This window comes from Colius striatus, chromosome 9 (assembly GCF_028858725.1).
Source record: "Colius striatus isolate bColStr4 chromosome 9, bColStr4.1.hap1, whole genome shotgun sequence".
NCBI classification, from domain to species: domain Eukaryota; kingdom Metazoa; phylum Chordata; class Aves; order Coliiformes; family Coliidae; genus Colius; species Colius striatus.
In genome coordinates, this window is record NC_084767.1 from 16,788,846 (window position 1) to 16,933,024 (window position 144,179).

Here is a 144,179-nt window from a genome sequence, read left to right on the forward strand (position 1 = left end):
TCTGTTTTGGTTTTTTCTTTCCCTATGAGAAGTAATAATTACATGGTTCCTAGACAGGGGTACCCAAGGAAAAGCAAAAAGCAATAAGTAAAGCAATAAAAAATAAGCAAAAATGCAAAGACAGCAGTAAAGGCTGTTTGCAGTGGGTGTTTCTCCAAAAACTCTGCAGTACCAGAGAGGGCTTGGGACCTCATTTAGTCCCTCTGAGACTGATAAAACTTTGGTATCCTCAGGGAGGGGGAATTTCCCCACTCTCAAGCAGAATGGCAGAGCATGGAATGTAGAAACCAGTTCCTAGTGCCCTTGCAGCTCTTGCCATTCCCCATCTCTACCCAACCCTGGGGGCTCCATGGCTGCAGGGTGCACTCAGGGACCCACTATCTCTCAGTGAAAGCACCTTGCCCCATGCCTCTCAGCTGTTAGAACAGCAAGCCTAGCACTATTTTCCCTTCTTTTTAGGAACTCTCTGCTAAGAAGAAGCTGCTGATAGTGTAAGCAAGCTGGGAATCGATGGTGACAATGGCTGGAAGCTGTCCTACAGCAGACATGGAAGCCACCTGCTCAGTCTCGCAGGTCCCAAGCCCACAGACTGGTCCTCACAGGACTCCCAGCAGTAGCATTCTGTAGAAGAATTTCTTTCTCTAGTAGCAGATTTCTTTCCTGTTGTTTTGATAGAGTCCTTCAAGATAAATGGATTTTTAAAATTATTTTTCCTCTGTAACTAAACATCCAAACAAAACCCTTCCGAGGGCTCCAGGGCCGTTGCCTGATGGACAGCCAGGAAATGGGAATGATCGATCAAGCGCTGACAGCCCCAGCGCTGGCACTGTGGCTCAGGTTTCGGGACAGAGCCTGGTAACGAAGCACCTCTCATTTGTGCTGCCTGAACAGCTGCCAGACAGCGTGCTGCCTGCACAGGCAGCTCCCTGCCTTCCTCTGCAGTGGGCAACCAAAATTTTTCTGCCACTGCAGCACCCAACCTGGCTGCTGGGTGTGAAGAGGTTACTTGAAGCTTTCTCCATCACTTCAGCTTTGTTCTCATTCCACATAAAGACAGCAAAAAACCTACTCACAACCCTACTTTAAACTTACTGCACCAAACACAATCATTTTAAGGCAAGAGAAGGAAGTAAGGAAAGACCTTCAGTGTTAAATAAATCACAGCTGAGGTGAAATGGGCTATTTCCTTACACTGGCCCAGCCCAGGTGGTCACTGTCAGAAGGAGATGTCCCTGGGGCTACGCTGCAGAGCTGGGACTGCAAGATTTTCATTCCCATCTTACTCGTGGTTTCTGAAGTGGGCTCAAGCAAACTGTGAGTTACCTGGTACAGGGTAACATTTATTCTATCCCAGATGGACCAAGCACAGACACTGAGTCAGGGATGGCTGGTGCCTACACCATGTCTTCACAGAGCACCAGAGCCAAATTTGCTGTAAGGAAATGCCATTTCTACTCTCTTTGAGCAATGTGAGTTTTTATGACCTTCTCATCAGCTGTGCATGCTGAGGCTGAGCCATGATGGGGATTTTGAACAAAGCCAAGGAATATTTTTCTCCGACAACTTTCCCAATTAATATTTTAAGTAGTATTTTGGGTTTGTCCTCTCTTTCTGCCCAGAACTGAGTTTGAGATGAAGTGGTGCTATGCACCTGGAGCTGGTGTGTGAGCAACATCCTACAGGTGATGCAGCTCCTTTAAATGCTCTGGAGTCAAAGCACCGATCCAACAAGCAAAAGGCAATACTCTCTTCTGAAAGAGGGGAGATTTAGATGAGATATTAGGAAGATGTTCTTTGCAGTGAGAGTGGTGAGGCCCTGGCACAGATTGCCCTGAGAGGTTGTGGATACCTCATCCTTGGAAGTGTTCAAGACCAGGCTACCTGGGGCTGTGAGCAACCTAGTCTAGTGGAAGGTGTCCCTACCCATGGCTGAGGGACTGGAATGAGATGAGCTTCAAGGTCCTTTCCCACCCAAACCATTCTATGATTTATTTGGTATGCAGAACAGAATCCCCAGTCCAGGCCTTACACATGGTCCAATACAACTCCAGGCCAAGACAACTTCTGAGTTCTGCAGAAGGGCAGAGGCTTACCTCCTCACTCTTTCCCCTTCCCTTCCTCTAACCCCTCTCCATCTGCCCCCGTGGCCGGAGATGTATGCCGGGGGAGTCAGTGACCGCTCCTCCTGCCAGCAACACCAGGATGGAGGGACCCTCAGCCCCTGGCCGGCCCCTGGCTCCTCTCCCTTCCCCTCTCCAGAAGTCATCTATTTTGTTGTGTGTACACACAGAAAACAAGGGGTTGCCCCTTGTTCTCCTGCAGCCATGACACATCAAATTATCCTGCCTCCAAATATCCCATCTGGCTGTTAGTTTTTAGCTCTTTTTTTTCTTCCCCCCCCCATCCTTCTAGGTTGTTCTGCTTTCCTCCTCCTCCTTTCTCTTCTCCCCAGCCCATGTGTAAAAGTAGCAGGGGGGCCTTTATTAAAGGCAAAGCCCCACGGCAGCAGCTTCCCAGCCAAACTGCTCTTGTATTACTTTTTGATGAGTTTTCAATTTAGGCCTTTGCAGACAGGGGGAAGAAGGCGACTTGAGAGACAGAGGGGGGAAAAAAATGCAACAGATGGGGCCGATTGTGCTCTCTAGGCAAATTAAGGAAGACATCTGTAGCTCCCAAATACTGGTGGTCTAAAGCAATTAGTCCCCTGTGAAAAGGGGCCTCTCTGAGCCTCCTCCAGCCAATCCGCGCCCCGGCAGCACTCACGTTACAATGGCCTTGACCACAATTCACTGAGCCAAAAAAAAGAAAGATTAATCCAGGAGGAGCTGTGCGGCCGGGCTGGAGTTGCTAGGCTTAAAAGGGAAGGTTATGTCCGTTTCTGCCCGAGTTTGGAGCAGAAAAGCGAGGAGGGAGTTGGCGGGGGAGGAGATTTTTTTTCCCCCCTCCTTTCCAATGGTTACCCAAGGCATACCTGATGTCTGATGTCTGGAGCAAGTGTGTGTGTGTGTGTCTGTGTGTGTGCACATGAGTCCCTGTACCAGGAGAGAGCTGTAATCTGTAAATTGTTCAGGGACTTGTATGGAAAGTGATGAATGAAGATGCAAACCCCTGTGGTTGGAATTATCTCCTCCAGCCCCCTTCACCCCCCCCCCCCCCTCCACCCTGAATAAAAAGAATCTGTTATATGATAAGACCCCTCTGTAAGTGATAATTATAATGATTGTTATGATGCCAGGGTTTTGCTTTTACAATTGGAAATAGGAACTCTGGCTGAGCTAATCCGGCGGTGTGGTCCCTTATTTCATTCGACATCAGGAAGCTGAGAGTGGAAAATTCAGAAAAGGACTTTATCCAAGCTGGTTATGAGCCCCCTTCCCCCCTCCCCTCCTCTCCCTCGGCTCTTTTATTCATGCATATTTATGATCAGTAGATCTCAGTGGAGAAAAAAAACACATACAGAAAACAAAACGGGCAGCACAATGGGGAGAGCTGCTCATGGGAGGTCACAGCACCTTTAAATTACACCTCTTGGCTTTGTTCACCCCCTTACAATGGAGCTGAGAGATAGGAAGAATAGCACCCTAGCCTTGGCACATCACAATTCTCCCAATGATTTCAAAAAGAACAGAGAGCTTCAACTAATTTGATATCTTCTTGGGTTTCTGTTAACCTAAGGACATGCCTCATCCCAGTCATCGAGGTTTGGCAGAGGCCAGGCTGGTACAAAGAGCATGGCTACGTCTCTGCAGTATGCTGGCTTTTGCTAGTCAAAGCAGATCTGTCTTGGTCAGGTTTGAATTTGAGCAGAGTTAACTGGTTTGGAAATACAAAAGCACCACCCGCCCACTGAACCTTTGCCCTTTTAAATTAATTAATTTAATTAACGTGTTTATTGTCATGGTGCCCGTCAGAATGGGATCTTCCTGGGGCCACACCAAGCTCCAGCCTGCCCTCACGTACAAAGGAGATGGGCTTATGGTTTGGGGGCCGCATTTGAACCAAGTGACTTCTCAAGGCACTGAAATCCGAGTCTATAATTTATTTTTCACCCAACTTGGATGGCAAAAATGCTAAATAGAAGCCGTGGTTCACGATGGAGGACAGGCACTACCAAAGGGAGCAAAGTTAAAGTGGAAAACTGATGGAAATAAGCTGACATCCTTAGGCGCTATAGCTGTTAAATGCACCAATCTGAATATTGGGTAATAACTGCCCCTGAAGGCAAAGGAGAAAGGAAAATGTGAGGCTGGTGCTGATAAAGAGCAAAATAATACCCCTCAAGAGAAATCAAGCCTATCCAGGGGAAGCACTTGCCCATGCCAGAAGGCAACCAGTCAATCTGTGACTACTTGCCCATAATGCTTAGTCTTTTCCCTTCTCTCTTGTACTTCCTTGCAGTCAGTTTGCAGATGAAAAGCAGGGCATGTCAGGGGAGCAAGATAATCCCTAGTCATTTTCAGATCCCAAATGCTGAAAACATTTAAATGTTGCAAATGCTGCCTGTATTAAATATAAGCTTGTTGTTACATGGCCAAAGGATTGATTGCTGGGAGTTTAGGAAGCTAATTCAATTGAATAAATGCTAAATAGAATTGTTACCATGCCATGGTGGGCTGGAAGAGCCAAACTTTTGATCCTTGTACCCACATGATGCAGAAACCTAACTGTAGCCTGACCATGCCACGTTGGTTTAGGTCACATTGCCGTGCTTGAGAGACATTAAAAACTCTGCTGTAGCCAAACTCAAATCTCTAAGCACTGACAAGACATGTAGTATTCATACTTTACTACCTCACTTTATTATTCCTAGTGACCAGAATTAATGTTTAAATATACTTGCATTTTAATAGCAACAAAAACTATCTCCCTCCAAGACTACAAGACTCCCAAATCTGCCTAGGAATGCCATTCAAAGAAGAAAGCTCTCCTACCCCTGAGGAAGTAAAGAGAGAAGAGAGAGGTTTTCAAAGCACCTTGTATCAGCAGGTGAATGTTTGCTCAGCAGTATAACCATATCTGCTGCAAGCATCCTGCAGAAAGCTGCTCACCCACACCTATGGGAGAGATATAGATTTCTCTGCCCAGAAGCTGAGATATGACTTGACTGATCATCATAGGTACTAATGACAGAAGATTTCCCCAAAGACTTTGAAGAATAGTCTTTCACTTTGTGTTGAACATACAGATAAAATGTCTATGGCAGAAAACTAATCAACTCTGTGGTTTGCGTTGCTGTTTGCTCAGGTCACTGTTCCATAGTTTACAATTATTTCAGTTGAAAAACCATATAGACGTCCAAACTAGCCTCCTGTCTCTTTCCTTAAGAGTCCTGCTTTGGAGAATAGCAATTTCTGCTGTGAAGTTCTTGGCCAAGTCCCTCACATTTAAACCTATCTCCAAGGAGAGAGTCCTTCTCCAGCCTCCAGGCAAAGCTGAAACATCCCACCACTGCACATTGCCAAAATAAACATTTAAAAATCCTAAGTCACACACCAGAAAGCCAGAGACAAAGATTTATATGTAAAGAGGCAAGGAAGCGGGGAAAGGAGGTGAGACTCTCAAGATGTCTGCGGGAGTAGATTTCCACAGCCATTTAAAACAGTTGGGAATTCAACGTGCATGTTTCTGGGGTATCTCTGGGAAGTTCAGCATTTCATTCTGTAGCTTTTCCGGTGAGCATCAGTGCTCATGCACTTCACTCACGTGCCACTTGGTGGCTCAGGACCAAGATATAGGTAAAGTAGCAGTCATGCGGCCATTGAAGCCTACTGCTACTTGCTTGGGATGTCAGTCATTTCACTCGAAGCATCACTTGTTAAATAACTGTTAATAATCTACTTTATTACTCAGATAGGCATAATAAGGATGCATCACCATGTGGCAGCTTTTACCTCTACTGGAGAGTGCCGGGGAGGTCTTTGGAGCCACAGAAATGCTGCTGGTCAGGGAAACCAACAGCTCCTGGCCCCAAAAGCCAGACCCTTTGGCTCAGCTGAAATTTGGAAAAGCACTTCTGCATTTGAAATGATTCTGATTTGCTCAAGACTTTGATCTGCAGAAGCAGGGTGCACTGCTGGGCTGTAAGGAGATGGGGAATGTGAGGTGAACCTGTGCCCTGCAGTTCTGCAGACCCTGCACTCCTCACGCAGCCTGACTGCTCCCAGTAGCTCCTGTACGTGCCACAAAACACCACCCCTCAGCTTGTGTGAAGGGCAAGAAAGCTTCCCAATCCATAACAGCTTCAACCCATGACTTCGTTCATATTTAGGCTTTTAGCCATGGGAGAGTTTCCAAATCTGAAATAACAATCTCAAAGATATTCAGTATCTAATATAGCCTTACATTTCGTTTTGATTAATGTGAGCCAGAAGATCATAACAACTACACAATAGCAGGTTAAGTAAAAACTTTGGAAACAGTTTATAGAGCAATCTCTGCTCAGGGCAAGTAGCTCCTTACAGGTGCAATAAAGGAAACTTACAGGCTCCCATACTTGAGGTTGATCATGCCTTAAGTTTTAGTGGACTCCACCTCAAGGGCTGGCTCTGCAGGAGCATACAGCACTCTTTCGAAATCTGCAGAGGTATTTTAGGTTGATTATTCCAAAAATGCTCCATCCCAAGCGGTTGTCGATGCCTCTGAAGGAAGAGCTGTCGCGTAGGGAAAAGGCAGGAGCTGCAAACACCCCGCACCCTCCCTCTTCTCCCAAGGAACATCCCAAAAACACAGCGGCAGGGGGAGGAAGGCCGGCAGCGCGTGTATCGAGCACCACCCTCTGGCACCGAGCTGAACTGGAGGGGGAAAGGGAAAAGGCTTTTTCTCTGTGAGGATGAACGAAACTCCTTATTGCTGAGTGCCCCGAGGCGGGTTGCGCCTGGCAGTGCAGCCTGAGAGGAGAAAGCTGCCCTTGTGTAGTTATGGTGGTCACATGAAATAATTAGCACATCTAAGAGAATCTGTAGGGCTCAGGAAGATGCACTCCTTGAATAAAGCAGTAACTTGGACCTTTTCAACCTGTGCCCTTGGGGCTTGTCCTTGGCTGCCCTGAATGTCACACTGGAGCTGGAGCACCCAAGGCAGGCTCCTCCCTGGCACGGCTGCAGCACCAGCACCCCCAGCCAAAGGCAGCCCAGTGCATGGGAGCTGAAATTTGGCTGCATAAACCCAACACTGTGTAGAGGAGGGGGAACCTGCTTTGCAGACAGAGAGCATAAAGCAGTGGAAAATCTTGTGCATATTTTCTGCTGGCAGTGCTGCTCTTGGGCTGCGTGCAGGAGGCCCAGGGCACTAGGCTGCGTGAGCAGCACATGTGCACCATCACTCCCTCTGCCCCTTTGCTCCCCACTGCCCCACCTCTGCCAGTCTCTGCCAGCCTAAAACAGTAGTTCCTGGCTTAAACAGGGGAGACAAGGCTTTGTCACTGCTCTCCAAGCCCCACAGCAGCACTGACAGAGAGATATTTCAGGGTCAGAACCTCCACTCTCATGCTCACACCCCCTACTACAACCTGACCTCAGTGAGAACAGCAGCATCTTGACACTGGGTGGGAAAATGCCACCAAAAAGACTGGGCTGGTGATTCATGCTCTTGGGATGCCCCAGCCTTTGCATGCTGAGGACGAGCAGCCCGATGGCGCTGGAAAGCTGGGAATACTGAATTGGCTCATTTGATGAGGATGTGTTAGAGTCCTGTCCCAGTGTCACTGGCACCATCTCCCATCACTAAACCCAGAGCCAAGCTCTGAAATCTTTTCTCAGCTATTTCTCTTTTTCATGTTTCAAACCAAGGGACCACTGAGTGGCCAGAATGCTTTCATGCAATATATCCACTTTTCTCCCACATTGAATGTGTGACAACTTAAAAAAGAGACAGAAAATGCAGTTTCCCTGTTGGGCAGGTTGCTTGATCTATCAAAAAAATGTATGTCCACCCTGCATAGTCTAGCCCCCAAATGCTTAACTGACTACTCCTTACCTGCAGCTTGGGCTTCATTAAACCACTACCTTGTCTTCAATTTGTTTTCCTTGCAGGGGCATTTTACAGAGGTTAATTACAAGCATTGCACAGTATGAAAGGAATTTGTTTGCCTCAAACATACTGCAAGACCTGCAGAACCAGCAGCTGTTGTTATAAACTCGTTTTCAAAGCTCAGGCTTTGAGAAATCTCTATGTCGTCTCACTTCCAGAAGATGGAGCCAGAAAGCCAGGAGAAGCTGCTTTAGCAAGGGAAAGCCACCTTATCACAGAATCATGGAATCATAGAATCCTAGAATTGTTTGATTGGAAAAGACCTTTAAGATCATCAAGTTCGAGTACTCACCTCACAGTGCCAAGCCCACCACTAACCCATGTCCCGCAGCACTTCAACTACATGGCTTTGAAATATCTCCAGGGATGGGGAGTCCACCACCTCCCTGGGCAGCCTGTGCCAGTGTCTTAACCCTCTCAGTGAAAAAATTCTTCCTAACTTTCACTCTAAACTTCCCCTGACACGACTTCAGATAATTTCTTCTTGTCCTGTCACTGGAAGAAGAGACTGATCCCCACCTCGCTACAGCTTCCTTTCAGGTAGATGTAGAGAGTGATCATGTCTCCCCTCTGCCTCCTCCAGACTAAACACCCCCAGTTCCCTCAGCCACTCCTCATCAGACTTCTTCTCCAGACCCTTACCCAGCTCCATTGCCTGTCTCTGGACATATTCCAGCACCTCAGTGACTTTCTTGTAGTAAAGGGCCCAAAACTGAACAGTGTTCAAGGTGCAGCCTCACCAGTGCCTGGTACAGGGGCATAATCACTTCCATGGTCCTGTTTATCCTCTTGCTCATAAACAAATTCTTTTCAATCCAAGAGCCATCCAACAGTAGCAAAGGTGACACACCGTGGGGGTGCAGAAATGCTGTGGGATACCAGTGAATGCCTAACGGTTGCTGGAAAGAGACTGGTTTTCCTTTGACCCCTGCGCTGTGTCAGAGGAAGAATGTGCTGCTAGTTAGCAGGATGGGATTGGAAGACAAGGGGTTTATTTCCAGTCTTGCTGCTGATTTTCTCCAGACCAGAACAAGATCCTGAATCAGCCAGTCCCTATGTTTGCTGGAGGGGATCAATTTGGGAGTACGGGACGCTAAACCTGCCTGCGATGGAAAGCAGAGCTGGGCAGAGCACACTGCTGTCACTCACGAACTCTAATTCAGTGCCAGGTTTTAGCCTGTTTTCCAGCTAATGGCCCATCCTGGAGCAGAACATGGCTTCTGCAAATGTATTCAGCACACATAGTAACCTGATGGATATTTTCAAAGCACTTTAGGACTTTTGATTAATAGTATAACTTGAACATTTGGGGCAGGAAGTGAATGATTTGGACAATGTTTTTATAACAGTCATCTACTTTTTTACTGTCTGCAGAACTATCCAGAGGTGTTTAGGTTAGTCATTTTTAGGTGTTTCACTTACAAAAATAACATTTAAAAAATGACATTTTTGAGAAGGACTTCTTACTGTTTCACTTCTTTTGATTTTACTAGTTTTGTCAAAAGGATATGTCAGACCAGGCCACGTGCTGCGAGGATGCCTGCAGGAAAGCTTCAGTGCTGTGACCTTGGAGGATCTATTAGTCTGAAGAAGGCTCTTGGTGGCTGCTCCGTCCCTTTCCTCTCAGTGCCGTGGTTCAGGGAGGACATCTGAGGGCAACGGGAAGGCAGACAGAGGTGGGTGCCCTTTGCACCTGCTAATGACAGTCTTACTGATGCTCCATCCCGCAGGATGCTCCCAATGCACCGGCATGTCTGGAAGCACGTCCAGGGCTGGGCCATGCCTTTTTGGGTAGGCACCAATTTGGACATCACCCAGGGTAGAAAAGCACCAAAAATGTTCCAGCTTGCTTTCTTTGTTTTGGGTAGATGCCTGCAATGAGCTGCACCCTCTTTTTTGGCTGCCGTCTCTTCTAGCATGAGTAACTTCCCCAGTTAAATATAACCTGAATTAAAACCAATTTCAAGATAGTTACATGGCTGCAGTACTTTCCTCTTTCCAGTAGCAAGAAATTGAGTGTGTTTTGTTTTGTACATTCAGGTAACAACGTCATTTGAGTGCTGCTAATGATTTATGTCCCTTTCAGCAGCAGGACTCTGGAAAACTACTTGGAAGATATGAACACCAGGTATTTTTTCATTTTCTCATCAGATTTCAATTGTTATGATATATGCCCTCAAGAGAATGCAAGGAGAGGAGAGGGGAGCAGGAGGGAAAACCTTTTATGGTATATTGGGATCCATATGGAAAAAATATATATTTCCCACACATCTGATTCAATACAGTGTGCACATTTGTAAGGCACATGTGAATGAATGCCAAGAGAGGTGAATTTTTATGAAAGCAGACTGATTACATGGCAAAAAATATATCAGTTGAAGCTAGATTTATTTACAGCATAGTAAAAAGGCTGCTCAGAAGGGCTGGCACTTGGTGATCAAGATGTCATTGAGTTATGTTCCACAAAAGTCACCTGGGACAGTGTTCCCCAAGCCAAAGCATAAGTGTGTCATGTCTTCTTGTGTCACCACAAACCTAATGATGGATAACGTTTCTACCAGTCTCCTGGAAATGAAGTCGGAGAAAGGAACAAAAAATGTTGCAGACTAAAAATGGCCAGTAATTCATCAGATGGGGCTGTGGAAATTTAGGGTTCTGCCATTTCTGCCCCTGCCCAAGCTATTTCATTATTTTCACATCAACTGGAAACAAAGTGCCTCCTCCATTGGGACTGTGAGAGCTGCAAGAGAAAGGGAGGAAGAGGAAGGAGGATCCAGATGTAGAATGGCATAGAATATTCCCCGGGAAATGGGTTTCCAGAAAACTAAGGATAAAATCTGTCACCCCATCAGTCTTCATCACGGAGGGAAAAGTATCTGAAGGAGTAAAACTTTTCCCCCTTCCATCTAGCAGCAATAGACTAAGGGCTTTCAGAATCAGAAAGTATTTTCTGCAATTCAGAGTTTGTCTTTTGTTAAGTTTTGTCCCATATTTCTCATTGCTGTTTTCATCTTCATTTCTGCCCCAGCTCCATGGTACAAAAAGGGACTCATCTTTTATTTTACCAAGTTCCAGAATGTTTTTAGTACAGGGCTCTATACTTAGGGGTTCATTTTCTAACTAGAGATGAACTGGAGCAAAAAGGACCTTGTCAAATGTAAAGAAATTGTGCTGCACCACTCATGATCTCTGGAGATGCTCAGTAAATGGTAGAGCTCTTCCTCTCTCACAACAGTAGATCATCCCATTAGATTTTGCTGCACTGAAAAGATGGGGCAGGTGGAATCCATCATCCTTCCTGGAATGAGGCTAATTTGGGAGAAAACTAATGAGCTTTGAAATATTTATTTGCATTGCAAAACAGTGAAGAGAGCTTGAAAGAAGACACCAGAATCCTGTTTAAAAAGCACCCCAGTGTGCATGAACGCGCGCGTGAACACACACACACACACACACACACACACACACACACACACACAGAGGCTTTTTTTTTTTTAAGCAAAAGCAAACCAGATTGCATTACTCCATAAGATTAGTACTTTATTGAACCTCATTATAGGTTCACGTCCTCCCATAGTCATATCCCACTGTGTTATTTTTGGCACATGGAGCCATCATGATTTAGTATCCTGTGTGAGAAAAATGAAGTCTCTTTCTAAAATATGTTGACTATTATTCCAGATGTGGTAGTTGCCTGAGATTCTTTTCAAGCAGGTTTTATGGCTGAGGTTGTTTGAATCAGGCGTTATTTATTTATATGTTCAAGTTAAAGAAGGGGTGGGAACAGTTTTTAATGAAAGCTAAAGGAAAAGGGATAATAAAGTATGCTCACTGGAGAAAGAAATATTTACACATAACTTTTGTATGTTCCCCAAGAAAAACAAAATGAGGGTATATTGAAAAGCACAGTTATTATTTGGCATTCTCCTGCAACAGCAAAATCCCAGGAAAGGGCTGAATTTTAAGCAATTAGACTTTCCAGTTAATTAACTGGTTATAACTAACTGTGTTATTGGCAGTAGGTCCAGAAGAGGCAATGAGTCATTACAGATTCTTTCATGGCAAGATCACAGATTTGTAGATATAAATGAGGGAGAGGGAGAAAGGACCCAAATTTCCCGCCGCCACACAAAGCTTCCCATGTTCACAGCTGGAGGTTTGATTTACTGTGGACTCACTATGCACAGAAGGGGCATTTGCACAACCAAACTGGGGATGAAAATGCATAAATCGGTCAGAAGATAAAGCAGTTGAGTGGGAATAATGAAGATTAATAAATTCATGGATTAGATGAAGAATAGTAAGAAATTAAATCTGGGATGAAACATACCCAAGGGATGAGAGTTTTGTCATTGATTTCAGTAAGGCCAGGATGTGACCCCAGTGTTCAGGAAGGGATGATGCTCATCATTGCACTCTGGGCATTAATTGACCTCTGATTGTTGCAGGTAGGGGAGAACCTTCTCCATAATCAAACTCTTCCTAAATGTTCATAGGAGAGCATCTGGTGGGTGGCCCTGGGCAGAAGACTTCAAGATACAGAGCAGCAGTTCCCCTGAGCAACATAGTGTGAGCATCTCTACAGAGCAGCAGGCTGGGATTTGAATTTCAGGTTACAAAGAACCTTCCTTTAAAAAAGGTCAAAAAGAAAAAAAGGGGGGAAAAAAATGGACTGCAAATACTGAGGAAAACTCAGCCAGAAGACATGCTCACATCAGAGAGGCAATAAGGATCCAGGTCCAAATTTCCACCAAAATATTCAATTGATCCAGCCCCAAGTCTGTTTCCAGAGTGATTTTGTCATGTACCTTCTCATATGTCTCCAACAGAACTGGAAATGGAAGCACAAAAACACCAGGTGAAAAGCTTTTCCATGGAGTTTCCTCCACTGCTGGGAAGAACAAAGCCCTGGGCACTGTGTTGTGTTTCTACCCCATTTTGGCAGTTTGAGCAGGGTGAGATGGCATAGTCAGAGCTGAGCACAAAGGTGGGTTTGAATTGTCCTCCAAATGTTCTTCCTAAGGATTTGGTTTCCTTGGGTTCACTATAAGCAACTAGTTTGTGTCTTTGGTGATTTTAATTGGAGCACAAATTACTCCAGAACAACTGCTGCCTGCGTGGGTCTGGCGTGCGGGATTCACACCACCTCCGGTTAATGAGCATTTTTTAGGAAAATTGGCAAATCTGTCACCTCTCTGTCAGGAGCAGACGGTGGATGGGATGAGGGGAGCTACAGTCCCTCACCTACTACAGTTGCTGCTGCAGCAGCACAGGGCAGGTTCCTAGCGAGAGTCATGGGTGCCCCTGGGGATGATGCTGGGGATGCAGCTCAGGAGCCAGCTCTGCTTCATGCTCCTCCGTGTTTCCATGACAGCTTGTGCACTGGGACATCTCCTAAACACAAATAAAATAAGAAGGAGCAAGCCTGTTGTTGGCTCCTTCCCCCTCGAGATAACAGACGTTATCTAATCTGAAAAAAAGAATGAGAATTAAATGCTTCTATATCTGTGCTCACACCCAGGCTCAATCCCCATTTATTCCAGGTCTATGTTTCAGGGGGCTGTCTGTTCTACAGCTGTCCAGATAAGGTGTATAAATTCACGTGCTGCACTTTACACACACACGAGCAGCCTGGCATCACGGACACCCTTTGTCCCCTTCCTGGGCAACACCAAAGTGAACAAGCAGAGGGCAGCATAGAAGACTGGAGCACAAGTTGGGAGCAAAGAACAGTCAAACCCCATGACTTAAGCTCCATCGTCATCTTCCTACCCACACCCATCTCAGCCCCACAGCACTGGGTGCTCATCCTCTACCTGCCCCCCATGTTTGGCAGCAGGGTCATGCTCTGCCTTGTGCTGCCTCACCCCATCCAGCATCTCAACGAAGGGCTGAGCACAGAGGACACAAGCCTGGAAGAAGTCTAAAGCCAATGCTAACTGCTGGGTCTTCAGATGTCTGGCCTTTTTTTCTTTTTTGTATTTCATCTAAAACCCCCTGAGGCTGTTGATGCAACTGCACTGGAATATCTCACAGACACTGAAGCCTGAATGTCCACATTTCATCCATCTCCTGCGACTTCAGATTGCTACTCCATCACAAAGCGTTAGGGCCAGGAGCTTTAAACTAAGGTGGGAAGTAGACAGCAAAAACACACAAAGTCAATACAAATCGGTTCATCTGCTGTGTAGGGGTATAATAAAGCCCTTCTCTACTTTTAACTAACAGCACCATGTCATAAATTATGTCCAAATCCAGTGGCAAGATCTGGTTTATTATTAAAGCATCATAGGACTTGCAGCACACCTGGATGCAGGTTTTGCTCTTGCAAATTAATTCCTCACCCACTCAATAGTTTGCTTCAGTAATGGCTCACGTGAGTTTAGTTCACTCAGCACTGGAACGGATGAAGAGCACTTGTACAGCAGCATGACAGCAGCATGATGTCTCAAGAGAGTGGGAACACGGACTTTTTAAGCTTTTGTCACTGTTCTATTTTGCCACTGTTTGTCACTGTTCACAAGCAGGCCCTATTGATTCTGCATTTAGCAGGCAAAGAGAAGTGCTGAAGATCAACAAGGGAGATAGAAGTCAGAGCAAAATAACCTCCAGAAAAGAAAACAAACAACACATTTTCTGTGGTCTACCTCCAAACAAAAATTTCAACTCGGGCACAATGCAATTCTTGTTTATTAATTGCTCTGCATGGATACAGTGGGAAAAATAGGACAGCAGAAGTGGATGTGACAGAAATCTGCAGGGGCTTTACGGGGCTGTGTCTGCTGTACCCCAGCCTAGCCCCTGTGCTCCAACCCCAACATACAAGCATCAGCCCACCTCACTAAAGTATAAGTACACAAACACTTGCACTGATGAAGGAGCTGCAGACTTCATTAGAAACATAACGCTGAGCTGAAAACCAAGGAAATATGGCTGAAGAGGGGAATTAGGCTGGATGATGATATTTTTTACTTGCACTTGAGCAGCACCTGATGGCACAAGCAGCAACCCCAGGCCGAGTGTAAAACCACCCGGATGCCGGGGAGGCTCCCCAGAGGCTATCGGTGATCTGAAGAGCCTGTGCCTGATTTGCCTTTTATTTATGCCCGACTGACACCGCCAGCAATCTCTGACTGGCCTGCACAAGTGAGAAGAGAAATCAGGCATTTTTTTGGCAAGCTTTTCAAAAGAGTACTCAGCAGCAACTAGGGTTCTCACTATTGGCAAAAAAATAAAGGGGATAAATCTAGAAAATTAAATCTGTATCTGCTGCTCTAAATCTGTTTGCTGATAGCCAGATGTTAGCTTTAATCTGGGTATTTCAGCTAGGAGGCACAGAAGGGCCAGCTACAGATGAGCTACAGGAAGGTTAGCTTTCATCCTATGGCCTTCTTCAAGTTTTCAGGAAACTGAGGAAAAAAATAGATATGACTCGTCTGATGCTGTGGTGAGGCAGAGTAGACCAAGCTGAGGGAAGGGCCTAACGGGAAGGATAGTTGTACAGGGACCAGACCCTGACACCGACACGTCCTCCATTTTTGCTAGTTTTTCATTGCCACTTCACAACACCCAACGTGCACTTTTATGCTGAACACTCCTTTGGGGGTAAAGAAAGGAGAACTTCACACTTTGGCCGTTACCTAGGCACACCAAGGTACTAATATGAGGTTTAACATTTTTCCAACGTTACTCAGCACTCAGGGAAAAAAAAAAAGTCAGGCGACGGATTTACATCCCTGAATTTCAGTGGATGTGAAGGGTCTAAAATCTCCCTCATGTTTCTTTTTATTGATTGCTCCCAAGATGAAACAATTGAGTGAATTTATAACTAGCTTGTGAAATAAACCTCACATCTAGCAAAGATATTGCACTGAACAGGAAACAAGCCCACAGAAATTCATTATGTTCCCAGAATTAAATGAAAACAATATAGTTTATGGACCATAGAAGGCAGTTACAGTAAAAGTGAACTGAAAATCCCCAGACTATGCAGAAAGCCCGTGCTTTCTGGATCCTGGATCCTCTGGAGTGAGGATGTTTCAGCTGCCAGTTTTGTGTCATCACTTCAGTGCTCCTGATCTGGGAGCTATGTGGAGTGGCAGAAAAACACCCGCCTACGCTCCCATCTCCATTCACTCACAAAATGCTACAGCCACACCCCGAGCAAGTTCCTCCATGGCGTCAGGGACTACTGCAGGCGAGAAGAATGGCAGGGATGGCACAGTGCTCGCATGGGAAGCAGTGATCTGTCTAGGTCTTTGGGCAGGAGGGCAGCATCCCTCAGCTCCCAATGCCTGGAGGGGGAAGAACATATGAGGTGGAATCTTTTAAGCTGGCAATGAAAGGCAGAAAGGGGTTTTGATAGCCAGCCTTCCTGAGCATTTATTTTTAGCAAAAAGCTTTGTACTCCCACCTCCTCTGTGACTGGCGCCGAATTGCTGCAGTGGGAATCCATGGGCTGAATTTCCAGCAGTGGAAATCTGCTTGCTCCTGGGTAAACACTGAGAAACATATATATATACATAAAAACTCCTTTTAGGAGAAACAAATGGCTAAATAGCACCGGCAGCACCTACCCAGCCCTGTCTGCAGGCTGTGCCCCATGGCTGCCGTGGCGCAACAGACATGGCTACGTCACGCCAGCGGGGAGCAGCAGCTTTTGACCCTACATTTTGCCACTGGGAATAATTAACTTCTCATTACTGGGGTCAGGCTGAGGAGGTGAGACAAAATCCAGGACAACAACACTGCATATCCATGCCCAGGGAAATGAGTGTGGATATCACAGAGGGAACACAGCACGGTGTCCCCAAAGACATGGGCAGTAGGATGCTCATGTCAGCAGATATTTTATTTGTTTATGAAAGCAGGCTGAAACATGAAAAAAGAACTGGAGTAAAATGTAATAATCTCACCCATTCATAATGCAGAGGGAAGGTTTTTAAAGGCTGAACCGTAGGAGGAATGCAGATGAAAAAAAATTCCAGTGCTGAAGACATGCAGGGTACGGGGCTGCCCCATGCCACTGCCCCAGGGGCAGCCAGGGCTGGCAACTGTTCCTTAGAAAAAGGCTCATTCTTCAGAAAAAGACTCAGCTGAAGTGCTGGGGGTTTATAGAAGCACCAGAGCACTGTGGGAGTGATGAATGATGTTTTTTGTATCACAGGCAGAAGCTGGGAAATAAAAATGTAGCTGTAGGTTTGAATGTGCCTTGAAATGTGGGCTTCAAAATCCTGACCAGTGACTTGCCTAAACCCATGGCAGGAATATGCAGCTGTAGCAGCCCTTCCCCATAGGTGAGTGAGCCAGCACAGCCCTGGCTCAGGATGTATAATAATAAGCCTACAGGTGAAAAGAGAAAGGATTTTGAGTGTATTCCCTGCTCCTGACTTTACCCAGCATCCCACTGTTTGTTGTCCCTGGCCACTGTGACCTGTGCTAGCCCAATTTCCCTGTTGCAGCAGTCATGGATGGGGCATCTGCTGCTGCTGAAAGCAAAGCCTAATTTCAGCATGATAAAACCAGATCCTATTAAATTTTGCTAATTAAGAACTGACCCAACATGGGAAAGCCCTGCTTGGTGGCCCATAAGGAATAACTGGCAGATAGCATTTAAAAAATAGATGAGGATTTCAGTGTGCAGCCAGTCTTGGTCACAAGGTTAATGGAGAGCAAGCCTTGGTTAATAGTGGCTCTGCTGGCTCCATGTCCTGAAGAGGAGGCTCATGCCTTCCAGCAGAGCCTCTGGGCAGTGTGGCTTAAAAGACATAGGGCAGCAGCATACAGGAGACCTCACTTCAGTCCCCAGCTCAGCCTCTGCATCACAAAGACCTGCTCCGTGCCTCAGTTTCCCCACTGAGAACAAAAGCAAATATGTCAATCCCTTTTGCATGGAGATCTGCTGGTGAAGATCACTGCACAAGAATTAGCCTTTAGCATTGCTACACACCTATGAGGCACCCAGTGCACAGAAGTGCAACAATACTGAAGGAAACGGTTGTAGCTCCCAGCTTATTGAAAGAGGGAAAGCAAAAAGCTGTTCTGGGAGCCTGGCTGGACAAGCCCAGGGGACTGATGGAAAGAGTGAGCAGCTCTGATGGGCATGAAGTCTTCTCTCAAACTGCATCCCTCATTCTCTCAGTCCTTCAAAGACACAACCCCAAAAAAGGGAGGGACGAGTGAAGGAATGTAGTTATGGCAGCTGGGATGGAGCTGCAGCAGAATTTGCAGCAGACCTCAGCTGCCTTGGGAAAGCCACATGAGCAGCACTGGCCAAAACTCAAATTAGGAAAAAGAAAAGCCATAAAATGGCTTCGTGGTTCTTGTAGTGAGGCAAGAAGGAGTGAAACTCCTTTCAAAAGCAAGGAAGACAGGTCAGGAAGAGTCACTTCTTTAGGAATTACTGCATGGAAGAAATAGAGTCAGAAGTAATTCATGATCCCCCCTGCTCCAAGGGCTGGAGAGCAGAGCTGGGTGGGGAAGGGCTTCTCTCCAGTACCACATTTCCAACAGTATCCTTTTACCTTCGGGAAAAGGTTTCACATCTACTGAAACATGAGAAAATGTAACAAATAGCATGAGACAAAACCTGGCAAGGCTGGTTCCCCCTATGGAGCCCCAGAGTTTCAGCCCTTGGTTTTCCTGATCCACACAGTAAGTTTCATAAAGGAAACGTCAGTGTGAAGAGAGCTCTCAAGCACTCACAGGATCCTGCATTCACTGCCTGGGGGGTTGTTATTGTTGCAAAGGATGCATCTGAAGGCAAAGACTTTCTAGATTGGCAACAGGAGAAGTCTCTGTCATTACAGTCCCATTGCTCTGGCAGAGCCTTTAGAAGAAATCAGGTTCCTGTTGCTAAAACTTTGCTCACACACACATACAAAAGAAACTATAAATGAGAATATTAACCTCTATGAGTTTTAACACAGCAATTTAGTCTGTGAACAGGATCTCGTCACACTTTCTGTTCTTGTGATTGATTCTAAAGGTTAAGCAGGAGTAGTCTTTTCTGGGGTTGGTCACACATGGAGACTCCACAGTAACTTCTGTGTAAGCTGAATGTGCTGTAATATTTCTCAGTCAGTATAAACATACAAAGCTTCCTACTCTCATAATCTTTTAAGAATTTAATTATCTCTGAGCTTTGTTACTATTATCTCAATTTGGGTAAAACTGGTCAACAGATTCACAAGTTACAGGAGGACAGGAGAGGTGGAAGAGGGCAGGCACACAGAGGGTGTTTCTCAGACACGGGTATTAGGAAACTCACTTCCATGAGAAATCGGTCTTGGGGCTGCTCTGCCTTCAGTTATGAATGGCAAAATAAGTTTCCACAGCATTTTCCTTTCTAAGATTAGAAGGGATACAGCCTTATCTGTCAGCAGTGTTCCTGCACAGGTTCATCACTGAAGCCACTGAGACTTTCAATGAGTTTGAACTGGGCACATCCTTAAATAGGTCCCTCCCTCAGCAGGCAGAAAACCACATGCTGTGACCTAGTTGTTAGGGGAGGCTGCTGGACTTTCCAAACCCAAATTCCGTTCACACTGAAGTAACAGTAAAAATTCCATCTGCCCCAGCAAGGGCAAAGGCTGAGCCCAAGCAAAACACTTTGGAAAAACCCACTCCATCTAAGCATTAGGATTATTGCATGCGGCAATGAAAATTACAGGGGCAAGACACCTGCAGCTTTCTTAGATGAGGTATCATTTATCCACTTGCAGACAAAGGCTAAATAAATAGTCTCAAAATTATCTAATTCCTTGGCAGCTTCTTTCCCAGGCCATCAAACCCCTGGTCGCTACATGCCAGCTACTGAGGGTCAGTGCCTTCATCACTTAGGCTATTGGCACCAAAAGCCATGTCAGCTCAGAGCCAGGGACACACCACAGTCCCAGTGCATCCAGGGCACAGCGAGAACCAGAAGTCCACAAGTCCTTCCTCACATGTTCTCTCCGTGCAAAGGAAACCCTGAAAGCAACCCAAGCCATTTCTGATCCTGCTCGGTATTCTGGAAAACAGTGTGGAGAGCAGGAAGCCCAGCCCCCCAGGCTCCTCTCCTAATTTTCAAACAGAGGGTGTTTTTATCATAGATATAAATATTCATCCCAATTCCCAGCTGTTTCCTTTTATTATTCCACCAACGTACATAAGTAGCACAAATGAAGCCAAATTTTGAATCTTCTGAGCACCACCAAGTACTAGTCTGTACCAAGGCTGGCTTCTTTCTTGCTCTCAGTCTGCTAGCGTTCAACGGGATGCTCACTCCATGACAAAGCTTTCTCAGGCTTGTGCACATGCGAAGATTGTACTCAAACAGCAATTATTCCCGCAGTGACTCACGTGGTTGAGCTGCTGAGGCCTGTACTGGCAGGAAACACATGTTAGAAATTAGTGTATGTCTGGTACTGTCTCCTTTCTCTGTTTCTCCAGGTGGCTGAACAAAACCAAGAGCAAGAGCATTTTCTGATGCTGACCTGGGTTAATGTGAGCATATATACAAGGTTAATACCCAAAGGATGGTTGATGAGGGAAAAAGTGAAGAAAAGTAATCAGGATGAGGAAAGTAACTAAAAGAATTCCTTGCAAAATGTGCACCTTTGGCTCATATTCTGACAACAAAGGGTGTGGATTACCATGAAATAGGAGAGCAGCATGTGTTATGTCACTTACTCCTCAGGAAGTAAATCATCAACGTAAAGAAGATGTTAAATCTCTTAGCAAAACTAACTCAGTCACTAGTTTTAATCAGATCTTATGATCCAGCACCAAGCAGGGTGTGCACGCCCCTCTGTGAATTCACATGGCTCTCCTGTGTGAACAGATCATGTTTTCTTGCAGTCTTACAGCTCAGCAGTCTTACAGCTCAGGGCTTCCAAAACCTGTTGCACAGAAACAGAGATCCTGCTGTCTGAAGCATCTGCAGAGCTAAGTGCATCCCATTGCAGCACCTACAAGTGCTGCAGGCTGACAGCCCCTGACACCTCCCCATGCAAGAGCCTTCAAGCACAACACAGAGAAGACAGCTATTTGACACACTACATACATCATTACACTTCCAGCAGGTGACAGACCTGGCGGCTATATTCCCCTTTCTGTGCTGGATGATGCACAGCCGTGGCTATGCACTCCCCATGGGCCCACATCACCATTACAGCCCCCCCTTCCACACCTGGACAGGACAGGCATGATGCCCACAGCACTGGTCATTCAGCCTCCCCTTCATGACTCCTATTGTCTTTCAGAAACAGGTTTGTAGAAAGCAGCATCATCCCCAGGGTGTTTCCACTGGGGTCAGAGCATCAGGAGGGCCAGAAGAGCTGCTGCAATTTTAGTGCTGGGGACACTGGTATGAGCAAGGATCAACCAAAAGGCAGGGCACTGTGATGTCAGAGGAATTATTCATCATCTCCATCATTTTGTTGTCTTTATTTTTTTCAGTACCATGCATTCTGTCATTCACCTCTTGTACACTGACCAACACGAGCCATTAGGGCCAGAGGACCATGACCTTTTATTATCCTCCTGTTCAGAGAAGACCAAGGACATGATGCAGCCCTGATTAGAGCTGGGAGAACCATGCTTCTGGCTGAGAAAGGATCAGAACCTGGATATACTAAAATATGTTCAGACAAGTGAGATGTGCACTCTTACCATCTACTTGTTGGCTTTCCTGGAGAGATGTAACCCTCACGTGGGGAGATGGAGGCTCTACACCTTTGGGTCTTGGGTGAGATGCTCCTTGGGATACCAAGACAGGTGGAAGCAGCAGATGGGGAACAGAGGTTTAAAACTGCCTTCTCACTTTTCCAGACCACTCAAATTGACCTTCCCTGAGCCACTCCATGATGTAATTCTGGGCAAATAAACGTATTAAGTCCTGCATTTTTTAATGCCAGAGATTGTAGCACTTTCCTGTGGGAAGGAAGAGGGAAATTCCTGCTACCTCCCCCCACCACATGCTCAAGCAAAGCACAATCTGTCCCAAAGCTTTAATAAATTTTTATACATACTTCAGGCCAGTTTCTGCTCTTAAATTCATCAAGGTAAATATGGAACTAGCAGACTTCAGTGGAGCTGTTCCAGTTTCCCTGAAAGCAGAATTGCCCTTTCTGTCCAGTGCAACCAAATAAGAATGATGGGAACTGCAGCTTTGATGTTTCCCTCACAGACTGGATCTCCTCCTCTTCTCACTTCTCCCAGGTTTTGCTTCATTAGCTGTGATTTTCTTTGATTAGCTTGCCAGCTACATTTCACATCTCAGAGATGGGAGGTACTGCAGGAAATGAAGAAAAGGCAGCACAAATGCACAGTTGGGCTGCAGAGGAGGCTCTGGGCTGCGCTCAGAGTTTCTCCCTGTCCTTCTGCACCGTACCTAGAGGGCTGCCAGGCACACCATGAGCTGGTCACTGCCTTGTTCACAGCCCTCAGCACCACGATGGACATGGGGTGTTTGTGTGGAGTCCCACAACACGACTGCAGCCTGTTTGTGGTAGGGATGCAGCCATCTGTATGGCTAGGGGTAATGTTTGGGATTTTTTCCACTGCCTAGGAAGACTGCCTGCTCCAGAAATATCCCCACAGCATCTGCTGAACTCTACAGGTCCTTCCACCTAGGGACCAAGCTGGATTTCTTTTCAGATGATTGAGGGACAAGAGAAGTAGCATTTATTCATAAAAGGAAACATTCTCAGAACATTATGGCCAGTGCAGGAGAGGACGTGTGTTCTCTCACCCCAGCTCCTGATTTACAACCTTGTGGATGAGCATTAGGAAGTGCAATTCTTTTTCCAGGACAGAGGCTTTCAGCACAAACAATAGGCAAGGATATGAATACTTCTAACACTGCCTATAAATTCTTGCAGGAAGAGTTAAGAATGAGCTTGGTTGGTTACAGAACCATATTTCAAGTCATTTCAGACAAGATGAAATGAAAATTAATACAATATATGTTTCCAACCTTCCGTAAGGCAATAGTCTCATCAAACAGAGGTACAGTTCAGACTCTTCTCCTCAGTCATCTTTGGATGCAGCAGCCTAGATAGATAAGATGAATTTTAACCCTCTGAAGTCAACATTTCTTTGAGTCTTAAGTCCCCTCTGTCTTTTATGGCCCTTAAAATTCAGCATCGTGTTACCCTTTTTGCTTTTAAGTTGCTTTGCTCTACTTCCTTCTAACCACATGTCAGCCTGGGAACAGGGAAGGGAAGGAATCTAAAGTCAGAAAAAATCCTGCTTAAGACAGAAGTCCCACTTAAGTTCCTGGTGCCCAGCCAAGGCTTATGCTGCTCTCCTGGCTGTTCTTCTCCTCCTAATTTCTTATAAACCTGCGCTGCAGGAGCAGCATTATATCTTTGTGTGATCTGTGAAATAAGCCTTGTCAGGCCTTACCGTGTCATCTGACCACCCAGTAAAGCATTAAAATACACCACATCACTTATAATCTGTAGCTGTAGACAAAGAGCCTGCCTAAAACCAGTCTTCCCTCAAAGAAAACCAGACGTGCTTGCAAGACCTTCAATTACCCCTTAAGTCACCTTCTCCTCCTGGCTCCACTCACCCCTAAAGTCCCTGGAAAACAGATGGTCCTTGCAGCTCTCCTGCAAGTTCAATAAATCTGGTGGATCAAATTAGAGGAAGCATGTTTCAAAAAGAGGAGTCTGTGATGAGGATACCCTGCCAGCTATTCCCCCCACATACCACAAATTGGGTTGGAGCCCCTCTGACTTCTGTGGCTGCTGCAGGTCCATGCTGGGAGGAGGAGCTCCCTCTCTCCTTCCCTCTCTTTACTACCCAGGTCACAAAATGGTTAAGGCCTGCAAGCTCTGCTCCAGATCTGGAATTCCACCCAGAAATGTGTTGGCAGCCAGCACTGATCCCAGTGCTCTGTTCCATGGGGCTGTGGGTGTGAAATTCAGCTTAACGAGGGGGCAGCTGTGGGCTGCAAGGGCTCCCCTTGCCCCCACCTTGCTGCTCAGACCCCAGGAATGGCAGCATGGACCCTTCAGAGACAAAGGACCACACTCATGTCTCTGAGTGTGGGCAACTGGAAGCTGCGTCCAAGATGTACCTGCCTCATCCTCAATAATTCATATGTTCCTGAGAAGGAATAAGGCTGCTGCAGGTGCCCCAGGGAAACACCACCTTTGCCTTTCCTTTACTTGTTGGACATCTACAGAATCCTGCCCTATTTCTTTACAGAATAGCTAGATCTCCCTCTTGGGTTTTTCCTCTGGGAACTCTGTCACGACTATTAGGCAAATCTCTTCTAAAGTCAGTATCTGCCAGTTGTTCATAACCAGTAACATGGATAAGCCACTGTGTACATAAACATGGGACTACTACAGATGGGAGAACATCTCCCAACAGGGCAGCTCAGGAGCAAGCACTGCAAACATCAGCATCTATTTCTCATCTATCAAGATTTGGGTCAAACATATGCCAAAAATATGGACGTATTTGGCTCAGAGTAATGACAAAGCTTGTTATCGGGTCATAAAGAGGACTTTCCTCAGCTGTTCATGGATGAAGAGACTGATGTGAAGTGACATGTTCAGGAGCAGTGGTTTGGGTGTCAGCCCTTCCCCTCTGCCCCAAACTGCAGGAGGCTGCAGTGATGGAGGGGAAGAAGGACATAAAAGGATGAATTTTTCTACTTTAAATTTAAATCTTGTTTGTTTGAGAATATCAAATAGCTCTTATAGATATATAAGGAGTTTATTTTCCTAATGTAGCTCCCAGGAAGGAAGTCCATTTCCAGTTTAATCCAATGTGCACTGTGGTTCCCATGCAGGGTAATGAAAACTTGATTGCATTTGTACAGGACAGGCTCTTTGCAACTCCTTTAACTCTGGCTTCACCTCAGTCTGTATAAGGACATAAAATCTCAGCCATGCTCTATTTCATTCCTTGTTCTGATGGAAGAGAGAGAAGAAACAGCAGTGATCTCCAAACCCTTTCTGAACAGAGGGCTCAGATGCTGTGCTTTAATGAGCTGCTATCACCGTGACTAGAGAGCTGAAGTATTTCAAGACATTTCTCAGCAGCTGCATTGCAAAGTTAATGATCTGTTCATTGCAAGAGCACATACCAGTTCAGGCTGAGGGATATGGAGTCAGCCTACTTGCCTTGAACCTTTTGACATTAACTTTCTCCTGGCATTTGCCCTCAGAAATGTGACCAAGGAAAGCCACCAGCACAAAGAGAAGAGGCTGTGATTGCAATTAGGTGGCGTACTGCACATTTGTGATGTAGTTATGGATGTTTTCATAAAAGAATCTTCTTGCTTCAAACCTGTAATTAAATTGCCTCAAACCTGGACTGATAGATCAATGCAGCTAAAACCAAGGTGCCTGATGGAAAAAATAAATAAATTTTTAAAATATGTGAATAAAAGCAGAACTAGGATATGCTGAATTAGCTTTGTTTCAATGAGTGGACAATCCTATAGATCAAAGAAACATAAGCACACACTAGGCTAATTCCAAGATGAGAGCTTATAAGAAAAGGATTGTTGTTCTAACACACTTTGGTGTTAGCAGAGAAAACAGAGGACCGTGTCCTTATCTTCAAAATTGTCCAAAAGAAAAGCTTGAATTTGCAAACAGGAAATTATTAAGATAAAAGCTTGTTACATAAAAGGATACCGTCTGAGTCAAAGGTACTTGGATGCACAGAACACAAAATCATCATCATTAAAACCTGGTGTGCAAGTACTACTGATGTACAAGTATTTCAGCTTGCTGAAGTAATTTTCAAGTGTTTATATAAAAAGGAGAATTGTGGTAAGTGACTTTCAAATAACTTCGAAACACTGAGGACAGAGCACTCAGGTATCTGAGTTTGGCAGCAAAGAAACTTCGAGGAACAGAACCTCAGAATAGCCAAGGACATTTCTGTATAGAGGGAAAATTAAGTAGTTAGGATAAGAAACAAGGGAAAGACTGTTAGGCACATCTATGAAAACAGCCTCTTCATAAACCCGTGGCCTTGAGTATAAATAACTTTCAAGTGCTCTTGCAAGTACCTGTGCTGGAGAATGCAGGAAAATGAGAATTTGACATTAAAATGCTGATGACAAAGTAAAGAACTCACTGGCATGAACTCAGTGCTTCTCAGAGGGGTCTGAAACACTCATTTGTTGAGTGAGTTTTTGGAGAAGATGAAGCTCCAAGTCTACACAGAAAGGCTAGTTGCCATTGACTTCCCAGTAGATGATCTTTCAGAGTCTGATCCAAGGCCTATTGAAGCCATTAAGAAACACTTCAGGAGGCTCTGATTCTGGCATTTGATGCTTAGGTAACTCGTATTCTCATTGATATTCTATGTGAAGCTTAAGAATAATAAATTTGTGTAAGGCAGACTGTTATTTTATTGCATGAGGCAAAATGAATGCACAGTGCATTATTTTAAAATTCAAATTTTTAAAATGTCACATTTTAGTGCTCGAGGGAGGGAGGCTTGCTTTCCCGGAATCTCACACACTGCATGTAATTCCTTCTGCAATACAGCTCATTTTTAGACAGAAAACCCTCTCACTGCCAGTTTCACGTGGGAAGAAAAATTTGTTTCCCTGGATGCAGTTTCTACTTTGTCGCTCTAGGTAGAAGTATCTGCAACAAAACCAGAGCACCAAGAGAGCTCTCTCATTTGGGTACTTTGGTGAACATTCCACTTTCCAAATAATTCATCACAAGTGAAATTCACCATTCAACAAAATATAATAAAAAACCTCACGTTTTTTCTGAGGTTTGTACCTTGCTGGCATACTGGTAAGGGCATGGCTTCATGCCTACATGAAGGATTAAATGTACACTGCATTGTCTTATCCCCAGATCTGCAGCTGTGTGCATTTGATGCCTCTCCCAGCCAGGCATCCGGTGATGTGCAGATCTTGAGTGAATCACAACCATGATTTTGACTTGCACCAAACACTCCTGTCAGTGTTGGATATACTCCAAGAACACCTCTCAGCTGTGACAAAAAAAACCCACAAACCAAAACCAAAACACCAAACCAAACAATTAAATGAGTATTTATTGCTTCAAGATGAATCTCCTCCCAGGTACAGGCAGCCAGGGACTGCGGCCCACACACTGTGTCTCCACATGAGATCTGCCAAGAGATAAGCAAGAGCTGAGTGCACTTGATTCTGCAAAGTGCCCAGAGCTCAGGTCCCTGTTCTACAAGATAGTGAAATGAAAACTTAACTTTAAGCACATGAAAAACCTCTCCCACTTAGTAGAAGCTCTTTTCCAGAACACATTTAAAACAAGATTGGACAGAAAACCAGATTTGTTTAAAAAAAAAAATCCAATTCCCACAATAAGCGGGAAACAGAGAAGGAGAACTAACTAATAGGCGTTCATCATTTCTAAAAGCAGCATTTGCAGTGGGGGCTGCCTTGGAGAAAGATCTTGTTTGGGTCTGAGCCAAGAACGTGACGTGTTTCTTCAAAGTCCTCCCAGTGCAGGTCAGCTGTAGGGTTATACTGTTTTCTGGGACTGGGAGGCAAAGGGAAGAGGAGGAAGCTTTTATTTTTTTGTGGATAGCTCAGCAGAAATAAATATTTCCTAAGTGTTGGAAGGTTTTTCCCAACGTACTTCACTTGATCACTATAACTCCACTTGTTGTCATCCTTGCTGCACCAGTAGAGCCATTTCCCAGTTGGTCTTGCCCTTAGAAGCACCCTGGAAGCCTTTATGCATAAAGAGATCCAGGGCTTCTTCCAAAAGGAGCTTGAGAATTTAATTAACTCTACTCCATGTTTGCAGGCCTGTGATTTCTCTTACCTTTAACGTGAACTCACATATGGATTAAAGTGAAATAAAACCTACAATTTGAGTTCAATTCAAAGCTGATTGGAAACATGTATTACCTTTCCTTGACCCGGCAGTGAGAAGGGAAGTTATTACAGTTCTTTAGTGAGTTTGTAAACTCTTTACTGCTGTGGCAGTTTTAATCCTGCTGAGAGAAAATTTGATCTGGAAAATAAATTGCTCCTATTTTATTCTTATGTTTTACAATCACCAGGTTTAGATAGCAAACAAGCAACAAGTTCTTTCGGAATCAACAAGTAAGACTATTATCAGGATCCAGATGGCATTTTTAGGTTAAATAATAAATAACCATAAAGAAATGCTCCAGATCTTGCAGAGTTTAATATGCTGGCATGATACAGAAAGATTTGAAAATTTTAATGATTCAGTTACACCATGACAGAGAAACAAGTTGTATGTCTGAACAAAATTAACTGATCATGCATTCCCAGACAAAACAGCAGATTTTCACCACTGTTTAGGAGTTTGCAAAACATCGTAGGGTCACACACAGAAGAGTCACAAACTAAATGCTAAAATACTGGCAACACTTTCATGGAAATGAAAGTCTGGTCCCACCGAGTTCAGAGCAAAATCCCATTAGTCATAATGCACTAACCAGACCTAATGGCTATTTGCATGTCAGCTAAATTGATCTGGAAACAAAGCACACGCTCTGAGCGATGAAAGTGATTAACACATTACAAGAGGAAGAATTGGATTTTCTGTCTCTTGAGGTCTTCAGACAAAGCAGGATGCCTTCCTGGAAGATGTGCTTTGGTAAAGAAGAAGTGATGAGGTTCCAAACAGAAATGAGCCAGGCAACATTTATTGGCCAGTGATAGATGAGCTGTACCTAATATAACGTGCTTCCAGCCTCCAGTGCCATGAATCTCTGAACAAAAATCCATGAAGAGTTTCACCCAGGAAGTCTAAATCAAATATCCCTGGCCTTTTCTTAAATTAAGCAAATTGAATACTTTGCACAGGACTGATGTCTCCCATGTGTTTGCTTTTATGTGCTTGCAGGGTGGTAAGGCACTAACCCTTTACACAGTGCATGGTTTCCAAGCTTTCCTTTCCATTCAACAGGATAAGCTGGTTCTGCACATTCTCATGCAGGACAGGTCTCAGCTCAGATGCAGGACATCAGTGCTCACAGGAAAAGGGCCAACACTATCAGAGTAGAACAAGCACTTGATGTATTTTAGCATGGAGTGAAACGCCACTTGCTAAGGTACAGGAAGCAGGGAAAGACATTTTTTGCCCTACTCTCAATCCTCTTGCCAAGATGAATTCTGTGTAAGGCAGCTGGGCTGTTGAGCACTTGGAAAGATACAGCCCATTGCAGGATTTTCAATAGCATGTGGGCAATGAATATCCACAGTTTCTGAGATCTATTTGCCACATCATTAAACACTCCAAGATAGGCAGCTGAAAAGTGAGTAGTATTATTCTAAGTGAGATTCAGGCTCACTAGGCAGTAAAGGTCAATAATATTTCTTTTAAACCCAAATAAATTATTTGTACTGCACAGCAGATTCAACATAACATTATTCACAGGAACGTAATCGTGCCATCCCTTTTAGTAGCTTTATTTTTTGCATGGCACAAGAAGAAAAAGGAAAAATATTGCTACCAAAATCAAATCAGACAGAAGATGTAAATAGAGCATAAAGGAAGAACTTTCTAGATTTGTTTTCACTGCTGACATCTGTTCCTCCTGACACATAAAATTACAAAGAACAATAATCCATTTTCCTGGTGAACAAAGAACAAATGGTAAAACAGAAATAAAATCAGAAGTACATAAAAGTGTGTAATGGGTCACACCAAAGATGAACTAGCTGACAGTGGCGGGTGCTCAAGCTTGAATAAAAAAATGAGGTAGAGGACGTGCGGTGCTTCCCCAGTATCTTCTCCTGGTTTCAGCAAGTTGTCATGTAAAGGCTCCCTGCCCTGCAGTTCAAGCCCAGGCCACTGTGTTTCACGTTGACTAGCTGAGCTGCAGGACTGCTTCCAGGATTAGTAGTACTTTTGTTTGTTCAGCAGCTATTGCCCTGTGATTCCACTGGGTGCTCCCTCCTTTTGTCTTATGACAAAAGCAACTAACCACTCCCCACTTGATTTGTCCCCCAGTTTTACCCATTCTGTTTAGCCTCTCTTTTTTTATGACAGCAATTACATACTCCAAACTCTCAGGATCATTGTTCTCCAGACTGTTCCCAAACTGAAATCTCTCCTTTGAAAGGAGCTACCAGCCTCCACACCTAGGCACAGACAGTAAATCAGAAGGGGTGCAACAGTCCCTCCTTGCCTGTCCCTCCCAGGCTCCCACTCGTGAGGTGAGGTGTCTTTTTAAACACTTTTTTACAAACTTCAGACTGAAAGAGAATCAATTTTCCCCGTTGGCAGATGCTGCAAGGGTGAAGAGGGAAGGTCTCACCATGCAGTGCTGTGCAAGCATCCCTGAAGCATCCATGGCCCTGGTTCATGCCAGAGGCTTGGTCCTTGCCCTTTGGCTGCTGTCACTGCTGGAGACAGAGCCCTGTCTCCAACCTTGCTTCAGTCCAGGACCCCCTGACACCTGCATTACTCCTGCAAAAGAGGGCTGAGCGCAGACTTTCAGTATACTTTCTCCAGCATTACTGTAGCCAGCTGACTACACTCCCCCTCAGCCCCAGTTTAACTTTAGATCATTAAACAACAAGGTACAGTCCAGAATATCTAAAGCCTTTGAGTGGTCAATATAAACTACAGCCGCCAAAAGCTCCTGATCCCCAGCCAAAGCTAACTCATTAGGTACCAGAGAAACAGCACTGGTAACACTGTTTTTTCTTGAAATGCTGACTGCAGTGGGGATATTATATGAGGAATGTTTAAAAGGAATATAATTTTTACTTGGTCAGTAATAACCCTGTGAGGTTTGTAATTGCTCAGGGTCTTACAGGTCATGAGTTATTAAAATTGCAGTTATTAATTTTGCATACCTACCAATGTCTGCTGTAATGCCCTGACAGACAAAAGAAACATTTTGGTGATTGGAAAAGAAATCCAAGCTGTTGTCTGAGGCAGCAGAAAGGGGCAGTGGGGACAGTGGGTGTGGGATGTGCAGGCAGGAGCTGGCAGCTCAGTGGCCCCAGGAACTCCCCTCTCTCCCACAATCCCCAAGTTTGTGCTCTGCAAACTTTCCTCTCAAGCATGGAGCAGAGAACAGAGGAACCCACTCTTCATTTCACGTTCAAACTGTTCTAACTCAGGGAGAAACAGATCCTAAACTATGTATAGTGATTTTTCTCGGGGAGCATTATTTTCAGTAGAACCCGAGCAGGGTCAGGACCTGCTGCCTGTTCTCAGGATCCAGAGAAAGATCTCGGCAGTGCTGGGCTGGAAAGAGAAACCAGAGCACTCTTGGCTGATGCTCACCCTAGTCCCTGGCTGTGCCTGGGGCAAGGAGAGAAGCAGAGCTGTGGCTGATGGGGGTGAACCTGCCTACCTGTCCACAAATGCTCTTCCTGCTGTGACATCCTGCTGGGGCTTGGACCTGCAGCATGAGAGGCAGGGCGATGTGCCAAGCTCTCCTCACAGACCAGAGGTCTCTCCTAATGCCACCCCAAGAATCAAGGATGCTCTGAGGAGAGCAGGATGATGAAAAGCATCACAGAAGATTACAAGCCTTTCCCTCTCCTCACTGTTAATCACAGCAGGGTTAATATATTCGTGGGAGTATTCAGCAACTGCAGCTTGATGCCTGACTTCAAGGGTGCTGGGCAGCAGGACAGTGGCATGGGGATGGAGATGGAGAGAGAAATACACTGTTCCCTGAGATACTCCCTCACTGCTCCTGGCCTCCCTGCTTGTAACTAAACGTTTCAGCCAGGCTTTCAGGGTTACTTTTGTTCTCTTTTTGCCTCTAAAAATCTTCCAGGGAAATTCTGTGCTAACATGTTAGCCAGTGCTGTGCTCGGCACATGAAGGCAGAAGGGGGGAACACACAGGCACCGAAACCCAGAGGTCACTGCACCAATGAGAAGCACAGAACAGGCTTTGTGCAGATTCGCCCTGCCAGCTCCCTTCATTCTTGACTTGAAACACTTGCTGATAATCCACTCCTTGACCTCTCCTACACAGGATGCAGTGTCACTGTATGGAAGCCATATGGAACAAAGGGTTCACTCTCAATACATGCTGGGCATAAAAAATAAAGTTTACAATGGTACTGTAACCACGGCAGCTGGGTCGGCTGTTTGCCAGCGTGCCCTCATGTTGGCAGCTGGAAGCCTGTGAGCCTGGTATGATAAAGAGCAGTGTATTGGGCTTTAATAAGAGGCATTTCAGCCAGAGGATATGTTTGTCCCTCTCAGTAACCAAGCAAGCTCCTGAATTTATTATTCAGCTTCCCCCCCCCCTTTGAATAATCATTAAAGCTGCGAAATGCTTTCTAGAACATGAGAAACAGATATGATTCTTGATGTTCCTGTTCCTTTGAAGGGGGATACCTGGTTCCCATTAATAACCTACGTGTTACGGGATGGAGCTACGGACAATTTGTTTTCTAGTGATTGCAGATTGGAGTACAAAGCTCAGGAATATTCAGAAATACATTGAGTTTCTGCTCCAAATGTTTTAAATGTGCAAGCATATTTCATGTCTAAAATTTAGAAATACTCCTTGATATTCTGCCAGGATAAAGATCTTACTTATGTTTTGGAGGGAAGAAGGGGGAAATCAGCTGAAAAGCTGCATTACTTTGCAAAGAAACAGTAAGACTCAAATTTTGCCCCTTTAGTACAGAAATGAGTACAAGGCTTCAAGTAAGCCTTAGAGGGATGGAGCTCCCTGTAAGGTTTTGACCTTCTTGTTCCATATTTCTTCACTAATCTGTCTCTAATAGCAGAAAAGATGTTCTGGCAGATGCAAAAGCCACCTGATGAGCAAATTTGAGCCGATGTTTCCATCTAGTTTTTATTGACAAGGTGCTAGTCATACCCTGCCCTGCATTTCCAGTGCTTCTGGAGCAGATGGCTAGGGAAAGATTACAACCAGCGTCTTGTCTCTACACTCCTTTGCCTCTCAGGAAGCTTTTATTGGAAATCTCATCTACTCCCATTGGTTTGGTTCCATGCCAGCTCTAAATGAGAAATGGCCCACTCCCCACTTCATTTCCCCTAAAAATTCACAGGGAATGCTTGGCAGTTTTCAAACTAAGCCCTGACCAAAACGCCCAGTGCAGGCCAAATGTGCAACCAAGAAGCAAAACCCAGTTATTCAGCCCAACACTGCTGTGCTGGCAGTGCCGTAGGGGAGATCACGTTTTGCTTGTTTTCAGCATCTCTGGCAGAAATTCTACCATCCACACCAGAAAGGAGCACATCTATTTTTCACCGATCATCTAGATGTCTGACAGTGAGAAATTTCTCATCATATGGCAAGGCACAAGCAACGGCTTCTTCAGCAAGACAAGGAAAACCCTTCTCCAATTTTCAGCCAGGAAAAAAGAGGGGATAGTTTGAGGCCAATTATTTAATTATTAGGCTTAAGGGTTCAGTACCCCTTAGGAAATGGATAGAGAAAAAATGTGATGGGTGAGATCAAGTGACCTTCCTTGCACATAGATCCCAGCTTGCTACTCCACACTTTCGGGTGGCAAAAAAAAAACAGTGCAAAATGTGTCTTTTCTTGTAAGCTAGCAGCTGACCTCAGCATAGCTTGAGGGCATTTTAAACCTATCTCTGCCTTTATTATGTGTGTCATATGCCCCTATTCATCCTTTGTAGTTTAAAGCAAAAATGACCTTTTAGAGCTATCTAAAGCGTAATTTTGCTCATGTTCTCCACTCTTACCATTTGTTTTGAGTTAAATATCAAACAGATGTGCACCCACTTTTTGAAAAAATGTTTAATATTGGAGAGCATGCCCTCATATAAGACTGGGAAAGCCTTTCAGGGAAATAAGCCTTTCAAATAAAAAGGCATATTAGTAAGTTTTTAAGGTGATTTTAACTGTATATTTTCAAACATTAAAGGAAACAGATCCAGCAAACCATAAAGTGACAAGTGGGAGGTGGGGAAAGATATATGGTACTAGTTTGAAAGAGAAATTAGACTCTGAACAGGGTGGAAAAATCCACCTACCCTGGAGCTATTTGGATTCATAGGTTTGGGGGTAGAAATATTGGTGTGACAGGGGGAGGGCTGAAGGCTAGAAGGGGGCATCAGCTCCATCCTTCCACTCCCTGGAAGATGCAGGTTGCTGATGGTCAAAATCACACGATGGAAAAGGCAGCAACATCCAGAGTCATTTTATGCCTAATGACTAAGAGACAAACAGCAGGGAGAGCAGGTTTTTCAGTCAGTTCCCATTTTTAATATTGTGCTGTGGCTCCAGTGAAGGTATCAATCAGCTTGATAAGAGTTTTGCTGCAGTTCCTCTCCTGACTCTGCAGCAGTGATGGTGCAGGACTGCATTAAACTTTCCACATCCCCTAATATTTCTTGGCATTGCACATATTGTAAGTTCAGAACTAAATTACCTGACTCCCATGATCTGTAACAGCCATCTCCTCTGATGGTTAATGCTGAAATTAAAGTATTTCCATGTGGCTGCTTGAATGTCTCCTCCTATAGGGAAGGACTTTCTTTGCTGACACACGTCTGCAAATTACATTCCCATTTGGCAGCAAAGGCAGTTTGCATAACATGATTCTGGGGCTATTTCTTCTGCAGTTTGTGGCACTGGGGAGGAGAACTGATACTCTTGGTGTTTTACAAAAGTCAGGTCGTTTCTGTTGGTACAGTCCAGAAAGATGTAACTGGTTATCATTCCATTAGGCTGCTGTAGCTGTACCTGAAACCCTGGATAATCTGAGGTCGTTTTCCTTAATGACTGCTTAAGGGAAATGATCCCGTTTCCATCCACTTAGTTTTGACAATGCAACCAAGCCCAGGGGTTTGTAGGAATTAGAGCTTTGAAGGCTTGTGGAAATAATTCTCTCTCTTGCTCGCTCCCTCTGTTTCTTTTACAGGCCAGGCTGTCAGCTTGGACATCCACTGCAGTCTCACACATTCAACTGTTTGGATTCACTGCAGCAAATAAAAGATGGTTTCCTGAGCTCTGGGCAAAGGAAAGGACATTTCAGTCTCTTGTAATCTCTTTATTTCTCATGAGCAACTGAAGCAGGAATGGAACACAATTTATGTTTTGAGAAGTGTGTTGAGGCTCTGGGAGGTCTGTTCCTGACTCTGTCACTCTTGATGAGGGATCTCTTGACCAAGGTCTTATAATTCAGAGAGCCCTGGAGCCCAAGGCAGAAGGCAAAGCCTGTGTTTGGGTAACTCTTGCATACCACACAAAGCACAGGCACCCAGAGGTCACAGCAGCCACAGAGCCAGCTAATGAAGCAGATTCATTGCATCACCATGACACTGGAGCAGTGGCATCCCCAGAGCCTTGCAGGGAAGGGAAGTTAGTGTGTATTCTCTCTTGCCACAGCAAGGCATATCCATCACGCCATGAATTTTAAGGTGAGAAAGCACTACTTTCATCCAGGTGTATTTGTTTCTCTCTTTACCTACTTAGTTAAATTATGAATTCTACCACCACCACCTAGGTCCAGCATGAGATCATCAGTCACTGGATTCAGCACCAATTTTCATTGTGTTCATTCACAAAAGAGCACCTCAGTCATTTGGAGGCCTTCCAGCCTGATCCATCTCTCAGAAAGCCAGGGGAACAGAGGCTGGGTCTTTCATGCTTCATCTAAGAAGCATAATTAGCACAAGTCAGGCTGCAGAACAGGAGCAGCAGAGTATGCAGCTGCATTATTAAGGCAACTCAAATCACAACCCAACAGAATTCAAGAGTGTTTTTTAAATTCAGTCCATTAAATCAGGACAACCCAATAAAACTAGCTTTTCACCCTAACTGTTGAAAAAGAACAATGAAATTATCACTGCTTGCTGGACCTGTTACTTAGCTCAGTAGGATTTTCCCATCCTTCACTGAGAACAAATACAGGGTCTGCCAGAATGTCAATGTGTGGTACTAAGCAATGCGAATCATTTAGATTCCAAACCATCCCATCCTAATCCTTGCCTCCCCACCAGCCAAGTTATTCGTCGGATAACCAGAAACACCTGGGTACAAGGAATTTCCTGCTGCAATTCAGCCTTAATTTCCTCAGATAGTAAAAACCTAAGGCTTGAAAAGGTGAAAGAAACCAGCAGTCAATCAAGTAAATCACCACCACCACCACCGCAGCAGTGATAGTACATTCTAAATTAAATTTTAATTCCCACCTGATGGTTCACCGGGAGTTACTTTTATACAAACCATTCATCTGACCCACCTTTGTATTTCAGGCAATTTGTTGGGGTCCCATTAGTTATTAACACCCATCTAAGTTCCAGAATGGCTGTCTATTTTTTTTTCCTGTGATTCTGATCAGAATCAAAAAGAGAAGCAAAGAAGGCAACATCTGTAGGTGTCAGCTGGACAGATCCATCGAGGCTACACCAACAGTCTTACTGTGGAAAACAATGAGCATCAAAAATGCCAAGAAATCTCCCAAGTTCAAACACGAAAAATAAACAGAGCAGGTTTGGGATTTCTTATCTTTACTTATTTGGGGGTTAGGAAGTCGTTATAGTGCTTACTGGGATCATGCTTAGAGATGGACTTTGTCACTCCTCCTTGTGGTCAATAGTCTTAGCATCAAAAATATCTCTCAGTTTGGCACAAGTCGTGTGACATTACTTGTCAAAGAAGTTCAGATGTCAATCAGAAAAGGTGATCAGGGCTGAGGCATGCAGGAAGAGCTGTCTGGGGAAAGGCAAAGGAAGGCATTTCAAACCAGCACTTTCAACCTCTCATCACCTGGATTGAATAAATAAATAAATAAATAACCTCAAGCCTTTAAAGCCAGATTTTTGAAAGGGTTAGTCATGGAGTTTCAATTTCTTACATGCTCAGCAGGCATCTGCACTCATTTGTCTTTGCAATTCTGCCAGATCTGTCAAAACAACACACACAGTATAAGGATGTTTTGGCAAAAACTACCAAAAAAAGCGCTGAAGAGGGAAAAAAAAGATAATTAAATAGAAGAGTCACCCAAAATGGCTGACATTCTTTTCAGTAAATCTAAATATGAATATTCACAAATGTCTATGAAAACTAGATTGTTTATCCTAAGAAGATGCTTTGCTAGGCAGCTTCCTGACACACTCAAAGACAATTAAGCCCAGGAAGCTGGCTGTCTTCACTAGGCAGGGAACAGCCACATGAGTTGTGTTGGCAGACAACTGTCAGTACCAAATGAGTGAGACCTCCCCAGTAAAGGCGTTGTAAGCTTTTATTGAGAGGACCTGTGAGATATGCATTTCAACAATGTGGATTGCAGCTCCAGCATCCCAACCACTGAGAAACGTAACAGCACACTTCTGTGGTGGGAAGCCCTTCACCTCCTGGAGGAGAGGAGAAGTATGACTTTCTCAATCAGCTTTATAATCACTTTGAGCTGAAAAATGTTGTGGTTATCTACATGAATGCAGTAGTATCTTTAAGAGAGAAATTCACTCTGATATGTTGCAGTGTGGGCTTTTTAAAGAAAACACTACTTTAAAACAGTGATATTGTTTGTGTTTGAAGAGAAACAGCATGGCAGCTGGAATGTCTGTTTTCAGTGGTTCCATAACAAACTTTATGCACCAGTTGCCTCTCACAAGATCAGTGAAAGGCAACTGAGATCTTTCTAAACCCTAAGCATCAAAGCAGGTGTCAGTGCCTGCAGTGACAGGCAGCGTCAAACCAAGTAAAAAGGAAAAAATCAAACAAACAACAAAGGCACAGGAAATTCTGCCATTGCAAGCTAGGAAACAGCATGGGATGTGACAGCAACAACTGAGTGATGTTCTGCCAGGGTGAAATTCATGTTGGAAAACTGGAATCCTGCACTAAGAAGGAGAAAACAAAGCAGACATCACGGTCAGGTTTTTATCCATTCTGATTTCTGTCCTACTACAAAGCTGGCCCAAGCCAGGAAAGGCTCCCAGAGTCCATGTCACGATCACACCTCATTTATACTGCTGGGACTTTCTGAAGGAGGAGAAAGATCGCGAGCAGGTGCCTCTGTAGGACCCAACTCCTCATGGGTCAACTAACTCTCGGACTTTGTCCAAGGGAAGCCAAAGGATAGCTGTCAAACATCAAGGGTAGCATTTCAAATCCACTTGGTCCATATTCCTCAGACCAAAGCCTGCCAAAATAACAGGTCAAAATAAGCCTTGGTTTTGAAGAGGAGAACATCAGTCAACATTTTCCACAGACTAATTTCTAGCCTTTGACATGATTTCCCAGGCAGACTGGGCTCTTCATTACTGTTATAATGATAGACATACATGTCCATGACCACGTTCAAAAAAGAAACTCTAGGAAAGGGTGGATAATGACTGAACAGGACTGCACCAGAAATAACACACACAATCACAAACAAAAAATAATTAGCGCTCTTTCTCAGGGGAGAAGATCCCTCTCCCCTTCTTCAAGCTTTTCTGTATATTCCTCCCTTTCAGTTAGCCTGTGAAATTTTTTAATTCATGAACTATATTCTGTACATGGGATTTTCTAGCTCCCTGGCTGTTTATAGCAATTAGGGTTGCCTCTGTAGTGATATCATGTCTATTTAAAATGTTTATAACTCAATACTTTAACTAAATTTCAAAGCATATCTGTGTTGCCCAGCAACAGATAAAAGCTGGCTGCTGTTTGCTGAACAGAAAATTACAAGTGTAATCACTTAATGTCATCCTGTTCACTGATAATTAAGTAAATTATGTTCAAAGAAATGCCTTATATTAAGGTTGTAGCAGTGATTTTTGCTTCTACCTGCAGGATCAGACCTTGGCTCCTACTCTGTAGTGTGCTGAGCAAACTGAAAAACATGTCTGATGAAAAATGCTACTCCTACCTTCTAGTCACTCAGGACAATCTCAGAATGGTAACTCCCACCAGGTCCTGGGTGAGAGGGAAGAATCCCACTCAGACCACTTAAAATTCATCCCAATGCCCCAAATACAGTGTGAGACTTATCAGAACAGTTTGCAACTATTTTCTCTAGGTCTTCATTCCACTCTTTTCTTCCTTCCCATGGGCAGGAGACCTGCCTGACTCCGAGGTCCTGTATATGCCCACGGCTCAATGACACACCAGTATTGCTCCTTGAAGTCTGCCCTTCCCAATGGTCCCCTTGGTCTTAACTCAGGTGGATTGACTCCTGTGTGTTGCTGGATGCAATGTGTTCCAGTAAGTTATATGCTGTCTTGGGTGGCACTGATGATCCCAATGAAGCCAGGTCCCACTGGGCAAAGGATGATGAGAACTGGATCCTCCAGTGCTCAGCGGAGGAAGCCACTGGCATCCTGAAAAGCTTCGTCTTCATAAAATGAGAGCAATTAATTTTAATCCCCACTAGATGGTGCAGGAAGTCAATAAATGTCAATTGTCCTCTAACACTGGACTTGTCTTTCAAGTACTTCCATATTACACTGCAAATACTTCATCAGATGGTTTCTTTCATGAAGCTCTAACCAGGGCTTGAACTGGAATCTGAACAGCACTTGAACTCCCTGCTGTGTACCAGAAAGAGTTTTTAAACACCTTTTGAGTATAGTTCTGTGTGTGTGTACAGCACATTATTATTTTGAAGAATAATAATAACAGTGCAAATAATAATACCCATAAAGGAATTACTCATAAGACTTAACAGAAACCTAGTCCTGTTGGCATTCAGAACTTTTCTATGGGATTTAGTAGGTAATGGCATCCTTTTTCTATAATAGGATGGTTTAACGTATCAAAAGACAAGATCTGTTGTCTTATAATTAGATTGTAAATTATCTGAAAGTACAGACTGTACAGCTTCTAGTACAAATAGCTAAAGATCTCCAAGATTCTGGAATAACATAAAAATATACTTAAAGATAATTAAATCCTGATGGATTTTATAATTATTTCTGTCTTGCAAGATTATAATAGCTTCGTATCCCTGTTTCAGTTTTCTGAATCTCAGGCCATAAACCAGAGGGGTCTTGCAGGATCAATATGCAAGTTATTTAGAAGAGTGTTTGATGCACATATGACTTTTAGTAACACTGACACATGGCAGCATGTAGACCTAAACCCAACAACAAAACATGCACACGCTTGGGTAAGGATGAAAGAAAGAATGAGCATGGCAGATGTTAGCTGGATCACATAATGCTTAGCTGGAAGGCACTCAGATACTCTCTGGTGATGAAGGTGGAATTACATCCTGTATAGATGAGAATGCAATTTACCCAAGGAACTTGCAAGCAAATAAAAAAAAATACAGTGCCATACTCAAGAAATGAGCCCTCTCTCCTCAGTCCTAAATTTTGCCATGAGGCAGTGCTCCCAAATATCTAAATCTATATGGGTCAGACGAGTTTCCAGCTCTCTGAACACAAACCAAATCTGAAGAGATAATAGTCAAACAGAGACATTAATTATTTTTTATGTTGACATTTAGTTTGAGACCTTTAATTAATGTCATAAAAACATATAATATACATTTTCAATAAAGAATTCAAAGTACCACAATCAAAGATCACATGACCTTAGTTTCATTATGAAAAGTACCTGGATTCAATAAAAAGAGGACATAGCTTTATCCTAGACATAAATTTGGTTTAGGCAGCAATATTGAGAAAGGTTAAATAGTAAAGAAAACTACTCTTTTAAGGCAGTATGAATCATAGGAAAAGAGGTTGTGGCACAGCGATAATAAAAATCACAGCTGTAATTTTCTTCTCCTAGAACCGCTGTCTACCAGCTAAAGTACATCACTGCTGGTGCCTCTGTACCACAGTGATGGACTCAGCTGTGGCTGAATGGGAACCAAATCTGCAGCATTTGTAGGGCATACCTGGAAAGTGAAGGCTGGAGTATATGCAGTCTGCACCACGTTGAACACAGAGCACCTCCTTAACATGGCTGGCTTGCAACCTTCAATGTGTCACTGGGGTAAAATACCATGAGCATGTTGTCTTCTAGTGTCAAAGGGTGCAGTGGCATCATTCTGGTGGAGTTGTTCCAGTTCACCGCATTGGACTACTCAATGCCATGTATTTCCAACTAGTATAGCTGCTGGCTTAGGTATTTGAAGGCAATTTAGACTAATGAAAGACAATTTAAAACCTATCTTCTACTCTTCGTTTATTCTCTTTGCTGTCAATCTGAAAATGAGACCACACCAAACAAAGTAAGTTGGTTTTATTGCTATTTGTACAACAGCTTTAGACTTCGATGTGTTCAAAATCTGGAGTCACACTGTGAAGATCCACCACTTGAACAGCACATCTGGTCAATCACCAGGATGCTGGAGCATTAATTTGCAGTCACACAGAGGAAATCTTCACGTTGCTCTACTTTGCTTTTCAGTTGTTTCCGTTACTTATTGTAAACTTTGGCATGTTTTAGGTTCAAGTTTTTTAATAGTTGCTTTGGGGGGTCAGATTTGATCGGAAGAAATACATCCTAAAGTAAGTCTCCTGCTAATGCTCAGATGCCATTCAAGGGCAGCTAATTGCTGTGTATTAGAGCTCAGCACAGTGGTACAGGCTTGCCACAAAAACGCCTTTCATTGTTTGAAGAAGCAATGTTAGCTCTCTGAAACAACTTCCATTTTCTACAGAACATGATAAATGCTCCTAAGAGGGAATGAGCCAAAAAAATACCCAACTAAAACAAAAAAAAAAAAAAAGGGGGGGGGAAACAATGTTCCTGCTCTCCAGATTTATTTTGGGTTACTTTAGTCTTCTTGAGTCCAAATTGGAAAAACATAAAAAAGTGTGGCAAGGCTGTCAACCCACAGTGAAACAAAAGGCTGTGTCTTGAAACCATTGCTTCTCAAAGGGTGGAACTGCAACATGTCTTCACAGATTCACAACTGAGATGACTCCCATAAGGAAAATGCAGTTTGGTTTCCCTCCTGGCATCAGAGAAAGACTTGCTTTAGACCATCATTCTCAACAACAGAACTGATGAGAGGTTTACAAAGAGAAGACTTGGATTAAATTTGCTTCTTTAACAAATCAGTTTGTTCCTGTATTTTCCTGATACTTAAATGAAAATCTTTGCTGCACGTGCATTATCTTACTATCATCTGCCTAAACCCATGAATGTTCCTGGGATACCAAAGGCACTAGCTCTGTCTCGTATCTGAACCTCTTTGATGAAAACATTAGATGCACAGGCTGTAATTGAGTTGGCACATGAGGAAAGGCTGATATTTCCCAGAAATAAAGATCTCACCTCTGTTACTCACCAGCTGGATGTGGACAGAGTCAGCTCATAGTCCTAATAATTTTCATATATGGGCATCAATCAGACTGTGAAAGGGATGAAACTCGAAACCTCCTACAGAGAGGCCTCTGGATTTGGTGCTCGTGCAGAAAAAAAAGAGAAATAGCTGAACAGAACACAGCTGTTTCAAGCTCTCAAGAAAACCAGGGACCTCCTGTCATGCTGTCTGTGCATGGGATGTGACCTTCTGTTATGACACTCTCTCCCTTCTGAACCCTTAAACTTCCAGTAAAATATTGGACTTATTCGTAATTTCTCTTACCCTCTTACTATTTCTTGCCAGACTCTGTGGAAACTGTTCCAGCATCCCTTCATTCCAATTTCCCTGGCAGCTCTGCAGCTACATTCAGAATTTATTTCTTTCTGAAAGTACAGACTAAGTCCTAGACACAATCACACTACATCACATCCCTGTGCAGAGGTTGTATTCACATTTTGCTATAGTCACTGCAAGCTTCTATATTATTTTAACACTGATTTTTTTTTTGTTTAATTACATTAACTCTGTTTTAATAGCTGTTAGCTTGTCTGATTACTAAAATATGGTCATTGGGGCTGTATGCTTAAGTGTTTTAATATGGTCACGTCTCCTGTGTGCCTTCTAGAGGAACAGATATAGCCCAGCTAATGCTATCTGGATAATGTGAGTCTGGGAGCCAGGGAGAATGTAGTACTCCAGCATGTTTTACACAATACAAAGCAAAATTACAATACCTCATGCAATACATTGCAAGTATTGCCTAATGACAAAACACACATCTTCAGAACATGTATCTGACAGAAGTCTTTATTCAATAAAATCACCAAATTCTCTTCTGATGAATCCTCTTGCAGCCCAAATAATTTAAACCTGTTCATCCCAGCTGGAATGTTACATGTGTCCTTCTCATGCTGTAGTCCGCTCTTCTATACCGTTAACAGCAATTCTTACACACTGCAAATTGATCACAAGCTCCTCATTTTAACTTCAGTATTTAACCCAGTCAGAAAGCAAAGTTGAGGGGTTTCCCTTGCCTTTTGAAAACTACTTTTCATGGCCATTGAGCTCTTTCCCAGATTTAGAGAAAGGAGCATTGCAAAGCAGAGCTGCATTTGTATCGCAGCAACTACAGCACAGCCATCTGCAAAGGCACAGCACACATGGATGCAGCAGCAACAGTAAAAAACACAGCTCTGCAGCAGGAGGGGAACATTTCACAAACACACGTTGAGGAGGATAACCTAAAAAAAGCAATAGCCCTTGGTGATGAGCTTCTGCATGCTTAAAGCCACATGATACAGGAGCAAGAGCCCTTTAACAAAAACCCATGAGTTTCCTAGAAACCAAAGGTGATGATCTTCTGTAATCCTCTCCTATGGCCAGTTCCCCGTCTTACATTTCTCTCTCCTCATTCCCCCTCACTTAGAGAAGTTGGCAAAGATCCGATAGTAATAAAACACCCACTGTCTGCTTTGTCTTTGGATTGAGGTGATGGCATGGACCTATGCAGAAAACAAGAACTCACTGCCGATGAAGCTGTTTTAAAACCATCTGCTGTAATTTACTGACTAATGAAGTGAAGGCTTGCTCTCTCCAGCCTCAGTGCAATTTGCCAGTTTTTCAGCACATATATGAAATGCCTCTTCTAGAAGTCTTTGTGACAGTCTCAAGGTGACCCTCCAAATACCCCTTACCTCTGGCAAACGTAAAATCTTCAATCTTAGTTTGAACCTCTACTGAAAAACATTACAATAGAGCCAGTTTTGCAGTATTCTGATAGTAAATTCTCTCTCAGCAGCTGGTATGCTGGCAGTAAAGGACAAGATCACAGAGAATATAAAGCAAACCCGAATAAAACAGGAATTCATGGCAGAATCGATTGACAAAGGTTCAGATGCAACTCAAAAGGTAAAATCATGTGTTACCTCACCAGCGTTTCTTTTATCTTATATAGCAAACCACCATCTTTGACTTTGAATTCCTTCCCTCTTCTCTTTTTTTCTTTTTTTTTAATGCCTGTTCATTTCTTTTGATGTCTGAAATAAAAATCAGTGTGCTGGAAATATTGCAGTTAATATGTGGGAATCCAAGCATCACATTATTAGTGGGATCCCATCTGACTTCAGGTGCAGCCCATTGATCTCATACCCCATACACTGGCAGATAGATTCTATCTAGAAGCTGAAGAAAAAAATAATATGAGAAAAGTTTATTTAATTAAAAAAAAAAAATAGCCTGATCTTGGCAGAATTTCTCACTTGTAGTTTAGAGAGGTTTATAGCTTGTAGGTAATTGTAGCCTTCATCCTTTGCACATTTTTCTTCCTTTATATTTGCAACTCCTTTCTGTACTGGCAGGTATAATAATGCTGGGACTGGAAGCGCTGAGGTACACAAGTATGCTGACATCAGGCATGAAGCATTGCAGCAGGAGGCTGGAAAGGCAGTTTATAGCATATCATTTCAAGAGTGAGACACCATATATTTTCTTTGCTTTTCATAGCTTTCTTTAAGAAGTCTTTGTGGAGTGAGCTGCTGATTCAGCATTGCCTCCTGGTGAGCTATGAGAGAGTGATGATGTGAAACTGAAACACTAGACCTGGGACTGGAACAGATCCTTAGATCAGCAAAGCCAATCTTCTACTACAGCAGAAAGGACATCATCCAGGCCTTTAGATTACGGAGGCTTTCTAAGGTGGCAAGCAAAATCTTCTTGATTTTTGCAGCCAGCAAGATGACAGGACTAAACCTGGGCTTGCTGCCTGAGACCACCCAGGCAGGGATGGCCTGCCTCCTGAAATGCTTCTCGGTGTTATTTATGACAGCCTCCGTGACCACAGCAGTTCTCCTTCTCCAGTATCAGTTGCCAACTTTCCCTTTTTGGCACTTAGTATGGAGAAAATTCTCCTTTTTTTTTTGCCAGGTGAAATGTAATCACTGAACTGAGGGTGTTTGGTAGTAAATTCTTGCTCGGGCTTTGTTTAATGTAACTTGGGGCTTGTGCAGTTTGTTCATCTGCTCCTTAGCTGTTGTGTCCCTTGAGATGCTCACTTAATAGCTCTCGTTATTTCCTTCTCTCTTCTAAGGCATTCTGCTGGGCAGGTGCCCAACTGATTTGAATACACAAGTGTGTTTTCAGACACAAGGACCTGAAACACATTTCAGTGCCTTCAAATGCCTGGACATTTTGCAGCAGTTTTTCTGCAGCCCGTGTCATCTGCTTTAAACATGATTTTTGGAGTGCTCCGCATCTCTCCTTTTAGACCTTTGTCACAGGTTTACTGTCACCAGTTCAGCAACAGACCTGATTTAAATTAAATCAGCAGTTTTTCTATAGCTTCTACAACTGAAATTTCAGGGTGTATGTTTTTCCTCAGTGTTCTGCCTGTAATTCACATTGTCTCTGCAGCAATCGGGTTGTGTCACCATGTGTTCTCAGTGGCTGCCAATTCACTTTCTTCTCCTGAATAGCTCCAAGGAAGTCAGGGTAACCTGGCAGGCCCTAATCTGCCCGCCTGGATGGCTTTCCCTTTCTTGTTCACATAATCCTGTCGGTTTTCATGTCCAGTATGACTTTAGATTTTACAGATGGCACTTCTGTGAGGTTCTGCAAGCCATTCCTGTCAGGAAGGTGCAAAATTTCACCCTTCAAATCACCACAGCATGGTGTAACATTTTATTTTGGGTTTTTTCCCCTAAAAAGCGTGACATAAGGAGTTCCCTGGATGCCAACACTGCTTACATTTCTATTAGCAAATTCCGTCATTGTTTTTCTTCATAGTCTTAACACACTTCTTACACTGATTTCTGGAAAACACCAGAAACTGTCTCCAGAACAGAACACCTTATGACAGCAGCATGAGGTCTTGTCTCTAACCTTAATTCAGAACTCATAGTGTAAGATAAAGTGGTGCCAGACCACACAGTTCATCCCTAAGATGGAGGTATAAGCCTTGGAGCCTGGCTTCATTCCCAGACAGATGCCAGCCATAGCCATACCCTGCTCAGAAGGATTGGCCGGCTCTAGCTTCTCCTGCTTTGGCCGTTGTTCAGCACTAGATTCATAATAAAGCTTAGTGACAGATGGAATAAACCCTCCTCTCATCTACCTCCCATTGCTACCAATGCAGCATTATGATTTTTGTCAGATATTTCTTGACCCTCTCATCTCTTTCAGTGCTTAATGTAGCTTCTAGTGAAGCATTGCCATCAAATCCTACCTTAATCCTACCCTAATCCTATTTTTTGCCATCATGGCAAAAAATAAAAAAGCTTAAATTGGGAATTCAGTTCATCTGAGTGCTCCTTCTCCCTTCATGTCTGTTCAAGTATATATAAAACTGACAGCTGACTTTTAAAAAATTAATTTACGTATAGTGACAATTGTTTAGCACTCCTCCATATTACCCCAAATTCAATGTGAGCAAGATAATAAACTGTACGTGCCATCTTTGCACTAGCAATGCAGCCCACATATAAATGGGCTGACAGCTGATGGAAGCTTTAACGACTCAACCTTACTCCAGAACTGTCAGAAAGAGGTATAACCAGTAGCACAGCTCCAGCTAAGCCTTAATGAAGAGTCTAAAGCTCTCCTGTCGAAATGCAATTTAAACTCCACCTGCTGGCTGAGCTCCTTAATGGCATCATATCTTCACATAGACGGTAAAGGTGCTTAAAGATCTGCACATTTCAGGGGCAGAGGGCTTAAGAAATATCTCACGACACATTCCATTAACAAAAATACCAGACAAGACTTTCTAAAGCGATTAGTGACCTCTATAGCTCTGTTTAATAGATACCTGTCTAACAGGTCTGATTTGCAAAATCACTAACCATGTTTGAAAATATTCAGAAATATTAATGAAATATTCTGAAATGTCAATGGCCCTGAGAAGAAGCAACAAATGTCCTCTTAGTGGGAAAACAAAACAAAAAAAAGAGAATATATTTCATGAAGAAGGCTTGAGATAGCAGTTTGAGTGACCAGATGTTGCTTTGTTTGCCAAATTCTGTTTCCACAGGTACATTTCAAATAATCGTAAAACAATGGCCTTAACTAATTGCACATACACATGCAGAACACAAAACAGCTGCAAGGATGACAAGGGGAATTGGAGTGGTGCAGAAAGTTGACATTTACTTCTGTTAGGACTTCTGCCTGCCTAGGTTTTTACAAAATCATTTATTGAAATAAAATTAAGACTGTTTCCTCTTTTTTTTTTTTTTTCTCTTAAAAAAGCAACTTCAGTGGAAAAACAATCTATTGAGCCATTTAGGAATACGAGGTATATTCTGGAGAAATGCTGTGCGCTAGTCAATGTTTCCATGTGTGATAAGGGTAATTTAGCATAAAACTACACATCTCTTATTTTCTCAAAACTGACCTTAGAAAAATGTCATGGTATTAATGAGACAGAAACCGCTGAGAATTCAGTGCATAGCATATAGGGAAGTCAAAAATTAATTTAGGAGGCACATTCCCAAGCTATGAGGCTTATTCACAATAATCAGTACACTCGGGAAGTCACCAAACACTGATTGTTTTCTTCTCAAAATAGAACATAGAAAGATTTACATTTTTATCTTGTTTCATATTTTGTATTCATTTATTATTCAGTAATCAGTTTATGTGATCATATTTCTATTGTAGGAACTGTTTGGAAAATGTTTGCTACAACAATCACCCAGAGAATACCTTCCATAGCTCAAATTGTGGGACAGGTCAACTGACACTTGAGACTAATTCTGCTTGCCTGGTTCATCTACAAGCTTCAGAATGACCTTCTAAGCACTTCCAAACAAATATCCTGGAAGATTTCTCACTGTTACTCACTCCAGTGCTTTCCATTAGCCATTTTTAGTGGACAAAAATGTCATCAGATGAATTAGCAAGAAGCAAGTAGAATGGAATAAGATATCCCAGAATTAATTGTAGAGTTTTATATAAATACAGCAACAAGAAATATTTGTCCACATTAAAAAAAAAATAAAAAGAGGATATATATGTTGTAGTCACCTGCTTATTCTTAATTCTTCACATATTCTTCACAATTATACTATGAAGACCATTAGGGGGAAAAAAAGTGAAACCCATCAATAATCACTGGGTTTCTTATTAAAGTGTAAACCCTTTAAAACCACAAGTTCCGAGAAATTTTCAAGAAACCAAGAGTTTAGTTAGAAATAATTAGTTCTGGTTCATATCCTCAGCATCTGTTTGCTGTCAGCCCACACACCTACCTGCAATTAGCAGGAGTAGCTGAGGAGTCCTGGCCCACCAGGAGGGCAGGCAGGCAGCACCGCAAGAGCCTCAGCCGCCCAGAGGCCCAGGGTGCAACACAGGTGACTCCCACAGAGGGAGGTGTTTCTTTGTTTCTTCCTGATTTTAAAGTTTTTCTTTCTTCATGCCATGAGAACATGATGTGCTCCAGTCATCAGACACTTCCCAACATGTAGATTTTCAAGATGAGCAACGCATGCACCAGAACTTGTCATTCATGTCTATTGCTAAAGTAATTTTTTTCACTTGTCCCAACACACAGCTTTTCTTCATACCTCTGCTCCACAAAGAGCTAAAGAAACACTGTCACAGAGTAACAGTAGTGACTTGGCAATTGTTGAACCAGCATTAATAAATTTATAATTCATGACTGTTTTCTTAACCTATCCTTGTAACATTTCCCAAAGGGACAGAGATGAAAACTGTTGTTACGCAGCAGCTGGGCAGCTACTGCATTCCCAGCACTCTTTGGGTCCCTGAGCAAAGCCCAGAGTGACCCAGCACTACTTCCAACACAAGCACACAGGCACAATGTGTGCTTCTGTGTCCATCACAAACATCTAGCACTATAATTTCTTCACTGTGTACCCCTCGCTCCACACAGAGAACATACTTCAAAACACACAGCAGAAATAACGGTTTCTTTGATATAGATGAGTTTATGAAGTTCAGTTTAGACTGTGCACACTGGCCTCTGGCAAGCTTTTCTTTGCTATGATGGTGATCTTTGTATCTGCAATAGAAGTTTTGTTTAATGTAAAGAGTAGGGTTTATCTCATGAGATAGATGTGAAAGCCCTGGATTTCATTGCTGCCTGATATTATGATGGACTCTAATTCTCTTGACTCCTTTGTGAACTATATTCAATGTAATGTCTGCTGTCCAGCACAGGAGATTTTTAATTAATATTCCTCAGAGAGGTGATCTGATTTTGCTTTTGCAGGCAAAGAAATGGGTCCGCTTTAAAAATAACCTCTTATTTGAGATGATGTATCATAGCACTCTCATGCAGAACAGCAGTTAGCAAAGTATTCCATAGCAACAGCCACATCTTAATAGAAGATCATCTCCTGGACATCTCCCTCTGCATTTCTGCAATTACCAACTATGTCTCCTACCATCTGCAATTATATAAAATCCCTCTGGCAACTATAGCTATTGCTTACATGGAAAATTAATGTTGGGGAAGCAATGAGATTTAATAACTAAAAATAAGAAATAGCAGTTATTACTACATGACTATCCGCCAAGCTTTCCAGCAGCTACCAGGAACCATTGAGCAGATCATCATGGGATGTAATTTTGCATCCTCTGACTTAATAATATAAATCATGGCTCTTAGATTTAATACTTTCTATCCACAATAACCCAGAACTTTCCCCAGCCACTTGGCATTAAAAATGTAGTCATGCAAGCGGCTGTTTTGAATAGCAGAGGAGAATGAACTGCTTTGCTTAATGCCCAACATGGAATCAGCTTACGCCCAGGGCAGAAGGTTGGCCTCACAAGAGGCAGATAAGGCAACCTGTTCCCTGTGTGCTTCAGGGTACTTCGGTCTTATTTGAGAGCACACTTATTCCACATTGCTGGGAAACAAGCATTTTTGTTTCCCTATGTCACTGTGTCATGCTGCTGCTGGGCTACAGATTCTGTAATTCAAAACAGCATTTAGATTTTATTTGGAAGAAGTAGGTTTTGAAATGCATTATATCAGAGGTTAATATTATCCTTAGTATACAGCTTAGTAGTGATTTTACAGACTTTGGCTTTTATTTTGAGTCACAGCATCCAAGAGCTGTATGAATGACTTTGCAACCTGGGTTAAAAAGTGCAAGTACCACAGTGGCTCTCATTCGCCAGATTGAAACTGGAAAAAGTTTGCCTTCTTTGTTTAAAAAAGTGACATTTTCTTTAAAATATTTTCAAAGCATTTTTTTTTTGAGGATTTTTTTGATAGGAGGTGTAAGCATTGGTAAAAATTTCCATAGCTGGTATTTTTCTGGAAGAAAGCCATTACAAAAGTGGCATACAAGTTTGAAAAAATGGTTGGCATAACTATTTGAATAAGTTGGTTGGCAGAAATTTCATTTTTGCAAAAAAAACATGAGAGGCAGCCTGTCTATGTAAATTTGGAAGGAGTACATTATCTGTACAAACTTATCTCTGTCTACCAGCCTGGGAAATGAATCTCAGACATCTACTTCTTGTGCCCTGGAAGTATTAATCTCAACATAACATATTAGCACTAGTTAGCACTTCTGCTACCAGAACAACAAGCCTGGCAGTCTCAACAGTGCTGTGAGAACACTAAGGCAGAAACAAATAATTGCTTTCCATGTTCAGAAGAGGGGAAACATCTTCACAACTGTCATTACTTGGATGTCAGAGGAAAGAGTGACTACCTGAAAATGGAATTCGTTCTCTTCACCTGTGATAGATAAAGGCTGAGTGTAAAACAGCAGCTCACTTCAACAAAGCCGGCTGCTGGTTTTTGAAGTGTGCTGGAAATCAAACTGCAGCTCTTTGTTTGTCCAGATAATGAAGATAAAAAGGGATCATTAAGATCAACGGCTTCAGCTGTGCATAAGTATCAAAACACACCATGGTTCCAGCATCAGTTTGTGGTCGATACCATTTGCAGAATCTCCTGATCTTGGTGGGCTAATGTCAAAAAATGGGGGAGCTGCATATTTTTACGGTGTCTGGAAACCAGGGCAAAGTGAAAGAAAAGTCAAGACCTGTCCTACACACATTCAGGTACTGTGGTGGATGATTTCTCAATAGGGTAACAAACACAGGGGATTACGTCAATCTGCAGGAAGGCCAGTGGCAGCCCTCTGAAAATCACAGTTGATACTCTGTCAGGACGGATAGAAGGTCTGTGGGCTGCATTAAGAACATGATGGGCACAGACTGGAATTGATACGAAGTCACTGTGCCCGTCTGATGGAGAAGGCAAGAACAGCAATAGCATTATGCACATTGCAGGTACGTATATGTGACTGTAATCTGACTGTAAGGAGTTAACTGAAGTGCGGATGAGTCTCATAGTCTGGAAAAATAGCGGAAACTAAGCAGCTGAAGGAGGTTCAGATAGGCCCTTCAGAGAAGTAGGTCACGCCTGAGAAATCTGTACTTTCTTTTGACCATGTGAAAGTGGTAGAAAAACATCAGGGACCTGCTGGCTGGGCACAGCACATCCTGAAGAGATATTTCAGCAAACTGAAGTAACCTAGGGCATGCATTCTCAATATCCAATAAACACACAATGACAAATAAACACCATGACAAATGAGGTGACGCATTCAGAATTAAGATGGCTATCCCAAAGTGAAAATGCTTATCTAAGTTTAAGAGGATTACCATCAGCCACAACCCTTCCCACGCTGCTCTGCCCCCTCCCAAGTAATATTTCCTTCCCCACCACCTATGCTGCGTAAACAAGTTAGGTGTTTATATTCTCAATCACTCATAACTATCTTCTGCAAATAGTCCCTTGAGGTTGTTTAAGCCGATTACAGAGTCAGGGTGTCAAAATGAAGTAAAAATACAAGAATGTAAGAATATCAACTGTTTATATTAATCATAAAGATAGTGGTGCTCTGGAAAGATGCTTTTTATCATTCTGTATATAAATAAATACATCCCTAAACTGGCAAAGGGAATAAAATCTAAGCCAAGGTTTGTTTTAGTGAGGTAGTGCATGGAGTGTAGTTTCACAGACTTTTTTAAGCAACACTTCCTTTTAGACATTCTTGACACTGTGTGTTCTCAAAAAGAGGTGCTCTTTGCAGACTCGGTAGATGTTCACTTTGATAAATGTGTGCTGTAGTGGGAGGTGAGTCAGTCAATGTAACATTAAAGTGATCAACATCAGCCTCCATGGTAGCACCCTATTCCATGGAGAGATTGTTCAGGCCCTCTGCAAACTCAGGCAGCTCTCACTCCAGAAATTCTCACTAATTGTATTTTCAAGTCTTTCTTCAAAAGCACAAAATCCCTTAAGAGACTTCCCTTAAAAAACAGACAAAATGAATGATGATAGTAGAAGAGCACAGGAATTGACCTACACTGGTTTGCCACATAACTCCTTCTATCTGCACTTGTAGTTTATCTCCTTTCACCTTGTTAGCCTTGTATCAACCCCTCTAGATGATGTGGGTTTGCAACTCATCATGTAGACTGAGATATTTGAGGATTGTTTGTTCTTTTTAAAATAAAACTTGTGTAGGTGACAGAAAAACGGAGTGGGAAGAGCCAAGCATTGGAGGATCAGTTCTGGTTGGTGCTGTGCACAGCACTCAGGAAGGGTTCCTGTGTGGGTAGCACTACCAGTGAGGAAAAAGGGAGTAGAGCTCTGCTGTGCTGTGAAAATGGAGGAGGAGGAGGTGGGAGATGGGTTGTGTGGATGTGAACACAGGGAAAGTGGCCTGTGTCCTCAGCTGTGTAAGACAAGCCATGGCAGATGGCCTAGTAAGTACTGTATCCATATCCTTGGGTTAACGGCAATCAGGGACTAGAGGATATTTTACTTAGCAGGGAGTCTTTGTTAGGCAAAACTGTGTGTCTGAATAGCATTCAGGTTACAATTAGCACTAGGGAGCACAGTCAGGCCAAGGTTGCATTTGACAGTATGCTGCAGAGAAATAAAAACCAGATCAAGCCCAGCCATTTATTTGGATGAGAACACCACAATTATAATGCCTGAGCTTGGCTAGTGGCATTGCATGCGAGAACGCTTCCATAGGCCACAGGCACTGCATGCAGCCCTGTGCATACTGAGCCTTCTCACTCCTTATTTCACCAACACTTTTTGAAGGGATGTTTCCCAGACCAGCCCCACATTTTATGCATGCTGTCTCCAGTTCCTGGTTTTTCTTTCTTCCTTTAATTTTCTTCCTTTTTGCTTTCTGTTTTGTATGACAAAAGTACTGTGAATATGTGCTGATAATGAGCAAAATAAGGACAGCTGGAGCTCAGAGTGGTTGATGAGCAATAGAGAAACTCCTTACCTCTACCAGCTGTTGGTCATGGTAATGTATTACACCACAGTGCCACTGTCACCTGTCATGGTTCTAACCATGAAAGAACAGCAAAGGACACTGGGGGAGAGGCTATGGGCTGGCATGCTGCTTTGGGCACTGAAGACAGGGGATGCTCCATTCAGGTGGGAACAGCAGGAGGGTCTGGGAGCATCGGCAACTCAGGAGTCTACTGTGACATTCAAAGCACCCGCTTCCTCTAGTCGCACTATTGCAAATGCAATTTGTTATGACTGTCTGTCTTACAGCCAAGACCTGCTGTGACAGCTACCCTCCTTCACTAATGGCCAGCTGGGAAGGAAATGGAAGAACACAGGAGCGGAGATGCACCATGAGGAGGTGCACCCTCCACTTGTCAGCTGGGCATATGGGCAGGGAGCAGCAGCAGCAGCAATGCAGCTCTCCCAACCTGGAACAGTGCAGTTCAAGGCCCTCCGTGTCTCCCATGCAGAAACTCCTTCAAAAGCTCCATCTGGGGCCTTCCTAAGATGGCAGCAAGCCATTTTTATACAGCACAAGCAGCAAAAGCACGTACACCTTGCACCAGAGGTAACAATGCAGTCACTCATACCCTCCCCTCCCTGAACAAGATACATTTCAGGAGGAATACAGCGTTAACCCCCTGCTTTGGCCTCCCCACTGAAGGTTTAGAAGCACACATTTGTACACAATGGCCTGGCCAGGAGTAGGGATAGGAGAGGCCAGGAGCAGCTGCGGAAGACGTAGTGGCAAGCCCCAGCCCCACGCGGGGACGGAGCCTTTCAACAGCCAGGCCGGGTGCCTGCACGGCGGCCAGCAGCCGCGGGGGCCCGAGGGCCTCGCCCTCGCATGAAGGCGCCGCGGGTCTGCGCTGGCTGGCGGCGAAGCGGGGCTGAGCAGCGGGCGGGGTGACGCTGTGGCGAGGCCCCCCGAAAGCAGCGAGACGAGGAGAGCGGGACAACCACCGCAGCGACGGCCGGGGTGAGGGGTGAGGGGTGAGGGGAGGGGCCGCGCAGGGACGCGGGCGCGCGTGGGGCGGGGGGGAGGGATGTGACGCGCGGGCGCGCAGGGCATTGTGGGAGCTCGCCGCCAGCCCGTCGAGCCGTTCCCGTTGGCCCCGCGGGCGGAGCGGAGGCAGCGGCAGCGGAGCGGGGCCGCCGCCGGCCGACGGGAGACGTGTGACCGGAGGCCGCGCCGTAAGTCTCTGCTGTGGGTCGCCCGCCATGTGGGCCGGGGGGGAGGGCGCTGAGGGGCTGTGCCGCGGCGGGGTGTCAGCCGGCTCGGCACGCCAGCGGCCCCGAGCCAGCCACGGTGGTCTATGAGGAAGGCGGGGTCCGGGCCCCCTCCCCTGCCCTTCCCTGAGGAAAACCGGGGGGCGCTGGCCGCGCCGGGCGGTCTGTCGGTTCCGCTGCTTGTTGTGCCTCGGGTGAAGCCGGGAGATCCACCCCGCTCCCAGCGAAATGGTGGCAGCGGGTTTTGATTTCTATTGAATCTGGCTCTGGGTGATGGTGTGGAGGCGGGAAGGCGTCCAGGGGACAGCCTGCAGACGCTGGTCCTGCGCAGGGATTTCACGGGAGTGCAGGGGGTGTCGAGCCGCTGTTCCTCCCGTCGCTCTGCCTTTATAAGTGCGCACGGACTCTTGTTTCGTCTTTCCCACCTCGGGTCATCGGGCAGGAGAAGATAATCTAGAGAGACTGCAAAAAGCACAAGTGAAAAGCAGCAGAACGTGTTTTCAGTGTGTTTCACTTTGGGACGAGGAAACCGTGGCATAAAAGTTACGTATCGCGTGTGAATGGCTTAAAAAAAAAACAAATGATGCTTTAAAAACCATAAGTCAAGGCTTCCAAGAGTGTTAAAAAACAAATGTTCAGCAAGTAACCGGCCTATTATTCTTTTTAAACTGTCACTTCTTGTACAACCTGCAATATGTCTGCCTGCAGGATCTGAGCCATCTATATGGGCTGTCTCTGGGGGTGGGTGTTCCTCATAGGGGACTGCAAGTGCTGCAAGATGCAGGTGAATGCAGGTTTCTCAGACTCGTTCGAGGTATGTCACAGGAGCACCTGCATTTAGACCAAACACTGATGTGTTTGTGTGTGCAGAAGACAGCAAGATGAGCAAACTCTTTCTGTAACTTAGATCTTCCTATAATCCTTTTGTTTCCTCTGTAATCTTTAAAAAAAGTTGCAGAAGGCCCCTGAGTTTGCATCTGAAGCTGACAGAACCAGCTCGTGTGCAAGTATGGTGGTGTAAAATTGAGGCTGCTTCACTTATGTTGATGGAAGGAGACTGTTAGCTGAGGTATATTTGGATGAGGCTTGTTATTTATCTCTTGACCATACAGATGAACGACCATTTTTTCCTCAGGACTGTGTGTGGCTGTCACTTAGCAACAGGTCTGTAGGGAACTTTGCAGATCAACTGCCTCTCCCATTCCTAGGAGTGGAAGAAATAAATGAGCTAAGGAGCAAGGGAGCAATTAATAAAAACAAGACTTGAGTTCTTAGGCACTACTCAGAGTTAAAAGCAGGAACAAGGCAAATATAGTTGCTTTGAAAAATATATTTCCATACAATTCAGTATGAGAGATTTTGCATCAAGTGATCCCTAGAAAACTCATCAATGTGTCGTGTGCTCTGGGCCTTTTCAAGTGTTCAGTAAGAAAGAAATTATGCTGTTGTTTACATAGTAATGGTTGCAGGTTATTTTGCTGTGTTATCTGTCATTGGGCTCCTATAGAGTAATTTTGTTTTGTTATGTTTAAGGTGCACCCTTCTGATTGCCAGTAAAGCCAAATATTGACAGTGTAGATTAAGCCATAACTGATTCTCAAAACTAGAATTATGCATAACAACAGTAATATAGGAAGAATGCTTATTTTATAGATCAGCACGAGGAAAAAGAAAAATCCACCACTGCAAACTTTATTCTTAAAATAAATCATAAAATGTTTAAATTTGTCCTTAGGAGTTGATTGGTTCTTCAGGTAAAATTACAGTACATAGCAGTGAGTTTTCATAAAAGCTATTCCCTTGATAAGATAGGTGATATAGTCATGTTCTGGAAAAATGTTCAAAAATCTTGCATTCTCAAAGAAATTCAGAAGTATTTTTGTACAACTTTGTGATCCAGGGTCAAGGCCCATTGTGTGTTCTGTGTAAAAGGTAGTCCTGCCCCAGCAAAGTTATGAAGTGGGGATAAAGGAGCAGGAATCTGGAACTGATGCCACGAGGGAAAAAGAGGCTCGAGAGAGAGCATCCCTTGGGAGAAGGAGTACTGACTCAGTGGGCAGTACAGGTAGCATTAGATTTTGTCAGCTCAGTGCTTCTTAGAGGTAAAATAAAAAAAGAAACATGTAGTCTTTGTGGAATTTATTTACCTACTTGTCAGAGAAAGAGGTGTAAGGAAGCCATAATTCCTTACCAAGACACATCCTCAAAGAGGATGGGTGGGATTCAGCTCATGGTCCTTGTTCCAAAAGTAGTGATGTTAGAATCATGCCATTCATGACCTCCTCAGAGGGTCAAGTCTTTGCAGTCCCTTCACTAAGCACTGTAGCATCTATCTTGAATTTCATTTCTGTGTCCAGATTTTGCCTTGGAATCACCTATGTGAATTCTTTATTGTTGCTTTGCTTTCTTCCAAAAATATCAAGGAGCCAAGAAGTTTTCAAAATATTCTTTAAAACAATTTTTCTGAATGTTAAACTCTAAATGGTCCAGTGACTTGAGGTCCTGTATCAAATCTCTTGCTTCCTACCTAGAATACAAAAGATTGTAATGTGCAAATGGGCTTGACTTCATGCTAGTACTTCCAGCAGTGGTCACTGAATTGTATTTACATTTTCCTGACTATTGGTGGCAGGATGCCCAGCTAAAACTCTGTCACACTGTTCATAGTGGAGGTCTGTGCATTAAGGGGATACTTATTTCACGGTTTCAGACCCATTGTGGGAGGAAGGGACTTTTGCCAGTTGAATACAATTGTGCAGCAGTATTTTGTTTTGCCTGCAGATTCTGTAAAAAAATGTTATTTCTCTTCTTCCCATAGTGATAACGTAAAGGGTGGAATTTTAGTCTTATTAATCTTCAACAGAGGTACATCTATTGAGTATTCCTAGATAAGGAGTGGTCTCTCAATTTTCCAAGTGAAAATAAATTTATGTATGGTGCTACCTTTTTGGATGAGAAATTAATGTAGTGCTGGAAGAGCTGTTTTGCAACCAGTTTCACTCCTCTGTCTCTTTCAGACTACAAAGAGTTAAAGAAGAGCTAATTACTCAGTTATCATCTGATCTGATGTGATTTTGAACAAGTACTTTATCAAAGGAGTAACTCTTCATCAAAGGAGTAACTAGTGTCCTACCTAGAAACCACAGTCACAGACTGAGATACTGTTGTGCTAGACAAGCATTATTAGAGACCATTTTATAGTGACTCTAAGCAGTGCATCTTATGTATGCCAGACTTGCTTCTGATTAGCCAAGAACAGAGCAAGTTGCTTGTCAAAGCAAATTCAAACACACCTTTTCAAAAAGAGTTCAGCAAGCAGCTATTATTACAGTAGATAAATAGATTTAAGAGAGTATGGCAGTACTTACATTGTTAATCTTTTGAAACAATGGGAAGAAAATAGCATTGCAGTTAATCTCTCATTATACAAAAATGAACTTTCTAGCTTAGGCTTTGCACTGGAAAGAAGACAAAAATGATTATTAAATCTTGGTACTTATCCTGTTGTAGAGATGGTTTCTGGGATTCCGCTGCACTTATAGATGCGATCATGTAGATCTCTATTTAATCATCTGTTTGCTGAGTGCAGTTAATACACCACTGTAAGCTCATGATCAGAACAGTCCCTGCCCGGCAGTAGTTGCAGTCATAGTAATCTCTGGAGTCATTAAGAACGAGTGCCTGAAAACTATTAATAATGTCAGAGGATTTTTTATTGCTACTGTTAGATGAAAGTTTCGAATTGACTGAGCTAATGAAGTCCTGGTATTTGGAAATCAGATATCACTTTACCAAGATGTGTAAGTTGTGCTTTCTGAATTGTGATGTTAAACTTTCAGAAAAAAAAGAATATGGTATTTGGCATTGTAATTTAGTGGAGCATTTGTGCCATTTAGTGGAATATTTGTCTTAACACACAAAAAAATTAAGGCCAATGAGAGTTACTGTGGCCAATTTGAAACAGCAAAATGTTAATTGTGCCGATTTACTCACTACATCTTAACATTATTTTGTTTATTTGAAAGTTTGTTTCTGTTTCACAAAGATGTAAAAGCAGAGGAGCCTTGTAGCTTGAGTCTTTGCTGTGAGCCAAATCAATATACCATCAAATTATCATTTCTGTGAATTTTGGGATCTTAGAAAACAGTATGAATCTTGCTACAGGGGTTTTCAAAAGGCTGTAAAACATGTGCTGACATCTACAACTAAGGCAATCTGTGTCCAAGCACAACAGAGCCACTGAAAAGTACAGCATTAAATTTGATTCAAAGTAAAAGATGGACTTAATTGACTCCTCAGTGATACTATACCTGTGATTGTCACAGTGGTGGTTTTGTCAATTGCTACATTGAAGCAAAATCACTTCATTGTCGATTCTTTGAAGACATGACATATTTGGAAAAGTTGTTCAGTCATTGCATTGCAAAGACAAGAGAGAGAAAAGAAAGGAAAAGACTGGTCCGTTCACTGTCACAACTGTACCTGAAGGGGAGTAGTAGTGAGGTGGGAGTCAATCTCTTGTCTCCAGTAATGAATGATAGAGCACAAGGAAATGGGCTCAAGTTGCACCAGGGTAGATTTAGATTGGACATTAGGAAGAACATTTTCACTGAGTTGTTAAGCATAGGAATGGACTGACCATGGAGGTGATGGAGTCCCCATCCCTAGACATATTCGAAAGACACATAGATGAAGTGCTGAGGGACACGGTGTAGTTTAGTGAAGGGCTTGGCAGTGTGAGCTTAGTGGTTGGACTTTATGATCGTAAGGGTCTTTTCCAACTGTAACAATTCTATGTTTCTATGATTGACTGTGATTTTTTTAATTTTTTTTTATTATTGTAAATATTCCTGCTGAAATCTCATCTGAACTATGGCCCATGTGATAAGGTTCCCTTTGGTTGCCTCCTTCATCTACTGGCTAGCAGTGACTCAGCAAACAGCCCTGCCTCATTGATGCTGGCAGCATTCCAGAGTGTCTGGTGTTACAAAGATAAACCATTTGGGAACACGTAAGGCACACAGTTTTCTTTGGTTTTTGATCTGTTGCCATACTCTTTATGTTTAACTTTGGTGATTTTTTTTTTTTTTTGGTGGCTGTTGCAAATGAGATCTCTTCTCTTTTGCCATGGAGAACTAGAGAAGAGACTTTGAGATTTTATTGGGCCATCCTTCAGCTCAAAAGGCAGGTCAAACAGGTTCTGCAAAGTGATGATCTGGAATCCATAATTAAGCTCGAGAATGGCCTTCCATAGCAGGTTCTCTTTCTCCCCTTCCAAATTACACAGCTGGCAAAATTAAAAGCGGGGCTTGAAACTTAATTGGAATTTCCCTCCCTTCACCCTGTTATCTAAAGGTACCGTGATTCATTATATGCTGTAAGAATGGGATCCTTGAGACAGGTTTACTGAAATTCATCGCGTTTCACCTTTAACACTAAAAGCCCAGGAGTTTTTGCTTTTGCAGTATGCAAGTCCCATACCTTTCTAGTTCAGAAAAAGTTTTTCCTCACAAGTAAACTTACAGCTAGAAAGGTCTTTAATGTTAAGAGGATCAATTGTCAAGATAGGTCCAGGGTTATCCTAAATGAGAGAAATGTCACCAAGAGTATAAAATAAAGGGGGAAATAACCTAGATTTTGCAGAAGTAATAAGATTATTATTTATTTTTTTAATATATAAATGGGTAGGTGTTAGATAGTTGCAGATGACAGGAGGTTTGGAGATACTAAGTAGAAAGTAGTGTGTTAAAGGGAAGAACATCTTCTGGACACCAGATGAAAGAGGCTGGAAACTAACAGCAAAGTGTTTCACCCAATGGTTGATAGAGGGGATTTTGGTTTAGCATGACTGATGACAATTGACAGTATGTTAACACAAACTTAGCATTGCTTTGGATAGATGAGATGTATCCAGAGCCAAGGATACACAGTGTCTATTCATTTCATCACACCAAGGAACCACTTCCCTTACTTCCCTAAGAATAGTCATTTTCTCGGAAGTAAAACTGAAAAGGCCAATGCTTTCATCTCTTTTCCTTATCCAGCTACAGTATGACTGTCCATGTGTGTGTGTCTTCCATTTGAATTTTTAGATGGAGTGAGCTGTATTTACTCCAGTTCTTTCAAAGGCTCTTTGGCAGTGGTTCTGTTTGGCTGCTTTACTTATACTTTGACCTAAATGCAGCTGATGGCTAGATGATATTCTCCCAAAGAAAAAACCCTGAAATGAGGAAGTAAAGATTTCCATATTATCTTCCAACTATTCTTACTATCTCATAAACTTGTAAGACAAATGGTTCATAGAAGTTCATTGCTTAAGGCTTGAAGATTTTACCTAGAAAAGTCATGGTTTTCATCATTCATCTGTCAGTTAAAAAGTGAAGGAATTGTGGGGAAAGCTAGAAGCACAGGTATTTCTTATGCCCACTTTCCCTGGGGTTTGAGTCAATGGACTTAACTTTGTGACATTAAAAGTCTGTGGGATTGATGAAAATGGATTATGAATGATGAAAATAATTTCTGCCAGGAAGTCCATACCAACTCAAAGCCACACCAGCCTTCCCTCTAACAAAGACAGAGCTAACTAGATGAGTAAATGCAATTAAATTGAAGATTTTTTAAATCAGCTATGAGCTCCCTTTGGACAGTTTCTCAAGGCAAGAATTTTGGCTTTTGTCCTTCTTTTTGTATAGTAGTTGTTACAGAGCTGCTCTCACAACAGAAGAAAGGAGAAGGAACCCTTTTGATGGCTTCCCCCTTCTAAAGTTTCCTTTTTGTTTTTCAACGTCAGTTTCATAAATCTAGTGTGACTTTCCTCCAAGCTAATAAGATAGGATTATTTTGTTTACATTTACCAAGCAGTAAGCTCATTGCATTTATTTTACTTAATGTACTATGCAAGTATAGAGTCTTTGATGAATGGAGCATGGAAGTGGAAAGGAAAAGAAACATTTGATATTTGTGTTTCTTTAGTTATCCTGAGTGGTCCTCATTTGATAGTTCTGTAGTCTGAATCTGAGTGACTCATTGAGATTTAAAAGACTGCAGGACATGTCAGCACAGAACAGAGGTTGCAAAACTTAGAAGCAGGGTTAGTGAACCTGTTTTGCCTAATTCCAAGCTCGCTCAGTCGTAGTGGATTTAGGTGTATGACAAATACTGTTAGGTTCATAAGGACAAGGAGAGAATTCAGAATAACTCGGAGAAGAACAAAAAGATGAACAAAGAATTGGTGTGATGGGACAGCAGGCTTAAAGGGGTTTCATTATGGAGTCAAATTTGCATTTGTATTAGGTAGGATTTGTGCAGCAAGGAAAGAACTAGGATGTACAGAAGTGTGAGTGTTACTGATAAATACCATTGGATTCTCTAGATCAGCTATGTGGGAAGGAAGGAGGAGACGGGGATGGTCTCCTTTCCTCTGAGTTAATTTCAAAACTCAGTCTGTTGCCTAAACGCTCAAAGATACCTCGAGAGCCTGCAAACCCTCCACTTCTTTGGATTTGTCAGCTTCTGTTTGCAGCCTGAGCAGAAGTCAAAGAGAGAAAAGAATATGTTTGATAGCTGTGTCAGCAATAGGTTTCTTTACCGATGTAAACTGAGATATAGTTGTCAGATATCTTCTTGGTGTTTGATCCGTTGTTAAGTTAAAGAAAAGTGGCAGATTGAAGTTCAGATTCCTAGAGGGCACGTAGAAGCAGGTCAGCCTTCAGTGTGGAGATAGCTGTTTTCCATTGGGTTCAAATCTCACAGAGTTTATTTCAGATCTTTTTGAAAATAGAACATTTAGTGTATAGGAGATGTCTTTTGCCATGCATAGATCTTTCTGTAAATTAGCACAGGCTTGAAAATCTGTTTCTTTAAGGAAGATGAACATACTTTATGAAACTTTTAGTGGATGAAGTTTTTTCCTAGTGGGTAACATTGTTATTCGTGAGCATAACAGCCCTACCACAATTGTTCAAATGTGCAATCAAGAGTTTTTCCCAAAGAGCAGAGAGTTGTCAGCTTCCATGCAGAAAGCATCTTCTGTTTCAATGCAAAAGGTCTATTTTATGTTAGGTAGTTATCTCACTTCACTCCATTAATGGTACAGTGTTTAATCTGTTAGAAATTTCAGAAAAATAGATCCAAAGCAGATTAAAATGAAAGTATTTCTCTGTCTTATGTATTTACAGTATAAAAATATGCCAAGGCTACAATGGCAAGTAAACATTCCCTGTAAAGTTATTTTAGGTTCTTTTTGTGTATACTCTAAAAACACAACTTGTCTGTATGTTTTAGGCACCTTAATGCATTGCTTACCCCAAAATACTGACCTAGCTTGAAATTCAGTGTATGGTATTACAGCATCAGTCCTTACTGATAACCTTTTATCTCTCGTTTCTTTTTCATTCCTAGAGTGCTGATCCAGACACATTACAGACAAAATGTCCAGCAGGGGTGGAAAGAAGAAGTCAACCAAGACTTCCCGCTCCGCAAAGGCTGGAGTCATATTCCCTGTTGGAAGAATGCTACGTTACATTAAGAAAGGCCACCCGAAGTACAGAATTGGTGTTGGTGCTCCAGTATACATGGCTGCTGTACTGGAATATCTGACTGGTAGGTTGTGCTGAACAATGTGAATTAGCAGTGGAAGTAATAATACAAACTGAATTGGCACAGGAAGACAAAACAAAACAAAAAAAGGTCCTCTGATTTATAGATGTCTAAAAAAGTTATAGCTGCAGTAAGTGCTGTGCTGATCACGTACACATCTAAGGTACTCTGACCCCTGCCTCAGAGCTTGAATGGCTTTTGTGCATTCCAGCACTGGATTTGCTTTGACCTGTTGAAAACACTTTTCTTCCCCAGAGGCAGACAGAGAGGATTCCTACTACCATCACTGCATACAGACTGGGCCTACGTGTTGCAGTCCTTCCTGCTCCAATTTTGTGCCTGGTAGCTTTGGGTTGTAGTTGTCTGTCAAGCATAAACATTCCTTTTAAATAGAAAGCTGCTCAGTGTTTACACAGTGCTGAGATTGCTTACAGTATTGTTTAAACATTTTTGTTAAATTTACAGATTATTTTTGAGGCTACATATGCTGTTTGCAATTTGTTTGGTTAAGTCTGTGTATAAATGTGCACTCTATTCATCTGCCCTGGATCAATGCAGCTTATTTGCTTACATTTGTAGTCTTTTCTCTGTTCCTGTCATCACACCAGTATGAGAACACCTTAAATAATTATCTCATCCTCACAGTGCCTTCTTAGAGGAACAAAGTATTATTTTTCCTCCATTTAGGAAGAAGCTTCAAAGGAAGAAAATGCTCTGCTCAAAGACATAAACAGCTAGACGTGCAAGTAAAGATCTTTACATAGTAGTTCTCCTCTCAAACAAGACTTAAAACATTGCACATTCCCCACAAACAACATCACAAAAGTAGTCTTCTAACAGAAAATTAACCTCAACTGTGATTGCACCATTTTATGGGCTTGTCCCACTATTGGTTTACTTAAATTTGAAAAGATGGATATGATTAAACTACCAATTCAGGCACATTGGCATGGCCAAATGGCCTTGCAGGTATGCATACCTGTGGGCTAGAGATCAAACGAAAAGGACTGATGCTAGATGGTTTAGTGTTTGGAGACTGATTCTATTGTTACGACTAAGGAAAACCCTACACTGGATCTCATTTCTCATAGTTTTTTTTTTTTTTTTTTTACAATGCACCTGCTTATGTCAGTGCTCTGATTGCAGCAGTTTCAAGTGTTTTAAGGGACAGTAGTCTTTAGGCTACTGAGTGCACTGAGCCTCTGAGGAAGAGATACAGCTCATTCTTTCTTTGACTTAAGTAGTATTTAAAACTAAACCCGACCCTTAGACAATTTTAGGTACACCTTATAATGGACATTGATATTGAGGAACAGAAATAGGCTATTTTTTTTTCTGTAAAGTTTTTCTTCCTCTAATGATGAAGGTCAGTATCAGTAGAGAATTATTAATTGAGGGCTTGTTTGCTGTAAGGTATCCATATTACATTACTGAATTTCCTCAGCCATCAAATACCTTGGATTTTTTGATTCATTTGTTTGTGTTTGTAGTTTTCTTTATTTGGGTCTTTTCTGTAAAAGAATGCTTTTAAACTTCATAGATGGCCTTAAAAAATAACATTTCCTTCAGCTAGGTTCCTGCTTAAAGCAATAACAACTCAAATAAAATGCTTCTTAGGGTGAAGGGTGCTTTGAATGCTACCCTTTAAAGAAGCAGAACAATACAGGTGAGCTTGAGGGACTGCTAATGAGCAGCACATGTTATTGGTTAAAGGTTTGATTTAAAGTGTTTACTGAGGCAGTGAGGGTTTGGGCAGCTAAGAATAGTCTGGGGAAATAAAGGTGTTTCTTTAACTGCTGTGCATCCTGGGAAACCATCTAAGGAGATGGACAACAACAAAAAGTTCATAGAATGGTAGGATGGGAAGAGACCTTTAGAGATCATCTAGTTACTGCTTTAGGAAAAGGAAAAAAAGGGAGAGAGCAGGAGAGAAAGCTAAGGGAAGAAGTGCATTCTTTTTTTTTTCTCCCTTAAGTATTTTTAAACTGTTGGGTTTTGATTTTTTCCTTCTGAAGGTTATGTAGATAGTTCTACTATCTTTTTAGTGTTTCCTTTTATTCATTGTTGCATACATTGTTGCATCTCAAAAGCACTAGATACTCTTTCCACACTGAGTTAGTATTAGTTCTTTGTTTAATGACTGTTTCTGTCTGCCTGGAGGTTGTTTTTTTTTCTGTCCCTTCTCTTTCTCTAAGTTTTTCACATTCTGTAAAGTAGTAATATAGTATTTTTTTACCGTTTAGTGCTCAGTATATATTCTGAACTTAAGCTCAGGCATGCTTTTCAGTATAAATCAGAAACACCCGCTTGAAATGAGATGCTTTAAGTTTTTTGGTCTGTGTTTTTTAAAATCTTGGTAGTTAATACTTCACAAAACCAGAGAAAACCTGACTTCTCTCCTGGAGAGGAGTTTTTCAAGATGCTCATGTCGGCACATGATCTGAGACTAAATCAAAGCATTTAAAAATAAAAGCAGGAATGTGACATAATAGAAAGGAAACAATGTGAATTGGCATGCTAATAAATTGGTTAAATCAAAAGAGCAGTCTTGTGCATCCAGGAAAGAGGACAGATATGTGAAATGTCAAAAGCAGTTGCAGGAAAGAACTTCAGAAAAACTAGGAGGGGAAGTGACAGACATGTGACCTAATAGAAAGGAACTTACTAAGATTTGAAAGCTAGTTAATGTGTGTATAGAATATGCTACTGACTTTAGTAGGAGGCACTAAATTTTGCTAGCCTCTGCTAAAGTGTAGCTCAAAGTTAAATCTGAAATTAGCACATAATGTTCTCAGATCTGGGATTTTGGTTTGGTTCAGTTTGAGAGTTGAACTTCCATAATGCTTCCAGCATTACTTGGAGTTCTGTTCTGGATCTATTTGTAGTGATGGCTTTACCCACATTGTACTTGGAAAGTAACTTGGATGTACAGCTACTCATTAGAAAGTAAGAATACACATTTTGGGATTTCTCATAGTGTATGGGCTTATCTGTAATTTAAGTCCATCTTCAGACTTTGCCTGACAAAGTGCTTTTTCAAACTACATTTCTGGTGTTCTTGTACTTTTCTATAAGCATGTATGTACTTGGTACAGCTCCGCTCGCAGAAAAGTGCCCTGATTTAGCACACTGTGTTGTCTGTTACAGTAACTTTAAAAACAGTGATGATAAAACCACTATATTATTGGATGTACAATTTGACTCTGCAAATTCAGCTAGTAAAGTGGTTTTTGTTATCTTACACTTCACTATATTTGACATATGAACAGGTTACACAGTGAGTGTTCTCCTCTTTCTTATTCACTAAAGGTTCTTGTTACCTGCAAGTAATATTACAAAATAATTCTCTCATCTACACACCCAGTGTATGCAGTGTGGTTTCTTAGGCATACCACCTGCTTGTTCTTCCCTGCTTTTCATCTAAGGAAATCCTGTGTCATTTCCACTGTAAATAGGATAAAAGTATGTGTTGGTGAATGTGCAGAAAGTACTTTTGAATTTTACTGATATTGAAGCAAGTGGATATATATCGTTTCTTTATTCTGGAGGAATAGTGGGGATGCCGAAGAACAATAATGCAGGGTTCTTATTTCTTTTCCTTCTTTCACTGTCAGTTCATGCAGTGCTGCCAATCTTGGAGCAACTATTCAGAATATTTGATTAATTAGTTCTGCAGCATCAACAGAAGTGATAAGCATTATCAACCACTAGCTGACAAAAAGTTCAGTGGTAGTAATTCCTTTTGTCTTGTTTCGTTATTGTGGTACTTATTTTACAGTGGTTCGTTGTCTCTTTATCTTCCTTAACGCATACTTCAGAAAAGTGCAATACACTCCTTATTTTTTCTGCAAAGTAGAACATCAGTATCAGTTTATGTCAAAAAAACCCAACTAGATCAGTCAAGAGGATAGCCACAGATTCATTTCAGCCACTTAGATGATCATACATGATTTGTATTTGTCAGAACAGGTCCAGCCATACATGTAATTGGATATGTTCCCTTCAGATGTAATACCCTGCACATGTTACAATATAGTCCTAACTTTCTTACTAACTAAAAAAGATACTCCTTTGCTTAAAAAAAAAAAAAAAATTAGAAATCTCTTGAGCATATTTAAAGGCTTGCAAGAGCCAGGCCTGCAAGTGATTTCTGCTCCCCCTGCCCCCCATCGTCTTCTCTACACTGTAAATAATCCTCAGTTGCCAAAATGTCATAGCAAATGAGGAGAAGGAGAAGTTTATAAAACAGCAGGAGAACAGGAATACAGAAGAACTAAGACTTTGATTTATATTTGTTCTGTACATGCTGAGGTAAGGTAGAAGAAAATGTTAAATGTCTGTTTTCTCCATTACATTTTTTTTTCTCAACTGTGTTTTTACTGCCAATTTTGTATTGTTGATCACATGTTTAGTTAAAATGTAAAATAAGCACCTTTTGAATCCCATGGTTAGAGTTGCATTTGAGGCATTCTGGTGCTTACCTGAGTTTTTGTTTTCAGGCATCTGATGTCACCAGAATCCTTTAATGGAGGTTCTTGTACTGGAGCTCAGTTTGTTGCATTTTCAACTTGATTAATTTTCAATGTGGAAAATTTTCTTAGGCCAACTGCTGATTGGCTGCAAAATGAAAGTCCTTCCTGAATGCAGTAAGTTTAACTGCTCACTTCAGGTGCTCACTTTCCAATGTGCAAGCTGATCAACTTGAACTGCTGTTCACCTCTTGTGTTCTGCCTGCTGCTGAAAATTTTTACAGGTTCACAGAGGAAAATGATGATTTGCCCTGTTTGTCACATCAAACGTACTGCTTACCTTCTGCTTGGAAGCAGAGGGGAGCTCAGAGGTCCAGAGTAAAAATGCATTAGGTTAAAAGCAGATTCAAGTTCCAGGCATTCTGAGACTGCTGTAAATAAAGATCTGTAGGCAGTAATGAAATTTCAGAAGAGAATTAATTGACAGTATCTTTTTGATATCATTGAAACGTGCATTCACTACCAAGATACATTTCTTCTTTGTAAACAGGCAACTGTGTAGAAACACTAATCCCTATTATGGTGTTGTGATACAAACTGTGTCCTAAAAGAGGTTTAAAATTAGGGACTTGCAGGACCTGTGTCTTTCTTTAAGCAAGCATGCAACTACTTCTTCAGATCCAATGTGGTTTTAATATGGATTAATACTTGACCTAAAATACAGCAGGATTGTTTGTGGCAATAGCCTCACAAGCAGAGACCTTTGGAAAATACCAGCACAGCAAAGCTTCTTTGTAATGTTCCTCTGTTATGTCAGACTTGTATCATGTTTTTCAGGAAAATGAGATTGTCGTGGCTTAAAATTGCTGTACTTGTAAGAAGTGCCTCTTTAGGTATAAAACTTTGCATTGTTACCAACTGAATGACTAACTTTCCGAGCTTGTAAATGCATGAATTAGTCTGTTTCAAAGGGATATAAATAAAGAGTTTTCTATTACTGATAAGCCCTTTCTTGGCTCCAGCTCTGTAAACACTTAACCTGTCTTATCTTGCAGTCCCACAAACTTCAGCAGATCTCTGAGTTACAAAAGCGACGTTGATACAGAATTAGGGTTCTAATGTATTCTCCAAGCTACACAGATCAGGTTTGATGAAAAACATGAAAAGCCAAAGCATTTTCTCATCATAAAACCCTAACAGTGCATAGGGTTATGTCAATATAGGCACTTAATTCAGAGGGGTAAGTGCGCATTTGTCATGTTGTAGTAATGTAAAAAATGCTGAGCTGGGCTGGTTTGGTTTTTACATCATGGTCACCGGATTATTTTCTCCTTGAAAATGTTAAATTTTAGTTATATTTTAATATCATTAGACTTAAATACTTCCTATTCTAGCAGCAGTCATTAGATCTGTGTATTTGTCAAAGTTGCAAGAAAGTAATGACTTGTACTGCAAATTGCTGTCCATTTAATATTGGTATTGCCTTTTATTTTGAAGAGTGGTGTTTAAGTGAAGGGTAAAAATATGACTAATTTTTGCTGTGCATTTTTTTCCTTATATTTGTCTTAACTTGAATCTCAGGTTGAGAAGAACAAAAGAATCTATAAAGCTGAAGTCTTTTCTTCTTTGACCTTCTATTCATGGGACGGGTGGTTGTAGCACAAAGACCTAGAAAGCAGGAAGACATTCTACATTTCTAGAGTAGCATGCAGTATTTAGCAAGCAATTTCTTCCCTCAGGTTTTCTCAGTCTTTAGAAGTTCTAAATCCGGTACTGTGAACATGATTTTCCCCCTTTTTTTTTTTTTTTCCAGAAGGATTATTTGAGAATGCCTAACTTCACATCATGCTATGTGTTTAGTCTTCATCTTTTTTCTACAGTACATTTCTCCCTGAATTTCTTTTACAGATGAAATTCTATGTGGATTCTTAGGTGCATGAAGATGAAATGCTTCCTCCTCAACATAAATTGCTTTGGGGAAAAATGAATTTAGTGGATATACAGTGAAGTAAAATACTTAAAAACCAAATGAGAGCTAATTTTCTACAAATTGAAATAATGTCTATGATGTAGTAAGCCTTGTTATCCTAAGATCTTATAGGTACCAAATGTGGATACTAAACCATACTGCATGGTTTCAGAAGACAGTTAGATACATCCATAGAGATAAAATCCATTGCAGGACTGAACACAAAGCTGGCATTTCTAAATTGGGAAATCACTCAACTACACATGGCTGAAATGAGAGGGAATGTCCTGGTAAAATAGCATTTCAAGTTTGACTGTTCCTTTAATCCTCTTGAGCATCTGCCCTTGGGCACTGGCCGGGGCCAGGATGTCAGACTAGATGTACCTTTTGCTCCAGTGAAGTTACAGCTTGTCCAGCTACCACAGAACACCCAAAATAATTTTTTTTTTTTACATGCTTTGTTCCAAAGACAAAGTTTATTTAAAAAAAAAAGTGTTGAACATCCTATGTAGTCACTGCTATACTGTTTCTGTAAAGTAATGGGAAAAGTATTTATAAACATTTTTCTTCTAAATAGTAACAGTTACATTTGTCTACAGATGCTTGTATTTATTATGATTTCCATTGCTTTCCTGATACAAAAAGACTTGATGTGGAGAAAAGACTCTGGGACAGCAGCAATTTAATGAGTCATAATATTTTCAGTAATAACCATTGAATCCCACTTCCCTCACTGTCAGAGGCAGTAACTAATAAAACCATGATCACCATCTGCTATATCATGTTGAAGTGACTACAGTACAAAAAAGAGAGCACAGCATATATTGATTTGCACGTTGACCATACATGGCTTTGGTCATTGTTTAGTGAAGCCTTTGATGCTGATTTGTATGTCTTGCTCCCCTTTATATGGACAGGGGAATGCACGCCCTTGATACATATACCCCCACATTCTTTCGAGCCCAGTAAAATCTAAAATTACAATAGTCCTCTCCTCTTTTGTTAATAATAATGTTAATGTTCATAGAGTTTTGGTAAATGATTGGCATCTGCCACTTCTTTAATGTTTGTAAGTGCACATTCTTATCATGTGCCTGTAGAGGTCAAAGTCTAAGCCAGGACCAAGTCTTCAGACATGAGCAGTCTCTAATAGTCAGACCAAAGCGTACATGCTGCACTTGATCAAATAACGTCTGGCAGCAGTTATATTAATCATGTTTGAGTGCATTTCTAAAACATATGTAAACTGTTAGGAGTAACAGCAAAGTGTAAACTGCCAGGTAGGGGAAGCTCCACCAAAAAAGAAAAAAGATTAGTTGGGATTCGTGGGGAATAAATAGGGTATCTTTTTTTAAATTAGTACTCATGCTGTGTCTGTTGTGATAAATAACATTTGAGATTAAATTCATTTTCAGGTTTCCCTGGGAAGTAAACTGTCATACCTTTTACAGATCAATAGTAAGCCAGGAAATTTTAAAAATTAGGAGGTTAAATAATATTGAATCTTAAAGTAGTAGATGATATTAAAATCTAGAAAGGAGATTTAAAAAGTGTGAGTCAGATGAGAAGGCTCTAAGTGGAAGTGGCTTTTGTGGCCTGAACTTGAGTTTTATTTAAACAGCAGTCTGTCATCTGCCTCACAGAAATACAAAACTTGCAATAACTTGGCAAAATTAACAGTTTCTCCTTTAAGGGGCCTATTTTTGATACCGCTCAGACACTAAAGACTGAAAAGTTTGGGGTTTTTATCACATCTTAAGAGAATGATTGCCCTGTTGAGAGTTGAGGTTTCATCAAGGCTTGTTCAAAGCAGTAAAAGTTCTTGAACTGATTTTCACTGCATCAAATTTCCATGACTTTGAACCGAGGCTGAGAACTGTTTTATTGGAATGTGTAAGAGGGAAAGTGTTGTTAAATGATTCTACCTTTGCTCTTGCAATGGCAGATTCCAGGGGGATTGGGTGGAATACATAGAGAGAAGAATGCAGGAAACTCTTAACAGTCTTGGTTGATTGGGGTTGATTGGGTTAAAACCTTCCGGAATCATGTAAAATGATTCTGCAGTCAATAAAATGCTGATGGAAAGATGATTAATTTAAAATACAAGAAACAGACTCCTTGTCATGTAGTTGGCTTTGTAGCAAATATATATTTTCTCAGTGGAATTGTATCAACATTCATTTTTCTTTGATTTTTTGTGATTTTTTTTCAATTTTATTTTGAGGAGAGACTTCAGAATTTTTTAGAAAACTTAAACTTTTTCCTGTTGGAACTTGTGTGTTGAGAAATTGGCCTTGTGTCAACACATCACCTGTTAGTTGTTAAGAGTTTAATTTTCAAAGCTATGATTTCATCTCCCTGAAGAGATGGTGGACAAAAGGGTTCAATGCAGCAGGAGTGTCTTAGCTTGAGATGTAAACCAAAAAAAGAAGAAAAACAAATATTTGGGGATGAACTTAGACCAGATTGAATTATTTACATTTAGGAAGTGTTACAGCCTGGAATGCAACATAAGCTAAAGTCCTTGTCATTTAGGCTTTAAAGGAGTTTTATTGTAGTAATGACCAGTAATCTTTTTTTGAAAATTAGGATGGATGAACTAGACCGTTCTCCAGAAGTGTGAGAAGAATGCTTTTGTTTCCATCTGGCTCTGAGTTGCTGCTGTGCCTGCTTTGTTTTGTTCTGATAGTAATTTGTTTCATTTTAGCCTTCTTGTTCCAAAATTTATGAAGTGTTGTGAAATACCAAAAGCAACGATATTCAAGGCAGAGCAGTACCACTGTGAAACAGGGAAATGCAAATAATGAAATTGAGAACTAAGTATGATGTCCAAGAGGTGACCAGAGATCAGAGCCTCCTGCAAGTGAAGGATGAGGAACTCACCCTGAAACCTCACTGCAGGATGAGGTTTCTGTGGAGACTTCTAACACATTTTGGTTGTGTTTGAGTAGGAAATGCCTTGAGAACAGCTTTTCCTGTGGTCTTATCTTAGGCTTAAGTACAAAGATATACAACCTGTTTCCTTTTCTCCTTTAAAAATATTTAACTGAACTCTTAAAAACCTCAGCAGAAGCAAAGCAGTTTTGCTTCAAGTGCTGAGAACAGGCTTGGACCAGTTTTCACTACCCATATTCATTTGCCTAGATCTAAATATTACAGATTATTTTTTGTGTTGATATAAATGACAAATACTTCTAATTAAATTTCAAGAGAAAATTTCTTAACTTTTAGGACTTTTTCTTTCCACCTCATCCTTCTGCTTTAATGATGACTGAAAAGAATTAAAAATATGACTCATAACTATTTCTTTTAAATAAAATTGATATGTCAAATTGATAGATTTCTAAGGCATCCATCTCTTTTCTTGCCACACAACAGCAGTCCATACATGAATATATCACATTCTGACATGGCATTCCTGCTGAATTTTTTTCTTCCCTAATTATATACTTCTCACAGTTTTCTCACTGAGTTGTTTTATATCTGCAGTTAGAGCAGTATAGATTGTTGTGCTTTTTTTTGTTTGAAATTATTCAAAAGCATAGGAAAAGTCATTTGTGCAAGTATAAAGAGTATCTCTTCATATTAACGTAAGGTTTCAATATGCAGTAATTCAATTCATTTAAAAGCTTCTAATATTGAATAACTTTTATATTCTTCTCACTTAAAAAAAAAGTAATTCAGTATTTCTGTAAAGTGTGTCTCAGTTGCCTTTTCTCTGAGTAGTAGTAGTGGTGTAATTACTCTCCAGAGTGAAATGCCTTGAGTAAATAAAGGAATGGAACAGATATTATGCAAGTTACATCCTTTTTGTGAGGTCTCGCTTTTGTAAACTGTTCTTGTTTTGGTCTGCTGGATGGATAAATACTATCTGAATGAATCCTGTTGCCTTCTTTTGCCTCAACACTTGAAAGCAAAGCTTTCATTCTTGACCGTGCTGAGTTGCAGGAGTTGATTTTTAAATGTCTATTTTTTCCCATTGTTGGAAGATTGTTTTAAAGAAATGCATTTCTTCAATGTCACAAACCTTTGTACCTGGTAGAATGGCCCTTCTGAAGGTGGGTCTGACCTAAGAATTCAGATCCACTCCCAATTTTAAATACCTTTTCCCACCTACAGCTCTTTCCAGCTCCACTCCAAAATCCCCAGTGAGTATTCTGGAAATTTGAGTCAGCTCTTTTATAGAGAGATGTAGATTTTCATCTAATGTAAAATTTATTTAAAACAGGCAAGAAACACCACTTAAATCTTTAGAATCAATGTAGTGTAAAACAGGTATGAAAGTAAAGCTGTCTGCAAGCAATGTCCAGACAAGCAGTCCAGATCCTGTCAGGATCTAGAAAGTCTTTATCTCTGGCATTTCTAAGTCCCTTAATCTGTTTGGTTTAGATTAGGTTTGTGTCAGTGCTAAATCAAAAAATTGATGCCTCTATAGGCTTCATCTCAAATACTTGCTAGCCTGTTGATTTTGAACAGGGAAAGTCCCCTTTGACCAGAGTGGTGTGCATAGCTGTGTTTTGCTGGTCCCTATGCTGTGGGTCTCTCTCCATGCATGAGCAATGCTTGATTGTTATTGGAGAGCTGAGGAGAAGGCCAGAAAAAAAAAATCCACCTTCTATGCCTTCCTCCTCCTCCTCTCTCCCCCTCCCTAAGCTCCTCTTTTGTGGTCCTCAACACCAGTGCAAAGAGTTCTGTTCCTGAAAGGAAGTGGGGTACCTGAACTTCCCTAAAGGACCATTAGAAAACTGTAATTTCAAAACGAGTTTCCTGTCCAAGGAAGAGGGCTTAGCACTTACAAGAACAGTTCTCCACTGTACAAGGCAGACATTTTGGTTTTATGAGGAACAAATAAAACATTCCTCTGTGCTTTACAGGCATAACACTTTCTTAGACTCTTTAGTTACAAAATGACCTGTCTGCATAGTTATGCTGATCAGTTGCAGAGAATAACATGGCCCAACTGTTTAGCAGTGCCTGATGCAGTAAAGAAGTGGAAGTGGGGGAAGCAGAGGTAAACCAAAAGTAGTCTGCTATTTGTGGCAATTCCTCGCCATACTTTTCAGCCCATAATAAAGTCTTAGATACAAACAAAACAATTCCTAATCTAGAGAGGTGGAGATGCTGGCTTTACTACAGTCACACAGAATCTTACTGAGGTCAGGGAATGCACAGGGTGCAACCAAGAGCGCAGCTTGTCCATTGGGAGGTGATACGGGTCTTGTATCACAACAGGCGCCCGTATGCAGTGCTAAATGCAAAGTAAACCTCCCATGCCGGAGCTGTAGCTTTTGAGAAGTATGTGAAAAGGATTATGCCAGCTTAATTCAGTTCTTTGGAGGTGTGGAAAGCATAGTCAGGTTGACCTTACCCTGCTAATCCTGCTTTAAAAAATAAATTAAAGCAATTGTTGTCAGCATGAAATGTTGAGTTACTTTTGGGGGCTTAGACTTAATATTCTGTCTCACCCTATAATAAAGTTAATTGTGTGCTTTGAAGAATGCAAAACTAGTGAAAGCCTACCAAAATCCTAGATGAGGTTTAACTGTAGAACATCCAGAAGCAGCTGTTAAGTTTTCCAGTAGGTGTCATAACTGTATTATTATGAGACTTATGATGAATAATAATTGGAGAATGATATTAAATTCAGCCTAATGAAAAGCCATAGTCTGTGCTGTATAGTATTTCCTAAGATTTACTATGTGTTATGGTAAAGGCATGTGGTCATGTGAGCTTTGATTTTAGTCTTTTTCATTTCCAGATTAATGTCTTCATTCAGTTCAATTTACCTCTAAAGCAAGCTTATGGGAGAGCTTTTGTGGTACAGTTATTAAATGTGAAATCCATCTCATACTCTATTCTAATGTTAAATTTCAATATATTAGTGTGTAAAAGACGTTAAAAAAAAAAAAAAAAAGCATTTTCTTCTCCAAGCATTAGCAGGTTTGCAAAAGGAAATACATCAAAAGCAATAGTGGAACACAGTCTATACAGAGTTGAAAGGTTATGTATAATGGAGACAGCAATATAGCACATGATTGCAAAGTCATGTAAACATGTTATGTCATTATTTTTAATTGCTCTCCAGACTTTCTTGTAACTAATTGCATTCTTCACCTAGGGTTTGTTGAGTTGAACACAGATAAGTTAGCAGGTAATGCTCTAGCCTTTCACTTCATAGATCTTTTCAGGGGAGCAAATTAATCTTTCTTAATTCCAATAAAAGCCATCACATACCCAGCTGTTTAAATGTATTTTGTCAGGAGTGGAAATTCCTTCTAAGGAGGTAATTTACTTGTGGAAAACAAACATGATTCATCAATTATTTGTTCTAACAGAAACTTCTTCTCAGAATAAAAAACCATTAAGTCAGCATAGAAGCAGTCTGTATTTTTAGTGTATTTTTATCCTAACTTGGGTGTATGCTTACATAATTCCATAATGTTGGAAATGAGAAACTTAGACTAGCGTATTTTCCAGTTGTAAAAAAGTAGAAACTGTGCAAGTCAAGACTCACATTTATGACAGGTTTAGAAAAAAACCTACAGCGTTTGTAGATCTAGTACTCTGTCACCTGATAGGAGAGGGACCCTAGGAGATGAACACACAGACAGGAATCTAGGGGAACTGCTTTAAAAGGGACAAAAATAGTAGACAGAGTTTAGACCACAGGACCTCAAGTGTGCACTCTCCCTTCAGTGATTAGGCATACAAAAAGAAAATGGTAATTTTAGAATTAGATGTTTATTGAGGGTATTCTACAGCAGTCAGGAATAACATGGTATAATTCAGATATCTTTTTGCATGGATAATAACACATTGATTTTTCTTCATGATCATAATGTAATTAAAAGGGGCTTACTTTTCCATAGCGGAAATTCTGGAACTGGCTGGAAATGCAGCAAGGGACAACAAGAAGGGTCGAGTCACTCCTAGGCACATCCTGCTGGCTGTAGCAAATGATGAAGAATTAAATCAGGTAAGAAAAAAAACTCTGCTGTGTGAGGGCCAGGATTTCCTTTAGGGCTTTTTAAATTGTCTTTCCATATAGCTGAATTGTAACTCAAGACCTCTGGTTATTGAGTAGCCCACCAGGAAACAGCTCATTCACTCCCTAGCTCACCGCCTGTGTAACCAACTACAACACTCAGCTTAATTGTATATTTCAGGCATCTTAAAATGTGTAAGAATGCAATGGAGATATAGTGTGACATTTGCTCATACCATTGCAACCATTTCTGTTAGAGTGGGACATTGTCATAAACTTTTCAGAGACACAGAGAAAATCTTATAGATGCCTTTGGTTTGTTTTTTGGTTTCCCCCTTACACAACTTAGGGCTTAGTGGGCCCTCTCTTGCTACCATTGAAGTCTGTCATTGTGACCACAGAATTAGGAGCTCTGAAACTCTTGGAAGTCTATGCCCTTTGCAGATTTCAAGATGCCTTTATCTTAGCCAGAAAACAATTGGACATTATTATTATTACAGTGTTGTGGTATCAGCCAGAGGCACTGACTAGGGTTGACTTACCTTTGTGTGAAGTGTTGTAAAAACATGTATGAAAATTTCTTTTTTCAAAGCTATGTATCATGATCGGGCAAGAGAAAAAATGTAATATCACCAAGCCAACCTCCTTCTGGCTTTATCTGAAATTTGGTAATTCTTTCCATTCATCATCACTTTGTAAGTGTGGAGCCTCACTGAGTTGTGGTTGGGGAGCAGTAAACACAAATCAGAAGGTAGGAGGACCTGAGGGACTTTGATGTCACCATTTGTATTCTCCTGAATAGTGAATTAGTCTCAGTTAGATGTATGAAAAATGGGTTACAGTGTCTTTAAATACAGAACATGATATATTTCACCTCTGCTTTTGAAGGCTTGAATGAACTGCACAGTTTTGAATATTGATCTGCTTTTCTTCAACTACATAAAGATTTTTTTGAAGAAAGACTTCCAGGTATAGAGATTTGTATAAATGTTACCCTCCATTGGAAATTTCTTTTTCTAAGAAAACAAATCTGTTCTAAAAGTTCACTTTCAAGAAAGTCCAGCAGTTGGTAGATATATTGGGTTCTCCACAGTGTGGAGAATTGCAGTCCCATGCCATGAACTTGGGTCCTGTCTCTCTCAACACAGGCTGCCCTGCGGAAGCCCTCATGACTGAGGCCATCCTATTATCTGGGTAACAGTCTTCATTGCAAGGCTTCACAGAAACAGATCTTGGGTGAGCCCAGGAGATAATGCCAGTAACAAACATATGTGCAAGAAGAACACATAGTCCGTTTATAGTTAAAATCTATATAATGTGTTTGAGAAACATGCAAGAACCAGTTAAGCCTGAAGGCAATGTACAAAGTTTGCACTAAATGCCATTTTCAATTTATTGGTGAGTAAATGCTGGAATTTGTCATCTCTAACTTTTATGGTTTTTTATTAGCTATTGAAAGGGGTCACCATAGCCAGTGGTGGAGTGTTACCCAATATTCACCCAGAGCTGTTGGCAAAGAAGCGGGGATCTAAAGGAAAACTGGAAGCCATCATCACTCCACCTCCAGCAAAGAAGGCAAAATCTCCATCACAGAAAAAAACTGTATCAAAGAAAACAGGCGGCAAGAAAGGGGCAAGGAAATCGAAGGTAGATTAACCTGTTTGTTTCAAACTCCAACAAGCTTGCTAGGAGTGGCTGTAGAGAGCATCCCATGGGGTAAACCTGCTGTTCCATTAACAGTAGTGATTTCAACAGCAGTGTTATCAAAACTGGAGGAGTGCTGCCCTCTCCCTAGTGCAGCTGGAGGTCTGAAAAGCGTCAGAAGTGGAGCAGGTCTGCAGCGTGGGCAAGCAAGTTTGAAATACTCTGAATGGAACAGTTGTTGGGTGAGCACAGGCTGAAGACACCAAGAGATAGAAGAAGAGATTATGCAGGGACTGTGCCAGTCATGCCTTACTGGGGGGAAAAGGAGACCTGACAGAGCCAGCTGCAGGGGCAGCTTTGCCATGGCTTCACAGATGCCTGCACTGGGCTAGACAGAGTCAGACAGAGTCAACCTCTTGGACTTTGTTCAGGGACTGATACGTGTCTGCAAGAAATAAGGAATCTAGGTATTTCTTTTCAAAAGTAAAGTCACACTAAAGCAGTGTAACTGATTTTGCAATTTGAAATATTGGAGAAAAACAACAGCCTAAATCACTTTCATTGCAATAATGTCCTCAGCCACCAGCATGTCAGAGCCCTGATTTCAATTGTTGTGTTTTTCTGTTGTTTGTTGGATTTTCTTTAATAGATTTTGGTTTGTTCCAGCTTAGTATAAGATTCCTGTTAGTTGATGAAATCTAAGGGATGTGAAATACTCTTTCTGAAGTAGAATGCAATTCTGCTAGGCCAGGTAGCTGAGCCTCTTGCAGCATCAAAGAAACTGTATTGTGATTGCACAGAATTTCTTTGGTTAACCTGAAGACCCACAAATATCCTCCTGTTATTAGTATGTTATAAATGAGACTCCTCTATGTTTAGACTTTTTTTTCTTTAATTCCTAGTAATTAATTAAACTAATTCGAAGTGAAGTGTGGAGGTGAGGGAAAGAAGAGGACCAAAATGTGATTTTTCTTATGCTGGAAAGCTAAGAATAACATTTCTCCTGAGCTAAGGAGAAAATTCTTTCCTTCCTTTTTTGACTTCAGTTGGTAGGAGTAGGGAATCCTTCTAAAATGTATGTTAGATCAAGTCACGTATATTAGATCCAATATGTGTATTAGACCAAGGATCTTTTTTCTCTTTTTTTTTTAATAAAGAAAACAACTACTGTCCAATAATAGCTTATGGAAATAGGAAGAAAAGTACATGCATTTCACATGAAATGGCCAGTGCATGTGAAAAGTTGGCTTCCAGGTCAAACAAAGCTTCTGTATTCTTCCTCTGTGTCTCTGTTACTGTTTACTTGGACACTTCTGATTGATTCCCTTTTTTGCTTTTAGAATGTTGAATTTAGTTTTCTCTTAGAACACCTAGTAGCTGACTTCTCAAGTGTACTGCTTCTAATAACCATGCACTAATAATTTCCCTAAATCTGGAATTTTTTTCCCCTGCTTGATTACAAAAGCAGGAAGTCTGTTGTGGGGTTCTGTTTTTCTTCCACACAATAAACTGTATTGTCTGCTCACTATATCGGTATTTGGCTAATAATAAACTCCTGGGGAATTGAAATAGGACCCATGAAAATCTCATTTTCAAAACATTTATCTAAAGTAAAGCATGATTACATCCTCTAGAAGCACCAATATACCTTTGCATCAAAGTTGGTTTTGTTGCTCATCCACAGGTTTAATTTATATACTTTAGAAAGGGACAATAGGAGAACAGTGACTTGCTTCATATTCCAAGGGTGCATTCTAGCCGTAGCATAGATACGGCTGAGCCACCTAATGTTTATATGAAATCATAAGTAGTAATAGTATGGAAAATATGAACTTATTTTTGGCACCAATTGAGTTTATAACCACAGCAGTCAATGCACTGTATCTTTGTGAAATATCCTATTGAAAATGTTCCTAATTATCGTTTTTATTCAGTAAATCCATTAATTCCTGAAACCTCTTATTTTACATCAGTAATACAGTTGAAAAAAAGAGTGATGCTTGAGGAGAACTCCCTGCTATTTTACTAGAGATAAAGGAAGGTGATAATGTTAAACCTCTTCAGGTTTAACCTTTCCTACTGCAGGCAGCAAGCCGATGTATTCTTCTGACACTGGTGCTAAGGATGGACAGATTTCAAAGCAATGATTCTAAATATAAGTTTGTGAAATCTAGGAGCACCTCCCTTCACAGAGAGGTAAAGTTTGCACTATGACATGTCAGTTTTTAGCTTCAAATGAATATCTGCCCACACACAGAAATAGATAGGTTACATTTTTCCACACAAGCCATTAGAAAGTGTGAAAAGTTTGGGGCTATTTATATGTTTGCCTGCAACATGTAAGACAACTTTCATCTGAATTGTGCACCATTGCAGGCAATCACAGGCTTAGGTAGACAGACAGACACTGAGGTTGTTTTTCCTATTGATTCTTTCAGCTGTAATCAGTCGCTTTAGTTAGACTAAAGGATAAAAAAACAAACACTAGGGTTTGTACTGGCATTTTATTGCCTGGTAGGCATTTATGGCGTGTCATATATCTTTGTGTTATTAAACTGTTTTTCTCTCAGCCTTGAGTTAACTAACTAACTGTATTTTTGGAAGAAGAAGCAGGGAGAAGTGAGCAAATCGGCCAGTGCTGACAGTACAACAGAGGGAACTCCTGCCGATGGTTTCACAGTCCTGTCCACCAAAAGTCTGTTTCTTGGCCAGAAGGTATGCTCCTGCATTTTTATAAATGAATACCTGTTTTTCAGTGCTGCTTAGGGAATTCCACCCCCACCAGCCCCCTTCCCCCACAATGTCTAGGTGCAATGGACATTTTCCCACTGAGTACTTGAAGAGGTGTGTGATATTAGTTTTTGAACGAATAAATTCTCTGAAACAACTTACAGAATATTTTAAAGATACATAAATGAGTCTTCATATGGCTACATAATTATATAAATAGAAGAAAAGCCTGGGTGCTTGTAATCTGTCTCACCTTATTCATAAACAGCATAATTGTTGCAGCAAAGGTTCTGCCAAAGATAAAACTATTCTAAGAATCTTTTTTCCAATGAGCAGCCCACTTTATTGCTGATTTACAGGTTTTTATAAAAACCTATTTCATACATTTGTTCATAATAGTGGTTTTATGTTTTGTTCTGCTTCGTTATTCACAAAAGTTAATGCTGTATAATAATGAATGATGCTTTTATGAAAAGCTAGAGGGCAACAATCCTTTTTTCCCTGTGAATATGCTTTGGGACATGGGATGGTTTAATACAAATACATGTCTGCTTAAAGAGACAATTAGTTAAATTAATTTGGTCTTTTATCTTGAAACCTGCCTTTAGTTCATGATACAAAATTTTGTTAAGTAAAACTGCATCTTTCTTCTATCATTCAGTAATCAGATCATTGTGTTGTAAGTCATAATAGATGAGCCATTGTCCATTGTGAAATGTATCTCCTCTGACTCATTTTTATTTCATACTGAGGTTGTTCCCATTCATCCTTCCACAGTTTGTTTGCCAAGTTTAGCATGCATGAAAGTCAAGGTTATTTTTTGCCAGACTTCTGATTTTCCACATTTAACTTTACAGCTAGAGCTAGACTGCTGGTTTGGTGGATTATCATTATTTTGCTACTGCTAGGGGGCTGGATTTGTACATGTTTTTGAAAACATTTTGATGACTAAATTAGAACTCCAAATTTATAAACTATGTTACTGTTTCAGGAAAGCAAGTAACATCAGAGTGTGGGACCTGATCTTGAACTCTTTTTAGTTACCATAGGAAACCGGTAGTAAGACCCTAATGCTGTGTTCCAGCAAGACTAACCCAGCAAATCAATGGGGCTGTGCTTTTGGGCTCGGTAGAAGAGGATCAGGAACTCTAGCACTGCTTTAAGCTGTGGTGAGCAAAGCCAGTGTCTGTTGTAGAGGTTTCCAGTGAGTACCTTGTACTGGGAAATTGACTTTCTGGCTTTCTCATTCAAGTGAAGTGCAGCCCCCTGAAAAACATACTGGTATGACAGGTGCATTCCCATACTAGTTCATTGTCAGTTACCCCTGCATGGGAGGGGCCAGGTGTTAGCCTTTATTTGTAACATTGTACATGTAATTAAAAGAAAAAAGGAAAGAGAAACCCCTTTGTCCCCTTGTAAGGGGTTGAAATGGAGTCTTTTTTGAGGAGTAGAGAACGCATAGGTGCTATTGAGGTGTTTCTAGCACAGATTATATTTTGCTTCTGATTCCCTATGAGAAACCATCTTCAGAGACAGTAAATAGAGCAAAGATCCAAGAAAAGAAGGCTATGGCTAACAAATACAAGAATTTTCTGCATCCTATTATGTGAGTTAAAAATTAAATTCTTACTTTATTTGAGCTGCTAAATAATGTATTTATTATTTTCTTTGTTCTGATTTTACCCCCAAATTAGCACCTTTGGACCAGCCTAAATTCTTTTAAGACTGAAAATGTCTTAAAATGCAAAAAAAAAAAAAAAAAAGTTTAAAATGCAAAAAACCTTTGCACTGTGGTGATCAAAGAGATTTTATTGAGCTTAGAAACAACAACAAAAACTTCTGCTGTGGTTTATTCCTAGAAATATTTTCTAACCATTACCTAGAAAGACATTTTCAGAATTATCAAAATAACTTTGATTTTCTTGTGCTACAAAAAGGCAAAGATAAAACTTCCAATCATGGAATCAATGGGAGTCAAATGCTTCCAGTCTCCTAAACTTGAGGTGTGTTGTCCATGAGCCAGGAGGCTCCTGGATGTGACAGGATGTCTGCTGCTATGGGCAGGACCTCAGTGATGATGGTGGTTGTTAATTGTATAAATGACACATGGAAGTCTCAAATAATAGCTATTTACTTTGGAGATTTACAAATTAAATATAACAATTACCTATAAAAACTAGTGACTTTGAATCAGTTAAATACTTCTGTTTAGCCATTTCTACATGCAATTGCTGTTTAAAAAGATAATTGAGTTAAAAAATATTTGTCTAAGTCTAATGCTTAACAGAAGAAATCTGTTTTGTTATAGTTGTCTAAAATTAGTGCCACATGGTATTCATAAACCTAATGAAGTAAGAATTTCCTTCAAGAGCGATTCTGGACAGAAGTGTTGCAGTTTTGATTCCTTAGATTTTTGCATGACACTTCTTTCCAACACATGTGAGGGCCGAAAGTGTTTGCCTGTTTTGGGGAGGACCTTGTTTCTGTTCAGCATAGCCTCACACTAAACAGCATTTTGAGGGAAGGAAAAAAATGCTAGTCTCTGAGTAGGGTGGACAGCGTGTTTAGGTGGTTCAGCTGGAGGCCTGGAAATCATGACTCTGGCTTCTGGTTTTGGCTGATTCAGAGATAGTGTAAATTGCCTCTTCTTTCTCTATTGCCTTCCCCATTTTAGAAATGGAGATACAGTTACACTTTCAAAGTGGATGGTAGGAAAGCTTAATATGTTAAAACATTTTAAGCCTTTTCTATTTTATAAGCAAAAATATTTCTATTCATCACAGTTATTTGGGGTTTTTTTCCTCAAATTTGTACATTTCAGTAAACCTTTATGTTCTGTGTGTTCCTAATAAACAATGCAAACACAGAACCCTGAAACTGAAAAAGCCGAACAGTCAGTATCTTTCAAACCACCTGTGATATCCTTGAACACCTTTACAGCGTATCTCTGGTCTGCAAAACCACTATCTGCTAGATCAGGAAAAAAAGATGGAGAGAAGGAAGAAAATAATCCTGTTCTTAGTATCACGTCATTCGTGTGTTTAATGCGAAAAACCTTTTTCTTGGCTCCATGTTTGCAGAAAGGAAAGGATTTTTATTTGCAAGAGCAGCTCTCCGTCCTTCTAATTTAATTAGTGAAAACACAAAGGAGAACATTGCAAACCTGGGTATTGTTTGCTTTTTAAGTACTGTTTATGGTGTTAAGTCTTCGGGTAGCTTCTGACATTCAGCTAGAAATTCTCAGAGGTTGGGAAATGGAAAAGAACCCTTCAGTTATACCTGTAGAAGTGTATTAGTGCTACACTAATTAAGTATTAAAATCTAGTTAATATGTAAATGATTGCATATCCTACAAGTGACTTCCTAATGGAAATGTAGTATTCTGCACATTAACTAGTTAGTTTTTCCTGAGACAATTATGAAGTAGAGGTGGAGTTGTAAGACAGTGAGCCTAAGCATTAGCATTTGGACTTTCAGAGAGACTTCAGTTTATTGTCTGCAACAGCCACCTGCAGTTTTCTGTAGGAATATCATACCAGAAAAAGTTCCAAGGCTTTAAAGGTAATTTTGTCAGAAATAAGAGATGCAAGGCTTGGCTCCGAAAATACTCACGGATGTGCCAAGTGCCATCTGCATTTTATCTAACTAACATTTGTTACCTGAAGTTCTTTGTTGCATTGTATATGCAAGTTGTGCCTATTTATTTCTTTTTCAGTGGTTCCTTTTAGGGAATCACTTCTTCAGTCTAATACATGCTTCATACTATTGAGTAGTAAAATTACTCTGTGGGAGATTTCACTCTGTGAGAAAACTTCTGATTTTTTTTAAAAAGATTGTTGTTGTCAATCAGATAGCTGACAGTGCATGGAACAGGAAATGCAAAACTTAGCAAAATAATACTTGGCTGTCAACAGGTGCTAGAAGTGATGGGCAGCTTTCTAAGCATTTGATTGGTGCTGTTAAATGGAAACTTTAATTGCCAGCTGGTTGCTGTGTAAATCCTATATAGGAGTAGGCACAGAGATAGGTTGAAAGTCTGAAACCAAAATGGTCTGCAGCCAATACATCTGGGGCAAAAACTTGTAGAATGCAGAATAAGGGAACAGAGTCACCCGTTAAATGAACAAAATATGCTTAGGGACATACTAAAATCTCCACAAAACAGCCTTTTGGTGTGTGCATGTGTTTTGTTGTTTTTGGTTTTTTTTTTTAATTTCAAAATTCATAAAGTTTCTTTAACATTTTGGTTTGATTTTATTTAACTTTTTTTTTTTAAACAGCAGTTGCTTGTAGTCAAACTCAAGACTCAAACTCAAGTATCAATAACTCACTGCATGTAAATCATTAACAGATTCTAAGCTATGTGGAAAGCAAGCTTTCTTAGGTTTTATTACATATTTCCAAACAGACCCATACCTAAAACAGGGCTGAATCACAGTCATTTTTAGCCAAAATCACCCTAGTTTGAGGGAACATAGTTTACTCAAGCAACATATGCAAATTACATGAAATAGCAGGCTTTCAAAAAGAGAAAGAAGGTCAATTCATATCATCACACAAATGGAATGGAAATTTTTTTCATAAATTTTAAATATATGGATATTGGCCTCCTTAAATGACCCATTCACTTGTATTGGTTTCATGATTGGGCTCATATTCCCTGTTAATAAACTCACATACACAAGGAGAAGATACAAAGAGTTAAGTTTACAAAAACCTGAATTACAAACCAAAAGACAAAATTCAGTTATTGATGAGATAAATGCCATGCCTGAGTGTGTATGTTATGCTTCAGAGGTTGAAACCATCAGGCTTTGGATTAGAAAGAAAGCCTGGCTTAACTGCAGCTGGCTTCAGGACTTGCATAAATGAAATGAGAACTGTCTCTTTGATAGTTGCTTTCCGTATTGCCTAATCAGCTACTGAAGCAATCATTTTAAATGCATGTCATAGGCAGAAGCATATTTATGGTGTAGATAATGTATCTCCCCATATGAAAGAGTCTGGAAAATTTTTTGCACTTTAAAGTTTTGGCAGCATTCAACGTGGCGTATGTGCAATCAGATCCCAGCACTGGCTAGGTTGCAGTCACAAGTGCCTGGTTACCTCTCAGCACACTGCAAGCTCTGACTTCTGCCAAGTTTTGCAGTCACATCATGTCAGTCACAAGTGGCAAAGTTGTTTCTGTGGATTACACACTGTGATGAGACACCCAAAGTGTCAGCAACAAGCATGCTATGCTATCCCTTCACATCTCTAAGCATTGCCAAAAAAACATCTTCTCTAGGGTGATGTGGCAGGATCAGTTTGTTACCATTGCTAGTTGGACTTTTTCATTGAGTACTTATTTTCTATAACAGTTTGCAGGTCTTGATCAAAATGTGTTGCTAGAAGCTGAAATCTGGATTTCCTTGTGTTTCATAAATTCTTTTTATTCTTTTAAGAACATGTAGTGTGGATGTGAGGTCAATCTCTAGATGTTCATGTTAACTTCATGTTAACTTTGGTTTACTGTGTGACCGTGAGAAATCCTTCTGAGTTTGTAACAAGACAGAAATTGAGGCATGCAAATACATGGATGTTCAGCAGAGGAGTTAATGGGTGTTAATGGGTGGGGTTAAAAATATCTGCTTTCATAAATGACAAAAGAAAGTAAAGCAAATAAAGTAAAAACTAGAGGCAATAAGTACATAATGGTTCCTGCTTACAGGAGTGTGGGCTTTCTCAAGGATATACCCATGTTTACTGACTTCGGGAAGGAGGAGAAGCATCATTTCACTAGTTTCAGTGCTGAACATTCATAGCACATTCCTGTAATTGATGCTGAAGAAATGGTCAGGGTGTCCTTCATCTATACTTTGAGGAGAAATGAATAATCTCTTTTACTGTCAAATAGGAATCCCAAATAGTGGCCAACATAAAGCCAAAGTAGAGCTCATTAGTAGGTACTTTCATGTCATCTCAGTGTGAACAATGTTTGAGTCTTGTGTTTGAATTTTTTTTGGATAATAACCCTCCTTTATGACCTGCATTTTATTTTGCATATTTGTTTGCAGTGATGCTATCTCCATCTGTGTTGCAAAGCTCACTTTTCTGCAGCTTCTCTGTGATTTCCCAGCTGTCCTGTTATTTCCCACCTCATGCTTTTCTTTTCAGCTGAACCTTATTCACAGTGAAATCAGTAATTTAGCCGGCTTCGAGGTGGAGGCCATTATCAATCCTACCAATGCTGACATTGACCTTAAAGATGACCTAGGTAAATGGGGCATGGGTTGACACAACTAATGGTCACATGGAAATTATGGAACCCAGAATTTACTCTCTAGGGTTTCGTACATTTAATAAGAGTGGAAATTCAAATCTTGCCAGTTCTGTTTTGTTGAAGAACTGTAATCAAAGGACTTTTTCACCGAATTTGAATACTTGCAGCTATTGCTAGTCTTTGAGTTATTTCAGTTAAAACAAAAATGGTAAATTCTTTTCCATAATGATCATATGTGACTGTTAGCTATTTTGGGGGGTTTCTTATTTGGATACTTTGAGGACTAAAATACTTTTTTGTCAGGTTGTTTTCAAAATAAGCAGTTTCTCCATTCTAACTGCAGCCTTGGGGTTGTCTTTGTGATACTCAAGAGTATGCATAAAATTTTTAAAGCAGAATAATTAAATAATTAACTATCCCCAAATCTTTCCTACCTTGATTTCATGTTTAATTCAGTCAAATAATTTGTTTACATTATGCTTCAGTTACTCTCTGTCACTTTCACATTCAACTGAAAACAAATGCGGATACCATAATAGATGGTGAATTGCTTTTAAAGCCTTTGTCTTGTTCCAGATTGAAAAAAAAAAATCCAACTTCAACAGAAGTCTTTTCTTCAGCAAAAGAGAAATTTAACTCTCATGCGTTGTGTACTACATTCCCTTCTTATTTTATTACACCTGCTGCTGCCTTTTTTTAAACTTCCTTAATGGAATACAACCCATAATTCTTCCACACCAGTATTTCCTATGGGAATGTGCACAAAAAATTTAACAAAATATTTAATAAGAAGGCTAATTTTTGAATTAGCCTTTCTCAGAAATATGGATATTTTTACAAGTGTCCCATCCATTCCAACACATAATGAGAAGATATGGCTTTCCTTTACAGGAGAAGATTGACCACTTATATATTTTTAAAGCAAATTCAGAATAACCCTGTCTGCAAATAAATAGTTTCCTCCACATGAAGGAGACTGGCATTTTAGAAAGAAAATGATGAATCATTGAACATATCAAGATTAGTCCCCGTCAGCCTATTGACGCTGACAAAATGGAGAAACTAGTTATTTTGTTTGGCTTGATGATCCTGAATATCTTTTTTTAAACAGATTCCATATTTTAGTGTCATGCTCTGTGGGGAACTGGTTGTTCTAGGTTTCTGAAAAGTGCAGTGGGGTATTAGCTGCTTTTAAAACTTTGGAAATGATCTCATATGATTGCTCTGACTTGTCATTTTAACATTTATTTGATCATGTCATACTCAATATTCCTCCTCCTGTTCCCTACACCCCTTTCTCTACACACACCTGCACACACAACTCAGCATACTCCTTTGGCGCAAGGTTTGGAGATGTAAAGGTAGGAAAATATGGACGTTGGTACATGTGTAAATGTAGAGCCTGTGCTGGGTCTCTGTCCAACGTGGTTGATATACATCTGTTTACCTGTTGTAGTTGCAAGTTGTACAGGCTGACATTGCCACGATCGACAGTGATGCTGTCGTTCACCCGACAAACTCTGACTTCTACACCGGTGGTGAAGTAGGTAATGGAAAGTTCAGTGCTGCGGAGTTTGTATGTGTGTGCATGGTCAATCAGCAGCCACAAGCTTGTTGTAGCTATGCAGATTTGCATTCATTTCTCACTTCCAGCAGTCCTGACCGATAATAGAAATAAACGAGAATTGCAAACTCAGTAGGCATTTTTGATGTTTATCTCCAAATCAGACTTTCAGAAGTACCAACAGCACGCACAGCCAAAATTTGAAGTGCAGGAACAGTACATTCAATGCAGGCATGTATCCGAGGAAAATTAATTACCACATGGGTTGTTTGACAGGTTAAATGCCTGTTTGGAATATGGCTTGAGCCTTGATCTTTAGATTTCTGATCAGTCCCAGTTCCTTCTCTGTGCCACGTTTCAGATGTTCGCATCAGACATGCTGGAGCTCACCCATCTGTATTTCCCAAACTCCTGAGATGGGTTAGTTTTTCCACACTTTACCTTATGGACTGATTACCTTGATAGCCTTGCTCAGTGGTCCTCACCCACAAGCACACTGCTAGTGACACCATACACATTTTTCAGGCAGTCAGTCATCTAAGCTAGAGAGCAGGCACGACAGATAACATGGCAAACATCTTGATTCAGTACCTTTAGTGTCCCCTGAGCAACTCTTATCTTAGTAGTACCCCTCTCTGTGTACAGTATTTTGAAGGATTTTGCAGAAGGGTCACAGCAGTTTAACTGAGCTGCCTTGGTAATTTGAGAAGGCAAATCAGAATTTGGGCTGAGCACAGAAGATGCTGTTGAGAGCCATGACCCACCATGCTTAAAAAAAAGTCACCTAATGCCAGCCTCTGGTCTACATCTCAGCCTCATTGTGGGTATGCAAATGATCTCTTCACACACCTGAGGCCCTGCTTCAGCGCTCTCCTGAAGGGACACGTGTCCTGTGGCAGAGCTGGCATGTCCTGCACCACCTGCTTTTTCTGAAGGGGATGTTTTCCAAAAAACTCTCAGACAAATGTAGCTCTGTGTAGCCTGTTGGGCAGGAGCAGCTGTGACTTGGCTGGCTAAACATTATGCAGAGACATTTAAATAAAAGCGTGATAATACCCTGTACCTGAAGAATATGCTTCTCAAGTCTGTCAGACCCATTTAGCTCACGTGCTTGTCTCCAACACTTTGACAAAGAAATGCTTTGCTACCCTACAAAGAAAATTGTGTCTCAAAGCTGCACTGCAAGTTCCTTAGTGTAGGTTCCTGTTGCCTCTGACTGCTGTAAGAAAGAATAGAAGTGCACAAATGCTTAGCTTCCAATGATTAACTTTTACCCATCTAAATTGGTTTATTTTTTTTAATTTTTGTTGGTTTTTTCCCTAACAATTTAAATGTACTGGGGGCTTATCCTGAGAAGTTTAGAGCCTAAATTTCTGCTAACGCTGTTTTCAACACTGATACCAATGCCTGCTTGGAAAGCATGAGATAATGATCTTATTCTCATGGGAGTGACACATATTTATGCCTGTGAGCAAATAAGCTACTAACCTTGAAGCCGTGAAGCAAGACTTCCATCAAGAAACTTGCTAATGTAGTGGAAAATGGTTAAATACATTATGTCCTTTTCCAGATGAAGCTAATTTACAACATAGTTCTGAAATATAACTTCAATATAAATCCTCACTACTAATCAGAAGTACATAATTGAGGAGTAAATGCAGAAAACCTCGCTGATTCATACCAAAGACTACTTTTGCTCTTCTTTGTACCAGACCTACAAGAACAGAGCTCAATGAAATAAACTGACAGGGTTGTTCATTGTTTTTAATTATAAATTAATTCCCAGTAGAGGGGGAAAGCTGATCCTTCTGGATTGAATTAAACCAAACTAGGCTAAATTCCATTAAATGTACAACAGCTTTGCAATGGCAAAGAAATGACCTACTTAATAGATATTTTCTGTTCCTTGGTTCTGCACAAGGCTTAATTATATTTCCCCTTGAAACAAGAGAAATTAAGGATTATGAGTGTCATGGGGTTTAGGACTGATCTGAGTTCATGGACTCTAGGGGAATATAACTGGAATATATACAAACATAAATAGGAAGGATATGGAAATATATACAACAAGAATGTAACTGGAATGGAAGACTGTTTCTTTTCCTCCCCATTCCTTCCGTGTCAGGGATTTTGTAAGGCCCAGGCATCAGCCATGGCTGCAGGTTCAGCATTTGGCTGTGTTGTACTGCAGCCTTCAAAGGGCAGCGCACTCCGAGTGCCTCCATTCCAGCGTGGCTTTGTCTTCCTGAGGTGCCTTGATGCTACAAATAAAGCTATTACAGCCTCTTCTAAGAGATTTGTAAGATGGTGCCTTCCACTCAGTTGTGCAGAGATAGGTAACTGAGCTTCAGAAAATTCTTAGTGAAGAGTTTGAATACACTTAAGACTCAAGTATTTGTATATAAAAGCTTAAACGAGCAAAAAGAGCGAACTATGCTCTGACCTACACAGTCTGACCTTGCAATCCAGCTTTTGGCAAACACCCATTGTGAATTGGTTATGATAAAAGCAAAAGAAAAGGCATAATTTTTTAAAATTGTCTTCAGCTTTTGTACCCCAAAAGCAATAAGCTCCCCACAGCAAAATAGAGGCAAAGTCACAGTGTCAGGTTTTGAGTGGACAAACAACTTTTAGTCTTCATTTTGGAAGACATTTAGCAATGGTGTCAAAACAAAAGCATCTTGCAGTCCCCTAAGTTCTTAGAGCCATAACCCTGTTTAGTAAGCTGAATCTTGGAGGAGGGGCTCTGCTTCCTTGAGCATATAGTATGTGCACTTCCATCAGAAAATGCATTTTTTCTTTCTTCATCAGTGAAAGTAAGGGTTTTCACCAAGTAAATGGCTAGAGATCCTAGTTCTGAATTTTTGGAAATCGGTTTTCAAAGTAGTATCTCAAATCAGAGCCTTTATGATATCACTGCTTTTTATTTATCTACCTTTATCATTAATATGCACAGTGCAAAATTATGTGGGATGCTTATGTAGTTAGGAAAATGCTTTCTTGGGCTGTTTTATTGATATATTAATATTTAAAACTAGAGCTGCAAAATAAGATCTAAACCATTTAGTGATGGACTGCCTTTGCAACCAGCATACCTTTTGGTTGCCCTGAAACACTGCACAGCTCTTTTACTCCCAGACTGACTTTGTCCAGCTCCTTAGCTGTAGTTAGAGAAATTCATTGGAGGAATATGTTCCTTAGAGATTCTCCTTATTTCTGAGGCTCTTCCTCTTGGTTAAAGGTGGCTCAACAAGCTGGGCAGTTACCAAGTAAAGCAGCCCGCTGCACTCACGAGACTGTTTCATTCCTGGTGCCACCTGTGGGGTCAGGGACCAAGATCAGGTGAGTTTCAAATTCTTATTGTGGCAAATGGCTCGTTAAAACAATTTGTAAGAGAGAGGGGAAATGAATCTTAGGGGAAGGAGTTACGAACCTTCAACTAGTCTTGAGCTAGCACATTCCTCTGGAGCATTTCACACTAACAGATGCTTGTGCTAAGGAAGGAGGTAGGAACGTCACGTCAGATGTTTTGATGTTGAAGTCCGAGTCTGAGGATGTTAGCGAGGGATTCCGATATGAGGTTTTTGGGTTGTTAGGGTTGTCGGTTTTGGTTTTTCTTTCTGTTGTTGTTGTTGTTGTTTTTAATGACTAGCTAATTCTGAAGTCCCAAAAGGTTTAGATCTTACTTTGCAGTCCCCAAAAAAATAACGTTTGGGCAGAAAACTCTAGAATGATGTAATTAAAAATGATGAGTCACATGGTGTGTGTGGAAACCTGTGATCAGAGGAGTCAAATAACAATTCTCTGTTCAGGAAGCACTTTGGAAAAGAAAGGCGGCAAGGAGTTTGTGGAAGCTGTCATTGAGCTTCGCAAAAAGAACGGGCCGTTGGACATAGCTGGAGGTGAGGTTCTGCGCTTCGGAAACCCTCCCCATGGGCAGCCAGCCAGCCACACTCCCTCCAGCACAGCGCTGGGGTCCTACCCTCTCCTCCCCAGGCAGCTCGTGTGGGTTACATCCTCCACACTTAAAATGCACATGCTGCATCTGAAGTGCCCTTTACCAAACACCTGAGGAGGGGTGTAGTGATGTCACATTCCAAGCAGAAGCTGGCTGCTCGCAGGTACATGCACACAGAGTGAGTGCTGATTGTTAAGGGTACAGTTCAGAAAAGCAATTAATGAGACGCTGATTTTTCAGAACGGTTGAGTCCAGCCCTGTTAAACATCTGCTTTGCTGAATGACGCTGACTTTCACCAAACTTAAGCACGTGCTTAAAGTTCAGCATCTGCTTGGGTACTTTTGTTTAATCAGTGCCAAAATCATCACTATAAAAGCTTATGACTTTTTGATGCCTAGTTATCAAAATTTATGTAATATCTGAGAAAAATCTACTATATGAGTAATAAAGTTTGGTAATGGCAATATATAATTTTACACCATCTGTGAAATTGCTGATACATGTTGTTCATATAGAAGGTTGATTCTGCCATCTGTGTTTATGCTATAAAAATAAATACAATGTGCACACTTTTGTAAACGAATTCTAACTAAGGCTGAAGGGGAGGAGATGTAAGACTTCAGCTCTGACAGGAAAAATTACAACTGTTTACTTCTGCTGCCTAATACCTGGGGGAGTTTTTTCCCTTGCTTTTTAATTTTTTTAATAAGTTTTTCTTGGCATTCTTGTTCTACAAAAATATGTCGAATCAATTACTCTCTTATTTTTCGCTTCCTTCTGTCCAGTGTTCCTTACCAGCCCAGACCAAACTGCTCACAAATAGGTTACAAGTTGGAGAGAAAAGACTTTGCTCAGCCATCAGTACATCCTTCAGTTCTGAAGGAGGCTGGGCAGCCCTACCCAATGGAGAGTTCTACTCTACACAGGCAGAAACTGGCTGTTAGGGACTTGCTGGAGGACTCTAAAAAAGAATTGATGGCATCAGTTTCTTAGTCAGATGGATATCCATTTCTCAGATTTCTCAGTTAAATGGGTATCCCTTTAATCTGCCAATAACCAGGGCCCTTACGTGGAATCTAGTTGTAACTAGCACAGAATACATCTATGGATCTGGCTTTCTGTTTCTAAAGCAAACATGTTAGCTTGCTTCCCACTTCAAATGCAATGCTCTGAAAGAAAGGACAAATGCTCTTGTTAATTAACAGTTGTCCTCAACAGAATCCTAATGAGTTAATTAATGACTACCCTAGAAAACACTCCCTGATAAATATTAAAGTGGGTGATGCGTATCAATACAGTACTTCATTCTTTCAGGATGAAGAGATTATCCACATTTCACATCTGACTAGAGATGTGTCATCTGCTTTTAATAGATTTTCCTTAGATTTATGATGTATTCTGAATCTGCCAACATTTTAGTTGCACATTATGACAAATTAGCATTGCCCAACACTGAGACTATTCAACATGTTGAGAAATCTGCAAGCCTGTAAGAACATAAATGCTTGTGCTTCCATTGTCCTTCAAAATGTACTCTTCTGATTAACCTCCGGTCAGAATGCCATATGGCAAAGTCTATTATCCCTTTCCTGCAGGAGCCACAGGATAGTATCCATATGTGATGATTGTGCTCCAAGAGTTGTTTCTACTATACTTAAATAACAAAATGCCTCATAAACATTCCAGACTGGAGCAGAGGGTTTCTTGCCCCTGAGTGCCTTTACAAACCTGATTTTTTAAGTCTTATTTTTTAAATTGTTGGTATTTTTGTTATTGATTTTGAAGACATAAGCTGCCATTTTATACCTACATTTTTATGGCTGCATATGATTGTATCCCAAAGTGTGCATGTTTGGGGGCTAACCCTTCATAAAGCTTCAGTGTCTGCTCTTGTGAGATTTCAGCTAGGTGGTTTTTTTCCCTTTTTTTCTTTATTAACAAAGCAAAGTTAAAAATCATTAACTGTATCCACAGATGGGTGAGTTCCGAAATGGCACTGATTACCTTACCCAGCTTTCTGACAGGCAGAGCCCAGCCTGTAATTGCTCTGTGATGGGAAGTGGTGAACCCAGAATGGCTTTCCTGCCATGAGAAGGCTTCTGGTCTGGAGAATCCCTGATGAGCAGGAGTTCATAGGCAGGCCGTGCTGCATCCTCACAGTGCCCACACGTCTGTGGAAGTATTGTGGTGATAATATACCCTTAGCACGGTAAATATTCTTTGTATGTACAAGGCCTTGCCTGTTAGTATATAAACACTGTGAATCAGACAGTGTAGATCTGTAAATGCATCTGGTCCAACCATCTGTCAAAGAGTGTGATGAAAGAACTGAACTAAACACAGAATTGTTTAGGTGGTCTTGGATGACCCATACACAAGAGAAGCGCGAGTAAGACGAGGCCCAAAACCTTGAAGTCACACCAAAAGTCTTCCTTACAGTTGCTCAGAGACAAAGCTGGAAATAAAGCCCATTTCCTTTCTTTTCCATCCTTCCTTACTGGTCTGGTTTGGGCTGCAGCCTGATCGGAAGGTACCGAAACAATGTGCTTGGCAGGAGTAGCTGCAGGTCACACAAGTCGTAGCTCTGTGTGACTGTCTGGCATCCTGATCCTGCAGCTCTGCCATAAACTGAACCAAAGCAAGATCATCCCCGAGCAGGTTTGCATCCTAACAGATTACTGCCATTTTCCTTACACGTTACACAAGGTTGCACAACCCCCAGAATAAATATGTTTCCTTTGATGTCAGCCATGAATTCTTGCTCTCTCTAAAATAAGCTCGATTATGGCTATGATTTATAAATTGCCACAGCAAAGTGCAGCTGGAAATGGAACACACAAACTCTCAGTAATCATGTTGTTATATTTTAAGGCAGTGTGATTTGTAATCTAAAACATTTGCCGGGGCTAAAGGAATGTCTCTCAGTTGTTTGCTATTTTAATCACATATACACTCTTAATCCCACGGAGAGGAAAGCAGTTACGTTTCACTTTCGGTTCTCACTAGCTGTTGTCAGTGCTGGCCATGGATTGCCTGCAAAATTTGTGATCCACTGTAACAGCCCAGGCTGGGGCTCGGACAAATGCGAGGAGCTGCTGGAAAAGACGGTGAAGAACTGCTTGGCTCTGGCTGATGAAAAGAAGCTGAAATCAATTGCGTTTCCTTCAATTGGCAGTGGCAGGTAAGGCTGTTATCCAGACCTGATACTTGATGCCAAATAGGTCACATTTTATAAGTGCCACATCATGTGTTCCAGTCCCTTCTCATGTACAAAGTCTATTGTTACAATGCTGAGTTTATTCTTCTTCATTTGGATCAGGTCCCTGAACTAAATGTTTCTTCTAGGTCCGTTCAAGCTCTGCATGTATTCTCCTGAACATTAGTTCAACTGTGGCAGGTCCCTGCAGCATCTTAAAGTGTGCAAATACCTTAAAGAGCATCAAACAAACATTTTAAGAGACTGTTCAGAAGACTTTTTCAGACTTACCATTTTATTTATAGAAATTGGGAATGTAGAAGAGGACAGGAAGAAAAGGAATCTGGGTTACCTAGTTTTAGTGCATAATTAAATGTACAGCAATATATGTATTAGAATGTCTAGATGACATGTCTCAGCGTATGTTTAAGCAGCAAATCTGAAGTGCCTTGATTCTCAGGATTTGCAGTCACTGCAAGCTTACACCCAAAATTTTTAAGCTGAATTCCATGCAGTTTACATCATGGGGCTCCTTCAGAAAACAAGAAAAAAGTCCTTAAAAGCCTTTGCCAAAGTCTTTGGAAACCCAGTTCTAGAGTTAAGGTCTTCTGGCTTTGTACAGGGTGCTCACTGTCTTTGAAAACTGGATCGTGTTCTTATGGGTCTGAATACTGTCTACACTGCCAACCTAGGGCTCATGGGCTTGGGGTAGGGAGGAGGTGTGGAACACTTGGCTCAGCATGAAGACCAAGGGCCAGATCTAGGCTGAATCACACAGTTGTGTGCTTCATCCTGAACAACTGCCCCTTCTGAATTTGCCATGAAAGAAGTTGGCTGATGGACAGCAAGAATATTCTTCCCATTGTGCTGTGTTGCAACACCAGATTAATTCCTGCATATTCTGTGGGTTAGGGCAGAAAGTGCTGTTGGAGCTCTTGGGTGAAGGACAATAAATAGAAGTTTCACTGGGATAATAAATTTAAGCAACTTGCATCAGACAGAACTCCAAATAAGGTTAATATGCCTGGGTGTCATTTTAAGGAGGTAACGTGGGCAAACTTTATGAAACAGGAGAAACTCTGTTACTCCACAGACTGTAGAGTGCCCTTGGAGTTGGTTGTGTGGATGCTTAAAGCGAAGCTACGTAAAGGGTCTTCCACAGAGCCCTTTTGTCTCTGGATAGCTCCCAGCAAAGAACCATTCCCAGCCCTTATTGTGAAGTAGTTGATTGGTGTTGGGAGATGATGAAACCCTGAATAATCGTGAGATTCACATGCTGTTACGAAAGCTGGTTACTGACAGGCAAGTTCTGTGTCTAAGTTCTGAGCCTGGCACATGCACACGTCATTCTTGCTCAAAGCAGTTAAGTGGCACTTTTAAAAGATGGAGAGGAATCAGCAGGCCTTGAGAAACAGATGAGGTTGTGTATTTCCCCTTTTTTTTCCTCTTAATTAGGGATAGTCAAGTGTAAATTAATTTTGGAGAGAACAGAATATGTTCTGACAATACTTTTTTCTTGTTTTTATGAAGTCAGAAGCGTTAAAAAAAATAAAAGTAAAGCTTTTAAAGACAGTGAATAATGCCAAAGGCACCACATGTATGCAGCTGTGCTAGTACAGACATCTGTCAAGCAGACATCACCCAATAAACCCACATAAACAGTTTCATTCTCTTTTATAGTTGAGGAATGGGATTACATGAGGGCAGTTCAAATAAATCACGGGGGGAAATAAAATAGCAGACTTGTGGCGTTCAGTGGGCCAGATGCTCAGCCACAGCCAGCTTGTGGCAAGCGCAGGCTGGGCGCTGTGCAAAGGTGGCCTGGAGTTCAGTTGGGTAGGACCAGCAGGAGAACAAGGGAAGGAGAGCATGGGGTTGAGCATAAAATCCTCCTGGGGGTAGGAATTCTGTGCTGAGGCTCTGGCTTTGATCTGAATTGACACTGCCCTGCCTTAAGTCTCAAACGGCCTTTTCACAAGAGCTGAACTCCGAGGAGTAGATCAATGCAAGAGGCTTCTGTTTCTTGCAGAGCACACGTGGCCGTTGGTTGAGCACCTTCTGATTTTTCTGCTGTCTCTTTGTTTTTGGAGAGCAGTCCTAAACACTTCACTTTAATCAGCTTCCCTGTGTGCACGCCTCTGAGCAGGCTGCTCCTCCTCTGTTTGCCCTGTTGTCACCACACCGCTGAAGTGAAACCTGAAGAGTCCCTCAAGAGGAGTTCAGAAGGCCTGTACTGTGATTTTGATGCTGGCCTGAGTGACAATTCCTGCTCAGGAGCAAAAGGTCTGCTCAGTCTGTGCCAGGATGCAGCATTCACAAGTACTTAGCAAGTGACCAGATATGGAGGCATGCTGGGTCTTGTCTCTTTTTCTCTATGTAAGCTGAAAGTAGGAAGTAGCTCCTAATTCAAAACTGTGCCCTCGGGTGATTATTTTGTCACACAGCTGATTCTCCCCGACCAGCTCATTTGGCTTTCAAAGAGGACAAAGTTTTTCTCACAATGCTTTTTCCTTGTTTTTGTTCCTTTCTTCAGTAAAAGAAAAAATTGGGCATTTTCAGAAGAGAAAGAAACAGCATGAGCTATTTCATGTCATTTTTGAAATATCACAAGCATTATCTTGAGGCAGCGTGCACAATACCACATTGCAGGCAGCACTACCACAGAATTGCTCTTGGGGCATATTTTATGGTCAGGTAATGTGCAGAGACACAGGCAGTTGCCTTTCTCATTCCGTGTCTTGCAGCATGTAATGAGAAGGAGAGTGCAACAGCACTTATTGTCAGAGTTTGGTGCTTCAGTGAGCAGATCCTAAGGGACGTTACACCCGTTAGTGCCAGAGGTGAGTTTAGCCCAGAGGCTTGGAATGGCCGAAGAAACAGAAACTCAGCCATCTGTGTCACCTGTGAATTGTTAGTGGTGTGAACCGCACACACTTCAGAACACTGTTGACCCTCACACACCTGCAAGTGCGTGTCAGGGACCAGGGGATGTTCAAGGGGCTCTTTACAGTTGTGTTTGGTTCTTGCTGGTAGCAGTGCTCATGTTGAGCACCTTGCAGGGCCTCAGCAGCAGCGTGGCAGCAGAGCTCAGGCCACACTCAGAGCAGCTGCCAAGGGGAGTCTGCTGTGACCCGTAACACTCACAGTTCAGGTCATACCTTTGTTCAGACCATTCTACTTGTGCTTGACCTGTTTGAAGATGAGAAGAAACTCTCTGACAAGGGCTGCTGGATGAAAATGTGGAAAAAAATTTTAAGAAGGTTTTTCAGGCTAGACTTTGAGCTTTGAAATGTGGCCATGCTGTGTGGTCACCTGAGAAAGCAGCAAGGTTTGTCCTGTTTGTGGCTTCTGAAGAAGGGAGCAGGAGCCTCTTCTTTAGGCTTTGCTAGAGGAGTAGAAGGGCCTCTGGTTTTTAAATCTCTCTGGTTGATACCAAGCAGATGTCTTTCAAGATATTTTTCTTCGGCCTGTACTTACACTGAATCAGCCTGCAATGAGAAAGGATGTAGAGAATGTGGGAAGTGCTGCTGAGGTTGGCTTGTGAAAGCCATCCAATCCCTGAAGTCTGTCCCCAGCCCTGACCCAGCTGCTCTGGCTTCCCCAGCCCTGTCAGGTGCGACTGAGCCCATCAGGAGGAAGCTGGTGGTGGTCCAGGAGGGCAGAAGGGTGAGTCACCTTCCCTCACCCTCACTTTTCTGCCGCATTAGGAAGGATAAGGGTGTTGCCAGCATTGGTTCTCACTACCAAACTGCTAGAAATCACTCTGTCATTCTTTTCAGTCTGCAGCAAAGCTGTACAACCCTTAGCGATATCTAAAGGGCAGGTGTCAGGAGGATGGGGCCAGTTTTTGTCCTGTGGTGTCCAGTGATGGGACAAGGGGTAACGGGCACACACTGGAACACAAGAAGTTCCACTGGAACATGAGGGAAAACTTCTTTGCTGTGAGGGTGAGGGAGCTCAGGCACAGGCTGCCCAGGAAGGGTGTGAAGCCTCCTTCTCTGGAGGTTTCCAAACCCACCTGGATGCGTTTATGAGCACCCTGATCAAGGGGACCCTGTTTTAGCAGGGGGCTGGACTGGATGATGTCTAGAGGTCCCTTCCAACCCCCACCATTCTGGGATTCTGTGATTAATAGTGGTAAAACCATGTTTTAGCTTGTGTCTTTTCATGCTTCATTTTCTGTACCAAGTTTTCAGCCCCTGTTTATTTTTCTTTAGTGGCTGGTTTGCTTTTGGTAGGGGATTGACTCCGCAGCTCTAATGTACACGCTACTTTCCTGAGCACTCTGGCTGGTGGGGTGCTTGTCTGATAAATGAGAATCATTGACGTAAGGTTCAATCCCTTAACGTGTGTGGGCTCTGCATTCAGCTTTTGGGAAGGCTTTTCTTCTGTTTGAACATTTTAAGTCTTGCCTTAAACAAACAAGTTTGTAGCTTCTAATTCAGACTGTAAACACTGGCTTTGTACCTTTATTTACTCTGCTGTGGCAGACGAAAAGTCGGTGCATCCCTGCAAGGCTACACCTTCAAAAGTTGCTTCAGTCAGTCTCTCTCCATTTTCTTTCTCTTTTTTTTTTGTCCCTCCTTCCAGAAATGGCTTCCCGAAGCAAACGGCTGCTCAGCTGATCCTGAAAGCCATCTCCAGCTATTTCGTGTCAACAATGTCCTCTTCAATCAAGACGGTGTACTTCGTGCTCTTTGACAGCGAGAGTATAGGGATATACGTGCAGGAAATGGCCAAACTAGATGCCAACTAAGCCTGGAAAGCTACAGTACCAGCCCCCTCTTCTACCCATCATCCTCCCTAAACCCTTAACACATTGTGAAGCAGAGCATCCCTTATTTTCAGTTTTGCTCATCTAGGGGAATAAAGGCGTGGGGTTTTTTTGTTGGTTTTACTTTGTTTCAAGAGGTTTTGTTTGTTTGTTTTGTTTTTACTTTCCAAACTGTTTTCTGTTGGCACTGATAGTTGGCATTACTGCTGTTAATGCACTGTATCCCAGGCATCGTCTGAACTTAGTGTAATCTAGGAGATTTTATAGTTTTATTTTAATGAAGTATGGATCGAAGCAGACAGCTGTTAGGAGTACGTAGTCTTTTACTTGTGAAAGAAACAGGCCAACCCTATTTTGTAACTGTGTTGTGGTGCTTTATCGATACATCGAGTGGCGTTCCTTTCATTTTTTAAAAGAACAGATGCTATAAAACCTAATTTGTGTTTGTTTATTGTCCTAATGATAAATCTGGAAGACAAAAAGAAAACCCCACAGAAATCCTGTCGTCCTTAATTATATTTACAATTTTGAAATCGTGTGAATTGATTTAGTAAAATGTTTGAACTGTTGCTGTTGTACTCTGATTAATTTCTGTTTTTCTAAACCCTGAGAAGTCAGCTGAGAGAAGGCTGATGAAGCAGGGCCATGGCGAGGCGTTTGGAGGCTGGGGCCCTGCCCTGGTCGTGTGCCTGCCTGGGGACACATGCCGTCGGCTTTCCTTCCGAGGAGCATTCAGCCTTTCCACTTGGTGCTTTGGCTCCTCCTCTTCCACATCGGACTTAATGGGCCATGCAGTTTGGGAGGCTGAAGCTGCTGAGATCAAGCAAGGCCTAGGGGTGTTTGAACTAGTTCCAGTCACTTCATATTGGCCCGTTTGAAGCCGTGCTGTGTTTTTTTCCGAGTCTTTATGAGCCCAGTTAGTGCTGGTTGTGTATCGTTTGCACAGCTGAAGCCCATACCGACATAAACCTTTACGGAAGCTGCTTGGGTTTGTACTTTGAGAAGGAAGAGGTTAAGGTTTCAAAGGCTGTTGCATACGGATGCTCACTCTGCAGAGGAAGCTCCTCCTTTGAAGTCCTTAGTTCAGACAGCACACGCTTTCCATCCCTGTTGAAAACTTCATCTGCTGATGAGCAAGGGCTTCACCTCCACGCTGGGGTGATGCCGAGCAGGAAGCAGACCAAATCTGGCTGGCTTCTTGGTTAAGCTCAGGACTCAGTGCACGTGTCCTGAATACCAGGAATTAAAAATGTGTACCTTAAGTTCCTGCACAGTTTTGGGGTTTTACTTGCAGCTTTCACCTGAACTGCTGTAAAGGAACAGCAGCAGCAGCAACAGAAGACAAACATTTCAAAGAATAGTGTTATTCTAAACACATAGCCCATTGTTAAAAGGAGAAAAAGTGAATTCTGTACCTCTTAAGAGGTGAAGTGTTTGACCATACTTTGTGCTCCAATGGAAATGTTTCAAATGGCCAAGATGCGTCTGATAGTAGCGTTCTTCAAAGAGAGCAGTTCAAAGGGCAAAAAATGTAAGTAAGGTGCAGGACTTCAACATTTTATTGTGAAATGTGTGTTACTGCAGTTGCGTTGATCCTTAGAAGGGAAACTGCACTTTCCACAAATGTCACTAGGTGTCACTAGAAGGATTGAAAAGTAGGGGAAAAAACCGTGAAGGAGCAGGCACCTGAGGAAACACTTGGTGCAAGAAGGGCCCTATTTTTTTCAGAGAAGGGGATTTTAAACAAGGAAGGAATGAGCACAAACTGAGCGTACAGATTGCAGCTTCCTTCCTGTTCTCTTTGCCCTGTAGAATATTTTGTCATATATGAAATCTCCTATTTTTAAGTGTAAAAAAAAATTTAGTAACAGAAAAAGTGTGTTTGTCCACAAGTGTTTTCAAAGCAGGTACAAGTGCAGCCTCCAATGGCATTTAATAAATATATCTTTTATACTGTCCACCTTGCTGGGAAGGTCACGTTCTGTCTTTCAAATAAGAAAATCCCCAAACAAACTGTACTGCGATTGAAATCACACAGACCTGCTGCCTCTGGCCTCCTCTTGTCTGCTTGTTTAGGCACTGGCTGCATAAACAGCTCCTTGGGATAACACTGTGCTACATGCTTTGGCCCAGCCTCTGCCAACACTTGCCCACCCTCCCCACAGCCTGCACAGACACTGCTCCGAGGTCCCAATGTCCCACGACTCTGGGACATCCCACAACAAGCTGGAACTCAGCCCTGTGGGGCAGCCCGAGTGGATCACAGCCTGTATGCAAGACCCTAAAAAGTACCACACCAAGTGACACGCATAACAAGAAAACCAGGAGAAGAAATCCCTGCTAACTCGTGCACTGTGGCCAGGACACTGTTACTCTGGGAATCTGCCCAGCGTTGTGCTTGTTGTCACTAACTGTGCAAGCTCCATTCACCAACAAAGTAATCACACTTTGGGAAGGCCACGTTGGAAAAAGTCTCAGTGAAAGTGCCTTTACAGTGTGGTCTCTTATTGGTAAGTCCATTATGGATCTCAGAAAACGATGGTTAAAATAGACATTCCGTCTTGATGGCCAATGAGTTGAAACCACTGCTCCTGCCTAGAGAGCCCAAGAGCCTCACTGCTGCCTCCAAGCCCCTGCCCGGAAGGTAATGGCCACCTGTACACCTCGCCCTTACAGCTGAGCTCCAAAACCACTCCCCTGGGTAAGGAAAGCCCTGCAGGGAGGCTGTGCTGGAAGAGCTCTCATGCTCTGGCCACCACGACAGGCCAGCATTTTAGAAAGAGGTTTGGCACCTGGGCAGAGCAGTGGGTTTCCTCGTAATGCTGGTCACTTAGCCGGTCATTTCCAGATCCTGTTGGATTTCCGTTTGCCACATGTATGTTTTCAAAGCAACGCCTGCACCTGGCATCTTCAGGTGGCATTACAGCCCTAAACATCAGCGATGAGACACACACGTTCCTTTCCAAGCCCACATTCAATTGCTCCTGTGCTCTCCTTCCCCAGGTATTGATCATTCTTCCCACAGGCTACTCAGCACTCAATCATCTATGTAGTGACCTCCCACCTCTGCTACAAACTGAGAGGCCGTTTCATAGGCTCCCTGTGAACCATCCCACTGCAGGAAGGCAGCATGCAACACGGTGACAATGCCCTGACAGGACAGTCTGGGGCAGCTGTCCTCCACAGACTGGTCGTGAACAAACGCTTCCATGTACAGCGTAGTTACATCACTCAAGGGCTCACTAGGAGCAGCATCAACACAGTTCTAAGCAGAATATGAAAATCTAAAAGGTAGATATTAATGGTGAGGTAGGACAAGTCGTAAGCCCTCAGCCTCCAAACGCACTTAAGGGAGAGGCAGTAAAGTGACTGTGGCTTCGTGTGAGTGGGGAAAGACTGGAGTCAGACCCATTAGATGTGAGCAAAGCACTTTCAGAAATGCTCTTTTTTTCCAATAAAAGGGAGAATTAGCAACCTTTCTATTTGTAAACTCTCTGACAACCAGAGTGCATAGATCCACTAACCTGAGATATTAAGAATTCAGAGCAAGTGCCCTAGAAGGGTAAAATAACAGTGCTCAGACAAAGCAGGTGTATATGCAGGCTGAGGGAGCAGTAGCCAAACAGGCAAAAGTTTGCAGAAAAATAAGGCTCTGATTGTCCAGCATTCATTAACACCAAGTTTTTGTGAGCTCCCTTCCCCTTGATCCAAGCTAAAATTGGGGTTTCTAGCCCGAAAAAACAGCCTTGACAGGAGCTGCAGCTGCCCTGGTACATGAAGGTCAGGTCTGTAGCCTATGGTAACTAGTGAGCTGCTCTGCGATGGTTTTAGAGAGGACAGTAATACCTAAAGTTGCAGCAGCAACTCAGAGGGAGCAGCATAATTGATAGGCCTGAAGAGTGCAGGTAAGTAGAAGGATTGCATTTATATCCCTGGTATGAAACCCAACGGGAACCAGGCAGCTACACACTGGCTAAAGTGCTTGAAAATTGCCACCGATTCCTTTTTGTGTCGAGTTCTTCAGAGATTTAGTTCATTCCTCCGTAGAATCCTATTTAATGCCTCCCCAACTCATGTTTAACCATTATCACTGGCAACACGCTCATAAATGCTTCTTCCTTGTCAGACTCCACGAGCAGGAATCCGGGGGAGGTGATGCTGCTGTTTCCTAATGCAAAGGAAGGAGCGATGGCGTTTCACAGTGCAGCCTGTGAAATCCCAACTCTTCCACACTTTTTCACCAGCCTGGTTAATGGAAGAAATTTGATATTTCTGTACCTTGAAATGACTAGCCTTCTTAGGCTTAGGAGAATAAATTAAAGTTGAGCCAAAGTATGCCTCAGCTGCAGCGATGGGCAGATTGATTTGCTTTCCATCTGGGAGATTAAATTCCACTGCCAAAAAAAAAAATGGCACCAGCATAATTAGCTGTCAGTCAAGTTGCAAAGAGACAGACTATGTGGGATAATTGAAAGCCCTGCAGCTTCTCATTACATCCTACGGTAGCCCGATTTGCAAATTTCCACCTTGAGGAGGTTCTCCAAACATGGCCAGGGTTGTACTTACTCCTCCTGGCACGTTCCTCTGAGGTGAAACTGGAGTATTGTGCAGGGACAATGCCATTCTTAGAGCAATTTCTAAGTAATTTTAAGTAACTTTTGTTTAACCAGAGATGGTTGTAGTATATTTGTCAACAGCCCCACTAAGCTTTAATCACAAACCCAAAGAGCTGGAAGAAAATGGAGGCCTTCAGCTCCTTTCATGCCCAGGAGACACCTTTACTGGCAGAAGTCATCCCTCCTTTTTTTCTTTCTTGTCCATCCCTTCATTATCCTCCCTTGTGAACTCTCTTGTTCAGCAAATTGTAATTATAATGAACCCATCAGCATACATTAATACAAACATCTACGTTTCATAAAACAATCAACTCTTCTTGTCATCCACCATTTCAGGAGGCTTATGCCAGGAAAGTTTAGGAGAGACAAGTAGCTCTGAGGATCAGCCCGAGCCTTCTGAAGGCTGTGGAGTCATCTAGGCACTGGGGCAGGAGGCAAAAAGGTCCTTAAAACATGTCACAGCTTTCAACCTAAAACCATAGGGAATATGCAAGACTGATTTTCCTCTGAGTGTAACAGGAGCCAGCACTGCCTGCAATCCTCTTTAGGGTGAGATGTGCTTTCTGTCCCTCTTCCCCAGTAATTTCCTTACTCATTGATAAAGGAAAGATTAGGTCCAGCACACTCACCAATACTCTAGTTTTTAAGATGAAACAATTGCTGCCAGCTCCAGCCAAGCAGCTCGGCCATTCCCATCTCCCCAGGGGAGGAGGTACCTGGGCCACTTGCCTTCAGCTGTGCCTTATCACCTCTGCGCTCATCGAGCTCTGATGTATGAGAGTGGGAGGGAATGGGGAGGTTCTGTGGGCTTTGCCTGGTTTGGGCAGCTTCCGAGTTCTCAAACGAGGAAAGTAAGTGCTTCACACAGAAGAGGGAGCCAGTGTCACACCTCCCACACGGCTCCCAAACCTTTGGGCAAATAAAGCCCAGCCTAATACACTAATAACTCTTCTTAAACCAGAGCTTTCATTATAAAGTGTAATTTATGTTCACTTTTAAGAGCACCACAAACCTGAGCCCTCTTACAGGCACGAATTTGCCTCTTGCCTCCCTGCAGCACTTCTTCAAAGCCAGGAGTGTTTCCAGACCTGACGGGACTCACTGGTGTGAACTGGAAGCAGAACTGGGAACAGAACAGGTGGTTCATAAAATGAATAAAGCTGAAATAACCATCTCGCTGCTGTCATGTGGTGGAAAACCAGCTCAGCACTAAAGAGCAAGGCAGAAACTGCAGAAAACAGTGCAAAACTGATTATTCGGGCTCCATCAGAAGTATAAACACAACAATCTCCTCCTGGGTCTACAAGCAGCGAGTCAGGGTTTAGTAGCCAGCCAGGTCTCCTGCTGGCTTGTCCTCCTGCATGTCAGGAAAGGGGAAGTCGCCTTCCTGTCCATGCACAATGCCCCTTTATGATTTATTAGACAGTTCTCCTTTTTTGCCTCAATTACTCACTTCAAAAGGGGGTGGAAATGGGACATTCCTAGCCCTAATACTAAATGCATGTAGTCCATAAAAAAAGAAAAAACGCTGAAAAATGTTTAAAGGGAGGGTGCTTAAGTTATTGCAGCCCTTGGGAGCATTAATGTATGTGCCAACAAGTTACTGTATGTGGCTTTAACATGCTTATTTATTCTGCTGGCAATAAAACTCTGTCTTAAATAGTGCCAAAACCTGTTTGCCATGGCAACTCCTCATCACACATGTGTTCCAGTAGTACTTACAAGCACCTTCTTAAAGAGGAATACACAGTGAGATGAATGGGTTGTGACCTTCAGGGCATTTTACAAAGTTTCAAGCACCCAAGCAAATATTACTTTGGGCTGAAAGATTTCTTCCAGGTATTTTTTTCTTTTGGAGTAACCTTAAGCAGTGAAGCAAAGCCTGTTCCTTGCTCACTTCTCTTCAAGTGGAGTTCTAATGACTTGGACAAAGCACAGAGCCTGGTGTGTACCTGGCAGGACTCAGGTGTTGCCAGTTGGCTGGGCAAGCACCATAGAAATCAGCTGGTCTGCACTGCAGCTGTTTCTGGTGTAATTAGTCATTCTTTGTCCTAGCACAAAGAAATAGATGTTTTCCTCCTTCCCATCACACTAAATGATTGCTCAGTCTAGACACTGGCTTTTAAATCCAAGTGTGCAGGTGTCCATCGTAAAGCCATGGGATGCTGAGGTTACGTGTGCCAGTTCTGCAAGTGCCCAGCACAGGGTAGGGTTCAATTCTGGGTCCTTTTCTCACTGATTACTATTGTGCCTTGAAGGCAACTTCATGTCCCACAGCACGGGGAGATGCACCCATGGATCCTAGCACCAAATGATGGTTTTGCCCTCAAAAGCATCCTCTGGCTACAGAGCTCTGCGGGGGAATCTCAGCAGGAATGGAGGATCCTCTGGCTGCTTCCCTCAGCTGCCTCATTGTGGTCTCAGCCAGATAGAGGACTGCATGGAGGACACTCTCCACAGGCAAATTCCCAGTGGCTCAACAAGCAAAGCCTGACCAATAGCAGACATCTTTTTTATTATGGTTGGTTGGTTGCTCTGCCAACGCATCTGTTGTGCACAAGCAGCAGCAGTGGAAGGAACGGCCAGGCAGGTCCTGCCCAAGGAGTGGGGTTGCCTCCAGGAAGGCTTTGTTGTCAGGATTTACCCCATTTACGCTTCCTTCTCACCTACTTCCTTGTGTGGGGTTCACACACTTGTCCTTCCCTTTTCATTTCAAAGCATTACTGTTTCCCAAGCCCTTGACAGGTCTGTGCATGGGGACACTGCTCTGCTGCTCCCCGGGTCTGGAGAGGGCAGCCTCTCTCAGGTCACGCACTTTCCCCAGAGGCAAGAAACTTTCCTTAGACCCTCACCCACCCAAAATCTCTATCCCAGGCCCAGCTGCATGTCATGGGGAGGGAGAGGGGTGGTCCCAGCAAGGCAAGGCGAACATCACCAGAAATGGTTGTAGAGATGTTCCTTCCTGTAGTCAGGTCCAGGGAAAAGATTTCTCCAGCACCTGGGAGAGAAATCCTAGAGAGCACCAAAACACAGTTGTTTTAAAAATAAACAGATGTATATAGAGCAAGAAAAGAAAACAGTGTATTCTTAATGCTCCATTATTAACGGTGCTCAGAAAGGGATTTTCTGCTTTGCTGGAGCATGTAATAGGCTTAAATAAGAATCCCTATCAGAACATAACTTTAATTATGCAGATAACATTTTGTTCTTGTAACGACAACAGAAATGTTCACAATCTGCATTGGTTACCCACTTCTATAAATAACAGAGATGTCTCTCAACTTGGGCTTCAGTAAAGGCCACAAGCGTGTCACCTTCACAAACCGCTAACCATGTCAGACTCCAGGCAAATAACAGTGTTGTCTTGTGTTTTTAGTGAGGTTTTCAGCTCCTGACAGGATTCCTGAAGCAGTAGTGCCAGGGATGAATGCTGATTTCCCAGCCCCATGCTATTAGTTCCCCATTTCAGCACCAGCTCAGGTGTGTCTTCTTGATGCCCAGTGAAGCCCGTAGCAAGAGAGCTCACCTGGGGACTGTTTTCAAACACCTCAGTTTTGCTGTCTCTCCCAAAACAGCAATACTGCTCCTGGAAAAACATGCTGATGAAATACCCTGTCTTCTTTCTTTCTTTCTGCTTTTCTCAGTGACTGATCCTGTTTGTGATCCCAGTGACCAACATGGAATACAAACACAGCACTTCCAGAGCTGCAAATGTAAGTGACAGGACACAACTCAGAGTTTCCAAATGTACAGAAACAAACAAACTGTAACAGCTCTGTGCAGTAAATGATTCCTTCTGGTAAACTGTGACCTGCTTCTGGGCTATTGCAGCAAATGTGTTTTACTACTCTGGCAGTGGGCTCGATCCCTTCCACAGTAAGTGTTGTAAACAGATACATCCCTCGCTGGGGAGCCGATGCTGGATCAGCTCTGTGCAAGTTAAAATTTGTGCTGAAATCTCCTATTATGAACACTTCTGTCATATCTCACAGCTTCCTAAATCCCAACTGGAAAACATCTTGGTATTATACTGGTGTCATCAGTTTAGAAGAACATATAAAGTGAAGTTTATTGAGCTGCAATTTCGCAGCACATTTGCAAAAATCAGAAAATATGTTAATGTGTTATTTCTCCTGAAAGCAGGCACTGAAAACATGCACTGATCTGCTTGGGCATGTGTTTACAATTATTTCTGTACATTACTGTGTCCAAATAGCTGTTAGGGAAATTTCCATGCTAGTGTGTATGTGTTTAGTTTCACTCAATTTCCCATAAATGCAGAAGAAATCTCTGCTGCCTACAGAGTTTTGAAAACATAGTTTTAACTAGAATCAAATATTATGAGTGATACCTCTTGCTGCATCCTACTTGGCTGTTCCATTATCACTTGGAGGCATCACAATATTTTGTGTCATTATGTAGTGCTGGAGGCATGAAAACTCTCCAGGCTGATTAGCACCCTAAAATTTCTCCCAGTAAAGCACCTAATCCATCAGAAAGGGCTGTTGGGTCTCGGCTGATCATTCATTTGTCTCATTGAAACCCTATGACTCCATTTTAAGAGCTTTTTTATAGACTCATATAAAGGAGAAAGTGAACTTTTTAACATGTTTGCACTCCACTAAGTAAATACACATAAAAAGAAGTACAACTGGGGTTCCTACATGGATATATGGCCCAGAAGTGCTGGTAAAGGGATACAGCTACTAGTTAGGCAACAGATTAACTTTTTGATTTCCTTTTCTTCACTTTGCTAACTTCTTCCTAGAGAAGCAGGAGGCATCCAGGAGTGTGACAGTGGGATGAGCTGGATCCCAGACTCACCAGATAGAAGCTTTACCCAGTAAGTTCATATGTGCCTTTTTTTACCCTAAATGATTCTCTTGGCATAGCCCATAGTGCTCCGCTTCTGCTTTTGCTTATCTGTCCTTTGCTTGCCACTCCAAACTCAACAGCATTCAGCCGGAGTCCCATGAGCAGAGTCAGTATTGTCTCTGTAGGCCCTTATATGCAGCTTAGAAACAGCAATAGAAGCCTCTGCCTCAACAGCTTTACGTTGGAGCAAGTGCCCAGTCACCTGGTAGGCGGGTCACTGAACACAGGTAAGGATTATAAGTATTTCTTCTCCACAAAGGCCTGGAGCACTTGGCTGTGCTGCCACCTGCATATCTACTGACAGTCTGAGAAGCAGAGTGGAGTCTTTGACCATCCCATTTACTATGTGCATTAGGGAGCTGCTTCTCCTCACCAGCACCTCTGGTACTTGTCCAGATTCTTCCCACCTCAGCACAAAATGCTGAGTCACGTGAGAGAATAAAACCAAGTTGTCTCCATTGGTGTTGGTGGAGGCACCTCTGTGATGCCTGTGAAATGGTAAAAGAAACTGAGAAGGGGCAAGACAAAAATCTCAGCAGCTGCAAGATGCAGCAAACAAAAGAAACGTGTTTTTAAATAGAAACCATCAGTACCCACACAACTGTCAACTGTGCTTTGCCCAGAAAGTGAATTTAAGCTCTGTAAAAGCTTCTAAATCCAAAAATTTAAAAGAATTTCTCTGCTTAAAATTAAAGTTTAAAATGCAGAGCTTTATTGAAAGCTAATGTTGAAGCAAGAGGTTCTCTAGGAGAATCACCAAGATGAGCACTGTTATTAATTATCATTTAAATATCTACATCTTCAACAGTCTTTCAAAAACTGCCTGAAGTAATACAGCCAGGATCTCCCAGCCAGATGGTTAATGAAAGAACATCAGTCAGCCTTTTCCACAGACAATTACCTCCTTCATAGTCTATAACTTCCAAAATGTCCACATCACTGACTAAGTTCAAGAAAAAAAGTTCTAATCCAAGGTTAATGAGTTTGGTATAGTACCATTGAAAACTCAGTTTGCAGGAACCTGAGTGGCATTTGGGAAGTAATGAAAGAAATATGGAAAAACTCTAAGGACAGTCTGAGGCCATTATCTCAGGCCACATAAACCAATGCAGTTCTTCACTGTCTTTAGGTCTGAACAACGTTTGCCTTCCTAAAAACCCAGAGCTCAGCTCTGCAGCCAGGAAGTGGGGACTGAGGGGAGATGACAGCGCAGTCAACTGGTGGATTTCTCAATAAGTGTGTTTTGGACAGAAAAGGCAAAGATAAAATCTCAGGATTTTAGTCATCCTTTACAACAGTTAATGCCACATTGCTATGGGGGTTCTTGTCATCCACAGATGTGTCCAGGAGGCAGGAGAGAAGGGATCAAAGTGCATCTTGCAGGAGGAAGAAGCCTCCTCCATCTCCAGCTTCCTTGGCAAGACGGTGACCTCATCCACAAGACAGTGGGAATCAGCCAAAGACCTTCACACACTCCTTGGTAAGAACCTCACTGGCACTGTCTTCATAGGCCCAGTCACTTCCCCACTCCCAGCTGTATTTTAAGCAAATTCAAATGATAAACCCCAGGCCTTGAGTTGGTATATCCTACAAGGTTAAACATACAGATTCATCTTCTTTTTCTAGACGATTTGAGACATTGTGCTGTGTTTTCTGCGTGGTTTCTTCCAGCTCTTATTCTCACCTCCTCATCCTCCCTTGGCTGTTGACAGCCCTGTGGAAACGAGCCCAGACTAAAGCAGGACTCCTGGGACTTCCCATGGCATGCTCCAAGTTTTCCTGCCACCTTCTCTTCTCCAGCCTTCGTATAATGTTGTCTCTTTTCATCAGGTCACATTTGGGATCAGACATGATCCTCACATTAGATTAAGAGCATAAATTTGGCCTTGACAAGAAGAGGACTTTTTCCAGGACTGGTTGGAACAGTCCAAAATAAGGTCATTTTTAACTGCAGAAGAACTAGGAAGGGAGACAGTGAAATCACAGAATCACAGAATTTTAAGGGTTGGAAGGGACCTCGAAAGATCATCTAGTCCAACCCCCCTGCCTGAGCAGGTCCACCTAGAGTAGGTCACACAGGAAACAGCAGGAGGAATACTCAGAGAAGTGAAAGAACAAACAAGGATGAAAAAAAAAATCAGGAAAACAGCAGGAAATAAAGAATGAGAGAAAATCTAGGGGGAGGTGTGCTGAAATTCAGGAAGTTATTTTCAGGGAAAAAAAAGAAAGAAAAGACCTCACTTCAGTGTACACAAAGAAAAGTTATGAGTTGTCTTGGATGGTGTTTCAGCTAAAACCTTCAAGTGTTCATTTTTCTGTTTTCTTGAAAAGTCTAACTACGTGCCCAAGCCATCAGAGGGGCAGGAAAAGCCACAGAACCCCCAGCCACTGACAAGCATAATTTTTTCCTAAAAATACTGTTCTAGCCTATTATTTATTTGACCAAGAAGTTGAGAACATTTAAACCAGAGGGAACCACAAGCTAGAGAAAATACTTATTAAAACCAGCCTCAAATGATATTTATAGTTTGATACTGTGTTTTTAGAGATATATACAAAATATCTTTAAAACAGAACACCCTGGACAAAGGCAATGTTTCCATAGGGGACATGTTCTGATCTTCTTCTCAGGCTCTAACAGCATATCATACACTTTCTTTGGATCCCCCTACACCTTGCTCACATCAGAAGACAGTAAGAACTGCCACATTCCATCCATAAGAAAAGAAGGAAGCTTATTACAAGAAGCCATGGATTTTACTCCCCAGGCAATAGTTTTTGCTTACCCATTGACTGCTTGAAGGGGTCTGTCCCCATGGGCTTATTTGAAAGGCTTTGCTTTCAAAATAAGGGTGCAAAACACATCAGCCATGATGACCTTCCTGGAAATAAGGGTCGAAATTGATGCTGTCCTCTCCTTTGTGACACTTCAGTGAGAAATACCCTAGAGACTTCTGGTTTAGCTCCATGAAATGAGAGGAGGTGTATCAAGGCATACAGACCTGCAGCTGCTGGATCAAGATAGACAGGTACACAGCAAGAGAAAAAGTGTTCCTTGTTAAGGCTACAACTTGAGGAAATTCAATTGAGTTGCCCTGTTCCACAGGTTTTATGTAAGGAACTTATTATCATATCCATAACTATATTAAGAGCACAATTGCTGATTAAAATAGCACAGAAAATTAGGCACTTATATAGTTTGATAAACTTGGACCTAACTTCTTGATGGCAACATTTCCATTTTGTAGAACAGCGATATAAATGCAACTCTTGCCTCAGAGAAAAAACCCAAGGCTTTACTTATTCCCCTCTGCCTGGAGGGAAGACCTGGGAACCACCAAACCCACTGCTGAGCTATGCCAACCAACAGACACAAGATCTCCTGTCATGAGCAAATTTTCTGTGGAAGATCAGAGGCTGAGGGTACCCAGGATGAGAAACCCAATGGCAGACATTGTGAGAGCAACAGTGGCACAGACTCCCGGGGCCTACTATATCATTTTCAAACATATTGAAATCAGCTGTCAGATACCAAAGGGGCTTGAGAGCATTGGTATGTGGAACATGTTCTCCAAGCATATACCAAGCCAAAGTCCTGCAGGGAAATCTTGATTTATGTATCCATATAGTGCTGAATTGGCCTCATCACCCAGGGATTAAGAGCGTCTTGAAATAATTGCAAGATTCTTATGTAACTGGGGATTATTGTCTTTTTAATTCCTGCCACCACCCTCCCCAAAAAAAGTTTTGGAATCTTCTGCCTCTACAGGATGTGTAGACCCTTCCCAACAGCAGGTTAATTAGCTTCTAATTCCAAAAGGATGCCAAGAATAACAGGACATCAAGGTGTTTGAGTGAATGAATACGGAATAACAAGCCATACTTAAGCAAAGTGTTTAAGTGCTCCTACTGTTACACTAACTCCTGATGTGCTTTGGAAGATCTGATGGAGTTTGAGCTATGATGGGCAGTTTGACAACAATCTGAAAAATGTCATATTCAAAATAAGCTGTGTGACAGCACAAGAGGTCTAGGCAGCAAACACAGTGTTTGCCCATGTGTTATGAGTTTGAACATAGAGCTGCATAAAATGAAAATTTGAAATGCCTTAGAGTGTAACTTTATTACCTCACTCAGTGCCTTGTTAATTAGGCCTAATTTTAATCAACCAACTGTCCTAATTTAGCAGAATTATCTTCTAGGGGATGGTGAGAACTACATATCGCTGCCACATTGCATTTATTCAAGGACAGCATTCCTGAAGTACTTGTCATTCTAAATGGCTTTGTTTCAGAAACAAAGGGCAGTATATTATCATCCAGCCCCGAGGACAGTATTTCTTCACAATGACTGGATTCGCAGAGGTCCAAGTCTCTAAGCTGTTCATTTCAACAAGATCATGATAACTCTGCTCCCATCTTTCAGACTGCTCAGAACAGAAAGCTGTCCTGAAGACAGCTCTTGGGCCAAAATACTTGGACCTTTCCACTTTGGGACAGTTCATCAAAAGATCTCTAACTTCCCTTAACTCTAAATGGCAAAGTTTTCAAGCAACTCTTTTTTTTTCTCCTTTCGCTCTTCCCCTTTATTAGGGCAACCTGTTTCCTTTTAATTAAAAAAGCCAGTGCCCTCCTGAGAGATAAAGGAAAGGGAGGGGGAACCACAGCCAAGTGAATAGGATCCACTTTCTGATATGCAGTGTGTGCATGGTTAATGGATGCTGGGCATTAATATTTCTTACCCTTTTGTCTGTGTTCACTGTAATAGAAACCTCTGTCTAGACTGAGTGGCTACTACAAGTAATCCCAGTAATATCCAGTAAAATCACTCTGAAATGCGATAGCTATAGTTATCAAGGAGCACCAGGATTAACTTGATTGATTGAACAATGGACTTCTGGTTTTTAACATGATCTATATGTGTCCCAAAAAATAAAAAAATATGCATATGGTTGTAAACCCTTCAATGCAGGGCAACTTATCACAGTCTGTAAGTGTACTGACACACCCTAAAAGGAGAGAGATTAGTGCTGCTCCAAAATGAAAGGGTAAATGGCAATGGCCGTAAAGAAATACTTTCACTTAACCAGCTTCTGCAAGGACAGGACATGTCAACCTCTCTACTGGCAGCCACCACACACTTGGGTCAATCTTTCCTTAAAAATCCTCTCCTGAACATACATCACATATGAAGATTTTTGCAGTATGTCCAACCAAGAGAGACATCTTCAGTTCCTGAGTGGCCTCTGTGGTACCTCAGTAAAGAACTACATCATTGAACAAGCAGAGCTAGGTTCTGCCAACAGTTAGGTGTTTATATTAAACACCTTTGCTGCATTTAAATCAGTAGTAAAGCTTCTGGGCCCAGATGTAGAGTATCATCCACTTCTGTTATGGCCACATGATGGTTTTCTTGCTGACCTAGGTCTGCAAGGGTGCATCCAGTACCTTTGCTTTGGGCTGAGATAACCTGTGGTGCATGTGGCTGATTTTTCTGAAGACCAGTTCATATCAGTGAATAATTAGTCAGAGAGAGGTACAAGACCTGTAAGACTCCTGCATTCATTTGCAGCTCTGCTGATCGTCGTCCTTATGAATTTGGTCAAACCTGGTAGTTCTTTGTACTGGCTAGTATGAATTTGGAAATGAGAAACACACTTCACTCTGGCAAGATGGAGCTACCATTCAATATCTGCATACACAGTTAGGTAAAAGATGAACTGCTTCTCAAACTAGGAAAGTATCAAGCTTTAGAAAAGCTACCTGATAAATCAGTTCTACCTAAGGAATCACCACCTAAAGAGCAGAGTTTCATCTCCAGAGTTCATAATCAATTCCTGCTAAATTGTAAGGGAATTATTTTGGCTCTGTAGCAATGCCAAACTATAAGAAAGGTGCCAAAAATAAAAATATTAGGTTACTAAGTGTTTTAGTACAGCGACATTCACTTTAGGAATGGCCTTTCAAGTAACCTGTCAGGGAAACAGAGGGGTTTTTTGCTCATCTCTGATGTACTAACAGATAATTGGATTACAAATGAAGGGAAAACTGCTAGCCCTAGGAAATTCTTCTGATGGTCAGACTATTTCTTCCCCAACTGTGCAGTAACACAAAATACTTAGTCACTGAATTTTCAAGCTCTGTTTTATGCTGCAGCAGAGAGGTAAGTTTCCTTCCCCAGCATCTCTGCCTTCCCTTTTATAACACACAAGTGAATCACATTGCTGTTGGTTCCTGCATTAAAATGGCAGAACAGGTGGTTCAGGTTTGTTTGAACAACCAAAAGAGCTCTCCCTATGTTGCTAATTGTTACATGGCTTACACATACTCACTTGGGACTAGTGTGCTGCACTAAGGCTGCTTCTTCACTTTGTTTCTGTAAGTAATCCAATTTAAATGGAGCAGAGAGAAAAGAGAATTTCACAGAAAGCTCTTCTTTTTTTATTGTTATTATTATTTTTCTGGTGGAAACATTTTTGTTTCTGGGAGCCAAGGCTGTATCCACTGCCTGGCTTTAGTGAAATGCTGACCAAACCCAACATTTAAAAGGAGCAAGAGGTGCATGATTTAAATCTCTTCTACTCCACCAGCTGCTACAGAGCTGTGACAATTTCTTAGGTGAAGATGGGGTCTGTGTCTAGCAAAACACAGTTAAAGAGCTTGCTGGGCTGACCTGATATTGAACTTTTTGCTGAGCCATTCTCAGTGCAGGAAAATATTTATTTTATTACAGCCCTGCAGAACTCACTCCAGTCCAGGCACTTGGATTAAGACCAAATGTGTTGAGCTTGCATTAGGTGAAGTTATGAAATCTGTATTTGTGGGTTTATCTGGCTTCTTTTGTAGATGCTAGTGATGCTGAAATGGCACAAAATAAAAGAATTGCAATAATAATAGTGCTTGTGGCATCTTGCAGGTTCTGTTGGAGACTTCATAAAGGGGATAGCCCTACCCTGTGTCAAATATTGTTTTTAAAGGATTATGTAACACAAGGCTCCCTGAATCCTAAGAAATTCCTTTTACAAGGAAATTCATGAGGCTGGTCTGGCTGGCTGAGCAACGTCAAGCCTTCAAGTCTTGGCTTACGTCAGTTCCCTGAATATCACAGGGCCTGCAAACTTCTCCAGGCCTTGCTCAGCAACAGCACTAGCCATCCCAACAAGAGGGAGGTGAAGGAGGAAACTTCTTCCCAGACAGTGCTGGAAAGATGCTGAACTGTGTAGAGTTCATAGTGGGCGTGTGTCTGTAGCCATAAGCCAAATCTTGGGAATCCCAAACTATGACAGAAGGGACCATCTGATCTATACTGACACCTAAGTCTGAGATGTATAGTAAGACACTGAAGAAACAGGTTCATAAGTTTCTGGTTTTGACTGCATTAATAGCTGTTTGAATAACAGTGAAAGATCTGCAGTCTCCTGGGGACAGACATTGATGAAACCACTAAAGAGTTTTCTCACCAAAATTTCTAAGTAATCCGTGTTCTCATGGTAACAGCAAAATCCCTGTTAAAATATAGTTGCAAATATCCTGTTTCTTTTTATTGCTGAGCTGATATATCAGACCTAGGATGTGAGATATATGATATTTCCATTACAACTCTAACGTCTCCTTGGGACCTATATGGTGTCATTGTGTATTACCATACTTCAAGAGTGATCCCGAGTACAGGGATTTTGTTTACTAAAACATCATGTATACCCATTCCATCTATCGTCATATAAAGAAAATGAAAACTAATGAAAAACAAAAGCTAATTCCAAGAGTTTAAAGCCCAAATGTAAATTTTGAAGTTAGAGTGTGGTAAGGAAAAATAGAGGGGGAAAAAAAGTGTGGAATCAAAAGTTCTTTTATCTGAACATGGTCACGAGAGAAATGCTGAATAAATAGTGTGAGGTTTTAGTAGTATCTCTGGGCTTGCTTCTGTGAATGTGTGAAAGAGCCCTTTACAAAGGAGGCATTCTTTGAAGACACCTTCCAGTTCTCACACAATTTTCCGAAAGCATAACGCTACATCACCGGTGCAGAAACCGAGATCTGCCAGCCACAGTATTATCTATCCGATCTGTTTGGAAGCAGCCCGAGACACAAGGAAGGGTGGCGAAGTGCAGATGTTATCAATTAGCCAAAGGAGTTAACAAAACAGCTTCAAACCGCAACAGTTGTTCCAGATGAGAAGTTTGAAGTCTGAAGTGGGTATTTAGCTGTTGCTGTGTGCTCACTCCTTTTGCATGCACCGATAGGAAGCCAGTCAGACCACAGCTGTGAAATCCCAGCTTTGGGAACCAGATCCTCGCCATCAAATCCAAGAGGCAAGACTTGCGTTGCAAAGGATGCCCAGTCCCGAGGCAAAAATCACAGCTAAAATGCAACGGGTCTCGTAAAACAGTTATTGATAAAGTGAGTGATAAAGAAAAGTAAACCCATTTCTGTCAGTGGCAAATCCAGCAGTGATATAAAGGTTATGTGAACTGCTATTAAAAAGAATTCCCTCAAGTCATGACAAACAAGGCAAATGTGTGGGAAAGGATGGTCAAGCCTAGAAATAGTGAGGAAATTTACTTGTTCTGTGCCCTGAAGTGCCACCACCGGAGTGAGGTGCAGTTGCTCAAGAGTACGTGGATTTTTGCAAACATTTCATCTTTAGGCTGAATCCTTGGCACTGTCCATCGATCACTAGCTGAAACAGTTGAACTGTGGCAGAAGGAAAATCAGGGATTTGTATTTGCCACTGACAAAAAGATAGCAGATGTCCAGAGAACAGGAGAGACTAGAGTCCTCTCTTCCCTGGTGCAACTGTGGGGCTCCCAGTCCTTCTCTGTCCATAGCCTCTTTAGTGCAGCTTCTGACCATCCCAGCAGGCCCCGTACGTCCAACCAAACCTGGTATTGAGAGCCTACAGCTGCACCTGAGCAGATGAAGGTGATGATGCTTTCAGCCACTGAAGGCACCGGAGGTGCAAGAGCAGCCTAGGGATGCTGTAGGATATAAGGACAGTGTCTAAAGCCTGTGGGTACAAGCAGATTCTGTGATACTTTCCGTGGAACCTATGTGAGCCAAGCAGAAGCTGCTATCACCTCTGTGAGAAAGACTCATCCAGACTGCACGTTCTGACCTACTTCTGCCAAAGCAAAATTCAAGTCTAGTAAGCCTGAGATAAATACAATTTGCCTGCAAAGGCATGATGTTTTGATTGTGAAAAGGCTCCTGCTAATGACCACAGCCCAAAATCTTGTGTGGGGGACAGAAGCATATCACAGAGCTCAGCCAACAAGGCCCTTTGGTAACAAGCCCACAATGCAGAGCAAACCATGTAGAGATCATGAGTCACATGACTGGGAGCCTTAGGAGACTAGAACCACTGAGGACAGCTGAGCAATTGTACTCATCACAGCTAATTAAAAAATCAGCGTGATCCAGAAGAGTGCAGCCACAGGCTTATAATCCAAAGCATGGTGTGGAGGGTGTATGCTGGGATGGTGTCATGGTTTGACATGACAGCCTTTTCTGGTAAGGGGGAAGGGGCTGCAAAGATGGCTCCTGTAAGAAGTTGCTCACAACTCTCCCCAGCTCTGAGCCAGACCCACTTCTGGGGCTGAGCCAATTAGACGCCTCCACGATCACTTTTTAAGAAGAAGCCGGAAGGGGAGGTGTCTTCCTCCATCTTCTTTTCCTTCTTCTGCCCCTTCTTCTCTTCTTCTGGCTGGTGGTGGTGCAAGGAGTAGGAACAGTGAGAGAAACAACCATGCGGACTCCAAGGTCAGTGATGAAAGGGAGGAGGTGTACTGTAGCAGAGACTCCCCTGCATTCTATGGAGAGAACTGGTGAAGCTGAGATTTATTTTCATTTCTTTAAAAACCCCACATCAGCGGTAGAGACTCATTTTGATAATGAGCCCGCATCAGGGGCAGAGACTCATTTTGCTAAAGCTGACCCCGGACCAGGGGCAGCGATTCACTTCATTAAAGGCCCCGAGCCAGGGACAGTGATTTTGGCCGGAGGAGGCCTTGTCCCGAAGGAGGGGCCCTTTATCACTATGGCCGGAGCAGGCCCTGTCCCGAGGAAGGGACCCAATATCCACAGCTGCAACTGTGGGGAGGAACCCACGACAAAGCAGCTCATTAAACTTAGGCCCAGAAGAGGCCTTGTCCCGAGAGAGGGACCTTGCAACTGCAGAAACTGCAACCGCGGTGAAGAATCCACGTCAGAGATATTCACCAAGGACTGCGTCCCGTGTGAGGGAACCTGTATCGGCAGAAGCCGCAGCTGCTGGGAACAACCCACACCAGAGAAGTTTGTTAAGGACTGTGTTCCGGGGGAGGAACCCCGTGTTGGAGCAGGGGAAGAATGCCAGGAGTCATCCTCATCTGAGAAGACAGAAGCGGCAAAGCCCATCTGTGAGAGACTGACCACATCCCCCACTCCCTACCCCCCTGAGCTGTTGCGGGGGGGGAGGAGGTAGAGATATCGGGAGCAGTGAGCTGGGCCCGGGAAGAAAGGAGGGATGGGGGAGGGAGATCTTAAAGTGCTGGTTGTAATTTTCTCATCATCCTACTCCCTTTTTGCTTTTATTCCGTTCTGTTTCTTGTAGAATAAACTTTCCTACTTTCCTCTCTAAGTCGAGTACTGGAGTCTGTTTTGCCCAGAACCATAATTGGCAGCGAGCCCTCCCTGCCCTTGTCTCAATCCACAACAATCTTGCTTATCTTTTTACTCCCATTTCACTGGGTCCTCCGCCATCTTAACGAGGGTGGGGGTGAATGGGGGCATCGAGCAAGAAACTGTCGTGGTGCTGTTGTGCTAGCTGGGCCAAACCACGACAGATGGTTTAAAAGAAATAAAAGCAAGAAACACCGCGTGCTCTGATGCTGAAGTGACAAGAGGGAAGCAATAAAAAGTTACTGTACCTGCAATTTGTCAATGAGCTCCAAGAGCAAATTGGAGTGAAAGAGTTTATTTCATTGCCTTGGAGAAAATAGCCATCCCTTTTCTCCTGTGCATCCTGCATGCCATAGGCACCAGCCCAGAGCTGCTGCCTAGATGCAATCATTTGGATTGCATCTGCTGTAGTCTTGTCTAAAGTAAAACACTAACTTCATTGTGTTCATTGGAAAGTGGTTGCACCACCATACAAGCAGTTTGAACAAGGTATGCGTCAGTCAGCTGTGGCACCTGGTGCACCAGTCCCTACAAAAAATAGGACGGGGAGAGGCCTCCTGGGTCACCAAGGCTTGTCTCCAGCTATCACAGGCACCCTGTCGTATAATCCCCTTCATAAACACAGCAGCAGCTGTGGGAGAAAAGCCTGGAACAGCTAAGGATGCTGAATGCGAGGTGTTACGGGGTCCCGAGTCAGGGGGATTTAGAGTATGCAAAGAATGCAGCTTCGTGCTGTTTAGAAGGGCAACATAATATTTTATTAATGAAGCTGGGAAGTCATATATCCAGGGAAACACCCAAGACCTTAATCATGTCAGAGAGGCATCGGGGTAATGCTGTACTTGCTTTCCACTTCTGGCCTTGAGTTCGGAGAATTATTTTCTTCTGTTTCAACATTTGCTTGAGCACAACATGCCAGCAAAAGAGGAAAAAAAACCCACTCAGTTTTCCACTCCTGCAAGTACTGTGTCTGTTTTAAATCATGAGAGAAGGAGACTTCTAATGAGGCTGATTCATATAATGATGTATTTTACAAGCTATTCTCAGCAGATTCACAGCAATATGTCACTCTTTATGTACCATGAGAGATATATGAGCACACGAGCTTACGAAGGGTGGGGAAGTCTCTGAGTAGCTGACCAGTTTTGCACCTCATATGCTGGAGAAGCAGAGAAAGAATTGGAAGTTTACATAAACTATTGCTTCCAAACCCTCCAGACCTCAGGTCAGCTGTGAACTCCACTCCAATAAATACGAACATTACAAGATTCGTGTCTTAAAACTTATTTCCAAGGAAGTGTCTCATTTTATTGCAACACGAATAAGAGACTCTAAGGTAATATTTACTTTGTTTTACATTTCATAAAAAAAGAAGACTGTAATTTCATGGAGGCTCTAACAGAAATTCCTCTTTCCATCCAAGCGGAAGAAATCATGTTCAGGGCCTTTCCCCGAGGGCTCGAGGAAAGCACATTAACATGGCAACTCCCACTTCGCTTTATTTGCGAGTTACTCTTGCAGGAGGATGAGGTACAGCTATAACTGGACTAACTGGCCAAAGCCCGTGACATTAAGGGGTAGGCAAGGACGCTGAGAGGATAATCCCAAAGATGCAGCTCTGCAGCTGATGAAAATCAGAAGAGCCAGATAATCACTGAGAGAGATTCCCACCTAGAAAGAAGGTAATTGCAGGGGCTTTAAGTAAAAAGGTGCAGTAGATTCTCCAGTTCTGCCTGTCAGTCCTGTCACTGCTGACTTTCCCAGCACTGTCTTTTAAGATGCTGGAGGAGGGGCCGAGGCCCTTTTAATGAAGTGAAAGGATGAGAGGGAGGCCTGTGCAGAGCAGCAGTGGAAAGCGAAAAGACATATGCAGAGAGCCCCGTGCATGGGGAAACCAGAGCCGCAGCCTGTTCCAGCCGCGGGAGCCGCTGAACCACAGATGTCCTCAGGAAATCTCCACGCTGCGCCCCAAAGAGCTTTGGCCACAGGTGGGAGAGTGAGTCATCTCCGAGGCCGCGCCAGCCCCCGGCCCTGCTGCGCCAGCAGCCACCAGGGCCCGGCAGCGCGGCCCCCGGGACCACTCGCCGAAGGAAGGTGCCGGCATCTGACTGGTGAGTCCCACCTGGCTGGGGCTTTTCAAGCCTCATATCTCCATGGCCCAGTCACAGCTTTCTGTGCATCTCCTCGCAAGCCCCATGCCTGCTGCATCGACAGGGCCCTGCTTTAGCCTTTTTCTCACCACCGATGTAGCAACCTGATTTCTGGCAAGGGGAGCTGGCTGCCATTACCTCGTTGGGCTGCCAATATACCTCCTCTTTCTGGCCCAAGGGGCCACCGGAGAGCAATCCAGGCTGTTGCCAACTCCGTCTGCCTGGGAACAAGGGACCCAGCCTGGAGCCCAAGCCCAGGTCTTAGTGGTTCCCTGCTGTGAGCCTGCAGACCAGCCCTTCTGGATTTCTTAGAGGCAGGCTGCCCACACTTACTAATTTTCTTCATTTTTTTGTGGCCTCACCGGTGACTTAGTCATTTCACCAGGGACAGCCACCAGCTGCTGCCTATTCCCACGGTATAACCTGCTCGCTTCACTGTCTTTCCTTAAATGTAATACGTAGTGCATTTGTGTCTGGTACTTTCTCTTGTTTCTACAATTGAAATTTTATCCGTTCACGGAGTGCCCGAAATTCTGCAGAGACACTTGGCCTGAATACTCATTTCATTGTTGAAAGCCAATACTGCTTTAACAGATGCAGTAAAATGGTGAGAATCTAAAGTTCACTTTTCTGCTTTAACTGCCACAGATGAAAGAACTCCACACAGCTGAATGCCTCTCTTGCTTGCTGGCACATTAGCTTTAAAGGTGTTCTGGTAGTTTTCAGTTCTCTCTGTTGCCTAAGTACTTTTGTCCAGATCCTCAGCTGGAGTAGGTGGAGGCAGCTATGCTGCAGTCAGCAGAGCTGTGCTGATTTATACCGCCGATTTATAGGCATACTTTTTTTAGACGTAGATATCCTTAGAAAGTAATCAGCAGGCTCCCTCAAGCTGATTCCACATGACTTGCAACTGCAGTTTCAAAAGCAGTGCTGTTCCTGAAGCTTCGGCACCCCTCGCAGCGTGTTCCCACACTGCATGGGCATCTGTCCAGGATGCAAAGGAATCCAGACCAACACCAGTGGCAAACTCCCAGCCTCCACTTGCAGTATCATTCAGCCTTAGACATGCTTGACTGTATAATTGTTGTATTGCCTTGCCCAATTTCAAACAGATTTCATAATGATGCAGAAATCTCCTGACCAATCTGTCAAATTATTTTCATTACAATAATTTTAAAAGTACAAGACCTATCATTTCTTCACTTCTGGGAAACAAAACCAGAACATGCCACAGTACTAGCAGTGCACACTCTGTCTGCATTCGATGTCTTTAAGTTCTCTTTCAATATAATTTCTGCCCTGTGAGTGAGACCAGTGCAGATCAGTTCCCTTCTGCCTTTACAGCAGCCCAACACCCTGTGGAGATGTTAGGCTCTGTTTAGTGTACAGAACTCAGAGTCCCCCATTACATGTCTATCTCCATTCAGCAACACAGCTCCTCTGTTCTCTGCCAACCTTGCAGGTTTGTCACCATTTGAAAACAATTATTTTCCTCTGACTTGGCATTTTTGACTTCTACTCAACTGCTTGTGGGCACTTTGGGATTTAGAGTTAGAGCCCCTCAAAGGAATAGTTATTGAAATTGAAATTATATCCAAAAAGCTAAAATGTATCTTTTAGCTGAGTGTGGTTTTCCCTGCTAGAGTTGCTTCATATGAATCTAGGCAATTCATTTTCCTGCAATGAAGTGGTTGCAGGGGTTCCTAAGGTCTGGGGCAGAGGGATGAGGCTGATTGTCTCACCAGGAACTTTAAAATAACTATACAATTTGTTTCCCTTCTGAGATGCTTCATATTGTGGACAAATCTGAGTTAGATCTCCTAACAGGAATAAATTCTTATGAAGAAATAGGTAGAATAAAGCAATTTAGCTGGTGAGCAACGCTAATAATGATTTTCAATGTTTGCAAGAGGAGAAGAGAGGAAGATCCAATGGCTATGGCCAGATGCAGTTCCTGCAGAAGTGTTTATTTCTCAAAGGGGGAGCCCTTGCACACCTAAAGACAAAGGTCCTGACCCTGACAGCCTGTCTCCCACCCTGCAGCATGGGGCTGCACTACCCATGGGGAACACCAGAAATGGGAGCACAACAGAAAAATACACCATCTGTATGTGCCCTTCAGACTGTAAGTCAGGATCTTGACATTCTTGTCTGCTCTATAGTGATGAAAATGATCACGTGTAACCCAAACGAACATCTGGATCCCAATTTTACTGGCTAATGTTTAGCAGTAGGGAAGTCTAAGCAAGCCTCTAACTTTGAATAGGGAGAACTGTGTGTGTAGCAGAAGTGAGATTCCAGACTTAGAATTGGCACCATTTCCTGAGCTCAGACTTTCCAGGCCTTGTTTTCAAAGGTGTCTCTGATAGAGAAAAACAGAAATAAAACAAATGATGTCAAAGCATCTGTCCTCCAGTTGGCTCTTACTCATTGTAGTTGAGATATCTTTGAATTAGTCCTCACAAACACACTATAGTAACAACAATGCAAATAATACTTAAAAATCTCTGGGTTTGGTGTAAATAAATTCTCTTCCTTTCTGGGGTATGACCTCTAGCACCTTATGCTGTTCTCACTTTCTATCACTGTGGAGGGAAGATGTTAAATGTGATTTGGAATTTGTGCTTTCATCACTAGTTATGTCATACAAGTGGACATGCCAAGTGGAAGTTTCTACAGTCTTCTTAGCAAACACCCTTCTAGAGATGACAGAAAGATATGGACCTCAGTCTGACACACTTCAGACTTACTGACTTCTGTAGTTTAGAAAGTAAAAAGGGAACAATGCCACTAGCAGCACTTTTGGAAATGATGATCCCCTAGCCTTGTCATGTAGCTCATTTACGGTGCAGTCATGGGTCCAAGTAATGCTCCAACTCACATTTCTGCCCTGTATTACTACCCACTCATTTAATGGGAGACAAATATTTTAGTCAACTTTCAAGTCTGGTTTCTGCAGTCACAAAATCTTCCTGAAAGTGCAGGCTTCCACCTGCTTATTAGTAAAATATGCAAATGGCTATGGTAAAAAGAAGTGAACCCACACACCTTTACACTGCCAGGAAAATGTCAGTCATTTTGGACAATGACTTTAGCACAAGTCAGATGAACTGAACGGTCGTTGTGACTTGTGTCATTGTTCTGATGGTGAGGGTCATGCGTGGTCTGGAATCGCAATTTGGCCACTTGACCAAAGAGAATAACAAGAAACCTACACAAACTCATGCTTGTGTAGACAAAGAATTGGGTGTGTTTAGAATTATGTCCAACATAAACAAAATAAATTTGTATCTATACTGGCTCTAAGAAGGATTTTGAAGGATTTGTCGTTAGATGAGTCTTTTCATTTACAATTAAATGAGCCTTTTTCTCTTTCCATTCACAAGACCGTAACATCCTCATAGCCATTACAGCAAAAGTAATGCATCAAGCTCACTTTTAACTAGGTATTTAACAGTCTATATTACATTATAACAGGTGGCCATGAGGAAGAAAGCCAGCACTACTGGACAGTAATCTTCATGCTGCTTGCCAGATGTCCATGGACTGTGATCTGGGAAAATTCTCACTTAGGAAAATTGATCAGAGACAGGACATGGACATGACATAAGTTAACACTTCTGCCTTCTGCAGAGCACTCAGACTTACACAAGCAGACACATCAAATGGAACTGAGCCCACCTGTTTTACAAAAGAATGTGTCCTACACCAACGCTAGCTTTGGACATGCTTCATCCTAGGGAATAATTCCTGGCATTCCCTCTGACCATTTCTCAACACATCAATGCCTGAATGATCTCATTGGAAAGCCCTTCTCACAGGATGTGCTGTCCTGCCAGGACTCCACTTTGACTTGTGCCAGGGCTACCTTCATGCACTGCCCCACTGGGAGTGTCTGCATTTCCTTGGGATTCCTTTCCCACCTGAGAGACCCTCGTTAAAAACTGTTAGCAAATTCTGCTTGTAAGTGGTTAAATCTGTTTCCTTAAAGAAAAGTGAAACCACAAGCAGGATAAGAGGGTCAGAGGAAAATTCATAACACCTGGAATCCAACACACTTTAGAATAAAATACGATAAATTTGGTTAGTGAGTGACAGCAGCACTTGGTAGGAATGCAGTTGTGAAGCACACCACTTATTAAAACTGTGTTTTGCCTCACAGCTTTATTGGACAGACTTCTTTGCAGAACTTAACTACAGCACCACCTGAAAAGCTCATGTAAAAATGCAAAGTTAGGTCTTACCTGCCTTCACCTACCGTGCAGTCCCTTGACTTGCACTGGATTCCTGACACTCCCACCCCTTGCAGACAAGAACTGTTCAGCACAAGTTTTAGGCGATATTCTGATTGCTTTCCACATCCAGAGTGCTTAATTCTTCAGGCTGTCTGGAATACATTGGCATCAATGGTGAGTAATCCCTCCCAAGTCATCACATCAGGCCTATTTTAGTAAATCTTTCCACTTATTAAGATCAAATTTAAATTGCTCATATATGCTTATATTTGTAAGGAGTCCTTTAAAAATAGTTCATAAATTTGTGAGCCAGCACACACTGCAAAAATATAATAAAACAGAAAAAAAAAGCCTCAGAGACATATTTTAGCCAAGTTTAAACTGTCAGCTGAATCTTCCCATCTTGCACAAAGCAAACAAGAGGTTTTGCATAAAAGCAGTCAGCAAAGTCCTACTGGGGTTAAGATGTTCTTTCTGAAGTGCAGGGCAACACTTCATCTGCTTTATTAGCCCATGTCTGAGCTGGTAACCACATTCCTGAACAGGCAGACAGGATTTAGAGAGGTGCATGTGCAGACCCAGTGACTCCACACCTCCGGAGGAGGAGAGGGGGTCTCTCCCCTGGGCCCAACTGAACACGCAAGCCTCTTGCAGGAGCTCTCTGTGCCCTTGGTTCTCATACCAATGCCAGGAGAAGCCCATCTGACTCAGAGCAGCAATTAGAAAATGGAGTCCCTGAAACTCTGTTGTATTCTCCGCTGCAGGTTAGGCAAGTTTTCATCTGACTTGTTGCCAGATATTAAAGGGCTCTTTGGGAGAAAGACCACATTTGCAACAGAGCCGTGCCCTTGGACTTCTACTGAGATCTGCCCTCACTTGTAGATGTGCAAGGAGAGGTGTAGGACCAAACTCAAGTATTATCACACTCTGCCCTAGAACATGCTCTGAGTGGTTTTGTCAGTGTATTCTGAAGTCAATGATTCTTTTAAAGAAAATGACTGTCAATGTATGGAGAGTTCATTAGTATTGTAGAAGTAGCTTTTAAAGATGTTCCCCCAGGGCTGGCTTGAATCTTCTGCTTGACAGGTGTATGTGATGTACCAAGATCCAGGGAGAAGTCTTGCCTTGTCAGTTCAGCTGAAATGAGCCAATGAACAGAAATGACAGCATTGGTAGTTTCACATGTGGGTTAATTTACAGCATCTCTAAGTATCTACCATTTCAACACTTGGAAATCCTGCCACATTCTTTGAGAATGTATGAATTATAAATTCCTAACAAAGGCCTCACACATACAGATGTTTTGAGAGTTAGTAATTTCTTATTTTTCCTTTTCTGCATAACAAAAATGACAAAAGGAGTTGTAGCACACTCCAGAGTAATCTATTGCCTGTTAGCGATGGGGCTATGCCGGTAGGAGTTGTATTTACCATTCAGGAAGTCTTTCTTCTACACTTACAAAGAGAGTAGATGTGAAGCATTTTGTTCTGGTTTTTATTCAGGTAGATTTGTGCCTTGAATAAAGGCCACATCTCAATGTACAGCCAATATTAGGCAAGTCAAAAGAAGATTTTATTTTAATAAATATGTAGTTTGGGCTCTGGAAAGATTTTGCCTTTTTCTCATCAAAATATATAAACAACTACACACCTCACAACATTCCCACTGAAAGCAAGCACAATGACACTGCATTAGGTGCAATCAAAGCAGGAAGACGTGTTTGTACAGCACAGATAAATGTACTGAGATGTCCAGAGAAGACTGTGTTACCTTGCTGCCAGAGTGGCCTCTAGGTTTAAAAACAGTAGTTTTGCTGCAGGGCATTGTAACTCTGTCTCTGATTTGCAACTGCAATCTTCTGATGGGAGGAAAAGCAGAACAGATATCTGCCCTAAGCCAAAGACAGATCTGCAGATTTCTCCAAGACTGCCATCTCGTAAACCTGTGGACTTGAGGAAAAGTCAATGACTTCATTTGAAAATATCCTCTACTACTCTAGATTACATCTTAAATTATTCCCCAACTTTTCTGTATTCACATAACCCTAGATGCTCTGAAGTAATTAGGTACTGACTACTACTTGAAAAGTTGTCTGCTCACAAGTTTATATGATACTATGCCTAGTTGAAAAACATTTTTTCCTAGAGGTTGTGTTTTTCTGGGAGGAGCTGCAATCATCACACAGTAGGCACATCACAGCATCCTTTTTACCTTCTATGCCCTTCACTCAGAAATACAACAGAGTAAGCAAAGAGATATTGTGTTCTGCATCAGCAATTGGCACAAACCCCAGCAGCGTACATCAAGCTCAACAGATTTATTGTTGCTGCATGTGGTCTTGAAGTATTGCAATACAGGGGAGAGACCTGACACCCATTTCTACTTCATTTCTGGGGGTACATTGCTTAGTGTAGTTTCCTTCTGCCAGTCCCAGCTTCCAGGAGGCTGTAAGGGAGAACAATTCTTCAAAAACCTGACCTGCACTGAACTGTCTGACTTCAGGATCCATTTTTTGGTAAGAATTTCTCTTGCTGTGACTATATCAGTAAGCAGTGATAACAGCTCTGTTCTCCAGGGCCATGTTAAGTTGCTTCAGAGTAGACTTTTTTATGTCCTCTTTTTCATACCATTATGCACAGACTTCATGTCCAAAAAAGCCATCTGTCACTTCCAGTTCCTGCAGCATTATTCTGACAAAAATCAGTCACTAAGAGAGTCCTTGATGTCAGAGGTTTCATGAAAGCAAAGTAATAAATATTGCAGCAGTCAGCTTGTCTTCAGAGTCCTGGTGGTTTTGCCAGAAATCTCACTTACTCCTTCAACACTGTGTTGTCAAAAGAATTTCATTTGTTGGAGTTTCTCTCTCTTTCCACTGCAATTTTTTTTTCAACTCACCTCCCCTTTTCCTTTCCTTCTCTTCCCAAGGAAATGAGGGGCAAATACAAGTGAGATACTGTACCATCTTTATCACTCCACCATCTGCAAATGGTTTCATTCTTCTGACAATTTCACATGCAACCTTATAAAAAGACCTGGCTCACTTATGCTGCTAACTTCAAAGATGTACAAAGCTGTGTTGGACCACTCTGTGCTGGTGAGGCAAATAAGAAGAGGCTGTGTTTGATTTCTGTGAGAATCTATCTCTGTGTCAAATGGCTAATGGGTGAGAAAACTTTTCTTCCAGTTGTAGAGCTCAATCCTTCCTCAAAATGAAGGCAGAGAGCAAATTAGTGGCCAAGTGAGGCTAAGAAACCCTAGAAGTAAGGAATGTACCTCTGAATTTTCCCCTCCATCCTGCAGAAAAGCTCTTGGCATCCCTGCAAATATTTCAATGGGATTTACTATTATTCTTTTTCTTCTTTAATAATTTCTCTGTGCCAGAAGTTTCATAAACTCCTGGAAGCAAGTTATGAAATTCAAGTCAACTGCATAGTGTCCATCTTTGCCCAAAATCATCTTTTCATTGCTGTGGCCAAGGCCCAATGTGAAGCAGCAGTGTCTGACCCTGCCTATCCTTCCATGGCTGTTGATTGTAACTAGTTCTGTCATGCATTCCCCCCTCCCAGCTCCCACTAAAGTCTTTGAGGATGCTCAGGGCTGCTCAGGACCTTGCAGTCCTGTACCCAGTCTGGCCTGCTTCCCTGGAGTCCATGGTTCAACACAAAACCTTTGTACGTGACAGAAGGGCAAATGGAGTCTTTTCTGCCTCCTTGTTAAAGGCACCTTTCTGAATGTTTAGTGACTGCCTTTGTCACATGCGCGTGTTTCCCTTTCCTATCCACTGCAGGAGGTCACGACATCGTCTTATGCCCTGTGGAAATTTTAAGCAGAAATAAAGCTATTTTTGTTTTCATTTCCAGTTCTTATGAATATCAAGGGAATATATATTAGCCTCTTTTCTTTCAAAATTACTTCAGGAAACGGGTTTTTTTCCTGATGCTGAAGACATGGCTTTCTGTTCTCTTGAACACTCTTGTTTTTAAATACTTTCGGTGAAAATTGCTTTGGTTCTCTTTTACTAGAGCCCTTCCATACAGTAAGGCAGAACTTTGCCTTGAAATGAAAAAAACATATCTCTGGTTTTCATCTTTTTATAAAAAGCCTTGCTTTTTTTCCTCTGTCTCATTGCTCATATTTTACAAAACAATTATCAAATAGAAAAGGAGAAAATCTCTTTGGCTCCGTGCTCAAATTGAAGGTTTTTTAAATTCTCCTTGGCTGTTCACAAGCCCAAAGGATTTCTTTTTATTTTTTTAAGCCTCTCTAGAAAGTGCAGCTTTTTCTCTGGGGACGAGTTCTAAAAGAAACAAATCAGAGATGAGGAATTTTAGTAGTCAGTTCACTCTCTGGCTCATGCCTTTGTCTCTCTCCTGTCAAGACACTTTGATTCTGCATCCCCCACATATCTCAGCCTTTTGAGGCATTTATAAATTATAGAAGTATTTATTATTGCGGGGAAAATATGATCATTCACTGAACTCATGGTGAACTTTGCACGCATGCTCATTGCTTTTGTCTTGCGAATTTTTTTCATAGTAAGCAGCCCCTTTGCTGCTCAGTCAGGCAGAAATCACCTGCCAGGCTCTCAGCCTCAGAAGTCAATGTGCAGCCCTGATTTCAGGCTCATATCAAAGCAAGAGAAAAATGGTAAAATACTGACTGTATCTTACTCTTTTCTGAACCAAATTTCTATCTTTCTTTCCATCTTGGTCCACTTTACCATATAAATACAGTAAGCACCATGTTGGTGTGTAAAACACTGGGAAAAAATACCTGTGATGTCATTTATGGAGAAATTTTGGTGAGATTTTGACTTCCTCTTGTTGCTAAAATATGTGTTTATATGAATGGGATGTGAAAAACTTTCAAATGCAATTCAACTGTAAGCTTCATTTTCTCTGGTAAACAATTAAAGGATAGGCTAATAGATATTTAACAGAGATCTCGTTACTCCTGTTCTCTTCCAACGCTGTTAAACAGACAATTCAATGTAGAAGAGGATTTTGGATAGCCAGGTGTGAGAGAGATTGGTAATTCCTAATCTGCACAATCTGTTCCACTACTGATTGTGGAAATAGATGTCATGTTTCCTCTCATACTCTTCTTTGAAGGTGAAAAGAGGAAGTTCTTCTCAGTGTGTGCCGATCTGTTGCAGCAAAGACCCTTCTCGGATATAGACACTCTGGATTTGAACTCAGCCCCCAGCGAAGGCCACTTAATCCTCAGAAACACCTACAGTAGCCCCCTTAAAGACTCCTCACTCACAACGTCTCGTGTGATATCTTCCATTAACGCTACCAGGGACCCATATTCTGCCTGATGGCTAAATGATCTGTTCTCCACAAGGCCAGAAAATGAATGCATTTAATAAGGATTAACCCCTGCTGGCACTAGGGAGCAATAAATATCATAGCGCCAGCATTTGTAACGCTGTAGTTATCATTGTGTCAGCATTTCTGTTATAAACCAGGGTTTGGGGTGGATTACAACTCAGCCATAAAATTTTCTCTAGGCTGAAACTTGGCATAAAAAAAGAAATATCCGTCTATGATTGCTTTTTTCTTTTTTCAAAAAATCTTTTTTAAAAAATAAAATCTCTTCTGTCTATTTTAAGTTGTAAAAGGGAAGAATATGAGGCTCTTCCAAGATTCTTTAAATCAGCACTGAGACCTCAGGGAATGAAGCCACTCTGGCTGTGGCTGCACTTAGGGGTGAATTTTCTTTGGGGTATTAGAAGTTCAGGGATTAAAGACATTTTTTTTGTATTTCTTGATAGCCAAAGCCTTGTCTTACCAAATTAAAGAGATGGATTCGTTAGCAACGGGACATTAAAAGCATTTCTTGCTCCTCTTTTTGTTCAGAAAAGTGGAGAATTTTGAACTACCAGGACCTCCAAGCCTCACTCAGTACCTTGAGCAAGTCCCAGGTAAGTAAGTCCCACTAGAGGCAGGGGTGGTACAGGGGACAGACTGACTGGCATAACCAAAATCAGGTTTATTTGAGATTTTATTTTGAGCTGAGACTGGAGGGTTTTTTAGCAGAATTAGTTCTCTCTCAGAAACCAGGGGCATGGCTGAGGAGACTGACATGAAAGAAAAATATCCTAATGTTTCTGGTGCTGGAAGGCACAGAGGAAGGGTAGTTCCAGGCCTTTGCTATGGGATGCTACGTGTGAATGAGCCAGCTTGCAGCTGTAGACATTCATCCCCTGCTCCTGACTTTCCCCCATGCAACAGCACTGCACAGGATTCACTGTTTCTGGAAGAGCTGCTGTGTGGAGAAAAGTATGATTTACCCTGCAGTGTGTACAGACACACATTATCAAAAAGGTCACCACTGTTTTCTGTAGACCTCAACAGGAGAACATGAATTAATTTGTTCCCCCAAAATAAGGTTTTCTTTTCGAAACAGGAGCACTACTTTTTTTCTTGTGCAGTCAGAGGTAAAATATTGAGTTCTAGTTTCCCTTAAGAGCTGAACTTCGTTCTCCTACTAGGATGGTTTTATTTTAGTTACCAAATATTTGAGGTTAAAGTGAATAGTTCATCTTTAATGGGATTATCTCTTTCAATGTTTGCTTTCATTACAGTTCGAATTGCTCTGAGCATGAGAATCTAACCTCACCAAAAGCATATTTTTGTAATTTGATACAAACTAAATTTAACCTTTGACTCTCATCTATAAAGACGTTACTTTTTTCCACCGAAAAGTAGAATGTTAGATTAAAGATCTGCCAGTTTCAATTTCCAGGTTGCTAACCTTCCTGTGATTGGGTCCTGAAATGTGGAAAGCTGTGCATTTAGTAAAGATATTTAATATTAATAGTAACAGTCAAGATGGCCTTATACCTGCTACTTAAGAGAGCTAGATGAAGGTTCTCTACTGACTTTTTAAACAGCAAATAATTTCCTTGATCTACATTGCACAATGTAGTAGAACTCTTTGGAGAGAGTTATTTAAAATAAAATCTCCTCTTTGCGATACTTCACTGGTTCATCACAGTGCTTTTCTTAAACAAATAAGACTAAGCTTAGGAAAAAGAGAATCACGTTCTTTCTCCTGAGTGTTGGATTTAAATGTGACACAGAAAGGGAAACAGATTCTATATATTACTCTGTATTTTCCCCAAGAAATCATCAGGAAAACTGGAGAGGAGAGGTTGCTTTTTAGAAAAAATATCTTCTTGTTCTCTGCTAGAAGAATCCTTCCGAATACATGGAGTTTTTCATTTCTGTTTTGATAAGATGAAATGTTGAACTTTTCACTGAAGAAGCTTTTCAAGTATTTGTCAGGAATTTAATTTAAAAAAAAATCAATTAAGTGTGAATGCAAAATTATTATCTATGCAATCCTGCAAAGGATACATCAAATGTGGATCAGCTGTTAAAGCTTTGGTGCAGTCACTGATACTTCTTCCCACTATTTCTGCAGAAGTGAAGTAAAGGGGGATATGGCTCATTGCGTACATCAGGAGGTGAAAGGGAATGTGAGTGCATTGATTTATTTATTTAACCCAGTAAAATTCACTACAAATTCTACAAACTCCTTCCACTGGACACATTTCCTATCTCTTATTTTTTGCCCAATTCATAGGAAACTCTTTGTATTCATCCACTTACTCAGGCTCTATATGGAAAACTGATTTAGATATAAAAATTACACTCAGGTAGATCTGTCCATTCAGCGCAGGAAAGCAAGAGAGGGGAAAAAAAAAAAAAGAAACTCACTTTATATTTCAGCTCTGCAGTCATCAGAGAAGAATACTGCAGCTAAAATTCAAATTTTAGTTTGAACACATACTGCGCTAATAAATGGTCAGCTTAGAAGCATTTCCTGTTTATACGCTGTGTTAATAAGCATCCATCACCCCTGTCAGATATACGGGATACCAAATTCAAATGTCAAACAAAATGTAAGAGGTCACACATTTTCCTTTGCTAACTAAAAGTGTAATTCATAAATATTATTGCTACCAAACTCTCCATCTACAGCACTTGTTTAGAAATATGCACATGTAATATAAATTGTGATTAAGTTAAATGGGTATATTATTTCCTGTTTTAAGGGTGAACAGCAGCATGAATTATGTTTTACTCAATAGGCATTTCAATAAAAACCTGTAGCCTAACAAGCTGCTCTCATATAGTTCAACTGCACAGACCAACATGAGAAGGCTCCTATGATCCACCACTGATATTTAAGCGGTTTTTCTGTCTGTTATTTCTGCTGATGCACAGAAAAGATGTTTCCTTAGCTCAAAACCTCTTTCCATTTCTTGTTATAAAAATGAAGTCTATATGATAGTAAGAGTTTTCTACATGTAGAATAAATAAGATAAATGCAATCAGCTTACCTCATTTCTAAAATTTTTACTGACTTAAGAAATGTAGGACTTGAGGAAATCTCTCTGTGAAAATAATCAGCAAATTGCTCATTTGTGTTTGTAGAAATCAAGCACTCAAAGAACAAATTAAAACCAAGGTTTTAGAAACGGCTTAAACAGATTTTTTACAATGCGAAATGTATTTTCACGTCCCATAGTCATCAGGTTTTGTAGAATTTTCTACCTAGCCTTCTGCTATGTCTCTTTTTGCTTGATATTGTTAACTTGAAGCATGTTAGGGCCCGATTCAGAATTCTCCAAGGTCACCTTAAAGACTTGCAAAGCTATGAGTAGATTAGACTTAAATGAATTTGAAGTAAAATCCTGAAATTCTGATATTACAAGTAATAATGCTCCATTGACAAAATGTTATCCCTTCAGACCCAATTAAAGGTCTTTCTCACATGCACACAATGAAAATGTTAAAATTGAATTAAAAATATACCATTCCTGCCACTCTGATATAAAAACTGACAGAGTTGCTTCACTTTCTGAGTGTAATTAAACAATACGAGCAAAGGCACATTTTGCTAAAGAAATATTTTAGACTCTGTGTCAAGAGAGTTATTCCCACTGAGGAGCTGAACAGCCCAAGATAAGCAAGCTCAGTTACTGCTTGCTTGCATACAAAACGTGGTTGCAAATGCTGTCAAATCAAAGGCTTTCAAGGCAAATAAGAATGCCACACATTCCCAAGTTATCTGCTTTTTTTTTTCTTTAAGCTTTGGTAGAAAAGAGATTTTACCAAGTCATTGGAGTCTGGTGTTCTTTTAAAAGCTTGTAAAATGAGAGTCTGAATATTTTGTTTTATTAGGAGGAACATAGTGCGTAGCAAAAATAAGAAAGATTGCTAAAAAGGAAGGGGTGATAAGTCCTTTAAGATACTCAGAAACGAAAATAAGTTCCATATTCTGAAAACCGTAGGAAAACAGACATATAGGAGCACTGTACATTAATATAATTCAGATTATTTTACAGTAGTGGAAAATCTTTGAAGTGTCCCTGTTCATGGAGTGAAGGAGACAATGAGGCAGATACTATCAAAAAGCAAAAAAGCCATTCCATTTAAGCATTCCAGTAACAGAGAGTCCTACTCTTTAAAATACCAATGTTAATAAATAATTGTGTTGATCTTGCTCTCCATGGTCCGGCCACTGTATTTCAGTAGTTGGGAACACAATAAATTCAGTGAACAATACAGAACAATAAATTCAGTGAATTTTACTAAGTGATTTCCTTGAAACTAGCCAACAAATACAAAAGAATTTCAAAATCCATGTTTATAAATCCCCCCCGTGAGTTCTTTTTGCTGTGGGTTATATTGCGTATTTTTCACAACAGTTAAACTTTTTTATATTCCTGAAAAATTCCCAGAAGGAATTCCCAAGAGGAGATCTGCTTTTCCACCTTACCATATGGAGGTCAACACTGTCTTTCCACCTCTGGGTGGAAAGAGAAAACCCCAGGTGGTCCACAGAGCTGCTTCTGGTAGTCACCTCCGAAAGAAGGTGCTGGGCAGCAGCAAGGTTCTAGAGGTGATCTGGAGAAAAAGGTCTCCAGTGGGAGTAGACAGACCTTTCTGGATCTCAAGGGTTCCCTGGAGCTTTGGAACCACAGCTCAGCCAGCGAGGGAAGCAAAAGTGATGGAGATGGAGAAAAAGGAGGGCAGCAACTACTGCTCTCTTGACTGGAAGGTGTATGGGAAAGTTCACAGGGAAAATGTCTCCCAGGATTTAATAGGGAGGGGCTGGCGGTGTGATCAAGCTCCAGGTTAGGAACCTCTGTATATTCAAAGGAAAGCTTTTATGAGTAAAAACAATGCCCTTACATGAGTGAAGATCAAACCCTTCCTAATCTTCTGTTACAACAGACAAATGACTGAATAACTGTCTGCATATTCTCCACATGAGCTTTTAAAAAGCAACTGACAAAGTGGGTAGAATTGGTACCCCCCCTCTAACTGTTGAAAAACAGAGACTGAAGTAAGAACACATTTTCTTTTCTCTCCAAGAGGCCAAATCACTGCTTTCCTTCTCTTCCTCACACATGCAATAACATTTTCTTGGGAGACATAAATTTTCCTGAAGACAAATACAAATAATGCAACAATATGTCTTTCTGGTCCAAGAGTGCCCTGTGCATGTTTCAGCTGATCCCAGGTGGCTGGTAGGTCTTCTACAAAATCTGCCTTTTTTTTTCTATACTTACTGCTAAAATCCCTGTTTGTGCTCATAGGAACATTTGGTAGAGTTAATGAAATCTCTTTCTCTTCTAGATGTTTTGTGAATGTGCACTGACATACAAGCAACCTTTACAGAACAATAGGTCACACAGACTTTGTGAAAAGATAACCAGTGTTGCCACCACAGATATTTACTGTATAGTGGTGTTTTAATGATGCTCATTTCCCCTCCTCTCCGAGATCTGTTTTAATTTAAATGAAAACTCAATAATTTTAATAGGTTGTAAAAGAGCTTTGTGCTGTTTTTATATTGTCTACACAATTATTTTAAACACCTTAAGTGTTCTAAACAACTACAACAAAAACACTATTGCACTTAACCAAGAGTGCTCCTAGGGTTGCGTTTTCTTTGCATTCCCACCTATGAAATTTTACAACTAAAAGGAGATGTTACAACGCCTAGCCACTAGTACAGAAATACGAATTTTTCAAGGGCTTGAAGCAAGGATGTAGGAAGGTGACTATCACTCAGGTGCCAGTAATGAGTTCAGGAAAAAAGTCAGCTCACTTAAGAGCCAACCACTAAATAAGGGAAAGATGCCTTTTAATATCTACTTGCAGTTTCCATTCCTTTGCCAAAAATGATGTTCAAATTGTGTGTTATCCACAGATCCATCAGACTGAATTGCCTCCCATACAACTTTTTTTTTGAAAGGATGTGAGTAACAGAAATGCCCCCAGATTTATAGTTCAGAGTCTAAAACATACCAAAATGTAAATATTGAAGTGGCTCTGCATTTTGCACTCACTGACTGTTTAAAAAATGTTTCTGAAAACAGCCTTTGAAGAGGTGGGGCAGGTCAAAACAGTCATGGGCAGCAATTGAATGGACCCTACAGCTCCACAAGACAACATGTCTCTGATGAGCTCCTTATTTACCCTTGGACAAAATTTTCAGTCGATCGGTACATTTTCTTCTATTAACAGGTTCTTTAACTTTGTGCACGTTCTCTGTGTGTGCACCATGAAGAGCAAGACATGGAAACTGGTTATAAGTCACACTCTAGGACCTCCTTCAGGACCCAAAACAAATGGACAGATGTTGAGTACAGTAACATTTCAGTAACAAACAGATATAGTGAAAAATATTATTTGTTCTCTGTGAATGAGGGTTTGGGTAGTAGCATTTCTCACCAGGGCTCCAGTGCTGCCCTCTGTATTGCTCAGACAAACTCCTCCATAATAGGACAAGGTTGTCTGTGGAGCACATGTCACCTTCACTTGTAGAAGGTAGCTAAAAAAGGTGTACCATGTGGGACAAACTACAACCTCCATGATTCAAGGTGACTAATAAGTTATTGTTAGATACATTTGCTGCAAAGCTGATCAATCGGTTAGATGTTTGACTTTCATAGTTACAACTGCCTTAGAGTTCAGTAAAACTGTTTTTGCGAGGCACAAAGGCTGAACTGGAGAGAAGCCATCTCCAAAAAGGAACAATGTTTGTTCTTTTCCAGTAATGTTGTGGCTTCTCCTCTATGTCAGAGACAAATGATGAATTTTGATGGGAGAAAGGCTGTGTGACACAAATTTTACAGTAAAAGCCAAATGCTTTTTCTTCCTGTTTATAAGTGCAGAACTCTGGCTCAGCAGTGCACCAACTCCTCCCAGGCACTGAGCATGTGTACAGCAGAGAGCTAAATCTGCATTAAGCCCTTAGATGGCAAATGTAACACAACCGTCAGGTAACAAGAGAAATTTTAGCCAGCCATGGTCAATTAAGCTAATTTAACTCCCCAGCAACTCCGTATACAATGTTTAGCCCTTGTTTTGTTCCACTGACATTCAATCACTTATTTATCTCTGTTGTAAAAGGCCACACCTGAGTTCTGATTTATTTGGAAGGGAAGAGCAGCCTGTTTGTCAGTTTTTACATCTCTGCTTAGTGTGTAATAGATTCACCTGCACTGGTAACTCGGGGAAATTGGCAACGGAAGCTTCAATCCTTCCACCTGTCCTTTTGCATTCCCTGCTTTTGTTCGAAGTAACAAGTTTTTCTTGTTGTCTGTGCAGACTTTTTGTGCGCTGCTGGGTTATCTTGCAATATTTCTTTCCAGACACTAATTGAGTGTTTGCACTTTTAGGCATGTTTAACGAGCCTGACATTTCTGGGAAGACTCAGTCCTTCTGTGCGTGCATTGGTACAGTAAGCTCACAGTGTCTTGAACACATCACGTTAATCACTAGTGCAGAACACGTCTGCAGCTCCTGAGCAGTAGGTCTGACTATCCCCAAAGCACTTCTGTAACTGTACATTCGCGATTGCTTTGATCTAACCACAGGCAATGGACAGAGCTGGAATTTCAGGGTGGCCAGCAGCTTAACTGGCACAATAACCCACTTGAATTGCCAAACATCTGGATATCCATGCCTAAAATTAAGAGAAAGGGGAAAAAAAAAAAAAAGGCAAAAACTCACAATGATGCTCAGAAAGTTTCCAAGAGAAAAATGAAAATGTGTCCAGGGAAGCTCGGATGTAGGAGTAGCTCTAGATCAGATGGACTTTAGGTTGATGGGGCAGGAGGTGAAGGGAGAGGGGGCAATTAGTATTTTTTTTTAATAGGAAAACAAGTTTTTAAATGTCTGTAAACTAGCAGTGGGCTTCACGAATAAATGTAGGTTTCTGGTTTCTGGCCCTGCTCATGGAGGTTCTGAGCACTTATAATTCATACTTAAGGCAAACAGAGCTTCAGATGTTCAGCTATGTTAAAGTCATTGAGGTCTATTGTGTCGCTTGAACAACAAGACATAACAGCCTTTTAACTGCAACTTCCCGTGGCTCATTTCCAGTACAGAAATATAAACATGTGAGGTCTGCTAACTCTCTATCTCCATTTAGACTCTGGGAACTTGATAAATGCAAAACATTTGCTTACCTTATGAGAATAGGAAGTCATGCTCTCTCCCTATTGCAAAATTTTGATGGCACAAAGAAGGACTTGCTGCTGTAAACCAAGAAAAATAATGCTACAAAACTGCATTTTCAGACAGATTGTGTGGATTATTTTTTATGATTCCTGGCTGTTTTGACATGGCAAAGCAGGAGTCTAACAAAACAAGGGATGGGGGCTCCTGGCATGTGACTTCTCAAATATTTAGCGGGTATTTGTAAGCTTTATTAAGTCAAGATGACTCATCCATTTTGACTTGCTTACACGTATGTTTCATGTACTACGCTATGTAGACCAATAGAAAGTGTTAGTCATTTGTTTTATTACTGCAGGGTTATATTTCGGTAAAACTATCTAGTTTTGATGCTGTTTATTTTCAGAACAGCTCAAGGTCAACTTTGTAGGTCTGCAAAGACAGCAGCCTTTTCCAACCCTTTTTCTTGGCAGAGGAGACCTAGAAATGTGAAGTAGAATCTCAGGTTTCAGTTTAAAATTAAAATAATAAGTTGCTTTCCCTTTTCTATAGGGACTTTCTTCTTGGAAATATAACTCTGGTAAAGACAGACCAATTACTTTTGCCAAAACTCTTTCACTGCTCTTTGCGCAAGCACAAGTCTTTTGCCAGCCAAGGGAAAAAAAAGTTTAACCATAGATATTTTGATTTTGGGAAAGCCTCCATGTGAGGTAAATTTTAGAAAAGGGAGTGACAATTGTGTAGATATTTACCATAGGGAATGTGAGCATTTTAATCCTTTTTTTTTACTTCAACTTGTCCTGCTTAAATGCATTTAGATAGTTTCTTCAGAGCTGTAGCAGCCAGTGGCTGCCCAAAAGACTCAGCAGCTGTTGGGTTTGTGCAGATTGTCTTTCACTAAGTACTTGGTAAAATGAAGTCCATGACAGAAATATGGACTTTCTTAGCCTATAATCATGTCGTAACTGTACCATATTAGTATGTAACCATTGGGATAAGGGTCATGTCCATCCCCACTATGACTGCAGAGTCTTACTACTCCCATAGCTAATTAATGTGGTGACAAGCAGGGTGACCAATTTTTTTACCAGAAAAAGGAATCAGCCCATTCTGAAGATGGTAGCATAAGCTAATGAGCTTTTTATCAGTCTGACAAAGGAATCACAGAATCACAGAATCTTAAGGGTTGGAAGGAACCTCAAAAGATCATCTAATCCAACCCACCTGCCAGAGCAGGACCACCTAGAGTATGCCACGCAAGAACTCGTCCAGATGGGTTTTGAATGTCCCTAGAGAAGGAGATTCCACAAATTATCTGGGCAACCTGTTCCAGTGCTCCATCACCCTCACAGTGAAGAAGGTTTTCCTTAGGTTTCTTTGGAACCTCTTATGTTCTAGCTTGTACCCATTGCCCCTTGTCCTATCATTGGACATCATTGAGAACAGCCTGGCTCCATCCTCCTGACACCTGTCCTTTACATATTTGTAAATATTAATGAGATCACTCCTCAGTCTCCTCTTCTCCAAGCTAAAGAGTCCCAGCTCCCTCAGCCTTTCATCATAAGGGAGATGCTCCACTGCCTTAATCATCTTTATGTCCCTGCACTGAATTCTCTCCAGCAGCTCCCTGTCCTTCTTGAACTGAGACACACAGAACTGGACACAATATTCCAGATGTGGTCTCACAAGGACAGAGTAGAGGGAGAGGGGACCCTCTCTTGATCTACTGCTCATATCCTTTCTAATACACTTCAGGATGCCATTGGCTGCCTTGGCCACGAAGGCACATTGCTGGTTCATGGTCATCCTGCTGTCCACCATGACCCCCAGGTCCCTTTCTCCTGTACTACTCTCTAAGAGCTCATTCCCCAACCTGTACCTGGATTATTCTTTCCCAGATGCAAGACTCTACACTTATTGAATTTCATTAAATTTCTCTCTGCACAACTCTTCAGCCTGTTCAGATCTCATTAAATGTCAGCACAGCCTTCTGGCATGTCAGCCACTCCCCCCAGCTTAGCATCATCATCAGACTTGCTGACAGTGCCCTGTGTTCCCTCATCAAGGTCATTAATTAATATATTGAACGTACTGGTCTCAGCAACAATCCCTGAGGGACTCCACTAGATACAGGCTTCCAGCTAGACTCTACTCCATTGATCACAACTCTCTGCCTTCTTCCCTTCAACCAGTCAACAATTCACCTCACTACCTGATCATCCAGCCCACACTTTCTCAGTTTTGCCATGAGGATGCTGTGGGAGATGGTGTCAAATGCTTTACAGAAATCAAGATAAACCACATCCACTGCACTACCACTGTCAATCCACCTGCTTATACCTTCAGAAAAGGCTGTCAGGTTGGCCGAACATGACTTCTCTTTGGGAAAATTGTGTTGACTGCTCCTAATGACCCTCTTGTCCTTTATATGCCTGGAGACAGTACCCAAGATAAGTCATTCCATCACCTTTCCAGGGCTGGATGTGAGCCTGACCAGTCTGTAGTTACCTAGCTCCTCCTTCTTACCCTTTTTGAAGACTGGAGTGACATTTTCTTTCCTCCAGTTCTCAGGCACCTCTCCTGTTCTCCATGACTTACTAAAGATGATGGAGTGTGGTTTAGTAATGACTTCCACCAGTTCCCCCAACACCCACGGATGCATCCTGTAGGGGCCCATGGATTTATGTATATCCAGACTGCTCATCTGATCCTTAACCCAGTCCTCATCAACTAAACAAAATTCGTCCTTTAACTGGAGTCTGGGGCTCCTGAGGGGCAGTCTCCAGCAGTATAGACAGAGGAAAAGAAGGTATTTAGTAACTCGGCCTTATCTGTATCCTCTGTCACCAGGGCACCCACCTCATTCAACAGTGAGCCTACATTGCTTCTAGTGTTAGTTTTGTCTGCAAGGTACTTAAGAAGCCCTTTTTGTTCTCCCTGACCTCCCTTGCAAGGCACAAGTCCCAATAAGGCTTTAGCTTTCCTAGTTGCCTCCCTACATCCTCTGACAACAGTCTTATATTCATCCCAAGTGGCCATCCCTTCCTTCCATGACCTATAGAATCCCTTCTTCCACTTGAGTTTGCCCAACAGTTCCCTATTTAACCGTGTGGGTCTCCTGGCTCCCTTTCTTGGTTTCCTACCTGCTGGGATGCTCTGATCCTGAGCTTGGAAAAAATGATCCTTGAATAGAGACCAACTATCTTGGGCCCCTTTACCTTCTAGTACCCTGCCCCATGGGATGTCCCCTAGCAATTCCTTGAAAA

The 144,179-nt window shown here is 41.9% G+C and overlaps 1 protein-coding gene across 13 annotated transcripts; it reads left to right on the plus strand.

Moving 5' to 3' along the window:
* The first annotated feature begins 54,592 nt into the window (after window positions 1-54,592).
* LOC104562262 (core histone macro-H2A.1) lies at window positions 54,593-101,458 on the plus strand. 13 transcript variants are annotated; one of them, XR_009819313.1, is made up of 10 exons: window positions 54,593-54,703; window positions 63,140-63,340; window positions 76,645-76,751; window positions 78,210-78,407; window positions 81,009-81,119; window positions 87,291-87,390; window positions 92,773-92,862; window positions 95,926-96,100; window positions 99,556-99,781; window positions 100,706-100,792. XR_009819313.1 is itself a non-coding variant. In XM_062002963.1 (9 exons), the coding sequence occupies exons 2-9, from the start codon at window positions 63,169-63,171 to the stop codon at window positions 100,869-100,871; spliced, it is 1,119 nt and encodes a 372-aa protein (XP_061858947.1). In that variant the 5' UTR covers window positions 54,593-54,703; window positions 63,140-63,168; the 3' UTR covers window positions 100,872-101,458. The 13 variants fall into 13 exon arrangements, 6 of the variants coding, with proteins under 6 accessions (XP_061858947.1, XP_061858949.1, XP_061858948.1 ...); XR_009819314.1 differs by lacking the exons at window positions 99,556-99,781; window positions 100,706-100,792 and adding an exon at window positions 94,894-95,128 and having other exon boundaries at window positions 95,926-96,009; XR_009819315.1 differs by lacking the exons at window positions 87,291-87,390; window positions 99,556-99,781; window positions 100,706-100,792 and adding exons at window positions 92,202-92,302; window positions 94,894-95,128 and having other exon boundaries at window positions 95,926-96,009.
* Window positions 101,459-144,179: the final 42,721 nt, after the last annotated feature.

What these genes read in the sequence shown, in the direction of transcription:
- LOC104562262 (XM_062002963.1), top strand. Translation starts at nt 63,169, where the DNA reads ATGTCCAGCAGGGGTGGAAAGAAGAAGTCAACCAAGACTTCCCGCTCC. An exon ending in AAGGGGCAAGGAAATCGAAG is followed by an intron (nt 78,408 to 81,008) that starts GTAGATTAACCT and finishes TATTTTTGGAAG; the next exon opens with AAGAAGCAGGGAGAAGTGAG. An exon ending in GCCGTTGGACATAGCTGGAG is followed by an intron (nt 92,863 to 95,925) that starts GTGAGGTTCTGC and finishes GGTTCTCACTAG; the next exon opens with CTGTTGTCAGTGCTGGCCAT.